At 43.1% G+C, this 131,768-nt stretch overlaps 9 protein-coding genes across 15 annotated transcripts; 3 read left to right on the plus strand and 6 right to left on the minus strand.

The window, feature by feature from the left end:
* Positions 1 to 1,445: 1,445 nt before the first annotated feature.
* LOC114584127 (zona pellucida sperm-binding protein 3-like) lies at positions 1,446 to 10,627 on the minus strand. The gene is given in 10 exon segments (XM_028705686.2): positions 1,446 to 1,514; positions 1,516 to 1,760; positions 2,477 to 2,686; positions 3,157 to 3,340; positions 3,802 to 3,913; positions 4,376 to 4,547; positions 6,483 to 6,586; positions 7,543 to 7,655; positions 8,824 to 9,002; positions 10,561 to 10,627. Coding segments are annotated over 10 exon segments (1,455 nt in total).
* Positions 10,628 to 14,268: 3,641 nt separating this feature from the next.
* On the plus strand, positions 14,269 to 25,756 carry CBLIF (cobalamin binding intrinsic factor). Its single transcript, XM_028705696.2, has 9 exons — positions 14,269 to 14,403; positions 20,979 to 21,149; positions 21,275 to 21,418; positions 21,903 to 22,052; positions 22,604 to 22,779; positions 22,900 to 23,080; positions 23,900 to 24,044; positions 24,321 to 24,439; positions 25,504 to 25,756. Exons 1-9 carry the CDS (start codon positions 14,334 to 14,336, stop codon positions 25,563 to 25,565), a joined length of 1,218 nt encoding a protein of 405 aa, XP_028561529.2. The 5' UTR covers positions 14,269 to 14,333; the 3' UTR covers positions 25,566 to 25,756.
* Positions 25,757 to 27,044: 1,288 nt separating this feature from the next.
* On the plus strand, positions 27,045 to 31,885 carry MRPL16 (mitochondrial ribosomal protein L16). Of its 2 annotated transcripts, none has more exons than XM_028737997.2 (4): positions 27,045 to 27,210; positions 28,674 to 28,739; positions 30,857 to 31,005; positions 31,194 to 31,885. In XM_028737997.2, the coding sequence occupies exons 1-4, from the start codon at positions 27,159 to 27,161 to the stop codon at positions 31,677 to 31,679; spliced, it is 753 nt and encodes a 250-aa protein (XP_028593830.2). In that variant the 5' UTR covers positions 27,045 to 27,158; the 3' UTR covers positions 31,680 to 31,885. The 2 variants fall into 2 exon arrangements, with proteins under 2 accessions (XP_028593830.2, XP_077788977.1); XM_077932851.1 differs by lacking the exon at positions 27,045 to 27,210 and adding an exon at positions 27,412 to 27,453.
* Positions 31,886 to 32,535: 650 nt separating this feature from the next.
* On the minus strand, positions 32,536 to 75,386 carry STX3 (syntaxin 3). Of its 6 annotated transcripts, none has more exons than XR_013393877.1 (11): positions 75,015 to 75,385; positions 47,235 to 47,315; positions 46,580 to 46,679; positions 46,003 to 46,077; positions 44,664 to 44,731; positions 43,459 to 43,567; positions 43,191 to 43,264; positions 42,770 to 42,904; positions 41,433 to 41,543; positions 34,914 to 37,838; positions 32,536 to 34,403 (listed from the first exon to the last, which is right to left on the minus strand). XR_013393877.1 is itself a non-coding variant. In XM_028737960.2 (11 exons), exons 3-11 carry the CDS (start codon positions 47,253 to 47,255, stop codon positions 37,728 to 37,730), a joined length of 804 nt encoding a protein of 267 aa, XP_028593793.2. In that variant the 5' UTR covers positions 47,256 to 47,315; positions 67,783 to 67,829; positions 75,015 to 75,386; the 3' UTR covers positions 32,536 to 37,727. The 6 variants fall into 6 exon arrangements, 4 of the variants coding, with proteins under 4 accessions (XP_028593793.2, XP_028593817.1, XP_028593780.2 ...); XR_003707724.2 differs by having other exon boundaries at positions 32,536 to 33,855; positions 34,292 to 37,838; XM_028737960.2 differs by adding an exon at positions 67,783 to 67,829 and having other exon boundaries at positions 32,536 to 37,838; positions 75,015 to 75,386.
* An 8,453-nt stretch (positions 75,387 to 83,839) lies between these two features.
* LOC114584143 (olfactory receptor 10V1-like) lies at positions 83,840 to 84,781 on the minus strand. Its single transcript, XM_028705709.2, has one exon. The coding sequence runs from the start codon at positions 84,779 to 84,781 to the stop codon at positions 83,840 to 83,842; it is 942 nt and encodes a 313-aa protein (XP_028561542.2).
* Positions 84,782 to 90,989: 6,208 nt separating this feature from the next.
* Positions 90,990 to 91,937, minus strand: LOC114585160 (olfactory receptor 10V1-like). Its single transcript, XM_028707518.2, has one exon. The coding sequence runs from the start codon at positions 91,935 to 91,937 to the stop codon at positions 90,990 to 90,992; it is 948 nt and encodes a 315-aa protein (XP_028563351.2).
* A 9,926-nt stretch (positions 91,938 to 101,863) lies between these two features.
* On the plus strand, positions 101,864 to 102,811 carry LOC114585165 (olfactory receptor 10V1-like). The gene has a single exon (XM_028707531.2). The coding sequence runs from the start codon at positions 101,864 to 101,866 to the stop codon at positions 102,809 to 102,811; it is 948 nt and encodes a 315-aa protein (XP_028563364.2).
* A 5,106-nt stretch (positions 102,812 to 107,917) lies between these two features.
* Positions 107,918 to 108,927, minus strand: LOC114584149 (olfactory receptor 10V1-like). Its single transcript, XM_028705722.2, has one exon. It carries the CDS (start codon positions 108,913 to 108,915, stop codon positions 107,968 to 107,970), a length of 948 nt encoding a protein of 315 aa, XP_028561555.1. The 5' UTR covers positions 108,916 to 108,927; the 3' UTR covers positions 107,918 to 107,967.
* A 4,488-nt stretch (positions 108,928 to 113,415) lies between these two features.
* LOC114584160 (olfactory receptor 10V1-like) lies at positions 113,416 to 114,363 on the minus strand. Its single transcript, XM_028705745.2, has one exon. It carries the CDS (start codon positions 114,361 to 114,363, stop codon positions 113,416 to 113,418), a length of 948 nt encoding a protein of 315 aa, XP_028561578.2.
* Between the last annotated feature and the right edge of the window lie 17,405 nt (positions 114,364 to 131,768).

Consider the following 131,768-nt stretch of genomic DNA (forward strand, 5'->3'; position numbering starts at 1 on the left):
CAGCAGCGAGGCTTCTCTTTCCCCCGCGCTCTCCTGGAGCTGCCTCTTTTCTTTCCTTTTTCCCCTTTCTCCAAGGCTTTTCGCTTTCTCTCCTAAGTTGATTCCTCCTCCACACCGCGGCGTTTCCTAGCTGCTCCCCCCCTCCCCCCTCTCTCCTCCTCGCTCTGCTTGCCTTTCCCTGCCCTGCCTGAGGGCGCCCTGAGGAGACTCCGCTCTCCTTTTTGACCAGGCGAGGTGGAAAAAAGGGGGGAAAGTCTCTTCCCACCCCCTTGCCAGACTCCCTGCTCGGCTCGGCTCACTACCCAGGCGGCCAGTGGAGAGAGTCTTGAGCCGCTTAATTCCCAGCAAGGAATTAGCAGGCTCGCTCCACCTCCTCCTCCTCCCGACTTTGCTGCTGCTGCTGCTGCGCGGCTTTTTTCCTCTACCGACGGCACGCTGTGCCTTGGAGAGGTTCCCGCTTCCTCGAGGGGGGCCGGCCAAACGCGCCCCCCAAAATGTTGCGCCCGGTGCGGCCGGCACCCCTGGCACCCCCCACGCTACGCCACTGGGGTCTGCCTATCTTCCAGCTTGCATATCTAAAGAAGCATACACATGATCACATAGAAATATGAGTGGGTGGTATAAAATTCATAATGACCTCCAAAAGGGGTGGGAAAATCTGTCAATTTTTATTTCTTTCCATTTCACTTTTTCTAAATACAGTGGTACCTTGGGTTAAGAACTTAATTCATTCTGGAGGTCTGTTCTTAACCTGAAACTGTTCTTAACCTGAGGTACCACTTTAGCTAATGGGGCCTCCCACTGCCACTGCACTGCCGCCACGTGATTTCTGTTCTCATCCTGAAGCAAAGATCTTAACCAGAGGTACTATTTCTGGGTTAGTGGAGTCTGTAACCTGAAGCATCTAACCTGAGGTACCACTGTATTTAAATCAGTATGCAAAAAAAAAAAAGGTCCCCATGAAAACCTATCAGCATGTTAGTGCAAATTTCTCCTAATATACACAGATTTGTATGCAATTTTCCCATCTAGACACAGTTTTCATAGCACAATTTTCCCCAATATACTTTTTTTGCATGTTATTTTCACTCATATATGCAGTATTATGCACAAATTACTTCACTGGAGAACCACATTGCAAAATTTGGACAAGAGTGAATTTCAAAGGATGGCGCTGCTTCAGAACTTGTATAATTTCAGGAAGTGTGAATTTGGTAGGTTCACCTTTAAATACAAACTGAATCACATTTCTCCCTCATTACTTTCCAATTTCGAAAAGGACCTAAGGTCTTTCACAGGCACCACTAGGCAAGCAATTTCTAGAGAGCAGAGGAATACATCCATGGGCCTGCCCTTCCATTTTTGTTTTTAACTCTCCACTTCAAATCCCTTGTGTACAGTTTTTAATAAAACACCACCACACTTTTGTGTTTTTGCACTGTCAATCATTTATTTGTTAAACAGATGAATCTTCGGAGAGAAGCCATTTGCCCACTAGCTGCTGGCTGCTCTCCTGTCAGGTCTCTTGGAGATAGCTCTGGATTTGCCAGTGGAAACAACAGCTACTGAGCCAGTTGCTGCAGGTGCCATGGCAACGGCACTAACTTCCACCAAAGCTGCACGGATGGTCTTCATGCGATATCCACGACGGGACCGTCTGCTGGAGCAGTAGCAGCCCATAATCGATAGAAATATAATGAAGGCACAGGTAGTTATTATGACCATGGTGGCAATGGAGAAGGGGAAATGGAGGAAGAACCCTATTGGCAGAAGGGAGGGAAAAGAGGAGTGTCAACAGAGGCAGTTCACAGAGATGTTATAAAGCTGGTTGTTCCTTACTTCATCCACATCACAGAACTCTTTGTACTTCAAATTTTAGAAAGGCGCTGTGCAATAAAATACAGAGCTTACTGGGTGTCAAGGCTTTCAGACCTACAGGCCTCCAGTCTCAAAGTAACTGGCTGTTGCTTTTCAGTGGCAAGGAAAGTATACTCTGCAGATGCCAAAAGGCACTTTTGCTGGGGGCAAATACAGGTTTTGGATCTGAGCCCAGGCTCAAATCAAGCCTTACAGAAAGGGGACGTCATCAACTGCATCGATAACAGGCCCTTCTCCACACAGCAGTTTATTGCAGAGTTGGTGCTGTTCACACCTAGTTGTCTTGCACCATGTCTACACAAAATAATGCCATCCTATATGGCCCAAGTGAAAGAACCTTGTTCAAATCTCATGGAATTCCTAGGTGACAAACTGAAGGGCCTGTCCCCCTGCTATAAAATGCAAGAGGGATATTTTTTTTATTCCATCTTATTTCACTCCTAAATATTATGGCCAAAAACATGCCAGGATTTTCTGCAGCTCAATTTGGTTGTTTGATGTTAACGTACATAATTAGTCTTGTCAGTTTAAGTCATTGCTGTGCTGAAAAATTTATCATTGTGTTTGGACCATTCTCTATTAATTCTGGAGCTCTTACCAGATCCTTCCTTCACTCTCTCCCTCACGATAATAGTCACCCTTTGGTTAGCAGGCAACTCAGCAGCCTGGGGAGCCTTGAGTGTGGCATAGCTGGTCACCATAGACATCAGCTCAGAAGTGCTGAAGTCATTCAGTGTGGAGGAGCTGTTTGTTGGCTTTCCTTTCAGTGCAAGGGGACCAAGCTTGAGGTTGGCTTCTCCAGACAATCCTGCAAGGAGGAAGCACAAATCAAAGGCTCACGAATCCAGACCTTCTCGCCCATTTGTTGTCACCCCACTGCCTTAACACAGTATTTTAAGCCGTCTCTGTACAGCTCTTGTATAGAAATGAACAGGGCAAGCTGTTTTAACTTCCCTCCCAATATAGGACATGGTTGGAGAAGTTGTTCCCAGCATTTATGGTGAAATGAGATAGTGAAGCCATACAAGTTACAAATAAGTGGCTGTTTCTGTTTGGGTGCCAAATGGAGCCAGTTAACCAGCGGAAGTCAACATGGTGTCCTTCAGATGTAGACTACAATTTCCATCCACCCCTGACCACTGACCATTGTGACTTGGGAATACTGGAAGTTGGAGTCCAACTGCATCTCTGCAGTAGGCAGTCATTCTTTTGAACCTTTTGATTAGCAGGTACATAAAGTCAATGATTACAAAATAGGTTTTAGGGAGAGGATTTCACCTTTCTTCTGCTGTTGCCTTCTCTTCCTCTTCTTGCTCTCACATCCACTAGGAGAACCACAACAGGAGCAATCTCCTCCTTCATAGGAACTCCATGATGCAGTAGTGAGGTCATAGGAGCATGCCTTGTTGCGAGGGTCCGCAGAGCCAACAGGCACTGCCTTCAAGTGACATATGAGGTAGATCTAGACAATCAAATTAGGTTGTACATTAGGTTGTGACTCTGTCCCTAGCATTTGTAGGCTAGGGAGGACCTTGCAAAACCAAAACTGACACACACAAGGGCAGGTTCATCAACCCAGTGGCAGAGTGCAAATGCCTGGCATGGAGACTCAAAGACTCTCACCAGCACTGCCAAAACTAGGATGTGCCATTCAAGCCCCTTGTGAGATAAATGGGGGGGGGGGGGACAACACAGCCCATGGGCCCTCACAGGATGGGAAAATTGGAAGGCTAACAGAAGGATGCCCTCATCACTCACGCAGACTCATTGACTTGAGGCAATGTCTCATCCATAAAGTTGACATTAGATTTTCCACATGCTTACTAACTCCACTGTCCCCCCAAACAGCAGTTGACCATAAAACTAGTGTAGTACTAGTCCCATATCGGAGGTTCAGTTCCCTCCCCCCCCTTCCCCCTCAACCTGGTGGTTGGAGGCCCCAATGAAGGTGAATGTGTCCAGCTGGAGGCGGCGGATTCCATCTTCCTGCATGGGGAGGAAACGGGAGTTGCTTTGCTGCCCATCTACAAGGCACCTGCAATACAGACAGAAGCAGGCATGAATGATCCAGTTTCCTCCATCCTATTACTGGCATGAGTGCAACACTCATGGCAGAGCTGGTCAATTTCTAAACAAGCTAAACATCTATCTTTCAAGAAAAAAGAAGCGAATGTACTCTTATTTCAACAGGCATGTAGTGTTTAATATCTCTTCCTTTCTTTTGCACAACAACAATTTGTAGCAAACTCTGGATCCAGCTAAACACAAGGGCGGCGGCAGCACATGGCTCTGCTGGTCAGCACTGAAGGGAGCTGCCCTCCAAAAACATCTGGAGGGTCCACAGCTTTGCCACCCCTAGCTTAGAAGAGCTTTGCCACCCCTAGCTCAAGTCCCATTTTCAGTTAACTTCAGTGTTGAATGTGGTCACAGCCATAGAACCGATTCCAGTTTTCTTTCCCCCTGTTGCCATTCCCCCATGCCACTCCCCATCTCATACCCATGGTTTGTGATGACTTCGTATTTCACAGAGGACTCAGCGTTTGGCCGGGCAACACACTCATCAATGTAGATCTTCAGAGGGACGTGGCTGCCCTTCCTTACTGATGCTTGGATGTTGATTAGATCCCCAAGATAGTAAGTGGGGTCAGACCTAGGTGCTGACCAGGTACCTGGAAGGAAGAACATAGAATCATTACATACACGTCAGTAAGAAGCAAGCCAAGAGCCACATAGCTACAAGCTCCCTTGCTAGAACGCAGCACTTCACCTGCCAGTATTACTTCCAGGGTATTTGGAAGGACTTGGGTAAGATGTCTTTAATGGGCCCCTTCTGTGTTAGCCATTTCCTCCTTGCTGCTGTCCCTCCTCCATTTTTAAACAAATTTCTATTGGTTTTTAAACAAATACAATAACCATTAAACACTTAGCAAGCAGCACATCTCATGGTGTTTGTTTTATCTGCTGTCTCTAGTCATACACTTACACATTCAACATTCAAACATACCGCATAATGTAACCTCTTCACTGACTGATCAGCTGAGGAGGGGCCTATGTGTCTGTGCATGTATATGCTCTGCAAGAGCATGAGGTGGCCATGCCCAACCCGGCAATTACCCCCCTAATGCAGTGGTTTTCAACCAATGTGCGGTGGCACCCTGGGTTGCCTTGAATGATGGCCAGGGGTGCCACAGGCAACGGTAGCTTCCATCCCTCTCTTTCCTCCCCTCCCTCCTCTGATGCCTTCTCGCGTCTCTGCTTCCCAAAGGCTTGCACAGCTGTTTATTGCACCAGCCCTGGCCACAAGCTCCCCAGGCAAATGGGGTCTATGGGGCTGGCCAGGGGGTAGTGGTTGCCAGGAGCTGAAGTGGCCTTGGAGTAAGCAAGCAAGTGGGCGAGGGAGTCCAGCCAGCCAGTCCACCATCCCTTGCTGTTGGGAATGGACAGACAAGTGGGAGGCGTGACAGGCAAGTAGGCAGACAGGCATTGCACTGGCCTTGTGCTTGCTGTGTAAGGCCTGCCTGTGAGCTGAGTGCAGGGTGCTGAAAGGGAGCCTTTCCACCATGCTGGCCTGGTGGCACCCACTGCTGCCTCCCAAGTTGAGAAAGATGGTGGCCTCACCTTCACCTTCAGCCAGTCTCCATTGGGCTGCTAAGGCTGGAGGCATCCTCTTCCCAGGCTCCTGTGGGGCGGCATGAGGAGGCACCTTTCTTTGGGGTGGGGGGTTGGCTCAGAGACCAGGGGCAGCAGCAGTGGCTGCCCAGAGGACTCCCAAGGAGAGTGGAGAGGAGAGGGTCTTTGAAAAAGAGTGAGAGGCTGCCAGCTCTGAAGGCAAGGGGTGACATTACTGGGCTCCTGAGCGCCACAGGGGTGCCACAGAAAGAAGGTAGTTGGTCAAGTGAGTCATGGACTCAAAAAGGTTAATAAAATATTAATAAATGATGATGGTTTATTTATACCCCGCCCATCTGGTTTCCCCAGCCATTCTGGGCGGCTTCCAACAAAATATTAAAATACAATAATTCATTGAATATTAAAAGCTTCCCTAAACAGGGCTGCCTTCAGATGTCTTCTAAAAGTCAGATAGTTGTTTATTTCTTTGACATCTGGTGGGAGGGCGTTCCACAGGTGCCATTACGGAGAAAGCCCTCTGCCTGGTTCCCTGTAACTTCGCTTCTCATAGTGAGGGAACTGCCAAAAGGCCCTTGGTGCTGCAGCTCAGTGTCCGGGTAGAACGATGGGGGTGGAGACGCACCTTCAGGTATACTGGGCCAAGGCCAAGGGAACTGGCCGAGGGTGAATGCAGCCTGTGAGCCAAGGAAGACCAGCCATTACTGTATAAAAGCTTACGCGCGCGCGCGCGCGCACACACACACACACACACACACACACACACAAAACCCTTGCAGAAGTGCAAATGGAACACGTGTCCACCAGAAGCAAACGGCCCTATAACAAAACACCTTCTGTTCCCCAAATAAACTATTGTCACCTCTCTCCAGCCAATGTTTAATCAAGTGGGCAACTCTGTTCCTAGGTTTAACTAATATTGCAGCTTACTGTAAATTGGAGAGAGGCATGCTAGCCAGCTGATTAAGAGCACTCACTGTCATAGACTTCAAGGGCAAACTCCAAGCGCTGATTTTCCATCACGGTGGATCTGAAAGGGATCCATGTGGGCTGTATTCCAAGTGAGGAGACATTCCATGACCTAGAAGAGAAACCAGGTTTCATCTACTTCCTTCTTATATAATTCAGAAGGCTTATTGCTCTTTCTGTAGAACAGATCTTACGCATCACATGCATCTTCCTTCTTTTTGCATGCTGTTATTATCCTTGTAGGCCCGCAAAGTACATGGTGTTTTAGCAACTGCAGACTAAATTGCCACACTTTGCTAAGGATCAAACCTCAGGGACAGACACCAAGGACATCTCAACATCTCCTTAACACAATCCATCCATTAAAACATTCTTCCTAGAATGAAAGATGCTACCTTGGCCAGATAGCCAATGGGAGAAGCTAGATCCACACATTTAAGTATTTGGAGACCAGATGCGATCAAAAGCATAAGAGGCATGTTGCCGGAGGCGTTGCAGACCCCTCAGACTTTGCATCTGTTTGGGGGCTGTTTGCGATTCATATGACAAAACAATTTCATGGTTGGCACATTCCTACTAAACATGATTTTATCTGGAGACATTTATGAGTCCTGGATATATTTTGTATACATATGAACCTTGTATCCCATGACTGAATATATGCTACACATTTATGCTACTCATTCTTTTTCTAGCTCTTTTATTTTTATTCTCCTCAGGGCTTTTTTTCAGCCACAACTCTCCGGAACTCAGTTCTGGCACCTCTCAGGTGGGCACCATTGCCATTCTAAGAGAACAAGTGAGGCGTTCGTGGTGAGTTCTAGGACCTCCTTTTCTAGAAAAACAGCACCGATTCTCCTTACCGTTATGACTGGGGGTTTTTTTATTTAAAAAATGTATTTTAGGTTGCTGCTTTGCTTATTGTCTTTTGCAAATCTGAAGAAGAAGAAGAAGAAGAAGAAGAAGAAGAAGAAGAAGAAGAAGGCGGCTCCACCTTCTTTTCTTACAACAATGGGATAGCCCAGCATCTCTCACTTGCAGAATATTCCTTCCAGAACCAAGACTTACCTTAGGTAGAAACAATCTATGGGTTGTGAGAATTGACTGGTCCGGATCACACCATTTGCAGCGGAAGGCATGTAGTAGAGAACATTTCTATAGCGGATACTGTCTGGGAGGAACTAGGAGCCAGATATAAGTTGTAAGTCTTTAGGATCTTTTACAAGACTGTGGACGAGATAGCATTTCAGGAAAACCCAATGTTATTGAGCCTATATAAACTCCCAGTCTTCTTACCACCCAGCTGCTCAAAGCAGAAATCAAAGCTATGCAGTACAGAGGCAAGTGCAAACCCCCCAAAGTCCACTGAAGCTGTCATTACACAGCATAATGCTAGAATGTTAAATTTATATTTGGGTGTTAAACTGCTATGACACAGTCAGGTTAGGTTTCTTGAAAGAGCATTTAAAGAAATTCTGCTCATCACCCTTTGGTCCCGCCCATCCCTTCTTTAAAGAAAAGAAAAACCCTATTATAGCAATACAGCACAGCACTCTCAGTCTTTTTTTGGGGGAAAGAACAAAACAAACAAAATAGCGTCATAAAATGGCACACCCCACAAAAGGTTACAATGAATGTATTCCATGATCCAGTGGCCCTGCCCTCTGATGTGGATGTAACATAGGAAAAAAAAATTATACACAATGCTCGCAATGGTGTATAATCAACTGCAAATCTACTTGTAGCTTATGGTGATAGAACCATGACTGGCTAGTGCCAAGAGGCATCCTTCTGGAAACAGCCTCAAATATAGTTTACCCCACACAGAGCTATAATTCCCAGCACCTTTAGAAAATTACATTTCCCAGGATTTGGCGGGGGGGGGGGGGAGCCATTCCTGTTTTAAATATATAGTGTGGATGTGACCTACAAAGTGTATTTTTGGATAGAAATTCCTATATAACCAGAGCCGTAGATAGGTGATCTTGCGCCCCTGGCAGAACTGTGCAGATTGCGCCCCCTAGCAACTGACAAGTTAGCTCTTCTTTCCGCCTCTCCTCCAACCCCCCCCCCCCAGTTCAATTCATTGTCTATTTAAAACCTTTTCTTATGAGGCAATAATCAATTTATAAATTTATATTTATAGACATATTTATAGATGTATTTTTAGGCAATTTTGCACACACACCCTTGCCTGCACCCCTGGCAGGGACTCACCTCACCACCCCCTAGCTACGGCTCTGTATATAACCCAGACAAGTCACAAAGGATCCTGGAATCCTAGATTTGGAAGGGATCTTCGAGACCCATCTAGTCCAGCTTCCTCAATTCTGTGTAGGCTTTTCTTACTTCTCTGATGGCTCCACATGCATGGAGAGGATATTCGAGCTGCAGCACATCCTGATAAACAGCAGTCACGGAACAGCCAGATCCCAGGGTCAGTTCATGAACGCCAACAGCCACGCCCGTCCCAAAGAGATCCACCGGCACTGTGATCAATACGTGCGAGCTGCCGCAAGACACAGACACTGCAGAAAGCACAGGGACGGGTCATCAAGTGAACACTGACACACATCATTTTACAATCATGAATGGAACCAATATGTTACTGTAAAGAATATGGCAGCTAGTAGGCCAAGCACCTTCCCAGCCCTGCATCTTGCTTCCCACAGTGGCTAACCAGACGCCTATTGAAATCCCTGAAATAGGATGCCAGAGAGAGTGGCAGGTGATGGGGGAAGCAGCAAACATCACCACCTTGGTTGGCCTAGTATGGCCATGCTATGACGCACTGGGGTTGTCGTACCATCCTCCCTTTCGTCCTAATTTTAAGAATTTGTAGTTAGGGAGCAGTTGGAGAGATACGTACACAGTTACAGATGCTTCTTTTGTTTGTTCTTTACTTTTAAAAAGTTCTCTTTTTCTAAAATAAAACAGACCTTTTGCCAAGTAAATGGGTTCAGCATCGGGTCAGCAGAAGCAAACCCCAATGTATTCCTGTGCTCTTGGTGGTGCTATCATTCATCAAGCAAGTTTCAGCTTAAAACATGAAACTGCACATGTTCAGAGAATTGCTTTAAAAAAACACCAAAAAAAAAACCTGAGGGGAACTTGGCCCATCAGGCTGAAAGAAGTTTCCCAGAAGGTCACAAAGTCAACTTTAAGGACTCAGACATTTGTTAATTACTTTTGACATTATATTTAATAACATCCTATGGTAACATTTTGACTCCCCCACCCCAGATGGACCTACAATTTGTGCGTGTTTTGGAGAATGGAAAGTTTATCCTATCAAGAGAAGCAGTGTGTGTGTGTGTGTGTGTGTGTGAAGAAGAAAAAAGGCACCGGTACTCACTATGAAGTTGTTACAATAAGTGCCACATCATTGATTTTCTCAGTGGTGGCTATCTAGTTTTTTATATATTGTAGGTGTTTGGATTATTAATGTATTTGGATGACTTTGTATGATTTTATTGTTTAAACTTATGCCAATAAAGGCTAAGAGTGGCTGGGGAAACCCAGCTAGGTGGGCGGGGCATTAATAATAAAATATTAATAACAATAACAAGTGCCACACTTTTAACATTTTGGGGGGAAAGGTGCTGGTACTACATACCCTTGAGTACCCCCAGAAAAGAAAACACTAAAGAGAAGTATGCTAGAAGCAGAGGATTATCACCTGCCACCTTGGATTGGGTGGGCCTCCAGCCACTAGGCAAAACTACCCATAGGAATGGTTTTCTTCACACCCTCCAAGCACTAGCCAATAATACCCGATTTAGCTTCTATCTACCTAGTGCACCACCTAAAATCTATCTTCAGCTTTATTGATATAAAGGCTACCACATATTTCTCTTGAGGCCTGCCTCGCAGCAATTCAATGGATTCTGCTTCTGGCTGGACTAGAGCCTAAGTAACTTCTGGCATTTAAGTTTTCAAAATAATTGTGGGGAATGGCTCCTTTTGTTGCTTTGTCCAAGTTGTCCAGTGTGCAACTGGAAACCTGGTGCGTTGCAGTCTAATTAATGGCCTTCCTCTTTGTATGCTTCCTCAGAGAGGAAGCCCCACAGAGGTCACAGCCCTTACCCAAGCCTGATTCAACAGAAAGCTGCTGCTGCCCCACCTTCCAGTGACCTTTGGGCTCTTTCTTCATGGCCAGTTTCCCCACTCCCACTTCTCATTTTGTGAAACATACCATAGTTTTCCGTGTATAAGATGCCCCCATGTATAAGACACCCCCTATTTTGGGGGACTCCAAATTAAGAAAACACCCCTCAGCACTACCTGTGTATAAGACGAGCCCCAATTTTAAACCTATTTTTTTTGTAAAAAACCCTAGTCTTATACATGGAAAAATACGGTAACTCATATGTTTGCTCATCACATCCTGGTTACTCCATCCAATAACATTCTGGTATTTCTATCATAAAGGGCTTTTCTCTTCCTCATTCCACATCTATCCCCCATTTTGGGTAACAGCCTGTCTGAAGAAGAGTTCTGGAAGATTCAAATGTTCCCCTTCCCCCATTTTAGTTAGCCCTAGCTAGTAAAGCTAGCCTGCTAGCATGAAACAACCTCCCCATGAATTCAATGCAAGTTAAAGAAAGTTGTCCAGCTATCTCCACTTAGATCAGTCAATCAATCCAGGCCAGTACCAGGCAGCTTCATAGTAAACATTTGCCACCAATCACTGCCCAGACTAGTTTTTTAATGACCTTATACCTTGGCCGGTTTCATAACAGGAGGAATTTCCTCTAAGAACCACACAAAGCATCTAACAGCAAAGACAAAGTCAACACCTATTAAAACCAACCCCATAAGAGTTAGCATACCATTACAAAAAAAAGTTTCAACCATTCCTAGTTAACCCTTCCACACAAGACAATTTCAACTTCCGCTTCTTCCCCCAGCATTTACCAGAGTTATTTTGGGCAGAAACAGCAGCAGCTAAAAGAAATAAAGCCCACAGCCGTAGGTGGTTCTCCATCCTTCACAGCTACCAGCCTGGTGGGAAAGAAAGTGTCCTCCTCTCCCATTGGCTCCATTTATAGTCCATGCATTGCTCAGGTGCCTCTGCATCCTCCAATGGAACCTGCTCATTCATGGTTCTCTTTCCCTTTCTAAACTGGGTAGCCATTTCCTAGCAATTCATTATGAAACAATTATAATAACCTCAGAGGCACTGTCCTATGTAAACCGCTTGTGAAAGTTCATCATTGATAGTTTGTATATGGAAGACTTGGTGAGTCCTTCATTCTCAGGCTCGAGGACCAAATGGGGGAGCATGTTGAATCATGGCATATACATATACAACCACTTGGTTGTTTACAGCAATGGAGAGGGGCAGATGCAATCCTAAATGTACTTATCTGGGAGTATGCTCCATTGAGTCCAATAGGACTAGGATGCATAGTTGGGATTGCAGTCCAAGTCTAACTGTGTTCAGTGGGGCTTACTCTCTAGTAAATGGTAATAATGGAAGCAGTGCAGCAGAAGCCTAAGCATGTCTACTTAAAAGTAAGGCCCACTGAGTTAATTAAGGCTTCCGCCCAGGTGTGTGAATGGGATTACAGTCTTAATCATGGGCAGCTGTTGAGAAGTCAAATGTGTGTAAGATTATTCTGCTGTTCCTTTTCAGTTTTTTCACCACTTTTGCTTCTTGCTCTTGAGTACTCAAGTCATAGAATATTGTGTAAATCAAGAGTTATAGTCAGGTTTAATTTGTATTTCTCTGCTGTCATTATCTTATATCCAGAAATTTCAGCTTACTTTAGTAGCATGAAATAATACTTCACCACTCCCTTTTACATCCTAAAATACTGTATTTTATTTACTTATTTCACTTATCAGTCACTTTTTAAAAACAAAAAGTAACTGAAAGCCACTTACAAAATAGTACAAAGATTAAAACATGTATGAAGCTAAAACTGAATAAAAACCTAAAAACATATTAAAACATGTGAAAGGCAGGTGTAACACATTCCATCCACTGACAGAGGCCACAAATACATTGTTGAACACTACTCCAATCTCTGAGCGGTGAGAGATTCCAGGGGTTCCAGGCAGTTACCCAGAGTTTGTGTTTCCTTTTGGAATGAGGCACAATGGACACTGTGGTGTCTTTATGATATATGGTTTATTTACACATATATAAGCCCTACACAAGACAGGAGTGTCTGGCGTGCTCTGGTCCATGGGGTAATGAAGAGTCAGACACTAAATGACTAAACAACAACAAAAGCCCTACACAAATCTTAAGTGCCTCAGGTGGTTGGATGGCATCTTGTATGCCTCCTTCTGGTAACTCCTGCAGCCAAGCTAGTGGCAAATGTATTGCTCTGCTTTCCTTTGGACCACATCAGCGAGGTCTTGTGGTCTGGGTGGCCCAGGACCTCCACATACACTGCCCAGGCTTGCACTTTAGGGAGGTCATTTCAGTGCTGCTAACACAGCAGTTTGACTTCACTCATGGAGGTGCACTTCATTGTCTCTAGAGAAAGATAGATGCCAACAACCATTTACACATATTTGCAAGCTATGTCTACAATGGAGGGGTTCACATCATTAACACCTGAAGAAGGTCCTGCTTCTCCCATAGCCACAGCCTTGTATTCCAGTAGAAATGTGACCAATAAGCCAGTACTCTAATCTTAAACGTTCACTTGGATTAAGCCATATTGGTTTCAATATACCTTCCTTCCAAGTAAGTATGTTTATGATTGTGACTTGTGGCTATGTGTGTGTGTGGGGGGGGGGGATGCCCTTCTATCCTGGAATAACTGACAGCCTGTGCCTACGCAAATATTCTCACCCTTGCTTGTTCAACGGAACTTAATCCTAAAATAACATGCTTAGTTATAAAGCATTTATTGCTGGGCTGGAGAGCTTGCTGCCCTTCAAATGTTCCTGAACTACAACTCCCATCATCCCCCATATAAGTTGGGGCTGATCGGAGCTGGAGTCCAACAACATCTGGATAATTAAATTCAGATTGTTGCCTATAATGATACAGTAATAATATGTTTTGGTCTACTGCGTTCATGCAGTTTTGTACTTATCCCATGTTCACATTTACTTCTGTTCAGCATTTGTTTATGAAGTGGTCATTCATCAGAAATTACTCCGTTCTTACAAATGTTTCTCTAACCATAAACCTGTAGGCCTTGCTCTTTATCTAGCTTCCCTTCCCTTCTGTACCTACCGGGAACAGGCAGAGGTGGAGCTAGCTGCTGCAGCACCCGGAGCGGCACACATGCTGTGCCCGTGGGGGCGGGGCTAGCATCTGGGGGGGGGGCTAGCTGCCCGTGGGGGCGGGCTAGTGTCCAGGGGGTGCGCCACCACCAGCAAGCGTTCCTGGGGGGCACTGCCCACGGTGATGTCACCCCCCAGGGATGGCACCCGGGGCAAGCCGCACCCACCACACACCCCTTTCTCTGCCAGTGGGAACAGGGAGGAAGGCAAATGGAACTGCCACTTCTAAATAATAATAATATGATAATGATAATAATTTATTTATACCCCACCCATCTGGTTGGGTCTCCCCAGCCACTCTGGGCGGCTCCCAACAGAATATTAAAACACGATAAAGCATCAAACATTAAAAACTTCCCTAAACAGGGAAGTTTCTACCTGTTTCTACTTTATTAAGAACTGTCATTCTGTCAATCTGTACTTTCCTGCAGGGCAGGGACACACATCTACGCACGTTACTTAGCATTGCTCAATATCTCTTTCTTGCTATGGGGAAGCAACATGATAAGGGAGGAGTCCCTTGTACCTACCTCTTTGTCACTGCTTGGTTCCTGGTTGTAGTGCTCACATCCCAAGAGCAACCAAGAGGCACATACTGCATCTGAGTAATGATGATGGGACCTCTGCTGGGATTGGTGTTTCTGCTTCTCATCCAAGGACAATGCTGCCTGGACTGTAGTAAGTAGGAAAAGCCTGCCAACTGAATTTCACTCTCTTTAGGTCATAATGATACAGTGCTTCCAAATCTTATTTATTTTCAGGGATATTTTTTTTAATGTCCCAGAATGGCAGAAATTTGCAGCTTTCCTATAGCACTTCACATCAGCTTAAAAAGTATTTCATTGGTCTCCCTCTTGTGTCTCTTCTTTTGTCTCCCTTTTAGTCCTTCTCTTTGTCTCTGCTTTGCACTGCTTCATCTCTGAAATCAGGTTGTCGGCTTTTGTACTGGTCCAGTAGCAAATACCAGGGGATATAATAGAGAAAAGAAGCTGTGTTGGCCCCTAAGAAAAATCTAAAATCCATATTAGCCAATCAAAATGTCACAAAATAGTTTGCAAGCTTTTGAGCTTTCCAGAACCCTGCACCATTTCTCAGGTCTTCCTCCCTTGCTGCACTGCTGCCCCATCTTGTCATTCTGCTATCGGGATGGGGAACCTGCTGCTGTTAGACTTCAACTCCCATCATCCCTGACCATTGGCCATGCTGGATGGGGCTGATGGGAGCTGGAGTCCAACAACATCTAGAAAGCCACAGGCTCCCAATCCCTGCCCTATTGCAGATCACATGGCCACAGGGTGAGGTTGTAATTGTATGATACTTCTTCAGGTAACACACGGGTTGGCACAACAGCAATATAAAACAGATAGTTGTATTTTTGTATTTATTTGTTTTAAATATTTATATACTGTACAGTCCTTTTATCCAATTACTTCAGGGCAGTTTACAATAACAGCTTGTTAAACTCCATAGCATAATCGTTCCTCTGTGCCTCTTATTCTTGGAAATATATACAGTGGTACCTCAGTTTTCGAACGTCTCCATTGATGAACATTTCAGTTTTTGAACACCATAAACCCAGAAGTAAATGCTTCGGTTTTCAAACACAACTCAGAAATCAAACATGCCAAGTGGCTTCCACTGAGTTCAAGATCCTGAGGCCTAGCTGTCAGCTATTGAGTTTTTGGTTTTCAAATGTTTCAGAACTTGAACGGTCTTCTGGAAAGGATTACATTCAAAAACCGATGTACAGTGGTACGGTACCTTGGGTTAAGAACTTAATTCGTTCCGGAGGTCCATTCTTAACCTGAAACTGTTCTTAACCTAAGGTACCACTTTAGCTAATGGGGCCTCCCGCTGCCGCCACACGATTTCTGTTCTCATCCTGAAGCAAAGTTCTTAACCCAAGGTACTATTTCTGGGTTAGCGGAGTCTGTAACCTGAAGCGTTTGTAACCTGAAACATCTGCAACCTGAGGCACCACTGTACCACTGTATATAGACAACATCACTTGTGCTTTTCACATTAGCATCTTGCTGGTAGGTGAATAATGCAAATGGTCCAGCTAAAGGGAAGCTCCTAAAATGAGAGGGATGAAGAGGAAGATTTCTTTGTTTTGAAATATGCTGGGTTGGGTTTTCCACATCCTTCTATGGACATAGTTGTGTGCTCTTAATTAGTAGTATGCAGTCAGTCAGTGGCATGTGTGTTTTAGAAGTTCTCCCTGGGGAAGATGGCATTAGTTCTGAGTTTTCAAAGAAAGCTACTCCTACAGAGGCAAGGATGATGGTTTCGAATTATCAGCTTCTTATTAGGGTTAAATATCTGTTCTCCAGAACCCAATGCAGAACATGGGTTAAGAAGCAGACCTCTCCCTCAGAATTGATAAAATGAGGTGACAATCGCTGTGTATCAACACATATCTTGGGAGAGAGAACTCTGCCTGGGTAAGGCTTTTCCTTCTGCTGCTTCCAGAGTTGCCAACTTTTAAAAACAACAACACCTGATTACTACTCCTGTAATTTTTACAGCAACTTAATCTGCAGACCGTAGCAAGGTGATGATAATGGCGACCTCTTTTCCATTCTTAGTTTTACATGTTGTGCAAACCAAGCTGCTGTTTAATGAGTAAAAGGAAGCCAGACTGGATTTTTCAGATCAGCTGGCAATCCTAGCTGCTACTATTTACAAGGAAGTAAAACGCAACAAAATAGCTATTACTAAAGGTCATCACACAGCTTCTCTTGGCTTAGAGAGCATACTGTATCTTCCTGCTTGCTTTATTATTGTTATATTCACCCCAGCTCTCCACATGATGGAAAATTCCAGGAGTGCAGTGATTACCCAGGAGGGGTGCCAACACGAATAGAATATTGTGGGGGGCCAGGTAAGCCCCACCCAGAATATTTAATCACATGACACAGTGCATGTACACCATTTGAATCAGAATGTCCATCAACTTTGTGGGAGCCCAGCCACTTCAAATATTTTATTGTGGGATCTGAAGCCCCCAAGGCCCCTAGGAGTTGACTCCTATGGTACCCAGGTTTGGTTCCCTTTGAAAGAAGGCCTCTGAAGGCTTTTTGATATTTTGTACTATTTGTGTATTTTAAAAAAATACCCAGGTTAACCATAGGCCATTGAGGTTCAGCATCCAATAGACATTACCACAAATACTGTTAGTTTATAGAGTTCAGATTCAGCCTACAAGGTACTTAAAGATATTAAAAATGAAGATACTTAAGGAAATGTGTCTAAGTTCTGCGTTGCTGGACTATTGATACTCCTTTGTCAGGTCCAAGTATTGTGTCAGGGCAAAACAAACTATCCAGACACAACCTACACTGTCATTATTTTCTGGAGGTATCCAAGCCCATACCAGAAATTTAAACATGCAAAGGCATGTATTGCATGCCTGTAATAATATTAATAGGTCATGATTGCATTCAAAGGAGAAATACAAAAGAAAAAAAGGGCACAGTATGGAGCAAAATAATTACAATTAATTTATTAAAGCTGAGGCAGAATCAGAGGTGAGTAAGGCAAGGATTAATGTCAACTTGCATTCCAATGGACATACAGGTTTTTAAGATCTGCCCTTTCAAAGTGGCTTACAACTCAATTAAAATAAACATGAATTAGGGGTTAGGGGTGAGTATGTAATGAGACTTTAGCTATATCATGATTCAGCACTAACTTATCCCATTGATTTAAAGGGAAATGAAGTTCAGCTCAACAGTCAGGGAAGCAGGGCCCAGAGTGACCTGTGGGTTGTCTTGTCTGCATCATTCCAAACTATAGAGCTACTGAAGGACTATACTATGGTCCATCCCTCCCATTTTCTCTTCAGGATAAGTATTGGGAGAGTGGGGAAAAGGCTCCTCATGTGATTATTGGTCCCCCATTAGCTGTGAGTGAGGAATGGCTCCTCCTGGTGACTGATCTACTGAATAAGATGATGCATTCAGCCACAGCCTATCACAAATCCACCACATGTGAATGTAATCTCATTACATGTTGATGGATCTTCACGGGGACTTTATTTAATTGCAAAAATGATTCAGAAATGTAAGGAACTGAACTTAAGACTAGAAAAAAGGAGAAATAAAGACACTGAAATTGACATATTTGTACATCTCCAGTAACCACAGTCATTGTTTCAAAATTCTGTGCAATCCCTGATGTTTCCGGTTAAAGACTGCCAATAACTAGGCACAGGAAATGCCCCTGCCTGTTACTCAGGAGAGCTGGTGCTGTTTACTGGAGTAAGCAGTCCAGAGCATTCAATACTAAGTGTTTAGCATGGAATTGCCATGCTTGGATCACACACCTTTACACACAAATTATTTATCCAGCCACCCATCCTTCTTCAAGACTACAAATGAGCCATCTTAAAATAACACAAAAAACCTTAAGTGAACAGTAGCACCATCTCTACAGGTGAGCTTGCAGAACTACTCTGCTGCCTTTTTAAAGGTGCCTGTTACCACAGCCCTCTCCCAATTCTCCAACTAAGCATATGTTTTCCATTTCTTTTCTGGTCACTGTTGAGAGCTCCTAATATTTTATTCATCCCTAACTCACTCCACCTATCCCTGCCCTGCAACTGCACTCCACAAATGGGTCCCTGCTGCAAGTACTGCATGCCTCAGAGGTGCACTTAGCTTGTACTAGAAAGTGGGCTTTCAGTGCTGCAGCTCCAGTCCTCTGGAATCAATTACCAGCCAAACCTGGGCAGGTGCCTTGTGTCATGATGATTAGGCATCTACTGAAGGCATTTTTTAATATATATTTTTTGCTTAACAAGGCTTTCACTGAAGGGTGACCCAGGCATTTATGGAATATTAATTGCGTATCTGCAGAAATGTATTTATTGGTTTTTAAAATAATCTGTGGATATGGTTCTTCTTGCTTTTAGAGCTTGTGTTTTATTCTACTTTTGTCGACTTGGATCATTTCATGGTGTGAAGTGGTTTATAAATTTGTTTTAAAGATTAACAAGTAAATAAGAAATCATGGGATTTGGCCCAGGAGACAATTTTGCAGGGCAGTTTTTCCTTCCTAACAAACAGAAGGCTGCCTGAGAAGGTTCTGTGGGAGAGATGCCATTGGGCTTAATTTCAGCCACTTCCCAGATGTCATGCCCAATGCTGAATGCTGAACACTTCCCAGATGTCACGCCCAATGCTGAATTCCCAAAAAGCCTGAAGCTTTCCTGCTAGGAATAGTTGGCAAGGAAATCAAAAAAGAGGATAAAAATCTGTTTCTATATGCCACAACGGCCACTAGAACTATGTTAGCCCAAAGCTGGAAAATGGAATTAATACCTACTATAAATGACTGGCAGAGCAAGATGATAAATTATGCTGAACTAGCTAGAATAACAGGGATGCGGGTGGCGCTGTGGGTAAAACCTCAGCACCTAGGGCTTGCTGATCGCATGGTCAGCGGTTCAAATCCCCGTGGCGGGGTGAGCTCCTGTCTTTCGGTCCCAGCTCCTGCCCACCTAGCAGTTCGAAAGCACCCCTAAGTGCAAGTAGATAAATAGGTACCGCTTTATAGCGGGAAGGTAAACGGTGTTTCCATGTGCTGCGCTGGTGCCGGCTCGCCAGAGCAGCTTCGTCACGCTGGCCACGTGACCCGGAAGTGTCTCCGGACAGCGCTGGCCCCCGGCCTCTTAAGTGAGATGGGCACACAACCCTAGAGTCTGGCAAGACTGGCCCGTACGGGCAGGGGTACCTTTACCTTTTTAGCTAGAATAACAGGAAGACTAAGAGACCAGAATGACCAGACGTTTCATGAAAATTGGAACAAATATCTGACGTATATAAGAGATAAGTATAGAACTTCGATGACTCTGGCAGGGTTAGAACAACTCTAACAGTGTTTGGCAAATATGTAAAGGAGATAAAACACGTAACTTTAGAAATTATCTGATACTTACCAACAAAGTGAAGGGAAGTCCGAGGCTCGGCGGAGCCCAAAATAACTGTGTACTATATATATGATTCTTGTAACAGCTATGTTATATGCAACTTATGTAATCTAGACTGTATATATGTATAATCAATGGAAAACCAATAAAAATTTATATATAAAAAAGGAGACAATTTTGCAGGGCAGTTTTTCCTTCCTAACAAACAGAAGGCTGCCTGAGAAGGTTCTGTGGGAGAGATGGCAGTCGGCTTAATTTCAGCCACTTCCCAGATGTCACGCCCAGTGCTGAATGCAGGCAGCACTACCTGGTCTCTGTAAGGAGTGTGTCACACTTCACAAACAAATGACCATTTCCCCATGAATGGTGATTAACCTTCACTTTCACTGGTATCACCTTGTGGAAGTCACAGAGGTAAACAAATTAAATAATACCAGAGGTGATGTGGCAATTGAAAAGCAAAAGGTTGGGAGGGAGGGAACCGGAGCTGCACTTGCAGGTTATATAAAGGAAGCCCAAACAGGCTTTCGACCTGCGCCAACTTCTGGTGTTCTTGGAAACGTCAAAGAAAGACAGACTCACTCCAGTCCAAAATGTCCCTCTCGGCTGTTGTCCTTTTGTGCATGTTCGGCACAGTGACCAGTGAGGCTTGCGGTGAGTATTAAAAAGCTTTGGGTGCTTCCAGAAGGAAGTACTGCCAATGGGTCGTTGAGGGTTCACAAGCAGGTTGTTGGAGACAAGGTCTTCAGAAACCAAATGGATTTCTTCCTGGGAAGGGTAAATCTGGACTGAATGGTATGTGTGTGACATGGGTGGGCTAGCATTTTATGATAACAATGTCGCAAGGATGCTGCAGAAAACCTTGAATCAATGAGGAGCACCTGTCCCATGATATATACCTGTCTGTAAGCACCCTTAGTTACCACAGAGCCCCCATTCAATGTGGGCAGGATTTAAAAGGTGCTTCCACAATACTTATAGTGCTGATAGAAGTGGCAGAAGTCATTCCTGCATTCTTTTAGATGTATCTCAAAAACACTAGTGTTCAATCTGCTCGGGAAAGTGATTTATTTTCATTAGCCAGTTTATTAGCACGCTCCTGATGTTTTTACTGAAGCTCTTATAGTAGTATTGTACTTTTATGTTGTACACCACCCTGTTATATTTTCCATAAGATTGCAGTTTATAAATGTTTAAATAACATAAAATAAAATAAAATGCGTGTTGTCATAAGTTGAATTGCAGTCCTATTGAAAAGTTAGGTAAGAGCTCTGAGGACAGTTGTTGCTTCTTGATGAACATCTGCTTTTCTCGGTTCCAGCTGTCCCCAGTGCTCAGCAGTGGCTGGTTACAGGGCTCCAGACTCAGCTAGAAAATGGCGTGAAGCAGCAGAGTTCACCCAGTCCAAGCGTTGTGATGGCTTTGAACCTGGCTGGGGGTCGAGATTCCACAGCAACAAAGCGGTTGATCCAGGATATCAAGGGTATAAAAGGTGGGATGTCGAGAATGAGAGGTGTCAGCTTCCCCTAGTTGTCCAATTGGAGCACTAGAGGTATGTGAACCAAGCCATGTTTGTTTGGAGACACAATCTCTGTCTTTCCCCATCTCTTTCTGCAGACATGACCTCTGGCAAAGTGGCGCTTTATGCCCTATCTCTCCAATCATCCTGTGTGGATCCGAAGGATGTCCCCACAGCAGGGGGACGTGTCAACGTGGTCAATGCCTTGGAGGAGAAAACCAATGAAGAGATCAAACATTACTGTAAGAAGACAAATGCCTGCTGAACTCCTCCCATCCTTCCAATGTTAGGCTGTGTCCTCTCCCAGCTCTTGCATGGATGGTGGCTCTTCGCTGAGTTTGAGAGGCCCGAATCCTTCAGGAATGTCTCCCTGTCTCCCTGATATGCTACCAAGAATATGCCCTTGGATGTGCTCCCAAAACACTGGCTACTTACAACAACCTAGTGCAGTGGCTCCCAATGGGTGGTCCACGGGTCCATGTAACCCACCCAGGGGTCCATGGCACCATTCACAGAACAATAACTACCATAGAGGTATCAACATTTTCAAAAGCAGAGGGTCCATGGCTTGGCTTTTGGAAAACAGGGGGCCCACAGTACTTAGCTAATTGGGAACCAATGACCCTAGTCATTATAAGAACCCCAAAGAGCGTTGGGCTGAGCATGGGAGCCTGCTGTTGTCAGGAAGCAGCTGCAATGGATAACACACAGCTATGTTTGTTGCAGATGACACTGGAACCCCCAAGACTACCAACTATCAACTGGCTCTAGATATCCTGGCCCTGTGTGTGGAAAAAAGTCCGGATGCCAAAAATGCCGCCGCCACCCTCATTAAGATCATAAAAGGCTGCCAGAGCAAGGGCTGCTTCGACGTAGGTAAGATTACAACACTTGACTTGTACATATATTTTTTTAAAGTAATTTTCAGTTTTACGTTTATTCTCCAAGACAATTTGTCAGGACAGTGTACACACTTATCCTTGCAATAAGTAAGCCACAGTGGGGTGAGATGGTGACTTGCCCAAGGTCACACATGGGAAGTTTCATGGCTTAGTCAGGGACTCCTAGTGCAAAATCCTGCTGTGCGGTGCAATTTGACCTGCTTCCTCCCAGCGCCTGCTCTTCAGCAGCCTTCATGCTCAACAGCTGCAGGGCTGACCTCCTTCACCTTGCCTAGTGTCCCTTCCATGGGTCATCCTTTGCTGAGCAGGACATCAGAAAGAGAGATTTGCCCTGGTGCTCCCTATAGTCTCAGTAGGCAGGGCTATTTGTCTAGAAAAAAGAGGTTACGGAACTCGCCGTGAACACCTGCTTCGTTCTCTTAGAATGGCAATGGTGCCCACCTGAGAGGTGCCAGGACTGAGTTCCGGCAAGTTCCGGCTGAATAAAAGCTCTGTGGGTAGGCAATGATGGCGTGTGATTTGCAGATACTGCCGCCATGGTGGCTTTGGCACTGTCTTGTGTGCATGACGGAATGAGCAAGGGGAGCAAGATGGAGGGAGCCATTACTGAGACGCTACGTGTGATCACAGCACAAATCCTTGACTCACAACAGGAGAGTGGCATCATTGGAAACATCTATAGCACTGGGCTGGCAATGCAGGTATGTCTCTGGCCATGCATTAGAAGATGAAGCAAGGAGTGTGTGTGTGTGTGTGTGTGTGTGTGTGTGTCCCATTGCCTTCTCTCCACTGCAAGCTTCTCTCTCTTGCTTGCTTTCCAGGCACTCAGTGTTACCACTGAGTTCTACCCTGCTGGGGCATGGAAATGCACCAAGACCATCGATGAAGTGTTGAGGAAGATGTATGAGGGAGTCTTTACTAATCCTGAGGCGGGTTCTCAAATTCTGCCTTCTCTAGTGGGCAAAACATACTTGGATGTTGCGACTCTGAATTGCTTCTCAGGTAAGGCTGCACCTCGCTGAGTGTTGACCTGAGCCAATGCAAGAGCAGCATACAAGTTCCTAAAGGTCTTGAACTGCAGCTTCAGACTTTTGGCATATAGGAAAGGCAAGGCCTAAATTAATCTGTTTTCTGTTTTCCAACATAACCTTTTCATGCTGCTATGAAAAAAGCCAAGTAGGGTCGTCAGCTTTCCCCCCTGACATATCTCCTGCGCCTCTAACAGCTGCATGGCAAATCTAGTTTCCCTATCATCACTAAATTTCCTTGATAGAAAAACTTGATCTGTATCTGTCGAGCAATAAAGGCACTGTGAGAAGTGAAGTTACAGGGAACCAGGCAGAGGGCCTTCTTGGTAGTGGTGTCTGCCCTGGTGGAATGCCCTCCCATCATTGTCTTCTAAAAGTCAAATAGGCAACCCTGTTCAGGGAAATTTTAAAAAATGTTTGATGTTTTATTGTGCTTTTAATATTCTGTTGGGAGCCACCCAGAGTGGCTGGGGCAACCCAGTCAGATAGGCGGCATATAAATAATAAAATTACTTTTACTACTACACAATAAGTATGTTTGATATGCAAATGTTGGAAGTGGCACTGGGGCTAGTCCTTTCATGCACACCCCTCCTGCACCTGTTCGCTTGAATGCATATGCAGAGCTTATGACAAGAAAGGGCACCAATAGTGCAGTGGTAAAGCTTCAGCTCATTTTCCCAACAAGGCTAAGATCATGTCATGGGCTCCCCACTAGCTCTAGGACTACAGGACTGGCTTTAGGTATTAAGGGCATCATGAGGTATCTGCTTTCTCCTGTCTTTTTGCACAGATCCTAACATTACAGTGCACTACACTGTAATCAATCAGCTAATAGGACCCTATTTCAACTACTCCATAACAGTGAAGGTGCCCAAGGGCTCCGTACTGCTTGCTGCCTTGGAAGCTGCTCAGCGTGTTAATCCCACTATATTCAGGTAAAGAAGGGAGGCCTGGCAGGGGTGTGTGAGCGAGTGTGTCAACTCTGGCATTTCATGGGGACAGTGAAACCCAGGATGCAAAATTGTGAAAATTTATTCTTTAAAAATAAGCTAATACCATGATTTGAGGGACACTGAATATCATTTTTAAACACTAGATTTTGGTGAATTGTTTCTGAAACTTTCGGGACACTTCCCTTTTTTCTTCCTTTAAAAATTTATTTCGGAAATTTATTCCTCCTTAAATGATAGTTTTCCCCTTTTAACTTACAGCTTTCAAACAGAATCAACTTCCTGGGGGCCCATGGTTATTTCTATCCATGGTGTCAATGGCAGCACCGATGACAAGACCTACTGGCAGTTCTTGAGTGGCGAAAAACCCCTTGACCAAGGTGGAGTGTCTGATGAAGAAATCTTTTGAGTCTAAAGAAATACAAAATGGCCGTTTGCAGTCACCAGGGAGCATGTTCTCCAGACAACGCCCGCAGTTAATGGCCGTATTTCCTCTATTATGTTTGAATTGTTAGTAGGACAGAGAGCAAAACCAGCAGCAGGGCTATGCCTGTGTTGTTCGTATATACAATCAAAGTGGCAAGGAGCAAGGGGGACCATTAATATTCAAATCTTACCTATTAATAAATGGTGAGACACAAGACAAGATCAAGGGAGTTGCCTTGGCAGTGACTGGAGTCCATGGGTACAGGCTAAAGGAGGAGGTTAGGGAGACAGATGCTTTAGTGAGGTTACCAGCTCAAAAGTTGGCGTTGCTCAGGAGCTGGATTTGAATGATATCCGAGATAACTTTTATTATTATTTATTTCATTTATAAATTGCTTCCCATGAGACACCGTGAAGTGATTTACAAGATCATAACATGTTATGTGTGATGTAAAAAGAGATAAAACTGATAACAGATATAAAAAATAATCACTAGAAAGTTTAATATAACAACAATACATACAAATAATACAATTCAGATGTGGAACAGATACCAACTTGTATAAAGAGATTAGAAGACTTGATTAAAGAGGACATCTGATATCCAATGGGAGTCAAAGTCAGATATGAATACTAAGCTGAGGCCTGAGGTACAGTAGCAAGGCAAAAAGGAGATGACATAGAGAAGGCTGTGAAGCAGAACTGGGATAATAAATTTATTTATGTAGTTCACCTTTCGTGTGCTCTCCCCGCAGTGGTAGGCTCTCTGTTTTTCATCTTCAGCTGATGGTACACATTCAGCATAAAACAAGCATGTGCTAGTTACAATGTTGAAGGCAGTAGTCAACAAGTGTATCTGATGGGAAACTGACTCCTATGCCTGCAGATTCCTGCATTTCATGGGGTTGGGCTAGATGACCCTTGGGGTCCCTTCCAATTCTATGATTTTATGAAAAAGCTATATTTCCAAGCTGTAGAGCACTACTCACTTTTCAACATCACCGCTTTGTGTCTCCAGGTGTTGGCAGCTACAAGCCCACGGACAATGAACATATTGTGGCCAAATTCAGTACATACTGAGCAACCAGCTGCCAATAGGAAGAACTACTTCAAATAAATATTTACCAAAATATAGTTCCTGCTCCAGGTTAAAGAGATGTGTCAGCTTATTTGAAGATGCAACATTCAGCCATGCTGCATGCTACATAAGAACATATGCACTATCTTGTAGTTCTGACAAGTTATAAATAAAGCAGTTGGATTCCTGTGTATCATACTGTGCATATTTCAGATTGTTCTACACGTTGGTATCAATTTCAGTTAAGCACTGATTTCATTTATAGTCACAAAGTAAGAATGTTCTATGCCAGAAAAAAATAGGAGAAAATATGATTTCTATCTTTTGCTTCCTTCTATATTGTATCACTTCTGACAAGATAGTATGCAGATATGGAAAAACTACTCTACCTGCCAATTTTTAACCAATAGATAGACACCAAAATCAATGAAGAAAAGCTGGCATGGAATGCTTCTGTTAGAGTATGAAATGCTTTTCTATTCAAAATACAAAAAAGTTTACTAATAACAAAGATACAACCAACAAGAGAAATACATCATAACTCTGAAAACTAATGAGCTAACCACACCAAGGTACGCTCTCTCAAACTGTCAAGTTTTAATGATTTGGCAGAAAAGTATCTGGATGTCCACAAGGCACATTTCCCTAGGCAGGGAGCTCCAAAGAGTTGGCTCAAGATCTGAGAAGGGCCTGCTCCAAATTCCTGCCCATCTTATGTCGGAAGTGAGGTTCTTTTTAATTCCAGTGGGAAAGAGGGTAATGACCAAAGAGCACATTGTACATAATCGAATATTGGGGAATAAAAATACATTAAAAGCCATAAAGTGGCTATTATTACATGCAAGGATTACAACACGCAAGACTTCAATTGACAACAGCCATTGCTGTACCCTACCGTAGCACACCTAAATTCCACCAGTTCTCTAATTTTACTACATAATCGCAGCTGTCCTGTCCTGACTGCAGGGCATTTCCATGTGAGAGATCACAGCTACCATTCTAGAAAACAGGTTTCTGAGGTTTTAGATGCATATTACTAAAGATCAACTTGGTGCATGGGCGTAGCTGCCCCCCAATCAATAAAAATACATAACAAACTGAGGTTCTGCCCGCCCCAACAAAAGACTTGCCCCCCCCAAATCCTGGCTACTCCCATGACTTGGTGCCCTGAATCTAGAACCCAAAAACTATTTCAAGAAAAAGAAAGAAGGAAAATGTTTTCAGGGTCCCCTACTTAAAACGAAGCTGCTCCCAGTGACCTTTAATGTGCCACCAGGTTCTTTGCTGCGATGGAGGCTGCAAGCAAAGCTGTGCCCCGTAAACTCTCCCTTGCTTTTTCTAGCTACTGGGGAGCCGGGAACCAACCTTGTCCCAGGGAAGAGCCAGAAAGACCCCCTGGGACCATTTATTCGCCGGAACTGAACCGTGTGGCCGCTCGTTTCCGTACGTCCCCCTCTCACTAACACCCTCTCCACCGGAAGTGGAGCCCAGCACTTCCGTCACGCTTTGGGATCAGAGGCTCGAGGTCAGGCGGAGCTTCTTTGCGGGAGAGCCACCCCCGCCCACCCTTCTAGTGCTCACGGCAGTGTCGCACGATGTGGAAGCAGCTGGGGCGCCCTTTGCTCGGCCTCCGCGGGACGCTGGCAGGTGAGGCGGCCTGTTTCGGAGGGGCCGAGCAGCCGGGGCGGAGCAGCCGGGGAAACGCGCGCGGCTCTCCGGTGCCCTCGCTTCGCCGTCCCCCCCCCCCCCCCCAGGCGGCTGGCTGGGCGCCGCGGGAGCAGGAAACTGGGTTGAGTGGGCTTCGGGCTTGATCCGGCCCCGCTCTTGGCTGTGGTCTTAGCAGCCTCTCTCGCTGGAGGAGGAGCAAGGATGATCCCGGAATTTTCTGCGGTAGGAAGTCGAGGGAGAGGGACTGCGTTGCTCGTAGTTCCTGCTATAGGGATAATAAAGCGAATATCCTTCCTCTGGTGACCAGAGATGCAGAAGGCAGAGCTCTTGTGGCAATCATGCAAAAGGAGAAACTTCGAGAAGGTGCAGTTTGTGTCACGCAAGACTGCAAACCTACCTGTACCAAAAGATTCGCTGTTTTACACGATCTAATGACAGCGCGTTTGGGGGCCCCTGTCCTCTGAATCTGGTCCTCCTCATCTTGCCATTAGGAGGTCAGCAACGCTGGTGATGAACACCAGCTTCGATGGCTTTAGAAGGGGTTTAGAGTGCTAGGATTAGCCATATGTCTCCCCCCCCCCCCCAGGACACATCTTATTTTCTGTGGGTATGTAAAATGAGAGTTCATAACTAAAAGTAGAAGTCTTGCTCTTCAAAATATAGCAACCCTAGTTAGACACGTTCATAGAGGATGGAGCTATCCATGGCAGCTAGTAAAAAGGACTATGCACTACCTTTGGAATTGGAGACACCATACCTCTGAATTCTAGTCACAGGGGAATAACTGCACAAGATCACTGAACTAGAGGATACTGAAATGAGATAAGCCTCCTGTCAGATCCAGCAGGACTCTTCTAACCCACCCACCCCTCCTTTGTGTCCATAGTGTCATCATTTCTAAGCTCTAGTAGTAACCCTGAATGGGTGTGGCATTCAGTTGAATGTGGAAAGAGAAGTCAATTCTTGGATCTCTGAGCATTCTTTGGGCTGCTGTTGTTTGTAATGTGAAATTGTACCCCTTACCCATGTATGGACCAATTGATTAAGAATGTTGAGGTGTGGTGCATCTTCTCTGAAATCAAAGGAAAATTAGCAACCAAAGGACTATCAAGTATAGGGAACCTTTGGCCCTCCTGATGTTGCTGAACTACATCTCCCATCATCAGTTGCTGGGGCTTTTGGGAGTTGTAGGTCAGCACCTGGAGGTCCAAAGGTTCCTCACACCAGAGCTAGATGGTCCATAGCATGATGTCTTTGAAGAAACCATAACAAATTATAACTCAGATTGCCTCTGCAGCACTTAGATACCCCCATTTTTGGCCGCGTCTCTTCAAAGTATACATTTTTGTGACGTTATCAGATACCATGTTTTGATGTGTTAGAGTGGATCTGTGTTTCTGCTTGACAATAAATTTAAGCACTATGCCTTCTGTTTCTTCTAGATTCCAGTGGAACCAAAATTTTGACCGCTGGCTTGAAGCAGTATAAACTTCCACCAGATTACAGTGGTATGTTGAGAAATAAGGGAGAGTGTTAAAGTATGAAATGGATGTTTGATAATGAGTGTTTTATGGCAGGATGAAGTGCGGTAAGCATAATTGGTATTCACTCGGAGATGTTCTGCATTGAAAGAATAAATCAGGAATTAACGCAGGTGGCGCTGTGGTCTAAACCACAGAGCCTATGGCTTGCCGATCAGAAGGTCAGCTGTTCAAATCTCTGCAACGGGGTGAGCTCCTGTTGTTTTGTTTCAACTCCTGCCCACCTAGCAGTTCGAAAGCACGTCAAAGTGCAAGTAAATGAATACTTCTCTGGCGGGAAGGTAAATGGCGTTTCTGTGCGCTGCTCTGGTTCGCCAGAAGCGGCTTAGTCATGCTGGCCACATGACTCGGAAGCTGTCTGCGGACAAAGGCTGGCTCCCTCGGCCTATAGAGTGAGATGAGCACGCAACCCCAGAGTCGTCTGCAACTGGACCTAACGGTCAGGTGTATCTTTACCTTTACATGAAATATCATGGAATGAAACACTGGGGTAGTATTGTTCCCAAAAGAAAGATTCTGTTCTCTAGAGAGCTGTTCCCAGAACATGTAGCCATTACACCTGGAGAACTCGCCCATCTCCTCCCCAATACAGCAAAGACACTGTGCACAAAGAAGTAGCCTTCCAGGTATGCAGCCTCAGCTAGCTAGGAAATGCCAAGCATTTGAAGATCCCACTGCTGGCTTTCTTCATCCAGCAGCAGCGACTGCATAGGCACTGAAATGCAGTGTTGAAATCATACAGGTTAGCTTGGCTACCTTTCGCAGTACTGTTTGAAGGAGCTGAGAGGGGGTTAAATCTAGACCCCCCCCCACACCTTTTGATTAGGAAGAAGAAGAACCTTGATTGAGGTGGTTGGGGCATAGAGTGACTGTTGCTTTCTGAGACCAGAACAGATACTCATAAAATGCCCACTTTGTTCCGGGCAACAAGTGCACTTAGTGTACATTATTTCCTTTAAGATATTATATTTTGTACTGGGCAGACAGTGATCACATGAAATATGTCAAATATGTTTCCCTGTGTAGTAAGTGGAATCAAAAACACTTAGTGCTGGAATACTGTAGAATCAAACATGTGTGCCGAAAAGCAGGGAATCCAACTCCCTGCATTGTTGTTGTTAAAAAAGCAAATAGAGCAGCTATACTTTTTGCTAAGGTTCGGCTCTTTTATGCAATAGCCCTTTCGGCTGCTCACGTCTCTCCCATTTAACAGAAGGAAATTTTATTCCATTTCAAACTGCTGCCTTACTACAGCAAATATAGCTTCAAATTAACTTCATGAACCAACCTAGTGATAATAAATCTTAATGCTGCAGTCCTATACAAGTAGTTCCATTGGTATCTGGAAAATTGGTGCCCAACTGAAGGCCAGTTTATGTTAGCTTAGCAAAGTGTGGACACATACACAGACTCTTGTCTGTATTAAGTGTACAAGAACGAGGGAAGACCTAAACAGGGAAGCAGTTCTCAAGAGCACCACTAAGACTCATTTTTCTCTTCACCAGGACCATAAGGGCAAGGAGGAATCTGCTTTTGGTGCAGAAGAGTCCTGGTTTCTAGCAGGTGTTACCAATAGCTTTTAAATCCACCACAATTTTTGGTATTGCACTAACTTGCTGGTGGCATGTACTATCTTCCTCAGAAGGCTCTTTACAAATTAAGACCCTATGTAAAATGAACTTCAAGGACACAGAAAGCTGTATTATTTTTTTTAGGTGGGGGAAGGTATTTGAAAAACACACACACACAAAAATAGTATCAGCTGGCCTGTTTACTTTAGCTGGGGGAGGCAAAGTGATATTTAGAATCATAGAATTGTAGAGTTGGAAGGGACCATGAGGGTCATTAATCCAAAGTCATCCGAATATAGCCTGTTATCAGCTCAAATGTTAACTTTGACGTACCATCTCCTAAATGTGTGTTAACATTACTGGCTCTAGTGTTCCTATATAGTTTACAATAGGTAGCTAATCAGGAAGCACAGCTATGGATGATGAGCTGAGATTTCTGGACCTGGACAAAACTTTGGTAGTCTAGGTGGGAGACTGTTACAAGAAATACTGAACCCAGTTTTATTCTTCTAGGCATCACTATTCCTGAGAAAAACAAATTGAAATTTGTTGAGAGAATGCCAGCTGTACCAAAGGTCAGGCGAGAGTTCAAGAATTTACGTGATATCCGTGGTCCATCTAAAGAAGCCACAGAATTCACAGAAGGACAGTATGGTATTCTGGTGAGTGTGAGCATTAGTAACCTCGATGTGGCTTCTCAGTTGTATAGAGAAAGAATATGAAGAGATAAGTCATGAAGCCTGGAAAAGGGAGATATCTGTTACCCTGTGATTTCAGAAGGAGTTTGTGCGCCTGACATATTTTCCTATTTCTGAATGGTGAAAATACTTTTTCCTCCCCTTGCCTGCAGGCTCTTGGTGGTGGCTATCTCCGCTGGGGTCATTTTGAAATGATACGTCTGACCATCAATCGGCACCTGCATCCCAAGAAAATGTTTGCAGTGTGGAGAGTCCGTGCTCCTTACAAGCCCATCACACGCAAAGGTCTAGGGCAGCGCATGGGTGGTGGCAAAGGTGCAATAGACCACTACGTGTCAGCAGTGAAGGCTGGCCGCCTCATTGTGGAAGTAGGTGGGTTCTGTGAATTTGGTGAGGTGGAACGCTTCCTAACACAGGTGGCCAAGAAGTTGCCTTTCCCTGCTATAGCTGTCAGCCGGCAATCCCTGCAAGAGATGCGGGACAAGGAAGAGGAGAGGAGGCGCAACAACCAGAATCCATGGACATTTGAACGCATAATCACAGCCAACATGCTAGGGATAAGGAAATATTTGAGTCCCTATGACTTGAAACTGAAGGGTCGGTATTGGGGAAAGTTCTTTCTACCTGACAGAGTATAAACAGGAAGTCATGGGACGGGCAGTATTCTGCTCCGAAGCATCAATTCTTCCGCAGACGTTTCCTGTATTTTTGACTTTTTATGGATAATGTGTTATGGATCCTTTCCCACATGTTCTATACTTGGAAATCAAGTAGATGTGGAGGGTGATGGAGTGGCTGTAAATACACAGAGCTTGGGTGAATAAATTTGCCATTTTCTTGTTCATTTTCATTACTCCCACACGGATGCAGGGCCTTTGAGGAGGACTTGTTGGTTTGCAATGCACATAGAATTTGGAAGAGTGATAATTGATAAAAGTATATTCAAAGCCAAGTTTAAAAGTTTTAATGTCTAAAGCCTATAGTTTGCAACTTCTAACCTTTTGTGTAGCTCATTTTAAAACCAGAACATTTCAAAGTGCTTGTGAGAAGAGGCATACGTAGTCCTGAGGTGGCTTAATTTTTATATACGTTGGTGCTGAATTCTGGCATGTTGCCAGTGCAGCTTGATCAGCTGTGTAGGGTAATAGCTTGGGCCTGTGCCTATTCTTGTAAGTCTAAATGGAGTAGTAGTAAGAGTTTAGGGGTCCAAAAAAGAGCTGCTTCTGTACTTTTGAAGTGAACCAGTCAAAAGCCCTCAGACTTCTTAGCTGTCAACTCTTGGGAGTCCTTGCAGTAGATTAGGGTGAGGAGCCCCTCCCCTCCGGATATTGTTTGGACACCAACTCCCATCAGCCCCAGCCAGCATGGGCAGTGCTCAGGGATGATGGGAGTTACAGGCCAGCAGCATCTGGAGAACCACCCAGTCCCCTTCCCTGTACTAGGAAAATAGGTTGGTTTTGTAGTTTTAGTTCATTTAGTCTTTGACACATAACAGCAGATCAAACAAAACTCTTTATTCCAGAGGATTTCTGAACATCCACGCCTTTTGAACAGTAAGAGAGTAGCTTTCATTAAGTCACAGTTATGGGAAACTGAATAAGCATTTTCCCTCCAAGTCCAAAGCATCCAGTGGCCCCTCTTGCGCACGGGACTTCTAATTTTTATAATTCAAAGGATGGGTCGTCAGGCAGTTGCATATATCTCCCTTTTTCCTAGTGACTGGTTTATCATTTAAAGGGGGGGGGGGGACAACCTGAGGAGTTGCCCCAGCTGGAGAAGGAGCTACACCGTTGGCCAGGATTAAAGGAATTAAAAGTGTTCCAGCTACATGCCCCCTACCAGAGAGGTGACGGAAGGGAGGAAACAACATATAGTTGAGTAAATACAGCTTAAGTTGTTTAAATAAATGACAACCTTTCTTCAAGTACGTGAGAAATTGTGGGATAGTTCTATATACAAGTATACATGTTAATACAACCAGTGTCAAATCGGACAGAACACAATGATTTACAAGGGGTGTGTGGCTTCCCTAGGGGCGTTTGCAGATTGCTCCTCAAGAATTCCCATTCATACAACAGAATAAACGGACTGGGACTAGGACCATAAGGATGGCAGGAGTCTGCATAAGCAACATTATTCAGCAGGCGAGGAAACAATCTGGCTCAGTCCATGCCATCATCCAGATGTTCAGTCACACACCTTTGGAGGCTACTGTAAGAAGTTGTATCCCTTTCAACAAAGCATAAGCAGAAGAAAGCAAACAAACAAAAAATCACAGGTCTGAAAACCCACAGGCACCTGCTTGCCTACTGTGGATTGTCATAAAAGGAGGTAAACCTTTGGATTTTCTTCCATAAATAACATGAGCCGTTAGGGGTTTTCCCCTAGTATGTTTTCAATGGTATATAAATCACCTTGAGATGCATGTAAGAGGAGATTCATACGTGAGTAAAATAACAAAAGTACTTGGTTTCGCTGGAGAAATCTAGGCAGGAGCAGCAAGTATAAGGGGGAGTAAACTTCCAATTATAGAGCTGGTTAAGTACCAAGAGCAACCAACAGGCTTGGTTGTAGCCAGAAGGCCCCTGTGCTCGCTCTGCTCCCCCTCGCTGTCTTACTTGGCTTTATGCTGGTGTACTAACGCTTGGGTCCTGCTCTAGCTCCTCCTGCCCTTTCTTTAATCTCCTGAAATCCAGCAAAAGATTTTGAAGGGTAAGTGGTTGGCTGTGACATCTCCATAAAGAGAGGAAGCACTGGAAATTGTAGGACCGGGGAAGCGTGTGTGGAGTGGGGAAGCCATCTTGCAAATCCATCCTGGAAGAAAGGAAACAGCAAGGAGCTGAGAGAGTTGAAGGTAAAAGGAAACAGATGACAAGCAGTATTGTAGCGTAACAACCAGCAAAAATTATGAGATCATACTACTCTGGAAATGCACAGGAAGTTATCGCCCTCCTTTCATAAGCAGGATGCTCCGAACGCTCCGATTTAGAGCCTTTCAGTACATATGCATTTGTGAATTCTGATATTCTACTCTACTCACCCAGCTGGACTGCACAGACTTCTCTCCAGGTTGAGGGCTCAAGTTTTTTTGTGTTTTTTTTGGAGGGGGCTATTTTCTGCTAAGGTATTCTGCACCATAGCAATGGGTAGAATTATAAAGCAGTTTGGGAAATTAGAGTAGACTGCAATGTCCATAAAAATTTACCTTGATTAAACAAACCTCTGGAACAAGCTTCTGCATGCAACTCACCTTAGACAAGTGGTGAGGGACAGGATATGGGCGCTCAGGTAAAGAAGCTGCCGACAGTAGAGGCCAGGATGATGGCAAGAATGATGCAGCATATCATGATCATGATCTTCTTCTGCTCAGCAAGAGGAAACATGAATAGCAATATACCCAGACATCTCACTGGTAGGGGGATGGTAGCAGGAACAAGGGGACAGAGGAGAGGGCTTGTGTTTTGTGGGTAATAAGCGGAGGATAGAATTAAGGAAGACGGGAAACTAGGGACATAAACACACCAGAGTTAAGGAGGGTATAGTGGACAGGGCTGTTCTTTCACAGATGCAGATAGCACTGAGACTGTTCCATTATCTTTTTTTATATACCAACCGTATTTTTACATAATACAGAAGCACTCCATTCCATTTTGGGGGCCTGTACAACCCTTTAGTTGTTTAGATGGAAAGCATATGGGTACTGACACTCTTAATGGCAGCCTCCCTCATCCTTGGGTTCCCAGATGTCATTGGACTATAGCCCCCATCATCCCTAGCTAATAGGGCCAATTGGTCAGAGATAATGGGAGTCATAGACCACAACATTTGGGGACCAAGGATTGGGGAAGGTTGACAGGACAGAATCATCTTACCTGAAAGATCTGGCATAATGACAATGGGGAGCGGTGGTGGAATCCAGCCACTTTATGTTCCAGGTGTATTTAAGAGGTAGTTCCTCAATTCTTCTGTGTTAAGAATAGCAAACCTTCTTCCCCGAGACCCGCACACTGCAAGGTGTGTTGCTGAAGCATATTTGGATATGGGCAAAAGCCATACAAGACCAAGAAAGTACACACCACCCCTCAACACAATAATAATGGCTTGTATGGCTATACCCTGTCCAGAAGTTCAATACACAAGCACAGAGTTTACAGATTATTTGAACATCAAACTCATTTATTAAAAACAAAAAAATGCTCATTAAAAAAAGCATTGACAAAACCAAACTCCTATCATCTCTGCTGTCCATAGGCAGCACAGTATTTTGAAATTCAGTCTTCCCCGCTTTGCAGATGGCTCTCACGGGTGATCAGTCCACCAACTTTTTAAGCACCACTTAACAATGTACAGACATCAAGGCCTAAAGGAAAGGACATCTCTAGAAAGACTTTCCTCTTTCGCTCCATCTGTGCACTCAAAGAGGTCACTGCCAGTTGGCAGGCAAGTGTTTGTATGGTTACTGCAACATCAACACTAGAGAGGCTAGATACTGGGTGGAATTGAATGGTGGAACAACGGGTAACCGGCCAGATTTTCCTAGTGTCCAGGAGATGGTCATCTCCCCCAGGAAGCAAATCCTCAATTCCAGTCAAAGGGGCTTTCTCTCCCATGGGAGATAACAGCTACAGCAGGCTTTCCGGTGAAGAATTCGTATAAATATAGAACACTTGTGTGTGCACCTGCCCCTTAAATTTCAACAGAAACGTAACTGCCAGGACCTAAAGCTTTCTTGCTGTATTAATGTCTCTCTACCAACCCTTAGTTCCAGGACAATTCCTCACCTTTGAAAAAGGGAATGTGGTTCATTTAGTCTGTGAGGTAGGGCTTCCGTGCAGTGAACTTATTGGTGCTGAAGGTGAAAGGAACTGAAGCATAGGCGCTTGCTTCTCAGAGAAGGGCCTGAGACTTGATCCCATACCATGGCTAGCCTGAATCAGCCTTCTGCGCATTTTTGCCAAGCTAGATCACGATGCTTTCCTAGCCAAATTAATTTCTCTGTGCCTAATTCACAGTCACATCCCTTTGCTTCTGCGAGTGACACCCGCAGGAGGAGGACACAGATATGACTGAAAATGAAGCAGTGAGGCAGCTGAATAACTTGAATAGGAAAAATAATAGCAAAGGGTTTCTCAGACAAAAACCCTAAAACTCATGTTTGGAAGCAGCAAGACTTGAGGGGCATTTTACTTTAAAAAAAACCACAAAAGCGTAACAACTGCTAGGACCACCCTTGAGAAAAAAACACATAAATATACTCTTTTAACAAGCTTGAGGTCTTTTAAATGGGAGAGTAAAGTCTTCCCTGGCAGAAGTTATAGTATCATGAAAACACATGACTTATCTGTATGTCTTATGAACCAACTCACTGCCTTTCTCCACACTAGCTTTTCCCGGCTGTGCAAACCAAACTGGCTGAGTGATGAACAGCAATTTAATGGAGGCAATGTGACCATTCAAACAAGGTAGAAACCCTCAGTAGAAAAACACTTCCAAGCAAACAAAGCCTTTCATTTCTTCCCAATTAGTATGTCATCAGACAAACGTGCACACACAGGACTGGGGGAGGGAGGGTACACACAACCATGCCTTCAGCACACAGGCACACTCGCCCAAGAAAAACAAATATTTTAAAGCAGGAAGGAATTGCATTCTACTCCTTTCAGAAATCTGAATGCATTCCAAACAAATAAGGTTGGCTATACCCGTTTTGTAGACCACACATATTCCCAAGGAGTGCTTTCCTCCATAGGCATCTGAGGACATCTTTCTGTTCAAACACAGACCAGTTCTAAGTACCCAAAACATCACACCTCTACTGCAATGCTGGCTACTTTGAGCCAAGAAATTAGTACACAAGCAGCTCAGATTTGGAGGGCCTGAGTACTAGCGGCTATATCCCACCTATGTAGCATGCAGTTGTCACAGCCTAATTTAAGGAAACTGGCTCGATTACCCAGCTGTTTTCATGCCTTGATGGCTGCATTTATGCCTGTGGTCCTAACCTGCTATCCCTCTTCCAAGATTGCCTTGATTGACTGCAAACTGTGCCACTATTAAGAAGTCAAGCTCTCTTTGGGGATAGCAGGGCAAGATATACTGTGACATACAATAGGCTAAGATTTGTGTCCTGCAAAATATTTATGAGTCGCAAAATCTGCTCTAAACTTGAAAAAAAGCAGAATGCTAGCCTCAGTATACAATGGGATGGTGGTCAGCAGTTACGTAGCGGATCCAGTTCAAGTCTTGGCCCTTAACCTGGGCAATTTTGACTAGCAATGTAATGTCTGACATCTCTAGTAAAGACATCTCCATTGCTAAAAGAAAAGAAAAAGTCACAGCTGAAAAGAATGAAGGCACTGAGGTAGGCAAAGGTGTGTCCAAAATTCCGTTCAAGGTTCATTCCACTGTACTAGAGAATATTCTTGAAGGATGGGGGATTAAACATAGGAAATGCTTGACCTGGAGGCAGCAGGTGTTGTGGGAAGGAAGGGAAGGAAGGGTAAGGAGTAGATATGTTGGGAGGTTCTCTCTGGAGTGCCGTGAGATTGCTGTACATCCTGGATTCAGCAAGGTACATCAGACTCTTCTGGCTGCAGAGCTTTATCCGAGGAGGGAACTGGAACAGAATGTAGCTCTCACAGGAAGCACTGGTGCAAGTGAACTCATCCTGCAGGAAGCCATTCATTCTAAATCCAAGAGGCCAAAGGCAGGAGGGGTAGGCAGGGGGAGGTCACATCATGGTGGTGAGGATCAGGAGGGGGAGTCTTGCTATCAAACCAGGAAGAGCTTGGGAGTGTCTGGAGGAAAGGAAAGGAACAAAATGGGAGGGAAAGTTATTCTCATGTAGGGATGAACAACCAACTCACTATCGCCAGAGGGGTTCATCAAACCTCTAATAGCAGGAGTGGGGAACCTGTGGCCCTTCAACTGATGTATAATTCCCATCATCCCCAGTGGCTCTGCAGGTTGGAGCTGATGGGCACTGAGTTCAACACTTGGAAGATCACAGGTTCTCCATCCCTCCTCTACAGAATCATCGGGAAAGGAAATAAATATACCCCCCACCCCCACCAGCTCTCTAGAGTTCTTAGGGGAAATAGAAGTGTCTCTCTCAATAACCCTCTACCTATTGGCCTGTGAGCTCAGCTGCCATAATCTGTACATAAAAGATTAAGAGGGTGGAAAGAAAACCATGGAGTTTGAGGAACAGCAAAGGTTCACAATCTGAGTGAGGACCAGAGCAGGGAGCAGGAGCAAAACACACACATATATGGGGGCTGTGGGAGAAACAGCTGTCCTTGAGCTGCTGTCTGGGAACTTTGGGGTCAATGGAAAGTCTCACAGATCAACTAAGGATACCCTCAGATGTTGCACTTATGCATCCCCAACTGTACAATACAGCTTTGAAACACCATCAGATCTGAGAAATGATGTTAAGAGGACCAGGCAACTCCTTGGCCAACACAGAATGGGCACATTTTGTGTTGCACAGAATGGCAGGTGCATGTTCTAGTGATCCTCATTTGAGGAAGAAGAGCTAACACGGAAACCATCAGCTGTGGGGAAGATAATTGCTTCAGCCGCAGAGCTGTCACTTCTCTGAAGGGGTAAGAAACTTCAGAAACCATACCTTGTGCATCTAGCAGACCTCAGCCTCTCTCAGGCTGATCAGACACTCCCACCACATCCCAAACGCTAGGAGTTGAGAACCGCACACTCAAGAAATGAGCTCAAATGTACTGGTGAAATTTACAGCACAGAAAACAGAGACCCAAATAAACATACCTGCTGTGAAACCAGAGAACTACATGAAGCTCCATTACTACTATTATGCCTCAAAATTCTAGAATCTGGTGACACCTTTAGAATCCTAGTTTATTATATAATGTTGATAGTCCTTGTGGTTGCTGATTGTCTATATCAGCTTTATATACTGAAAACACAGGAATAAAACTAAGCCTGGCAAAAGCTTCCCTATTGTTCAAGTCAAGTTATTCTATATGATCCTATCACTTCTCATGAGCCCCAAATCACCAATACCCTGACACTTTATCTATGTCCTTCCCTTATACCCTATGTGCTCAACCAAAAAAGATGGAATAGATTTTTACAGCACAGCCCAATTTCTGTAGAATCACTCCTTGCACCCCCAGGTCACAAAGGTCGAGAGGCTTAATACAGAGCTCTAGCTGCCCTCTAACCTACCCTGCACTTTGTAGGAAGAATATTCACACAGAGAGAGGAGGAGAGATTCAGAAGCCCATCCGAAAGCCAAGCAGCAGAGGAGATGGCAAGAGAGGTTGAAGTAATCCTTCTGCTTCCACAAGCTACTTACAGTTCAGAGCCAGCAGCCCTTCATGTTTTGAGCCCTACTGAAAGTCCAATAATGAGAGCTAAAATTCCCAGCAAGGAAATCACTATCACAATGATAATTATTGTTTTCTAGAAGGGTAAAAGAAAAGGTAGATTAAGTCATTAAAAGTAATTACATGATAACAACGGGGGAAATGCTGTGCACACACCTAGAAGGAAGCTTCGGGTTAAGCTAAAGAACTTAGATTGATACCATTTAAGACAAATGGACACTTGCATAGTCATCACTCAAAGGAATGCTACAGCAAGTGATGGCTTGTAAGTGTGAACCAGTCAAAGGCACAAAACACAACCAAGCATTTGTACTGCCAGACAGTACTCAAGTGGAAGCGATTCACACATGCAGGTGCAAGTCATCAAGCAATACCTTATGGAGTGATAAATGTGCATGTGTGAATACCTCATTAGGTACTCTGTTTAAATAAGTTTGCGTCCAATGACTTTGACTTAAAATGGGTTGTGGCAATAATGGGGCAGGGCAGGGGGGCTGAGCTGGACCAGGACCATGGCATGGCTAGAGGAAGGCTCTAATCCTTTGCTCTGATGCAGTCCTGATTTGACACCACCCCCATTCACAATGGATGGAAAGCACACATTGTCCCCAAGGGGGACTTTCTTCCTATTGCAAATACGAGGCATGACCCTCGATTCCAATCAGAACGGCATTGGGGGCAAATACTTTAAAAATACACACACTCATGCCATGGTCTTGACACAGCTCCCCCCTCAAAAAAAAAATAAAAAAAATCCTGCATGTGAGGGCTAATATTAGGCATGTGGCAAATATTATGCCAAATTTGACCATGCCTCAAACATTAAAAATAAAGTAAGAAAGATCAAGCATCCAAGAATTCTGCTCTTTGTAAAGCAAGGACAGAAGTCCTTGTTCTTTTTTAAAGTTCGGCACAAAACCCTTAAATTAGACTTAAGAATCCAGTTCTATGCATTTATTCAGATGTCAAGTCCCAAAGAATTCTGTAGGATTTATTCCAGGTAAGCATGCACAGAATGTAGCACAGAAAAGCGATAAGAGAATGGAAGGACAGCCCAAAGCAGAAGACTGCAGAGTTGATGACAAGCAAACTAAAGAAAGTTCAGTCCTCAAGTTCTTGAGACCCTGTTGAGAGAGTTTAGGAGCTGTGAAAGAAGAGACCTTCCTTATTCTGGAGGTGGGATATAGTCTAGTCACTACAGGGAAAGCAAAACAATGCTTAACAAAACATTGCTAGCTGTTCATATCATATAGTTCATTGCATAGCAGGATGGATTTTTGAACAGGCTGCAGGGAAGGTGGAGGAACTGCAAGTAGACAGGATATGGGGTGGGGAAATGGGTCTTCATCTAACAAGACTGAACAGGGGTTTTGGTAGATGAGGAAGAGAAGGGCAAGAGGTGCTCTGGTTGCAGGATATGAGTTCAGAAGTAGAACTCAAAGGGCGTATGGGCAATAATCTAAAAACAAGGGTGGGAACCTCAGACCCCTTAAAGACTCGTATGTGACCCTTGGGATTCTCTCCAGCAGGTCATGCCCCTTCCCTGGCCACACCCTTTCTTCCCAGGCCACGCCCCTCTCCTCCAGGCCCTTCTGAGTGCTTTTGTCCTCTGGCTGGAAAGAGTCCTTGGACAGCAATAATTCATCTCGCTTGCCTGGGTGGGAGATGGAGAGGGGTGTGTGTGTGTGTGTGTGTGTGTGTGGAAACCTTTGACTTTTGCATGAGTGGCATGCCCCCTGAATGAAAAGGGCATTGGTCTACAAGGAGGGAAGGGAGGGGTGGACTACATTCACTTCTTCCTCACCCTTCGCGCTTCGCTCTGATACTTTACGGCCTTTTTGGTGTCAGCCACAGCCCGTTCCACAAAGCCTACTGATTGGTCCATGTTGTTCTCTATGCGGTCAATCATGCCTCCCTTGCAGAGGAAGAAGAAAGCCGAAAGCGAAACAGAGAGGCAGAAACAGAAAGTGTCAGCCAGCAAGGCGTCCGGCAGCACAGATCTGGTAGTCCACGGGAGAGGCTCACCTTGCGTGCCTTACTCTTATATTTCAGGGCCTTTTTGGTCTCCTCGCGAGCTTTCTCTACGTGATCTAAGGTGTGCCTCAGATTGAGTTCTATGTTATCTACAATTTCTCCCTGTGGGAAAGTTTAAGGGAAGGGGGTAGAAAAGCAAAGAGAAATAATGTTATCATGCTGCAAAATGCCTACTGCCATGGCTAATATCCCCAGTTTCTCCCACCTAATTCTATGAAATCTTCAGCTTATTTTCTCCCCGCAACATGGATTTCCTGCCATGTAATTCCTCTCCTCTCCTGAATGCTTGCCCTCTCCTCATGCAAGCCAGGAGTTTGCCTCACAGCTGTTACCCTCCCTCTGAATGAATGACTCTTCCAGGGATATGGTATCCATCGACCATCAACTCGCCCATATTCCCTCCTTCCTCCCACCCAAACACTTTTTAAATTCTGAAAACAAAACACTCACCTTAGTTTGACCTGACCGTCATTTCCTCCGCATTGCATTGTGAGCAGAAAACAAGAAATGGGGCCTTAGTAGTATTCAGGCTTCCATGCTAATCTCTAAGCAGACTATTTCTGCCTCGTAACGGATAGGGGTTAATAAGCACAGTTGTGAAACCACCTTCTTTAGTTTTTGGATAGCATAGTGGAATAGTGACTAGTTGAGAAGATGGTGACACAGCCTCTTTAGTCCAGGAGACAGGGCTCTATCCCCAGGAATGTAACAGGGTAGCAAGCCACGCTCCAGACTAGTCAGACAGGAAACTATTAGCAAATGAAGTTACTCTCAACTAGTATTCAAATTACCTTAATAATGGACTTCATCAGGCTACCCTAGCCTACCATTATTTAGGTTCAGTCAGCCACATGCAGACATTACTCTGTCAGCCCCTAGACAAGGGCTTCAAATTATTCTGGGGTGCATGCTTGTTAAGTCAGAAGCGCTGTTACATTAACTGGTTGGAAAGCATTTTTGCAAATGCTCCCTGTTAACTTATTTCTCTTCCCTCTAGCATCCCCTCTGCAACCCCATCTCTCTGCTCAACCCCGATTTTCTCTTGTTTCCCATGCCACAAACATCTGCACTCTGTCTGACTATATGGACAAAAGCAGCATGCTGTAGGATCAGACCAAAGGTCCATCTAGTCCAATTTTCCTTTTACTCATTGGGCAACTTGATGCCCCTCAGGAAGCTGCCTTTACAGGTTGTCAACCTCATTTCCCATGGTTAAACAGATAACCAGCTCTGGCCGCTCTGCTTTTCATTGCCACCTTTGCTTTTTATCAAGGTCTCCATTTGGTGATCCATTTCTCTCTCCACCCCCTGCCCCATAGCTCAGTTACCTGATTTTCCACTAGCATGGCAATGTCCACAAACATGTCGTGAAGCTCCTTGATGCTGCTTTCAAGCCGCAAAATGTCCTTATGCCGTCCCTCAATCTCACTCAATGCTTGCTTTGAGATCTGGGAATCCATAATCTAGGAAAGGTCCAAGATTTGTCATTTGCAAATGTACCATAGTGACCATGCTCTGCAGAACATTGCTTCCAAAAGTTCTGCACTGCGGTTTTCATTTGCTCCCCTTCAATCTATCCCAGCTCTTCTCACTGGACATACTCTTCCATTTCACAACATGCCCAAACTCAGCCATCTTGCAACTCCAACCAACAAGACTTGGTGCTCCTACAATCCACAGAAATTCTTTTGCATTCTTCTCCCCTTCTCAACCTTAAGCAGCCTAGCAGTCACCTTCACACACACTCACCCCAGATGTGAATATTGATGGATTCCCACTCTCTAACATTTCCTCCAGCTCCTCGTCTGTTGTATTCTTCCCAGCTGCATCCCAGGGAAAGAAACAGGGAGAGAACAAGAGCTTCAGGTACTGCAACAGGAACAAACACTTCCTTGGGAGCTACAAATACTACCAGGGCAGGAAGGGGTGCAAATGCTTCTAGGCAGAAGAACCCAGCTCTAGCATTCAGGATCATGCTCTACCCAAAGGTAAGGGCCAAGGCATAAAGCATACATACTGATCTCAAGCTGTCGCTGAATCCTTCCTTTGCTCCGTTCCCGGAAGTCGACCTGTGCTTCGTTGTACTTCGTCATCACATCCACAAATTTTCGGGAAAGGACTGAATGCTGGAGACAGGAAGAAGTGATAACTCAAGGGACCCTGGCTGATCTGCCAATTATCTACTGGCATTATTTTTTGGAAGCTGGAAACTGAAAGATTTTTGTTTTTTTGGAAAACCCATAAGTGTTTGAGTCTGCATTAAAAAGAGACTTAATACCCTCAAGTTTTTAAATGTGTGTGTGTTTAAGAAACTGAAAATCATTTGCATAGGCAAAAGCATTTTAAATATTTAAAAATTACAGTTAAGCAGCTTGTGTGAAACGAACTGCAAAAGATGCAGATTTCATTCCTCACCCTTCCAAGTTATGGATCAGAAACCATCAGCTTCTTTCTCACTCTATCCTTTTTTAAAGCTAGCTATCAGGGCCTAATTTGAGCTAGAGGGTTCAACTTGGAACCAGTTTTGTTCCACCATGAAAAGCAAGCAGTCCCTCTGAGCATGTGGAAAAAAACTTCCATCATTATTAATTTAGTTATTGCTTCATTATAAAAACAGTGCTGAAATGACTTACAACAATATTTCATGGCTCATAAATACATCATTTAAAAGCAATAACAACAGCTAATAATGTTAATAAAAAAAATCCTCCCTGAAATACAAAATTAGCCTCACTTGCTCCTGGATAAACACAGAAAGAAACAAAATATCTCCAAAGCACAATATTATTAGAGTCCAACTGCCTGCTAGAATAAAAACATCTTTGCCTGGCACCAAATATATGAAAATGTCTCTTGGGGCGAAATGGAGAGAAGGGCCTCGGATGCTGATCTTAGGGTCCAGGTAAGTTTGCACGGGAAAAGGTGGTGCGTGAGATATTAGGGCCCTGAGTTGTGTAAGGCTTTACTGGGTAGAACCAGTACTTTAAATTGGGCTTGGGAAGAACCACAGCTAGTTCCTACACAACTGGGATTCAGATGCAGGCCTGAGAATGTGGCTCCCAAGAGGATTTGAGTTCCAGATTATTCCCCACTTTCCACACACCCTGCAGCAGTTAGCCTCTTGTTGCTTTCAGGAAAGTTTTTCTCCCTTCCTTTCTGACCACTGGCTAACAGCAGGCAAAGGCATCCAACGGTATAGAATTGCCACAGAGCTCTGCTTACCTGGGACTTCCGTATCCGCAGGTCAGCTGAGGATCGAACCTCATCCTGTTCAATATTCCTCTCCATACCTGTGAATGCAGGGAAAGGAGTTGATGGAAAGATGCTCTGGTTCTATCCTGCACAGTGAAGAAGTCTGGTGTCCCTTTGCCTAGGCAAACGCCTATACCACTCTCATAGGTGCCAACTACTAGGGGCTGAGGCATTTTCAGAGGATGTTGTACGACATCATGTCACCCCGCCCCCGGTCCTCTGGAGAAGCTGGTGCCTCTGACCATTCTCCCTCCCTCCTTCTACATTAGTGTGTGTGCTAGCATATTGCCATAGTTTGTAGGAACAAGTCCTTTTCTTAAGAGTCTGCATAATTTAATTACTTTGGTGATGAGAGAAGAACATGCGGGGGGGGGGGGGGGCAACAAGAAGACTGGGCCAGGGTGCTCAGCCTGCAGCTACAGAAGAGAGAGACGCTAGTACAGTGGTACCTCAGGTCATAGATGCTTGAGGTTACAGACTCCGCTAAGCCAGAAATAGTACCTCAGGTTAAGAACTTTGCTTCAGGATGAGAACAGAAATCGCACGGCGGGAGGCCCCATTAGAGAAAGTAGTACCTCAGGTTAAGAACAGTTTCAGGTTAAGAACGGACCTCCGGAACGAATTAAGTTCTTAACCCGTGGTACCACTGTATATTGCTTACACTTTATGCTGGATGGGAATCTTTTCCCAGTAGTGGGTGGAGCAAACTCCAAAGTGGGCAAGGCCAGACCCACACAAAATGTCTCTCTCTCTCAGACTCCCACACCCATTCTACTTAAACTTCCATTTTCTCCACTGATTTTTTTTTAAAACAAAGTTTATAAAAAAAACTAAAACCCTCTCCAATACATTTCTCTGTCCTAACTGTTCAAAAGGCAAAAAAAGTCATTAATCCCCACGGAATAATGCAAATGACATCAAAACACAGCTAGGTTGAAGACCCTAACTTACAGAAATTCAAGACCTCAAACTTCAAAAGGCAATTGCATTCCAAAAACTGCATGCACACAATTGCAGAATTCTTGACTGACTTCTTGCATATTTTCAAGGAACGTAAGCCTACGTCTCTTCTGAGACATTTTCTCTTCTGCTTGATGTCTTTGCAGAGATCAGAGTTGCAACTGCACACTTTGCACAACAAAGCCCTTTCTCCTCTCATCTGCTCTGTATTGAACAGCTGATGAGTAGAAGGTGACCTGGGGAGCCAGATTCGGTTGCCCACCCCTGCTTTAGGCATTCCCTAAATGAGAGCTGAGCAATATAAATCAGAACTTCCAAGACCAGTCTGCCCGAGGGACATGTTACTTACTCTTAAGTTTGTTTCGGACACTGTTAGCCATTTTCTTGATATCTGCTGTGAGCTGCTCCAGGTCATCCTTAGTCTCTGCAGAACACAAGAATAGACATCAGCGCTGAGCAGCATGAGAACAGCAGCAAGCATCCTCTTGGAAAGAATCCAGTTTTGAAGTCACGAGAGAGTAGGGGAAAGGGACAAGGTTGGCACTTGAGAGCTGCTGGGACCGCAGGGCCCACCAACCATTTGGCTCCCAGCATTTACCTGGTGGCATCAGTGGGAGGTGGCCATTTAATTTCTCACCATGCCCCTATCATAGTATCACTTTGGGGTATTGTGGGAAATTAAACTGGAAGAGGGCCTGCACAAGAGGGAACTTTGTCCACAGCCTTCTGAAAAATGAGAGGAGAGCAGAGGAAGACTTCAGGCTGTTTACTTCCAAGTTTTAGCCCCTCACTCTCTTACACAGTATATCAAGAGGCAGGGAGACAGGAAAGGTTTAGCAGGTTTGGTTCTGTGTTCTCAGAGTAGGGGAAAGTCCATAAGAATCATTGCCAAAAATTTCTCTCAAGGGGGTTTGTGTCTTACTCACTTGGTTCAGGGATTGGGGCTGACAGGATGATGCTATACAGCTTTTTTGCCTCTTCTACATTTTCGGAAATTTTGTCAATATTCTGCCGGGTTTCTTCAATCTGCAAAGTTATGGAAACAAAATGAAGAGGAATCTTACCACTACACTGACACCGCTGGTAGGGTAGGTGTGGGGAAATCAAGAGCCTAATCCCTACAGAGTCAGCACCAAGCTCATTTATGCATACCTCACTTTAGCTGTCTCCCTTCCCAGGTCATAAAATCATATTTAGGAACAGCTGCAGCCGTCACAGCTTTGGATACTGTCAATGTATGGTACTTTCCTATCTATCTAATTGTATGTCACTTGACTACTACTCCACATGGAGGAAATGCAAACTGTTAAGGCTCCAGAGGAGACAGCACAGCTAAGCACTGTTGAATATGAGACAGGAAAGTCAAATAATGATAAGGAGAAAACTTCACTTGGCACTTTTAGAACACCATTATGCATGCAAAGCATATTCTAGCTTCTGCCTGTACCTCCTTCCCGAGAAAGTGAGTACTTGTCACAAGGGAAACAAATAAACCAAACCTCATGAAAACCCAGCCTATCCATGTGCCCTGATTCTTGGACTTAATTTTAATTTCAGCTCTCTCTCCCAGACTCTCTTTACCTCTGCAAAGAATTCATCCATGAAAGCTGTGTTGTCAATAGCGATTTCCAGGTCTTCATCGGCATCATCCTGGTCCTGTTTCTGTAAAGGGACATGATGGCAAGAATTAAAGGAGAAGAACCACACAACCATATTTTACACCAAGTCCAACCTCCTTAGTCCAACTTGGTGGTAAAGGAAACATATTAATATTATAGGCTGGAGTTGCATCTTTTCTCTTTTTAATTGGCAAAATTCATTCTGCATTGTCTTTAAGTTACAAAGATTACTCCAGATACCATTATGTAAAAAACATCTCAGAATAATAAATAGAACATTAAGAAGAAAAAATCCTCACACACTATCAATAATATAAATTAGGGTTGCTATACGGGACATAGCTGGGATTTGGCCGTCGGAAATTGTGTCCTTGCGAAAATTGCTTAAATGTCCAGGGAAATCTGCATGTATGGCAACTCATTTTGGTAGTGTTGTTTCCTTAAAAATAGATCATGAAATCTTCCTTTTTTGTTTTTCAGAAAAGCTCAACAACTTTGGGTAAAATCCTTTTGAAATACAGCAACCCTAATACACGTACCTTGGAAGCCAAACAGAATCCATTCCAGAAGTTCGTTCGGCTTCCAAAACATTCGACTTCCAAGGCACAGCTTCTGATTGGCTGCAGGAGCTTCCTGCAGCCAATCGGAAGCCACGGAAGCCACACCAAACGTTTGGCTTCCAAAAGAACGTTCGAAAACCGGAACACTCACTTCCGGTTTTCGATCATTCAGGAGCCGGAATGCTCAACTCCCAAGGCATCCGGGAGCCAAGGTACGACTGTATAAATCCCTGTAAGCCACTGAAACACATGAAAAGTGAGACCACGTCAAACCTTGGGATGGAAACCAACCACCACAAACCACTTGATCGCTTTAAAAAATGGTGCAAATGCAGAAGGATTTGTCTCCTGTATCCTAAGCTCATGAAGTCCAGCCTTGCCGCTGCCACCACCACCAACTGTCAGAAATCTAGGAAAGGTAGATCTACAGTAATAGCAAGAGCAGGATCTCCACCTGGTCAAAGGCTACAGACGGCTGCTTCCACTGTATGTTCTGTGGTTTGTGCCCATTTTTCCTACCCACAGAAACTGCAACAGCAAGGGAAATACCAGGATGTGGAAGAAGAGGGTGGCTCTATTCCATTACAAGAAAGGGCCCAAGAAAAGGTATGGAGGCAGACCACACCTAATGCTGGTAGCCTTCTCCAAACTAGTGAAGAGTTGGAGATACTTTCCCTTTGTGCAGATTAAGCAGAAAGGGAACCAAGGGTCTTTAGCCTCTCCCCCAAAGCTGGGTCCCCCTCCCTCTGCTCCTTAGTCTGCTTTGCTCTTCCTGAAATGAAATGTCTGCCTTTATTTAACTATGCACCTCTACAATATTGACTTCAGGCTTCCAACGCCTGCTCTTAAAAATAGCACATCATTCGTCATTACTTGCTGAGCAACAAAAACCAAACAAACTACACCCTCTACAAACCACACCCTCTTAGGGACTCGTTCTGCCTTGGGTGGAAAGGTGACAAAAGGATAACCAGGCCCTAAGGTCAACAAACTGCATACAGTAAAGCTGACTGACTAGAAGTCATGCTGCACAGTCAAGGTCAAGGCCTTTCAAGGGCAGGACATAGCACTGGTGTTGGTTGTGCATCACAGGCGAGGCAAGAGAACAGAGTGCAGAGAATAAAAGCTAAAGGGAGGAGAAAAGATTGGGTGCCATAGATTTGGGTGGCAAGCACAAAGTTATCACAGAGTTTCCAGAATCCGGCTTTCAGAGATACCCAAAATATAAGCTTCTTTTATTATGGTATTGCATTCTTTGTTCCAGGTATGGGAGAGAGATTTACATGCTTTGTTTTTGAGGTAAATAGATACAGTACACTAAACCTGCAACTTACATGGGAGTTAGGTTCTGGGGATAGCACCTAAAGCCAAAATTGTGCATAGTCAAAACACATTGGGTTCAATGGTGGGTGGGATTGCAAGTCTTCTTTCCTGGGTGCCCACCCCCTTTTATTTATTTTTAAAAATTGCCAAGCACGTAAAGCTGAATGTGAACACGTTAATTTACTTAAATAGTGGGCTTACTGTATTTGCAAAACCGACGAAGAGCAGTAATCTTATCTCAATGTTCCAGCTACTGCCAAGATCATGAGGAGAAAATGAAAACAAAAATCCTTAAAAAGACCGGAAGATCGAGTGACAGATTCAGTAACCTTAGAGGCTGTCAGTTGTGAAGCACACAATGGATTTTAAGATTCTAATAAATTATTACAGATGGTTGACTTGGATGGCTGCAAGGACTGTTGCCGTAGACTATGTGAGCCATGAGAAGGAAATATAGGCTTCTTGCAGAACGTGAGTTGCTCAAAAGTTGGAAGCAAATACAGGTCAGACACAGCTTCTTAATGAAATATTGGGTCTGTGACTATATAATAAAAATTGCTGTCTAAAAAAAGCTGTATACCATACATCTAAGAGGGACGCGGGTGGCGCTGTTGGTTAAACCACAGAGCCTAGGACTTGCCGATCAGAAGGTCGGCGGTTCGAATCCCTGCGACAGGGTGAGCTCCCGTTGCTCAGTCCCTGCTCCTGCCAACCTAGCAGTTTGAAAGCACATGAAAGTTCAAGTAGATAAATAGGTACTGCTCCGGCGGGAGGGTAAACGGTGTTTCCGTGCACTGCTCTGGTTTGCCAGAAAGCGGCTTAGTCATGCTGGCCACATGACCCGGAAGCCGTACTTTGGCTTCCTCGGGCAGTAAAGCGAGATGAGCACTGCAACCCCAGAGTCGTCCACGACTGGACCTGATAGTCGGGGTCACTTTACCTTTACCTTCCATACATCTACTCTAACAATGAGCAAATTCTTATTACAGATAGGTAGCCGTGTTGGTCTGCCATAGTCAAAACAAAAAAAATTCCTTCCAGTAGCACCTTAAAGACCAACTAAGTTAGTTCTTGGTATGAGCTTTCGTGTGCATGCACACTTCTTCAGATACACTGAAACAGAAGTTGCCAGATCCTTCTATATAGTGAGAAAGTGGGGAGGGGTATTACTCAGAAGGGTGGTGGGAATGGGTGATTGGCAGATAGCTGTGATAAACAATAAATTCTTATTGTTACTGATGCAAAATGGTTGGTTGCCTGGACCCCATGCCTCTGCAGGAGTCTTTGTGGCTAGCTAATATGGAAGCTTCCCATGTGAGCCACACACCTCCCACCCTCCCTGCTATTCAAGAATTGTACTGGAGTAGCATGGGATCCAGCCACAACAAGCCATAACATATAACATAGGTCTGACAGGTAGAGCCGGAGTAAAGACTCAATAATGAATTACAGGTATGTCCATATTGCCCTTCAATAAAAGTCTAGAATGCCTGAGTTGATTAGCATCATCATTACTATTTATTAAATTTGCTTACCACCCTTCACCCAAAGATTACGGGGCAGTTCGCAACATAAAAATACAAAATGAGAACTCAAACTACGCAATACAAACAAAAACAAAAACTTTTATTTCAGATTTAATTACTGTTGTTTTAACACTTTGTGAACCACTTCAGTTATCTGCGGTTAGAAGAGCAAGGAGAAATCAATAAAACACATTGTCTTGCTGCCCAACAACATCTACATCTATTCTGTGTGACCCAAACTTGGACAGGAGCAATAGAGAAACAAGCAGAAACAAGCAAAAAATCTATGTTTGCCCAAAAGTTGCCCAAGGGTACTGAGGAGCCTTCTCCAACCTTCTGTCCCTCCAGATATTTTGGATCACAGCTCCCAGCATGGTCAGTGGGGAAGATATAGTACAAAACATCTGGAAGGACGACAGCTTGAGGAAGGCTGGTATGGAGCAATGGAATATGCTACTGCTACGCAGTCAGAGAAATATCAATTCAAAAGAAGAATGCTTCTTCCAGCTTTCAATTCTCAGTTTTTCCTTTCTATATCTTCCACAGGTCAAATTGAGCTGGACAGAGAATGCGGATGAGCTTTCTCCATGAATTAATTTTCAAGTTAATAGCATAGCTTCCAAATGCATGTATTTGTGACAAAACAGCCAGGGACAGGCTTTTAATATATGATCGTGTACACATTTTTTCTTGACTCTAAACAGAAAAAGCATTGTGTGTGCAGCAGCTTGAGCAGAAGGTCCAAGCCCTGCAGAAAAGAACACTGCGAGTGAAGAAGGGGAGGAAACAGTTCCCAGCTGTAATTCATTGGATGCAAGCAATTTCAGTTCTGAATCTGAAGCTGGATTGGAGCCAGTGACCTAGAATTAGACGATTTCCATCTTTCACTTGCACCCCCCTCAAGCTACCCTCTGCACCTGCTAAAACAAGATTCAACAGTAAAAAATCAAATGAGAGCTGCCACCCAAATTTGCTTCCTTAGTAAAAGAAAAATTCAGGCAAAGACTCAAGCAAATCATCATGAGAAATGTCGAGGGAAGATGAAACAATTTGTTCCCAGATACAGGACTGGGGAGTTTTATCAGATCTGGACAGAGTTGCACTCCCTCTGACGAAATAGGCACACTGTTGCTGTTGTTTTTTGGGGGGGCGACTCTAGAACCACCTTTGTCACTGTAGGCCCAAGCAACTTCAGTGAGCCCCTATTGTCAACTGATTTTGGTGCACCAACTATGCCATTTCCTGTGACCACCATGTCATGAGTTCCTCACAACTCATCGACTGTAATATGCTTTATGTGGGGCTCCCTCCACATAACGCTGCCCCAGGCTGTTGAGTGGGACACCTGGAGATACACATAGTATACCTGTTCTGAGGCAGCTTCATTGGCTGTCAATTAGCTATCAGGTCATGTTCAAGGTCTTGTTGCTAAGATACAAAGCCCTGAATGACTTAAAGACCAGGTTACCTGAAAGATTGCTTCCCCCTATATCATGTGCTGTAAGATCATCTGAGGAAATTTTACTCACAGAATCACACCCTACAGAATATTGCAGGGCAGTGAACCAAAAACAAACAAAGCATTGCCTCTGGAATGTCCTTCCGCCTTCCATACATGACACATCATCCATCAGTTGTTTCAGATGTCTTGTAAAGACATATTTTTGTCTAGGTTTCACCGGACCCTGTTATTACCAAATTTCTGTTTTTATATGACGTTTTTGTGAAGAGATGTTAAAACATTCAGCAGTTTAGAAATGCTTTCAATTAGATAAATAGAATTAAAATGAAATGCTCTCACGGCTTATGGCTTCCCACAGCCATTATCAATGCTGTTTATTGACTACATTTATATAGCTTCCGCCCATCAATAAAAAAAACACCACTTCCGAGATAGCTAACACTATTAAAGACACAATGTACAATAATTTAGAAACAATAAGAGACAGCAAAAAGACTTCCTTGCAATGGAGACTATTACTCCAAAGACCATTTATGGACAGTTTAGCAGGAAATGTTACACACCAGAGGATAAGCAAGCAAAACATCTCCTTTCTACAGCTTCCTCAGAGAGAAAAGTCTCGTGGTTCAGGCAGCAAAAAGCGGACTTTGGTTCTCTAAGTAGCACAGACAGTCCCTCCAAGGTGCTGCTACTTGGCTCAGTAACTAAAGCCACTACAGTTAAGTGCTCTTCAGTCTCACAAAATGGAGGTCAGAGGTTATGTTAGTGAAAAGGTGACTGAGCCATCTGCATTCACAAGGAGTGCATCTAATCTCACATCTGGTCCTGAACACACACACACACACACACACACACACACACACACACACACACCGCAAGAGGTATTAACGGATTGCTGCTTGCAGAAGGGCGGGGGCGTCCTGCTCTCACATACGGAGACAGTCTGATCTGCATGCACAGAGACACGTCCCCCCCCCCCGCAGACGTTCCCCACATTCCAGCCTTCCCTGTGATGCACTCCATCACTTCCAGGCAATCAGAAATTGCTTACACTTGCACCGTTCCCTTTCCTTCTTCAGCAGCAAATTTACTTGACTGTGCACTCAGAAAGTCTCTGTGTTGTACCCAGTGCTTTCCCCCCTAAAAAAAAAAAATGTTTAGGGGTGCTCTCATTTTCCTACTCATATTGAAATACTGCCCCTCAATGAGGCCAAACTTAGATTCACAAAATGTTTAGGGGTATGCGGACCCCTGCATCCTCCTAGAAAAAAAGCACTGGTCGTACCTTCTTGTCATGCATTTTTTTGCTTCCAATTCACCTCCCTCTAAATTAAAGGGTAATATGCATGTAACATCCCACATGCAGACAACAGCACTTCTTCTTGTCTAGGCATGGAGGCCAAAGATGTGTGTGCCCCAACTCTGTCTCTACAGGAACACATGATTCATTCCTCAGCCTGATGAAAACCAGGACAGATGGCTAGCATCCTTGTTTAATTGCATTACACCCTCACAGCATGCTCTACAAAAACCCTCTGTCCTTCAGTCCAATGCATCTTGAGGGGGTGTGGGATGACAGTGAACAGTCAGAGCAGCAAACATGGAACGGGTGGATGGCAGAGAGGGGGGGACATTTAGGGTGGGGAAGTAATTAAACAAAGGCTGGTAGGAAGGCACTTTGCAACTGGGGGCCCCTGTTAAAAATAAAAAAATGGGTGATATCCAGATTAATCATACCCAAAGCAGACTCACTGAAATTAAATCCATTGACTTCAGTGGGGCTACCTCAAGTAAGACTTAGAGAACAGTCTTAACCATGTCTATTCAGTCAGAAGTAAGTCAGATTAAATTAAGTGGATCTTATTCCCAGGTAAATAGATTTAGCTTGTGGCCTAAGCTGAATATCTCGAATGGAATTTGTTCCACTATGAGTCTTCTAAAAAATAATATTATTTATATTGCTGAAATCCTGCCTTGATCATCAAATGACCTGAGGGCAGGTCACAACAATAAAAATTCAATAGGCAATAAGCATTAGAACAGAAATTGATCTTTTTTTGGCGTGTATATAAGTCATACAAAGTATTTTTTAAATACAAAAAAAAAACCAACCTTCATATAAATAAAACCCATTGTATATATAACTTTTCAGACTAGTTATGCTGCATAAGCTCAAAATATACTTCAAGTTTAACTTTTTACATTTCTGCATCATTCCAGGCAGAATTTGGACTGTTTGACCTGGATTACCGTATTTTTCGCCCTATAGGACGCACTTTTCCCCCTCCAAAAATGAAGGGGAAATCTGGGTGCGTCCTATGGGGCAAATGCAGGCTTTCGCTGAAGCTTGGAGAGCGAGAGGGGTCGGTGCGCACTGACCCCTCTCGCTCTCCAGGCTTCAGGAAGACATCCGCAGCCTAGGCAGCCCTGCGGGAGGTCCCGCAGGGCTGTCTAGGCTGCGGATAGCAGCCTGCTTCCCGGAGCGTCGGGCTCCCTGAAAACAGAGCGCCCGGTGCTTCGGGAACACATCCGCAGCCTGCTTCCCGGAGCGTCAGGCGTACTGAAAGCAGAGCGCCCGGCGCTTCGGGAACACATCTGCAGCCTAGGCAGCCCTGCGGGAGGCCCCGCAGAACTGTCTAGGCTGCGGATAGCAGCCTGCTTCCCGGAGCGCTGGGCGCCCTGAAAGCAGAGCGCCCGGCGCTTCGGGAACACATCTGCAGCCTAGGCAGCCCTGCGGGAGGTCCCCGCAGGGCTTCCCACGCTGCAGATAGCAGCCTGCCGCCCGACGGGCAGGGCGCCCTGAAGCAGAGCGCCCCGCGCGCCGGACAGACATCCGCAGTGTGGGGAGCCCTGCAGGAGTTCCCCGCAGGGCTCCCCACGCTGCGGATAGCAGCCTGCCGCCCGGTGGGTGGGGCGCCCTGAAGCAGAGCGCCTCTCGCGCCGGGCAGACATCGGCCAGCCCCACAAGCTCAGGGGACAGCAGGGAGGCGCAGCGCCGCCATCCTGCTGTTCCTCGACCTGGTTCGGTTTCCCCGACCTGCTTTTGGGGGAGAAATAAAGGGGGGGAAATTTCCATTATTTCCCCCCAAAAAAACTAGGTGCGTCCTATGGGATGGAGCATCCTATGGGACAAAAAATACGGTAATTTTAAGAACAAACATCTCCCAGTGGTGAAAGCAAGCAGGTACGGTTTGGTGTAAAAATTAGCAACATTACAGGGGCACAAATATAAGCTGTGTTGCTATCACAGCCAGTTCCCTTTGCTCTAAGGCAGCCTTGCCCTGCCTGGTTTGCTCCCTTAGTCATGGATGACAACTAACAATCATCTCTAGCATGTTCTGTCTGGGGACGAAGGAAGTTGTAGTCCAAAACATATGGAGGTCACCAGGTTGGGGAAGGGATAGGTTGCAGTTGCTCAGTGTGGCTCAGCCCTAGCACTGCAAACAGATACTTGGGCTACAGTTCATCAGGAGGTACTTCCTATACAGTCAGTCTCTCTCTCTCTCTCTCTCTCTCTCTCTCTCTCTCTCTCTCTCTCTCTCTCTGTGTGTGTGTGTGTGTGTGTAGGTTTGTTTGTGAGACAAAGGTTAAGGCACTAAGAGAACTTGCAAAAGACTATTCAGCTACTTATTTCTTCAGGGGTACAAAGTTTTCCCTTTGATGGATATAGTTCAAGGATATAGTCAGAAGGAAGGCCCATTAGTGATTAACGTGCACTGACTGAAGGAAAATATTTACAAATTTCAGCACCCTCCATCATATAAGCTGCCAATCCCGCTGGTGTTTGTAAACCAGCCTGGGGTAAATATTATGAAGTGTAGGGTATAATTACCTTAAATAAATACAAAACAGTGATTGATGACCAAAGGTCTTACTTGATTTATGACACACCACATGCTGAACAAACACCTTCTGTTAATTGCAAAAAATAAAGCACTGTCATCTGTTAGTCAAAAACCGCACACATTCTAAAAACAGATTCAGCCTCACCTTCCTTAATGGTTAGCTCTAAAGAAGTGCCATTTTTATGACCTTCCGTCATGACAAACTTTTAAAACATATGGAGGGGACTTTCAGCTTTCAGTGAACAAATGGAGTGATTCTGAAGAGTGGAGATGAAGCGAGTAAAATATAGGTTTTCAAAATTTCAAGGTATTAAAGAACATGACTAAATGCCAATACAGCACAGTGCCTAAGAGACTGAGTCTGCAATCTCAACCCCATTAACCTGAGAGTAAGCCCTATTTAACTAAATAGGATTTACTTCTGAGTAGACATAGTTAGAATTAATCTGTGAGCTGTGAATAAGGAAGACCCTGGTTCAAATCTTACCTCTAACATGGACCTGCTACGTGGCAGCCATGCTCTCTCAACCTCAGTTCCTCATCAGCCATAAGGGGGACAATGACACTGGCTTATCTCAGAAATGGGGAGCCTGTGACCCTCAAGATGTAGTTTGGATTACAACTCCTCTCATCTCTGACACTAGCCATGCTGGCTGCGGCCGATGGACTTTGTATTTCACAAGGGCACCATGTTGGCTACCCTTGTGCTATGCAATGTTAAGACTTAACAACAAGGAAGGGATATAGTTTCATACTACTTTGATATTTCACTTGCGATCTTAAACATACGGTACTTTCCAGGAAGTAATTGCCAATTAATTCAGCAGAGCTCACTCAGAATAAATATATGCTACTTCAGGCTAGGATCAATGATTCCTTAAAAGCAGCAGTCTGTAAGATCACAACAAAATTAATTAAATTAAATTAATTAAATTAAAATCTGTGAGCTGTGAATAAGGAAGACCCTGGTTCAAATTAAATTAATTAAATTAAGGAAGACAGAGGAAGACAGTGAAGGCAGAGGAAGACAGTGAAGGCCTATCTCAGAGCAAACTATTGTGGATACTGAATTCAGGTTAAACAATACTTCAGTGTTGTTGTACTGAATCCGCAGGTTGAAGGGAAAGCATTACTAAATACTCTCATGTTCAGGAGCCCCAAAAAGCACCATCATGAATGGACAGATGCCTTTAACGTCACAAAGCATGAACAAACCTAGCAATACTTATCCGCTACCTTCCTCATTCATTCAGTGTTATCACAGCACAAGGCAAGATTTTTTTAAACCCAGAATACTTTTGGGCAGGCTTCCACACAGTGATCATAATCTACCATGGTCCACAAAGAGTGAGCGAACTGCAACAGTAACTATAATATCCAGCAATCACTTGATCAAACTGATCAGATCAAATAATGTTATGGTTTGGGGGACAATAAGCCTTAAAAGAACAAAGTGCAACTACACCCAAGTGTATCACAACTCCACAGGATAATTAGCAAAATAGAACAATGAGTTGTCCTAAACAAGACAGTCTATTAAATTATTAGAATTTACAAAAATGAATTTTCATCTGATTTTTATCCCATATCTTTATAGCTCACCAATCCCTTATCTCTTATTCTTCACCTGCTTTCTTTCAAACCTCCCCAACAGCCATAACAGTTCCAGCACACAGACCACATTATTTGGACAGTTCGATCTTAGAAGAAGAATTCTGCGAAGACAAGCATGCAATTGCAATATGCAATATCTATTTTATTTTAAAATGTTTATACCACTTTTCTAAAAGAAACTGCACAAACAAAGACATCAACTAATTTCGGAGCAAAAAGAGGGTTTCACTTCTTTGGCATCAGCTAAATCAGTGTTGATGAACCTCCAGCTTGTGGGCTAAATCTGGCCTGTGAGGCTGTTTTCCCCAAACCATGCCCACCTGCCCTATGCCTGACAGCATAAAAGATGCCAGGTGTGGGGCAGGTAGGATTCCCTGCACATCAGCTGAAACAAGGAGTTCAAACCTGCTTGGTTGCTAACTCCTGCCACCCCAGCAGGCTACCTTTGACAGGTAGACAAGATAACTCACATCATTGGGACATCAGATGATTGACAGATGAGTGGTCCTGCCCACATGTTGAAGTTGACCAATGGGGAGAAAGATCTAGCCCACAAAGTCAGAAATTTCCCCACCCCTGAGCTAAATGTAGGGAAGGAAAAAGAAGAGTATGAGAAATTGTAAGTCATCAGCACCCGATTTTTAGAGAAGCTTATCTATATCAAAACTGTATATTTCAGTTATATAATTAGTCTCCATGGCGCAGACTACACAGCCTTGCCACTGGTTAGGAACACATTGGATTCAAAGGAGAATTCAGCAGCAGTCATATTTAGGATTCATGCACAATGCTGGAACAAAGAACTTCAACAGGCTGGACAGCAGAATATGAATTGAAGGCAATAAGGCTTTTGAAAAGGATGCATTCAGAGGGCTGTTCCACTCCTTACATTGGCATCCAGGACATATATACTAGGTTATTTGACTTTTAAAAAATGGGGTAATGAAGAAACAGTGGCGGAGCATATGTCCGCGCTGCTCAGGGCGGGTGTGCTCCTGAGGGGTGTGTGGTGTGGAGGGGCCCTCCCAGGCGCAAGATAGCTGCTTGGGTGCCCGGAACGGCATGCGCGCCCTGCAGCCGGGGGCGGAGCGAGCCACCCATGGTGGACATTCGGCGTGCGGCCCGCCCACGACTTCCAAGCCTTCCCCAAACTGTCAAAATGAAGGGAGAAGGGGGGAATGCTGCTGGCAAAGCGGCATAGCTCCCCCCCTTCCCCCGGTGGCTCGGGGTAGGCTTGGGAGTCGCGGGCAGGTGGTGCGCCGAATGTCACCCCCCTCTGTGAGGGCACCCGGGGCATCTGCCCCCACCGCCCCCCTTCCTACACCCCTGTGAAGAAAAGCAGTGGCAAGCCCTTCAACAAGCATTGTATTGTAGCCTTCATGTTTCTCATAAATCATTTTTTCTAACTATTTATTAAGCAGTCCTCTGAGGGAAATTACAGAGTTTACTTTTATTGATGCACAAACTCAGCAGCTATGCTTGCTGCTTAGATTAAATTGCATGTTTGGGTCACACCAAGCACAAACAGCAAGGGGGAAGCGAGCACTTCCCCCCTGTTTGCTCTGTAAAGTATCTAGCAAGGCAACTCACAAGATGGGAGTTCCTGAAAGTTCGTTGTTTAAACCTTAACCTCCATTTGCAGGTGAAGTAATGTTTCTGCCTTTGTGGGGGGAACCGCATAGACCTAGTCTAGACAGGTACTTCTAAATACTTAAACAATGCTTCTCTCCACATTTTCCCCAGCCCTGTTTCAGTAAGCGTACTTAGGGTTGTGGCTGATGGGTTTTAAAATTACTGTTTCTCATATTTTAGCGTCTGAAGTGAAGAATATTGTCAGCACACTTTGGGATAATTAGCAAATAAAATGCATTTGGATCTGGAAGAGTCAACGGAATGGAAGAAGGAAAATGACTGAAAGGAGATGTCAGAAAACAGTGCTTTTAGTATATGTTGCCAGTAATTAGGATGGACTCAAAGGGAGCTGCCTCAGGAACATAACCATTCCCACTGGCAACACAATGGACTGAACAAGGAGAAAGTTAGGGGTGTAGGAAAAGAATTTCAATGCTACTTGCAGAATTGTAACATTCCAAGAAGCAGAAAACACCTCCCAGAATGTTCTGGCAGGCACTCACATGTCCACAGGCAATTTAAAGATATGAACAGATCATATCTGCTATCATTGGTGAAAATGAGGAATTCCTCAAAATGGCAGTGGGTGAGTTTGAGTCCATGCTTTTTATTTATGTACGGTATGCTGCCTTGGCTTGGATTCCTTTGGGGATGTAGTGCTTCACAGGACTTGGTGAAAGGTGTGGTGATGGGCTCCTTATGGGTCATAAATATGTAAAAAACCAAAGGGGGGGGGGGAGGCCCAGGAACTCTAGTCACAGCTCAGTTTGAATTCTGTACTACTCAGTGGGAAGAATTCAACATCGTGTTAAGGTGATTCCACCCCCCCAGCCAAGCAAGCATTTCTGCTGGCCAGATGGAATGATTCCACCTCTCCTCCCCCTGTGAGCTGTACCAGGGCTTCTCCCAACTCCCTTAAAGTCAATTTTGGGGTGTGTGCAGGGGTAGGAGAAGCCCTATTATGCAATCATTCATTGAACCCACACAATATTCCTTTCCCCAGCCTTTAACAGTATTCTCTGCTCTATTTACAGAGTTATGGAAATCAGAGATAGACATGGGCTCTGGCGACATCTGCTCTTTTTATCTCTGCCTCCTCACATGCAACGTTCTCATGCGACAACCTCTTCCTCTGCTTGGTCTTCTCCCTTGTCACAGAACCTCTAAGGAATACCCAACTCCATTGCTGTGTATACAGGAGCTTGAACTCAACACATTGCTCTGCTTGAGCAGCAGAACCTACAGCAGGCAGGGAGAAATAATACAGTGCTGCCTAAAAACGATCTCCTTCAAAGCGGAAAGGAGATGCCACGCAATCTGCCGGAGAAGCCTTTCGGCAGTATTCTGACTGGGTACTCCGCTATGGGAGTAGTTCTCAAACCTTCAAGCTAAGCCATGTTGCCTTGGCAGATACCTTACACACAGCTATATGTCGGTCCCAAGTTCCTAGAATTCATTTAACCCATTTTACCTGCCTCTCCACAGCTTGAAGCAGCTAATGTAAACATTAAATCCCAATTTTCACAATAGGCCAATTCTTCCTCCAATCCACTGCTATCCCAGCAAACATCTGAGCCCCTCCAGAAGTTGCTGGACTCCAACTCCCACCAGCCTCAGACTGTATGGCCAATGGTCAGGGATTATGGGCACTGGAGTCTAGCAACCTCTGGAAAGCCACAGGTTAGCCACACTTGCCATACAGCTGTAATGATTTTGCTTAATATAACAAGTACACGCCAAAGAGAGCTACTATTAGTGATAATGAGGCTTTCTCAGTGCTGGCTGCACAGCTTTGGAACTCCCTCCCTGGAGAAATACATAGGCCACAGGGCTTTGTTGCTTAAAAAAAGAACAACTATAAATGCATTTTAATTGTTTTCTATGTTGGATTGAATTGTGCTGCATATGAGGAGGCAAATGCTGCCAGTATGTGTGCACGCTCTCTCTTGCTCTCTCATCTTAGTTTGTGGTTTAAATGTTGAAATTGTAGCTATTCTATTTTAAGGTGTTTTAGAGTCTTGCACACCACTTCATGAGGCCACTGCACCTTGAAAGGTGGGTTAAAAGTCTTTTAAATAAAACTAAGCTAAATGGCATGGAATTAAAATAAAAGTGCACAATTCAAAAACTGCACACCGATGTGCTGCTGGAATTCCTTTCCTGTGTCTCATGTCCAGTCTCAGCAGAAATAGCTGCACCACATCAGTTGTTGCACCATACTGTTAAGAACTGAGAACATTTTGTCAAAAGCAGCCATATCCACCAACAGAAATCAGTTTTCAGGCTTACACAGAAGTGCTCCATAATACAGTGGTATCTCAGGTTAAGAACTTAATTAGTTCTGGAGGTCTGTTCTTAACCTGAAACTGTTCTTAACCTGAGGTACCACTTTAGCTAATGGGGCCTCCTGCTGCCGTCGCCACAATTTCTGTTCTCATCCTGAAGCAAAGTTCAGGGTTCTGTAACCTGAAGCACCTGTAACCCCAGGTACCACTGTATGCTGTAAGTGTTATAGGAAGTATCACATTAATGTATTGAGCAGAGGGGCTTGCTCCTGGAGATATGAAACCTTGATGCAACCTTGTATGCTCCTCGAGAATACAGACATTTTGGATCTTGAAGGATTTGACAACAGATTTGGTTGGCATGCATATGTATGGTATGACAAGGTAAAATTGCATAAAGGTTTTAAGAACCATATGGTGAGGAAAGCTTTGTATAATGTTTGGATTAAGTATAAAGACCTGTTTGAAAGTAAAACCCCCAGGTGGTTGTCACCAATGGAAGCAAAAGAGGTGAAAAAATTGAATATGGGTTCTAATTGGCCTAAATATCGTGAAATTATAGAACAAGATGGTGAAAATGTAAAATTGCAGAGTTTTGAGAAACTGAAGTTTAAGGTGAGAGATTGGTTACATTATCGACAGATAAATGAAGTATTCAAACAGGACAGAAAGAAAGGCTTCCAAGTGGAGAAGTCAAAATTAGAAACAGAACTGTTAGAACCCAATACTAAAAATTTGTCAAGAATGTACAACTTGCTGTTGAAATGGAATACTCAAGATGAAATGGTGAAATCTAATATGATTAAATGGGCACAGGATGTTGGGCATGACATTGAACTTGCTGACTGGGAGCAGTTATGGACCACTGGTGTTAAATTTACGGCATGCAATGCCTTAAAAGAAAACATTATGAAAATGATATACAGGTGGTACATGACTCCTGCTAAGTTAGCGAAGATCTATCATTTGCCCAACAACAAGTGTTGGAAGTGTAGTGAAACGGAGGGAACCTTCTATCACCTTTGGTGGACCTGCCCGAGGATTAAGGCTTTCTGGGAAATGATCTATAATGAAATAAAAAAAGTTCTGAAGAGAACGTTTGTTAAAAAACCAGAGGCCTTTCTCTTGGGTATGGTGGGCCAAATGGTGCCAAAGAAGGATAGGACATTTTTTATGTATGCCACTACAGCAGCAAGAATTCTCCTAGCAAAGTATTGGAAGACGCAAGATTTACCCACGTTGGAAGAATGGCAGACGAAGGTGATCGACTATATGGGACTGGCAGAGATGACTGGCAGAATTCGAGACCGGGGGAAAGAGGCGGTGGATGAAGATTGGAACAAATTTAAAGTTTATCTTAAAAACTGTTGTAATTTGGAAAATTAGGGGCTCAGAGTTACAAGAGATAAAGAACTACAGTTGTATTAATAATTAGCTGAAGTTAAATACATGAAATATATTTAAGTTATGTTCAGAGGGTTGCTGAAAAATCTTGAAACAAGAATGCAGAAAAGGGGTGGTATGGGGAAGTCATGTTTCTGTTTGTTTATGTTTATGTTTTTGTTTTGTCTCTTCTTTATTTATGGAAAACTAATAAAAATTTATTATAAAAAAAAAAAAGAAACCTTGATGCAACTTACATATCCCTTGCAGATGAGAGAAGGGGTATTAAGGCATTACAGTCCTGAAGTTTAATGGTGCTTACCTCCAGGTAACTGTATGGTGGCCCAATTAGCTTTGTGCTGCACATACATGGAGCTCAAGGGTCACTTCCAACTCTACAATTCTATGATTCAAGTGGTTAACCCAAACCACTAGTCTATGCTGAGGTTCTAGGCCACACTTTCAGGAAGGACCAAACATGGTACAACTAGCATATCATGTGGTTTGTATCCTTATTTTTCAACTTGCTTCACTGCTTTCACCTGGGAAAACCCTGAATCGGAGCAAAAGGTCTATTGGGTCCCTCCGGATTGACGTTTGCTCCACTTTAGCTCTAAAGAGTAGGATATCTGGGGGAAAGTGGCAGGGCAAAGGCAAAACCACTCAGACCTGTTCTTTCTAGGCACAGAACAAGTGGAAGTATGTATGAGACCTCAGACAGGATGAGGTGATTTGAGACCGGGGAAAGGCCTTTTTTTATGTCTGAAAAGCAATGGAGACACCTGTTACAACCGCATCTTCAAGGAAGTTTATACCTCAAAGGGATAACATCCAAACAAGCCCAAAGCAATAACTGCTTTTGCTAAAACCAATGTCAACAGGAAACTAGGTGGAAAGGTAATACATGACCAGTGGCAAAAGACTAGAAAACTGGAACAACTTATCACCTGATGTTCTCATGAGGTATGACTCCCATGGCACTGGCTACTTCTACTCCTCAAAGGATCCAAGGTCAAGGTATGTAGGCTCTGAGCACATTTTTCACAGCTGCATTCTGTCCTCACAAACAATTCTGCTGAACTTTACTCTCACTGCACTCAGCTAAGCACAATTGCTGACGCAGCTGCCCTCCTTCTTCCTCTCCTTGCAGGGGAGAAGAGCAGAAGAAGGCTGGCTGCCGATTTCATCATCCAGTTCACGGAGCAATAAGTTTCATTCCAACTCTGACCGCCACAGGCTCACAGAGCCAGCCCACCCTTTTTACAAAGAACTAAATTTGAAGTTTCTACTCAGGAAACCGCTGAGAACAGGATGCATGTTGGTCATCTGTTAGGGATTTGTAAGCCAAGCAAATAATCACATATCAGCCAGAGTTTTGATTTCAGAACTGATAGCAGATACAGCCGCCTTACCAACAGTAGTCATCTGCATTTTTGTCATTTGAGCACACAACATGACAGTGGGTGTCCATACTTCAAAGTCCGGCTCAAGTCACTGAAGACTGCTGGGTGGTCTAGAACAAACGGCTATCTCAAAGAGTTGTTATACAGAGATAATTATAATGCACTTTGCATACAAAACCACTATAAAAATAATAGGCCACCACCTCTATTTTCCTTGTTATATATGCATTGTGTGATATACACACTTACACCTGACTTGTAAAGAAATTGCTCCATCATGTTCAGGAAAATAAATTTTAGGCAAGTGTGTCAACTAATCCTAAGAGTCAGATTTCCTTGCACAGAAACCAGCCCAAAGTACAGATAGCATGCCACAATTGGTTCTGAAATCTCCTCAAAGCATCATGCAGCACCTCCTGCAGAACCAGGATGCAAAACAAGTCTACCATTTGTTGTACATATTGGCAGCCTGGCCCTGGCAAAAACAAAATGGCCCAACATACACACTCACACAAGGCAAAAATAGCCTTGTTTTCATATATTCTGCTGACTACCAGCTACCATAACTGCACAGAAAATTCTGTACACTGCAGGATTGTCCAACACTGCCTAGGATTGTTACTTAGAGTAGATTCACAGCCATGCATTACTACACAGCCCTCTGATGTGTTTATGTGTGGATGATGCTTGTCATCACACAGCACCATTTATGAACTGCAGTAGTATTGTGGAGAGATCTTGCATGTACTGCTTGCTTTGTGCTAACCCGACCTGCTTTAATCGCACCCATTCGCCACCACAATCCCTTAAAAGAGACTGATGTCAAATGATGTTATATCAAGAAAAGTACCTCCAAGAATGCAGAGAGTACTTTACCCTGGGGGTGGGGGCAGAGTGCTGGTCCCCACACACTTCAAATTAAACAGCAGAAGCTTACAGTGACTATTACCACTCCACAACAGTATGCTGAGACTTCATGCCTACCTTTCACCACTGGTGAAGTACAGTGGTACCTCGGGTTACAGACGCTTCAGGTTACAGACTCCGCTAACCCAGAAATAGTACCTCGGGTTAAGAACTTTGCTTCAGGATGAGAACAGAAATCGTGCTCCGGCAGCGCGGCGGCAGTGGGAGGCCCCATTAGCTAAAGTGGTGCTTCAGGTTAAGAACAGTTTCAGGTTAAGAACGGACCTCCGGAATGAATTAAGTTCTTAACCTGAGGTCCCACTGTACCTAGCATGCCATGCAGCTAGGTAGCAGCATGCCATGACTTCACCAGCCACTGAAACAGGAACCTTTAGTTTCTCTTCAAGTGCCCTAATAGATCTTAGCATGCTACCAGAAGCACATAATTGCAACACATTATATATATGTGGAGCTGCCTTTGAAGACTTCCTAAAAACCTCAGAACACAGCTGCTTGACTATTAACTAAGACTGCCTTGGAAAGCCCCTCTTGCCAGTTTTGAAACAACTTCCCTGACTGCCAGCCCATTTCCAAGCACAATTCAAAGTACACAATGTAACGCCCTACCTTTGACCACAAGAATCTGCCTGTTTGTTAACCACCATCGGAGCCCTTGCCCTCCGAGGTGAGGCAGCTGGCTGTAGTACCCCAGCTTTGGAACACAAGCATTGCCTGGCTTTTACTCTTAGGTCTTGTCAGTGTTAGGCAGAGACCTTTTTATCCTCCCAGACCTTTTTAAATGTCAGCTTACACATTTTTCTTCTGCTACTGTTTCAGTTTGTGGGTTTGGCTGCCATGCTGCTTTACTCTTTTAATTGGCTTCACTTGGCCGCGAGCTGCCCTGAAAGCTCTTGCTGAAGGGTAGGGCAGACATCTGCTATATGTACACAAAAACAAAATGTCTTTTCCTAAGAAGCGACAGCCTATCCTTCTGACTCAGGGCTTCCCCTTTGGCTGAGGCTGCCTTTGTTCTGCCATTCAAATTCAAAAAGGAGAAATTCTAGAGAAAAGAAATGAAGAAATACTAACGTAGTGCCTTCCCTAAAGTCACTTCTGTTTGCTAGCCAAAGAAATGAAGCCCTTCAGTTCAGTGTAAGGCCTAAGGCCAGAATGGAGAACCTGTGGCCACCCAGATGTTGTTGGCTTCCAACTTTCACCAGCTCCTGCCAGCATGGCCAATGGTCAGGGATGTAGTTCACAACATCTGGAAGGTACCATGTGGGCTATCCCACTATTTTCCTTTGTTCTAAAGGGCAGGGCACTTGCCCATACAAACAGTCATTTGCCTGGACATGTAAGAAGAGCTATTATTTAAACTTCATAAGGCATGCTTCTGGAGCCACAAGTTCAAAAACTTACGACATTTAAAAACATCTAAGGCTGCAAGTCAAGCCATACTTAGCAGAGAACAAGTTCAACTTAGCTCACAGGGAAGGGCAGCAGAATCTTAACCATGTCTATGCAGAAGTAAGTCCTATTAAATTAAGTGAAGCTGACTCCCAGGTGAGTAAGGTTAGGACTTCAGTCTTCTTTCCTAGCAGCCATAGAACTTTAGCTGGTACCATAATCGGCTGGAAAGTTAAAGAAACAGCTAACGTCTCAGTAGTTGGCTTTTTAGCTGTCAGCTTCCACTAGTTAACTTTTAAAAACTTTTTTAAAATTACCATATAAACTGTTCTAAAAATGATTTTCAAAGTATAAGTTTAAAAGTTTTGTATAAGCTGAAACACAGCTTTCCCAGAGTTTTATCTGACACAGACCACTCTATGACTTAAAGGAACATTGTCATTCCATATAATAAAAACTCTGGAACTTCTTGTTTGAGAGACAGAGTAGTGTATCTTCTATGAGAAAAGGGTCAGATCCACACCATATATTTAAACCACTTTAACAGTCATGGAAAGCCTGGCTTGTTTTCAGGGTGCTAGGAATTGTGGCTGTGTTAGGTCAGCACTCTTAAACTACAGTTCCCAGTGGTATAATAGTGTTTTAAATGTATGCAGTGAATGTGACCATGATCTCTTAAGAACTGTAAGTCCCCAAGTTCCTTAATTCATGCTGGCATTAAAAAAAAAATTCTATAGCTTTCTGTGAAACTAATATGGTTTATCAACAATGGAAATAATTCACAATTCAAGCACACAGCTTCCCCCAAAGAATCCTGGGAACTGTAGTTTGTTCATGGTGCTGGGAACTGGAGATCTGTGGGGGGTAAATTACAGTTCCCATTATTCCTTGGGGGGGAGGGTAAATGTATGGTGTGGGTGTGACTTGTCAGAGGGTCTTCATGCAGCAAACCTGGGACAGAATAGAGTAGGAAATTCATGGAATAGAACAGAAGCCACTGCTGCCACAGATGGACCACAGTGTTCTCAGTGGACAACATGAGTTTTAGAAGGACAAAAGGATAAGAGGGACAAACAAGTGCTGATGATCAGAGGTGAAGAGCTTCTCTGATTTCCTTAAAGGAAACAACCACCAAGATAGGTGGGGCAGGTTAGAACAGTTTACCAGAGGCTAGGATTTGTTGATGCCGTTTTTTGTTGAAGTTGGCAAGCCTACAGAGAAGGGAGAGAGAAAGCATACACAGGTCACAAAGTCACCCTAAAGATCACACACACACACACACACACACACACACACACACACAGCTTCCCACTTTGGGACCTAGATGCTTTTAACGAACAGATCCAAAGGACTACCAACCCCACATATTCAAAAGTTATGAGCCGTGACATTAGCATGTAAAAATAATTATACTAAATAGCTGCAAATTGAGATAAACACTGAACACAGCTCTTCTGAACCAATTACATTCCGGGTGGCAATCTTTCTCCATGCATGCAACTATAAGCTTGGGAGTTTTGTTTCTTTTCAAATAAAAGCCGAGATCCTCATGATTTTAGGATTTAATAAAGCCAGCGAAAGCCCTAAACCACAACATCTGCAATAATATCACGATAGCTGCCAGCCCCATTGATTCCTTTTACTTGCTATTAGAGGAGAGTTGTCAGCTCTCACAATGGGACAAGAAGCACAGCACACTTTACAAAGGGAACTTAAGACCCCCTTATATTTCATATTTATAATCATTTGTGCACATGATGCTATCAGAGCAGTCACATGTGATTCCAACTGCAATACTGTTTGAGCCTGCAAAAGTTTTGGGGGTGCTCACACTCCTTCATTCCAAATCAGTGCGCATAACCCGTAACTTTCTGCAGAAACTCCATGGCTTTTTAACACCACAAATGTTCTGGTTTATTCTTCTCCTGCTTTTGCTATGCTATAGCCCCACTGGAGCGCAATAAAATTTGTGGCACTGGGTGAGCATCACAGAACAAGCCGACACACACATAGATTGACCACAGTCAAAAGCTGCCATATGGGGAACTTTCAAGGGACAGCTTCTGCTACAGTTGCCCACAGCTGAACCAGGCCATTACCAAGCCAGAATGAAACGCAGCTAAGACCCTATTCAGGCATTCTGCTTGTGTGCAAAATTGATCCCACCAAGCTCTGCTTCCCTGTTGCCGGACCTGTCACCTTCCCAACTTGAGGAGGTGAAAGCTCTGATGCAGGAAGCCTTGCCTACTTCCCAGAAACCTGGTCATGCAGCACAATACTGTCACATTCACACTGCACATTCAAAGTGCATGGCTTTCCCATGAAAAATCCTGTAAACTGTCATTTGCTAAGGGTTTTGGGATTTGTAGCTCTGTGAGGGGTAAACTACAGTTCTGACGATTCTGGGGTGGGGAGAGGAAGCAAGGTATGGTGTTGAAGGTAGCTAAAATCCCACTTGAGACCTTTGCCCTCCATGAACAGGAAGGTAATGGTGGGGAGGGCGAGATTCAGAGGCTTGTCCCCCACTTGTGTGTGTAGGTTTTACCTGTGAGCACAGCTCTTGAATAGGGCTTATGTCTCTAACAGGGAGAACCTACGTGCTGAGAGTCCCTCCTCAACACATCCGCCTCCTGGGAAGAGCTCTTCCTTCAGGAAAAGGATCTGCAAGCTGTTCTCTGGAAACACTCCCCCTCCCCTCCGTTAAGATCTCCCCCTGTCCGTTTGGGACTTGAGTCTGCTGAGGAATAAAAATAAAATTAATCCCCTTCTCTCTCCCAAGCGTTTTATCTCCTCTGGCCCTGGCTGATGGCTTTATAATCCTGACTAAATCCCTGTCACTCCCTCTCCTTTGCTCCCTTTGCCCTGCCCCCATTTTCTTTTGAATCATGGGCAGAGAAACAACCAAGTCTCTCTCACAGGCGGGAAACACAGCTCTTTCCTTAAAGATGGGGAAGGGCACAGCCCACTCTATCCCAAAAGTCATGGAACAAGGAAGAGTAACCCTGCTCTAGTTAGGCGAAATGCAGGTGATTCACCTCACAGACCTCACTTCCCTAGGGACAAGGTCACATTGGGTCTTTTGAAGAAGAGGTAGGCCTTAAAGGAATGCCTCCCCTTAAAAAATACTGGGAAATTATTATATAACCTTTGTGACCCAACAGTTCCAAAAAACCCACCTTAGATTTACACTAGAATATAGCAAATGCAGGCCTATACTCTGCATTTCCCAACTTGGTCACAATAGACACAAACAAGAGAGGGTTTTTTGGGGGGGGGGTGAGGTCCCTAGCAATTGCTCATATCTCCATAAAGAAAACCACTTCATTCTTTCAGAACTGGGCCATAGCATACAATGATTTTTATTTAAAAACATACACATGGCAGGAAAAGAGGCACGAGAAGCAGCTGCTGCAACATTTGATTCCAACTGAAAATCAGAAGCAATGCTTTCTCTCTCAAAAATGAACATATCGTTCCAGTTTTTAGAGTGGGGGCAAAAAGAGCTTTAGTATAGAAATGTAATAATAAAATACAGCAAAACTTAATATCCGGTTCTCTGGCAGAGCATATCTGGATTAGGAAAGACAACCAGTCAGAGATGTATTAAATCTGACTTTGTTCTAACAGCCTAATAACCACACACGCATCCAGTATTGGCAATGGAAACTGAGGCCCAGGAGCACAACTTATTGACAAAGATCTCACTTCAAAGCTGCAGGTAAGAGGTCTAACAGAATGGCCCAGATGGGAAAAGGCATCTTCTGTCTCTTTATATATAGCATAACACAGAGAAAAGAGTAAAAGCAGTTTTGCAGCTCATTCTGCTATCCCCAGTCCAAAGCCACAATGGAGTCATTGATAAAAAAAGGAAGTTTCTATTACAGAGCCTTTCCTTACTGACTACCTGGCACCTTTCAAGGGGGATCTGTCATCATAGCAGTATTTCTTCTATTGTATTATTGACAAACTTGATGCTTAAGTTCACCTTTAAAAGCCTGTCTTCCAATGAAATAGAAAAAGAGCATAACATTCACCACCACTTCTCTCCGAGTTAAAGAAGGAGGACTTGCTATTCCCCTTTGTTCTAAAGTAAGGAATGAAAACTCAGTTCTCTCTGGTTCATAGCATCGCTACTTCCCAGCCTGGAGCAATCACAGACCAAGAACAGAAACCTACACTCCCGGAAATCCAGAGGTTACTGTCAAGGTTGTGTCATCTCCCCCAATTCCATTCACACACAGAAAAGAAGATAATTCAGCATCCTGACAGTGTCAGCTTTTTCCCTTTCTCTTTTAAAAGAATGTTTTTCATCTTTAAGTAACAAATTGTGTGTGTGTGTGCGCGTGTGTGCATTTGTAATGCCCAGTAAAGTTTTCAAAAGACAGGAAAAGGTTCCGTTAGCAGCCAGGGAATGGGGCGTCAGTACATTGCAGAGTTCACTGCATTCCCCCTTGACTTGCAGAAGCATAAAAAAATTATGCAAACTGAGATAATAGGTACAAGTTTGCATAATTTGCGCAAGTTACAGAATTCAGGTTGCTTCAGTGCACTTAAAAAAAAATAATTAACGAAGAGCACACACAATCCAGAGAACTCCCCTCTGGATACAATTTTTCCCCCAATTTTACAAGCAGGAGGACATCACAGTTAGCAGCCCCCAAGGGCCCTCATGGCACCTCATACAGGAATAGATTTATTGTGGCACAGCAGAAGGGCTTTGTTAGTAGGTGATGGCATAATATGCTGGAGGGTGGAACAAGTGCCAACAATGCCTTTATATGGTCTACACAGGATGAACAGGACGAATTTACACAAAAGAATGAATGGGCACAACCCTGGCATTAAACAACTCAATATATTTAAAAACTCAAAAACAGAGAAATATTTTACTGCAGGACATTTTGATGCTGACCCAGAAGTCACCATTATTTGAAAACCATGGTACAAAGGAAGACAGCAGAAGGCACCAGCATGAAACTGATGCGCCAAGGTTCATCAGCAAATTTGATTCCACTGATTTAGGCCTTCATCAAGATCATGGGTTTTTCTTCCATTATGGACATTACGCTACCATAGCAGAGCTGGGAAATAGCATACCAGTTACTACCACTGGTAATAGACTATTTTGTATCAGTTTGAACTTCACATACAGATGCCACAGGCTTGCAATCTCTCTCAAGGTCCCATTCCTGCCCCCTGCTGCCTTCTTTGTATTATATATGAATCTGTTGCACCTCTGAGTGTAACACCTCATGGACTTGCACCCACCAAAAACAGTAGCCATGTTATCCTTTCTGATATCCCAAGACTCCCGCCCTTCATTGGTTTTGCCACAATAGACTTGCATAGTTATTGTTCTGGAATTCGCAACAGAAAAGGGTAGTGACATCTCTTCTGATATGACAAGGCCACAGGCCCCTCATTTCCGTATGCTGCAGCCTGGTATTAGTTTCTAGCATTAGACAAGTTCTAGTTCAGTTTCAAAGTTGTTCAGATATTTCAGCTCAGCAGTGCTACTGTCCCTCAACAGTGTTGGTGTGTGTGTGTGTGTGTGTGTGTGTGTGTGTGTGTGGAAAGCAAGGTATGCCTGTGAAACCTGAAGTTTGACTTCATCTGTTTGACATTTCTATTTAACTTGTGTCACTTGAACTGGAAAAATAAGCCAGATAAGCGTTCTATATTCTCTCTTATCGGAGGCATAACAAAGGTTCCAAGCTAGGACCAGCCCCACCCATTGAAGACTCTTGCCATAACCCCCCTCACTGGATTGTCAGCCTTATCTCCCCGACTGAGTTTCTCTCTTCCCGGTCCTGTCTGCTGCCACTTATCTCCAATCACATGGCCACAGCTCAATCCCAGGTCATATGAAGTGTGAAATCATTACTGCCTGCTCATAAGCAGAACCTATTTGTAAACCACTTTGAGGTATTTTTTTATTTTATTTCTTACAGTCTAGCAATATATAAATTTTATGAAACAATCTAGCAATAGATTGTATACAGTCTAGCAATATATAAATTTTTTGAAACAATAAATAAGCAAAGTAACTTTTGGTGCCACTTGCTACTTCCCTCCACCAGACTGGAATAGTTTACAGAAAAATGGGCAAGATGTATCTACGAGTTATTCCTCATTCAAGGGGGACACAGTATATATCCCCCTCAGAAGATTTACGTGGTTGAATGACTTTTGCACTACAAGCTTCGGCAATGTATCAACTGAACTTGTTACAATCCTTCAAACCTCTTTTTCTGGCTTAAAATAAAAATGAAAAATGAATCTGACACGAGTTTGTAGAATATGGGCAAACACCATTTTCTCATGACCAAATTGCAGCAGCCAGCCCTTGGTACATTTCAAATTCAGGGGCACTGGCAGTGTTTCTCTAGGTAGAGCTAAGCACCCCCCCCTCTCTACTAGTCACTAGTCCACTTTTGGCATCTTGCCAGCCTTCTTTCTGGCTAAGCTCTACATTTCATAACTCTGCAAGAGCAAGGAGAGAGGGCATGGTGGGACAGCCACAATTTCCACAGCATCCTTCCTCGACAATTAGGCAACCGGTTAGTCCCAACAGGCAAAGAGCTCTTGTTGCGCTGGAAAGTGGGAGATGAAATAGAATCAAACTCTGCACCCAAAACAAGCACAAACATAAGTGCCCCTTTCCATTATTGTCATTTACATGGTGTAAGAGAAAACAACGGGTTTTCAGCCAGGCCTTTCCATCCACTTTGAAAGGAGGAGCATGTCTAGGCCTTTACTTAGCCTGGCACACATTGAACTAGTTAACACCTTCTGCCAATAAAATCTGTGAGAAATTAACCTGCGCTGAGGGTCCCACCTTGTTAAGATCACACTATGTGCAGCCCCTTCACATGTACAAGTGACTCTGCAAGGATTGCGCACTTTACGAGAATCGCAGTGAAACTCTCATTGCAAGCTAGCCTTGTGTATTTTATATACAGCTGAAAGGTTAATTTAGGAAACTGGCTTACTTGTCTAAGAAAAAGTCACGTTCTGAGAGAATGTGCATTATGTTCTGTCTACAGTGACCCAAAAGTATGAATGGATGAACACTCTTTTTCGAATAAGGGCTCCTTCACAGCAGCTATAAGTCCCTGAGGGTTATGTTTCAGGTTATATGAATTTAGTACCGAAGCCCAAAGTGCCAATCCCTTTCAAGACATCTTGCACAGCCATGTCCTGGGGCACATGTTTTAGTGGAAAGTCTGTGCGCATGGGTGGGGAAAGAGAGAGCGGAGTGTCACATGGAGGGAAACCAAAAGGAGGAAGTGACTAACTCCAGTTTTCTTCATGCAACATGTGGGGGGAGGTGAGGAAAAGGAGACCCCCCAACTCCTTCCAAGAATCATCTTCTCAAATCTGCCCCTCCATTAATTCTCTTCAAACTTCAGGAAACAACTTCCTTTCCCATTGCCTCCCAGCCAGCTTTTCACATTGCTCTGTTGTTTTTAACACGCACATCGAAACTGTGCACACACAAATGCATATTCAACTGCCCCACCTTACAAGTACATGTGCCAAGGATCTGACAGTTGCTGTAGCTCCCAAATGTGCCGCTGTGCCTGTGCAAGCTGCAATAAACGTATTTGCTGCCGTGTAGCATTTACAACAGCGCCTAGTCTCACAACCCTTTGCTTCTGCTGTCAGGTGGAAGCAAATTCACCTTTCTGGTCCCTCTGTCAGGTAAAGCTTATAACCTGCTGCTGCTGTTGGACTGTAAGCCTCCTCTCTTCCCACCAAACCCCACCCCCACTTTTGAAAAACTTCCATTTTTACTTCAAAATAAGTTTAAGCACTTCTGCTCCCACAGTGTGGGCAGCAGATCCACTCAACCTACTTCTGCTTGTGAGGAATACAACCAGCAAGGGGTGGGACAGCAGGTGCAGCTGAATTATACTGTATTATGGTGAGCTACATTTATATCCTGCATTTCCTTCAAAGAACTCAAGGAAGCACATACAGCTCCTCCCCTCTTCCACGAATCATTTATTATAGGGTCACAAACCAGCTAACCCCTCTCTCCATTTTAATCCCCACAACAACCCTGAGAGGTAGGCTAGGCTTAAAAACAGGGACTGGCCCAAGGTCACCCAGTGAGCCTCATGGGCAAATGGGAATCTGAATCTGGGTCAAAGTCCAACACTGTACCCACTACACAGGATCCCTCACTATACAGACCCCCCCATCTTCAAAATAGACCTGGCCTCGTTCCTTTAGCCCCCCTGGTGGGGCTTCGCCCTTTCCTTTCCCGCTGCCAATAGCTTCCCGAAGCTCGATCCCCTCCCTGTTTACTCGGGAGTAAGCTCGGCGGCGCTCAATGGAGCCCAGCATTAACACCCTGCGAGGAGGAGAAGGAAAGGAGGCTCCTCACTCACCGACTTCAGTTGCTCCAGCCGGTCCTTCATTTTGGACAGGTGTTGCTGTGGCTCCTCCTCCTTCTGCTGTTCTCTCCAGGTGAAGCCGGGATCCCCGCCGAAACTCCGCACGGGGAGGAGGGCTTCTCCAGGAAGTGGAGTCCCAGCCCAGAGGGAAGGTTCCTCTTCCTCCTCCTCGCCCCGATCGCTAGCAGGGACGCGCGAGTTTCATCCGTGCAAAGGCTGGGAGGGACACACACCACGCACGCTCACATCCCTTCCTCCCGCGAAGCTAAATCTGTCTCTCCCCCGCCCCCCGTGTGTGTGTGTCTGATCCTCAGGCGCTGAGCTGGCCGCAGCTGCTAATCCGCCGCGACATACGCGGAGGGGAGGCAAGAGGGGAGGGGACGGGAGCAGAGGCGCCGCCCACTTTTACCTGGGCAGAAAGCGCTCTTAAAGAGACATCGTCGCACACCCTCCTTGGTTTGTTTTTAACATATTTCTAATTAAAGATTTCTTGGTTTACAAAAGTATGTGCAAAGTCTCTTTTTCCAAGTGACATTTTCTACGTATCAGTTTCATTTGGTACGCAACTGAGACCCTACCATAGCTGTCAACTTTTCCCTTTTCTTGCGAGGAATCCTATTCGGAATAAGGGGATTTCCCTTAAAAAGGGGAAAAAGTTGACAGCAATGGTAGTCTGCCTGCAGACTGTCTCTCCAGAGTGGTGCATGCTCTGGCTATCTCCCGCTTGGACTACTGCAATGCGCTCTACGTGGGGCTACCTTTGAAGGTGACCTGGAAACTGCGACTAATCCAGAATGTGGCAACTAGACTGGGGACTGGAAGCAGCCGCCGAGACCACATAACACCGGTCTTGAAAGACCTACATTGGCTCCCAGTACGTTTCCGAGCACAATTCAAAGTGTTGGTGCTGACCTTTAAAGCCCTAAACGGCCTCGGCCCTGTATACCTGAAGGAGTGTCTTCACCCCCCATCATTCAGCCTGGACACTGAGGTCCAACCACCTTCTGGTGGTTCCCTCACTGTGAGAAGCGAAGTTTCGGGAACCAGGCAGAGGGCCTTCTCGGTAGTGGCGCCTGCCCTGTGGAACGCCCTCCCACCAGTTGTCAAGGAAATAAACAACTATCTGACTTTTAGAAGACATCTGAAGGCAGCCCTGTTTAGGGAAGCTTTTAATATTTGATGAATTATTGTATTTTAATGGTTTGTTGGAAGCTGCCCAAAGTGGCTGGGGAAATCCAGCCAGATGGGCAGGTATAAATAACTAAAATGTTGTTGTTGTTGTTGTTGTTGTTGTTGTTGTTGTTACTATTATTATTTGTTGAGACATTAGTGTTACATTAGGAAGAAAAGGGGGAAAGAGGTGGAGGGGGCCATGGTGAGTGGGGGTGGGGTGGTGATGCTTCTATTCTGCTTAATGTATGTGGGGGTTTTGTGTCAGCATCTTACTATTAGCTTGTGTTCCTTTGGTGGTGAGAGAGGTTGGGGTTGGCCTAGGGTGTGGTTGTTTGTGATTGGCTGTGGTCAACTTTGTTTTCATTTGTGAGTGGGGTGGGTGGGCATTTTTGAATAAAGTTAACGATATTGATTCATATACTGTTGGTGGATTCTTGTCATTGTCTTGTTGGGCTGTGTATGTGATAAAGGGGAGCCATACCCTTTATAGAAATCGTCTTCTTCTATTTGTCCCCATGTCAGTTTCAGTTTATTGGTTAGTTTTTCTAATAAGGCTGTTTCCCATACTATTTGGTACCATTGGTCCATGCTTACTCCTGACAGGTCTCTCCAGTGTCTGGCTATGATGTTTCTGGCTGCTGAGAGTAGGTGGGTTATGAGCTCTTTATGATGTGAGTGGGCATTATTATCTTGGAAGATATTTAGTAGGGCCAGTTCTGGGGTGACTTCTAATACTTGCTTAGCTATTTTGCATATTTATTGTATGATTGTTGTCCAGAATAGTTGGATTTTGAGGCATTCCCACCACATGTGGAGGTATGTGCCTGTGGAGGTGCATCCTCATTTTCTTAGAACAATAGAACTGTAGTTGGAAGGGACCACAAGGGTCATCTAGTCCACCCCCTGCAATGCAGGGATCTTTTGTCCAACGCGGAGCTCGAACCCACAACCCTGAGATTAAGAGTCTCGTGCTCTAACGACAGATTTGGTTTTCTCAGTTGAGCCTGTTTCAGGGAGCTATTCCCCACTATTCACACCACCACCCAGGAACCGTGATTTGCATCTAAGGGAAGTGTAAAAAAAATGCATGGCTTCAACTGGGAGATCGTTCAGCAAAAGTCTTTTCAGACTGCTGTTTGCCTTCTCCGGTTTTTATTTTATTTTACCAAAGTAGTATAAGAAGGGCCCTTCCTGGTAGAGCAGTTTCCCAAACTTGGGTCTCCAGCTGTTTTGGGGCTCCCATCATCCCTACCTAGCAGGACCAGTGGTCAGGGATGATGGGACCTGTAGTCCAAAAATAGCTGGAGACCCAAGTTTGGGAAACCCCGCTGTAGAGCTAGCTGTCCAAAAGGATTGAGACCAGAGGAGGAAGAAGAAAAGGGTGCAAAAATGCAGCAGCAACATTTGTTTTGTTTCACATGCGTTGATGGGTATAAGGCACTTTTGGAAAGAGAGCTCCAGTCCAGGCGTAAAGAATAGCAGGGGAGAATCGATGGGGTCGTTGAAGGCAGAGTGGCAAACTTGTGGCACTCCAAACATCCTCCAATTCCATCTCCCATCAGTCCCAGCCTGCAAGGACAGTGGTCAGGGATAGTGGAAGTTGGAGGCCCACTCCCAGTTAAAGGGAGTATTGGACTTGGAAATACAAGTCAGAAGGCTCCCTGGTTTGCCTTCCACAACACACTAATCTTTCGCATTCCCTGCCTTACAGGGTTGCTGTAATAATGAAATGGCGCTCTTGGTAGAGAAATGAGATATAATACATTTTGGCTTTCTTCAGCCTTTTAAGTGTCTAAACTAAAATAGAGGCAAGGGAGAAGAATCCTTGTTATTGTAATACAACAGATCATGTAAACTTGCCCTGGTGGTAATCACAATACACAGAGATGCTAGCAAACAAGGTCCAGGTGCAGACCACCGTTCCTTAAAGTCTATTCCTCTGCTGAGATGACTATGATTCCATGTTATGTTGCTATTGCACTGCTGCAAATCTACTGTTACAAAATTCATTATTAACTCACCCATTCTCCACACTGCAAAATTAAACTCCGTTGGGACTGCCAGGCTGGGGAAATTGTTAGAAAGCTGAAAATTCTTAGACAAACAATTACATAGTATGCAAATAATTTGCCTTGAGGCCTTGATAAAAAATCAGGACGCTTACAAGTCTCAGGAAACGTGCAAATTACTGTAATTAGATGATGATGCGAAATAACTATGTAGAAATCAGGCATCAAGATTCCTCTGCAGATACCTCTGAAAAGCAGTTTCATTTTTTAATATGTGATTTGGTAGACACAGGGTCGACCTGACAAGATTTAAGTTTTAGTTTAGGTGTGAATGGAGATAATCACATAAGCATTTTGTGCTGATCCCCATTCACAGAAAAGGTGGGATGGAACAGAGTTGTATTGATCTGGGGGAAATGCAGAAAGATAAAAGAATATAGGCAATGGGGCTTGCACCTGGTAGACTATTCCTCTCTGATGAAGCCATACTGTGCAATAAGTTGCAAAAAAGAATATGTAAATGGCAGTATATGAAATAAAACAAGCAGTGTGAACAACGCTCTCCAGCAGTAGGGAGGGTGGGGACACACTTATGGATACTGTAAACAAGGGGCAAGCAGTGCAGGGCTTCCAAATGTTGCTGGACTGCAGCTCCTGTCATTCATAACTGATATAAATGTTATTTGTATAAATGTTATTTTCTAGTTTGTACAATATAACAAATACACACCTTGCAAACACAAATTTTGAATACAATTCCATATTTTACTTCTCCCCCCCCCCTTGTGGTTCCTTTTCTACTTTAGATTTTTAACACTGCATATTCCAATTTACTCCATTTTTAATTTATTTTTCCTTTTATCTTAGTAATATTTTTAACTGCTTGATTTAAATTAATCCTACTAATGAACTTACTTGTACTACAGAACTTTTCAGATATTCTACAAATTTCCCCCTTTCTTTAATAATCCACCCCCCCCCCCCCGGTTTCTTTTTACCTGTCAGGTTATCTTAAACATTTTCTTCAGTTCATTATAAATCATTTCCCAGAAATCTTTTGTTCTTTTACAGGACCACCACATATGATAGAAATTACCTTCCTTTTCTTTACACTTCCAGCATGAATTTGATTCTGATTTACACATTTTTGCAAGTCTACTAGGAGTTAAATACTCATAAAGTTTTCTTTCAATGTGTAACATGCTGTAAAACAGGCAAAGGCAAACTTGGCCCTCCAGATGTTTTGGGACTACAACTCCCATGATCCCTAGCTAACAAGACCTGTGGTCAGGGATTATGAGAATTGTAGTCCCAAAACATCTGGAGGGCTGAGTTTGCCTATGACTACTGTAAAACATGCTGTGAATTTTAAATCTACATTCCACAACTTTTCCCATGCAGCCATTTCAATATTATAACCAATATCCCTTGCCCAGTGGATTTGATGCAAGTTCTATTCCAGAAACGTCTAGAAGTTGCCACACTATGGCCAGTGTAAAGATGTCAACAAACTTGGGAAACCTGAGTCCAAATGTCTGCAAGGTACATTCTAAAGGTTCAGTACTGTACTTTTCCTGTAAAATGGGGATAATAAGGATGCACGTCATGGAGCTTTTGCATGGCTAAGCGGGAACATAAATTGCTTCTTGTGGATAAGATTATAAATAGCAACCCAGTACAGAATTTCTGCATAACTTCCTGTCTGGTAACTTCCCATTTGAGGCCGAGAGCCTCCTCGGAACTTCCCACACTGATATTCCTATTCCTTACAGCAGGAATGGACAGTGGTGTAATCAGGGATCAAATCATTCTTATGAGGCCATTCTTTTTAACCACACCTTGATTAAAATTTGGTCGAGATGACAGGCAAATGCACTTTGGGAGGCAGATTCACACACTTTCAGCTGGCAATCCCTGTGCTATAGCCACCTTGCCAGACAACAAATAGTTAACGTTTATGAGCTACCTCACTCTCTTACACAATTAGCCCTTCCTTGAGTAAAAGTCACCAGTAGTAAGGAAGCTATGATTTTGGAGGTCGAAGTGTGGGATGACCAGATGGGCTTTTATTCAAAGATGTGCTCACTTCAAGGACTGATTGATTAAAGCTATCAGTCTCACTATTAAAATAATGGCCTACACTGTTGAAAAGTTTTCTATGTTTGAAGAGAATTTTATTTGAAGCACATTGTGTTCTGAATTTTCTGAACAAACATTTCCTGGTTTGTCTTTCACAATCTCTTATATTTTCAACCAGGATGAGGGAGTACTGTACCAACCTAGCTTTTAAGAAAAGAAGCCATATAGAATCCTTGGAAGTCTATAAAGTTTGTATAAAGAAGAGAGCCATTGTGTGAGAATGGCACTCCTTTCACAGAGCCAAGAAAGAATGGTGGAATCCAGAAGCTCAACATTCCATCGCTAGCTGACAAATACTTAGTATAACTTTTGAGTAAAGATGCCATTTTAGCTGTCTGTGAGGCTAACTATTTCACTGCTGATCATTTTAGCAGCAATATTGCCATCTTCCCCGTAGCGTTTTGTAAGAGTATTAATAGGAAACATGTATACTGCATTTTTTTTAGAGATTTCAGAATGTTTTCTGCCCAAAATCTCAGTAATCTTTATGGCAATCTTGTCAGGCATGCCAGAGTTCTCATAATGAACATGAGGGCTGGAGGCTTCCTGGGGCTACCTAATGTTTGCTATTAAGGTGAGACTTTAACAATAGTCTCCCCAGCTCATGTTTATAGCCACTATCAAACACCACCTTTTGAAAATTCATATGAAGACATATTCATCAGGTGAAGTTCCCCCTCATTGTTGTATCTGCATATCATGAAAAGCTCCACCTGCTGGATTTATCCTAAAGGTGTTAAAATGGTCAATAGACTTGCCAGGGGGAAGTGGATAATTCCAACCTCCATCCCACCTCATGTGTGCTTATTCTTATACTGAAAGGTGTTCCCCACCCCTTTCCAGGTACCAACTGAGCCAGTTCTTTGCAGCTACTGAGATCTACAATATATTCTAACTTGGACAATGCCTAATTGAATGCCACACGTACAGTTTAAAAAATCTGCAGTCATCCCAATATTTAAGATGTGGAGAAACAGCAAACCTGACATTAGAAAGCAACAAGAAAGTTTTGGGTGAGCGTGCATAACCAACTCAAAATGAATGTTTTAACAGACTTAAATGTGATAAAATTTGCTGTTTGATGTACCAGTTATAGGCATGAAGCTAGGAAGAACAGTATCCATCAGAGCCTAGGAAGTTCTGGTTGCTAATGTGATGCCAGTGGACCCAAAGATGCCATTGAGGACTTTCCATGGGGCCCATGAAGCCGCTGAGCACTGCCCTTCTGCCCTCACTTCGCCTTATGTCATGAGGTGGCAAGAGAGAGGGAGAAAGGGAGGGGGGAGAGAGAGCCCCATGGCACAAAAACATAGATCCAAGGGGTGGATCATAGTTTTTACAAGGGACCCCCTCAAAATTGCCATCAAGTCATAGGTCACTCCTGCATATATATGTGTTCTATGACTTGTTGTTGATTTTGTCAAACGTCCTGGACGACCTGTGCCTCGCATAAAAGCTTTTCATTGCTGGCAAGCACCAAACCTGATTTTTACGGTGAGCTTTTGTTTGATGGTGGTTTGGGGGCTGGGGCTCTGTATAAAATCATACAAATTCAAGACAACCCATTGTAATTCAATCGGAGCTGACTTTTCTTCAGCTTTGGAAAAGCAGTGTTATGTACTGAAGTTCTCTCCCTGGGCCAGCAGGGGGATACTGTAGATAGTTTTCACCCAGGTCCACATATGCAAATAAGGGATTGAAAGTGATGTTCAGTGATTGGATAGTTACAGAAAGTGGTTACTGTTATGTTCTAGTGGAGCTCTATATAAGCAGGCTGGCTGAACCCTTCAGTTCAGTTCAGTTCTGGCCTGTAAATAAACAAGAGCTGTTTGAAGAATCGCTGTGTTGTCTGATATGTTCACCCACAACTTAACACAAAGTGTGTGTGCATATGTGCTCTTTCTCTTTCTCTTTGGGTGGTGGGGTGGGGAGAGAAAGGAAAACTGACCTGGGGGAGGAGAGGAGAGAAACAACCTGAAGAGGATGTTGCCCACAGCACCCTCTCAAAATTCCAAGTGTGTCCATAGACGCAAAAAGGCTGGTGACTCCATATGGGATCTTTCAGGTGGCTTCACAGCTTCCTTCTGGTATTGATGCATTTTGTAAGGCTGCATACACACTATACTTAGGTAGGCTTTACTTTAACCATTTTACTTCGGCAATGTACACAACATACATTTAAAGCACACCCACTCGCCCAGAGAATCCTGGGAGCTGTAGTTTGTTATGGGTGCTGGGGGTGTAGCATGGCGAGGGATAAATTGCAGTTCCCATTATTCTTTTGTGTGTGTGGGGGGGGTACTGCTTTAAATGTATGGTGTGCTAGAGGAAGGGGCAGAGTTGCCATCTGACTCCAAAGCCAGCCCAATACATTTTACTGCCTGATGTAGAGCAGCAAAAAGAAAGGGGGGGGCATACAGTAGCACATGAACAACACAGTAAATCAGACAACAATTTCCTTCCATTTAATGTCACTTTCAATATTAGCTACCTAATGCCACTTTTCCGTGAGGATGCCCTTAGGACAGGAAAGAAAGAAAAGCCCACTGCTGTGTCCAGGGCTGAGAGTTGAAGCTGAGGTTTATAGTAGGGAACAGAATGGGAGGCAGATACCATGTCCATTGTCTTCCTCTGGGCTCAGATTTTATCCATCTTACCCATGAGGGATGTATGTGTCAAAAGTAGATCATGTCAAGTTTTGAAAGAATTTTCAACTTAAAAAAATAGAAATCTCAGTTTATATCACTGCATAACGGTAGGAATTAACCCTAATTATCTTGTAAATCAATAAGATTAAGACCACTCCTTTCAGCAGACACTAACATTCTGTATGCCAGTTAAAGGAAGTATATGCAATGGACCTTCTGAAAACATTAGGCAACAATATCTGTTTTACTCTTAGATAACTGGTTTTCAAGCATGTGCTCAGTTTCTTCTCCAATTTAGTGTTTCAGTTCCATTATGTGATGGCAAAGAAAGAGGAGAAGCAGTCCATTTTCTGCTACAAATAGAAAAGTCTTTTCATATTTACCATGTTGATGACGGCAATATGAAGAACAGAGTCCAGAAATCAAAGGTCAGCCTCTGTAGACAGAACTATCCAGGCTCTTGCTAGTTTGGGGTGGGATTCCATCACATACTGGCAAACTCAGGTCATGCAATTGTAATGGATTGCGAGGTTGTGCACAACAAACCTGCTTCCCCAAAAGATCAGCCTTTTTTGTGTGATAAGGGAAGTGAAATGTTGGGAGAACACTTGCGTGGATGCAACTTCATCTAACTTCCCCACAAACAAATCAGCACAAATGCTCATTTAACAGCCAAGGTTGTCTAATGTCCCTGAAAACAAACTAGGATGAATGTTCAATAAACAAAACATTTAGGGATTCATGTGCATATGCGAATAAGTCCTCAGCCACATAAAAACAGATGTGTGTTTGGCTGCTTGTATTGTGAATTCCTACCACAGTGCGAAACACATTAGAATATCCCAGGCTCTCACTGGGACAGCACTTCCTTCCTTAGTGTTCTACTGAGTGCGTTCTTTAACTCTTTGTTCCTCATGCTATAGATCAAGGGGTTCAGCACAGGAGTGACAAAGGTGTAGACCACAGACACCACTCGACCTTCCTCCGGCGAGTAGCTGGAGCTGGGACGCAGGTATATCAAACTGCCACAGCCATACTGCAGAAGAACAACCATTAAATGGGAGGAGCAGGTGGAGAAAGCCCGCTGCCTACCTGAGGCAGAGCGGATGCGCAAGATGGCTGCCACAATGAAGGCATAGGAGACACAAACTAGGAGGAAAGGGGCAGTCAGTATTACGGCACTGATAATAAAGAGGGCAGTCTGATGGATATGGGTGTCGCTGCATGCGAGCTTCAGGACAGCAGGGAAGTCGCAGAAGAAATGGTCAATCTCCTTATTGCCACAGAACGGAAGGCGCAATATCAGGATGGAGAGCTGAATGCCAAACACGCCGCTCATGCCTAGCGTCCCAGCTACAAGACTCACACACACCCTCCAGCTCATTATGGTAGTGTAGCGCAGTGGGTGGCAGATTGCCACATAGCGATCATATGCCATAACAGATAGCAGGACGCAGTCGCCACCTCCCAAGAAGATAAAGAAGAACATCTGTGTGCCACATCCTGCCAAAGAGATGGAGACCTTTTGCGCAGAGAGGAGGTTGGCTAGGGTGAGTGGGGCAATGACGCAGGAGTAAGCAATCTCCAGGGCTGCCAGGTTAGCCAAGAAGAAATACATGGGAGTGTGGAGGGAGCGCTCTGTACGGACAATGAACACAACCACAGAGTTTCCCAAAAGGCTGAGTAGGTACAAGATCAGAAAAGTCCAGAAAAGCAACAGCTGCGTCTCTGGGACTGTTGAGAAGGGGTGGAAGTAGAAATGGGTCAGGCTAGTGTGGTTTTCACTCTCCATAGGAATTGGTACATATGACCTGGCATGAGATAAAAAGAGAGACCGATGACGGAGAAAGTGATATCACCACCAAGATGTCAACAGGCCACTTCCATTTCTAAACATGTACAATAAACCAAGCAGCCACTGGAGGGCAGACTCCCCCTTTTTGCAAATAAAGATCTCCGTCTCGCAAGACAACAGCTGTCTTAGAATCATGGAGTCATAGAATTGGAAGGGACGTTAAGAGTCATCTAGTCCCACTTCCTGCCATGCAGGGATCTCAGCTAAAGCATCCAGGACAAATGGCCATCCAATCTCTGCTTAAAGACCACCTTCTGACAGAATCCATTCTACTGTTGAACAGCTCTTACCATCAGAAAGTTCTTCCTGATGTTTCACCAGAATCTCTTTTCTTGTAACTTGAAACCATTGGTTTGGGTCCTAGTCTCCAGAGCAGGAGAAAACAAGCTTGCTCCATCTTCCACGCGGCAGCCCTTTAGATATTTGAAGATAGCTATTATATCTCCTCTCAGTCTCTTCTTTTCCAGGCTAAGCATTCCCAATTCCCTCAACCATTCCTCATAAGATTTGGTTTCCAGACCTCTGATCATCTTGGTTGCCCTCCTCTGCACACATTCCAGCTTGTCAATATCCTCTTTTCTGGCTTGCGTGAAATTGTACAGCACGGGCATAATCTAGAAGGCATTTCAGTTCATGCTTCTGCAAATAATGAGTAAGTTTAAACTTCAGGACTGTAAAGCATTTCACATTCTGCAAGCACATCTTTTGGCAATCCTTTCACAGACCACTGTAGCTTCACTTTTCTTGCTCCTTCTGCTATCAGTTAACGGTTCCCCGAACTATCTTCACTAAATCTTTTACGAAACCCATCTCTCCCTATGCTGTTGCCTTGATAATTTTATTTGCAGACTTTCTGTAGAAGGAAGTTCCATTGAAATCAATGGAATTTCCAGAGAAATGTGTTTAGAATCAGATGCTTAGATTGCAAGCTGTGTCACTTGTGTATTTTGTATTTGCTTCCAGTACAAAATTAGATAAACAATAAATAGCCATTACACTAGCACTGTACATTGCTCTTGCTTTACTGAGCTAGGGATTGCAAAACAATTGCATGTCAGAGTTCCTGTGGTTTTACTCCATTAAAATTAAATAGACACTCCATCCAAAAGTACTCAAATCCTACTTTGTTTTTATTGAATGGAAGCGGTTGTGACAAGTGAGACCCATAACAAAATGTTGCAGTGTAGAGTGGTCCTGCTCAGGTTTCCAGCCAGCCAGCAATGCTGTCTTCTAGGATAATGTGTTCCAGTCCCACCCTGGTTTTCTGTTTGCCATCCACAACAATCAGCATTCTGTGTCTACCAGTATTCACTGGACTGTTGGGGAAGGCTCTCCCCTTAGTTCCCCTCTGCAAAATCTTGTGGTCCCCCTTCCCTTTCTTTCTCTGTTTTTGTTTTTGTCTGGATTACTTTATTTTATCTTATTGTATTACGAAACAGCCAGATTTAATAAAATCTTATTTTTAAAATAAAAGTCTTGCTGTCCCCACAAGTTTACTGATACCTCCATCTTCTTGTGTGGAGATGGTGTCATTTTGGAAATGCATGCACCGTTTCTCATGCCTGAGCATCAGGAAAAGAAGGATTGACTAACTTTTGCTGAACATTCCCACTAGTGTTATAAAATTTTCTTATGTTTTTAGATGTTCTTTATGTGCTTTGATGTTTTTAATTGTTTCTATTTTTAATTCTACTGTCTTACTACTTTTGTGTTTGCTGTTATTTTTTAAGCTATTGTTAGTATGACAATGTAGAATTTGCCACACCACCCTCTTCTACACACTATTTTGGAGTACAGGTGGCGAGTATCCAGGCATTTTTCATTTTAATGGCCAAGAAAACTACATTTCGACTGGAAGGTGGAAGCCTCCCTCTTTGCAAAATAAGATTTGGATGTCACCTTAAAAGACAGCAGTTGTCTTTTTAGCGCTGGCATAGCCAACGTGGTGCCCTTCAGATGCTGTGGCCCTTCATCACTGGCCATGCTGGCTGGGACAGATGGGAGCTGGAGTCTCACAACATCTAGAGGGCATTGTGTTGTCTATTCCTGTTCTAGTGCCTGTGAAATTGTATGCTATGGCACAGCCATAGTCTAGAAACACTTTCCACATCACCTGCAAATAGGAATGTCAAATGTAAATAACTGAGCATTATTTATTATTCCAGTGTTGGCTTCATTAGGAGGTAATGAAAGTGATACAAAGAGATGGCAAAAGCAACTTCCATTTAGGCTTAACCTCTGGATACACAAAGGGGAACCGCAACATTTCTGTAGAAGGAAATGTTCCAGAATATTTCCCATTCAGAACCTCACACCACTGCTAGGAAAGCATTTGCCTGGAACAATGCTCAACGTTCTGGTCATTATTCTTGCTCACAACTAATTCAATGTCCACACCCGACATGTTGTCTAAACTCTTTTGACAATTGCAAGCAGTACCATTCTGGCCCTGATTTACTTCAACTGTATGCCCAACTGTTTTTATTGTGAGAAGGGTAGAACAGTTTTTACTGGCTGACTGGCTGGGATAATTTACTAACCTGTTGTCCAAGCTGATATTGGATGCCGCTGCCCTTTCCACAAGAGAACTCTAGCTCTGAGGGCTTTATAAACCTTGCAAGATCCTTAGAGGAGCAAGGTAATCCCAATCCCTCAGTGATGCATCAAAGTCCCCACAAAAGTAAATTACATACAAGCAGCCAACAAGAGTAGAGGTCCCTGCTCTCTGAGGACAAAGGGCAGCAGAGAGGGAGGGAGACAAGGAGTCAACTCACTGCTCCATTAGAGGGGAGGACATTCAATACCAATTGCTCTCTCAGCATGCAAAAATACTTCATCGTGGCCATCTCCACCAACCAAGGAGCCTTTTTGCCACGTTTGCCTCAGTGTAGCTCAGGTTTTTCACCACTTGTGTTCTAGCCATTTTCTCTCCTGTCCCAAGGCAGGTGTAAACCAGAAGATCAGTGACAAGGAGGGGGAGAGTGTTAGGGCCATGAGAGCATGGATTTTGATAGCCTGTGTTGGGGATCTAGCCTAGCGAACTATACAGTGCTGTGTGTGCTCAGGCCTTAGTCTGCATCTATGCTGGAATTGTTTTTAGATGTTTTAATTACCATATTTTTTGCACCATAACACTCACTTTTTTCCTCCTAGAAAGTAAGGGGAAATGTCTGTGCGTGTTATGGAGGGAATGCCTACGGGTGGCATGCCTACGGATTTTCCTCCTCTAAAAACTGTGTGCGTGTTATGGTCGGGTGCGTGTTATAGAGCGAAAAATACGGGTATTTTGGGATTTATGCATTTGCCACCCTGGGCTCCTTAGAGAGGAAGTGTGAGGTGTAAATATAAATAATAATAATTTCACCTCACACCAGAATCGCAAGTTAGTAAGAATATAAATGGTGTCTCATATTCTTAGTGCATGCAGGTACCAATTGGTACCTGTAGTGATTTTGATATATAATGGCTTTAGAAGCACCGTGCTTTTCTGTGTAAAAGATGAGGGTCTTTTACTATAAAATAATGTCAAAGGGGGGGCACATCTTATACACGGATAGTGGGTTGGGGGGACAACGTGTGATTGGTTGCACCAATCGATGTGTGATTTGGGTTAGTGATTTTCTGATTTCCCCCCGAAGCAAGCTCAACCAGCCTGGGCAATGCTCCCCCCCCCCCACAAAAGCTCAACAACTCTGGGTCATCCCCCCCCCCCATTTTCTTAAATTTGAGTCCCCAAAAACTCAAGTCTTATACATGAGGGCATGTTATACACGGGAAAGTATGGTTGTTTTTTAATATATGCAACAGTTTTAACAGTTTTTATATGTGTGTGTTAATTTTTTTTTTAATATGCGTAAGGATGCCTCGTGGGAATTGATTCTTGTATAAATAAATACAGTCATAAGCAAGATAGCAATTGGATGACTTCACTAGCAGCATTGAGAATGGTGGTATGAATTTGAATTGATGAGGAGGGAGGGAGTGAAGATGTCAGTGAGGAACTGACGCAGAACACACACACACAAGCTACACATTTTTGCAGGTCTACATTTTTGCCTTTGAAAAAGTAAATTAGATTTATAGGCCAGTTATAAAGACGTTTTGTCCATTGGTTCCCCTTCCCTCCCCCCAAAACCCACTCTTCATTTTCCTTGTCCAATGGTTCTAGTGTATATCCAGGGGCACTGATGTTATACACATGGAACATTCTCTGACATGAACATGATTTATTTATTTTAAAAGTGTATACCCCATCATTCATTGCAGGACCTAGACCAGGTTACAGCAAGCATATACATAAAAAAACAATGAAAATATCACATCACATCGGTAGTTAGTAGGTATGGCACTATAAAGGCCAATAGGTAATCGACCCTGACGTTTTGCTCAAAACTGGAACTACCAGCAGGGCCTCTGCAGCAGATCTCAAGCAGAATGTTGTCTGCCCATTGGAAACACACAGCACTTTCAGCCACAGCTTAGATATATACCGTATTTTTCGCTCTATAACACGCACCAGACCATAACACGCACGTAGTTTTTAGAGGAGGAAAACAAGAAAAAAAATATTCTAAACGAAATAGTGGATAAATGATTTTTGTGGTTCATGCTGTGGCTACAGACATGTGATCTGACAGTTTGGAGTAGCCCAATGCAAAAATCCTGAGGATTCATGTGGCTCCATGCTTTGTAACCACAGAGGAGGGAAGGAAGGGGAACCATGGATCCTCTGCTCATGACTGCAGCAGATCCCCCCCGCCACCCGCAGGCATTTCCTCCATAACACGCACAGACATTTCCCCTTACTTTCTAGGAGGAAAAAAGTGAGTCTTATGGTGCAAAAAATACGGTACATGAGAGTTTGCTTTCATGTTTTGTTTTAATCTGCATATATAGGACCTTGTTTACGCCTTACTAGGTATGACCCCCAGCCTCACTCACCCAAGGAATGTTAGTATATCAGTGCTAGTCCTATGGCAGGGCTGGGAAGCCTGAGGACATCTGGTCATTGCTGGATGACCCCTCCCATCCTTCGACACTTACTGTTGGCAATGCTTGATGGGTTTGTTGGTTGTTGGAGTCCAAGACCATTGGAGGGCTACAGCTTAGCCACCTCTGTTCTATGGGATCATGTTCTATGAAGCTAAAGCCTGCTAGTGTCATATTGGGTGGGCAGATACGGGGAAAATCACTTCAACAGGAGGGCAGTGGAGGTACATCTAAATGGAACAACAATGATGTTTCTGGTTCATTCACATGTCATCACCACCACTGCTGCCTTATCCATGAATACGTCTAATTGCATTAAAATTGGTGCTCATATCACATCTTGTGTAGGAAAAATTGTGTGCAGTGTGAAGTACTCCGTGTCACCCTACTTTCCCCCAAAATACCAGGGAATTTTGTGTTACTATAACCTTGTGTGTTGTATACTAGAACAGTAATCAATAATTTTTGTGGTCTTCTTATTTTTATAATCTGGAATGTCACACAGAAAGTGTCATTCCTTGTCCCATTCTGCTCAGAGGTCAAAACAACAGCAACAACATCATAGACTCTCTCTGGGTGCATGCCTGTTTGTGCATTTATTAACAAAAAACAGAATCATCAGTCCAATTCATCAGTGGAAGTTGTCTCCTGATGAATACGAGGTCCAAAATCCCCAAGCAGGTCCCACCAGGCATTTCTGGCTAGTCTGGTTTGAGGTTAATGTCTGCCTCATTTGCTACCCTCCTTTGATGACATCATTCCAGCCTCTTCTTGGGGTATTTTCCTTCTGTTACCTCACAATATCTTCAGGCCCCTGAATGAAATATATTAGTTCTCTCTGTGGCTGGAAACTTGTCCAGGTTCTCCTGCCCATCAAAACAGAACTCGGTGTCACGAGCGTAGCTGTTGTTCTGCTTGCTTTCAATCAGGCATTTGATTCATTTCCTTTAAGAATTCTATACCGAATTCAGGTCAATTGGCCACACAATGCAACTTCTGCTACAGGCAAAGAACATTCCTTTTGAGGCACAGTTGCAGCTTAGACATAGAGCTACCTATGCATCCTTCCATCACTGACCTGTGGTTTCAGTTCCACCATACCATACAACAGATGGCAGTAGACGGTGTACCATTCCCTGGCTGCGATTCAACGCTGTCATTTCTTCTGGGGCAACACAGCCCTTTTTAAGGTTCTGATAAGGGCATCCTTTAACTCTTTGTTCCTCATGCTATAGATCAAGGGGTTCAGCACAGGAGTGACAAAGGTGTAGACCACAGACACCGCCCGGCCTTCTTCTGGTGAGTAGCTGGAGCTTGGGCGAAGGTATATCAAACTGCCACAGCCATACTGCAGAAGGACGACCATTAAGTGGGAGGAACAGGTGGAGAAAGCCCTTTGCCTGCCTGCGGCAGAGCTGATCCGCAAGACGGCAGCCACAATGAAGGCATAGGAGATACAGATTAGGAGGAAAGGGATAGTGATGACAGTAATGCTGACAATAAAAAAGGCAGTTTGGTGGAAATGGGTATCGCCACATGCCAGTTTCATGACAACAGGGACATCGCAGAAAAAATTGTTGATTTCCTTATTGGCACAGAAAGGCAAAGTCAATATCAAGATAGAAAGCTGAATGCCAAAGAAGCAAGTCATGGCCAAGGTCCAAACAACAATTTTGACACACACTCTCCAGTTCATGATGACAGTGTAGCTGAGTGGGTGACAGATTGCCACATAGCGGTCATAAGCCATGATTGCTATCAGTACACAGTCAGAGCTTCCCAGGAAGGTAAAGAAGAACATTTGGGTCCCACAGCCAGCCAAGGTGATGGAGACCTTTCTTGCAGAAGCTACGTGGGCCAGAGTGAGGGGTGCAATGGTACAAGAATAAGCAATTTCCAGACATGCCAGGTTAGCCAAGAAATAATACATTGGGGTGTGAAGAGAATGTGTGGTGTAGATGATGAGAACAATGGTAGCATTCCCAAACAGGCTGAGCAAGTAGAGAATCAGAAAAGTCCAGAAAATCAGCTGCCTCATGCCTGGGTGCGTTGTGAATGGCTGGAAGTGGAACTGTATTATTCCAGTTTGGTTTTCAGTCTCCATATAAACCTGCACATCAGCTTGCTATGGGTTAAGAGGAGAGAGGACAACATTACTGAGAAGCCTGCATTGGGCAACCAGGAAATTAAGTAACACAAATAAATTGTAATGCAACAAACAGGGAAGATGTTGCAAACTTGGCTGATAGTGAATGTGCAATTGATCAACATATTCTTTAATACTGAAGTTCAGACTTCTGTAGGCAGCTATTAACAAGAATGAGACCAGGTTCTTAGAGTAGGTTGTTCACTGAGGTGTCTACATCCATTAAAACCGAGCAACTATTACACTGCCTCTAAATGGCTAGGTTGATACTGAAATGTTTTACAATTTTTTATGTGCTGTAAGCCGCCTAGAGTGATTGTGAAAACCCAGACAGATGGGCAGGGTATAAATAATAAAATAATAAAGGTCAACCAAAGAAAAAAGCTCAACAACTCTGTGCGATCTCCCCCCCATTTTCCTAATTTGGAGTCCCCAAAAATAGGGGCGTCTTATACACAGGGACGTGTTATACATGGAAAAGTACAGCATATCATGGTTTATCTCAGCGGTTAGGGTGTTCTTTATGCGATTCCTGCATTCTGGATCTAGGGTGAGGTTTTGGTTTTTGATTTCTGGCACGTGATAGTCTGTCTCCATTCCCCCCCCCCCCAAAGAAGCTTGAAGCTTATTTTTTACCCCCTCTCCCTAACTCTCACTGTATGGTGTTTGTGTGCATTTGACATATCAGTACATATTTTATTTGTTTTGTTTGTACTTTCTTGGACGGATAGTCATTTATTAGTGCATTAAAAAAAAACCTGCCTACTTTCCTACCCTGGTGCAGTCAAGAAAACTTGCTAAATGAAGTATCTTTTTCTCATCTCTCTTCTTCAGTTGGCTTAACATACGAGCAGCAACCTGGATATGAATATTTCTTTCCTTTTGTTGCTGTTAAATTCAAAATTATTCCTTCCTTCCCTTATTTCCTTTGTAAAACACTCTCATTGGGGTCAACACATGCAGCCATTTTAGAAGATCTGTGCTTCCATGTCTGTTTCTTTCTTACCTTTATTGACGACAGCAGCTGCTATCTGTTCTTCACACCTCCCGGCATTTGAGACTTTTTAACCTATCTTCTATAGCCCCTTGGGAGTGAACTGCTGATGCAGCCTCTCACCACAGCTCCTATCAGCAAGAGGTTTAGTGAACATTCAACCTGATTTACTTGCCCCAAAATTGAGAGGGTAGACATTATTGACTGTTTATTGAGAATTCATTCAGATTGGTTTGCAGAGAGGTTATATGACCTTGCATCAGGTGTCATCCCATACTTTCCTTTGCATTGTCCTGACACTTTCCCTATTGCCACAAAAAAGGGGGGGTTGGGGAGGGGGAGGTGAACCAGCTTTATTGCACAGACTTTGACTGAGCTGCCTAAATTTGCCAATATATGACTGAATCCCACTGAAAATAGCAACAGTCTGAAAGCACTGTGGATGATGCAGAATATTTTTCTAAGCTCATGGTTGCATTGAGAGCAGTGCTTGGAATGAACTAGTTGAGCTCTATGAAGTTTCCTGAACTAGTTCAAAAATCTCTGAACTACAGCTGAAAGTATATCCCATAATTGGCAGGTGAACTAAGGTGGATTAAGTTCATTTGGGGGTTCAACTTCAAATGATTTCTAGTTCATCTTCTTGTCTATTCCCTCCTCTTCTCCAGGAATAGGCCCAGACTCCTAGCTTTCATTAAAAAAGTCCATCAGACATCTACAAAGAAAGTTAGAAAGCAAACTGTGGAAGCAATGTCTGAAGTCTTATTAGGTGGATACAGAGGTGCTGCTGTTGCTAAGGATGCTTGGTCACTTAACCACATCTGCAGCTAAGCAACCAGAATAAAGGATTGCATGGCATTTCCTGTATCTTCTCTGCTGAAGAGAGTCACTCTTTTCCAACAGGAGCAGCTTGCAGCACAAATAAAGCAAAGGAACAAAGCAAATGATGTTCTGTTGGCGCAATTTAAGCAGAGTAAGCCATTTCTAGTATGGAAATACAATTATGTGGCAAGGTTCATCTGTTGACATTCTCTCTATTAGGCATCTTGTGTGTGGTCCCTGATTACCCTGTAGTTCAGCCCAGGAGCGTCTAACTTTCTGAATGCTGAAGGTTTTTGTTCTTTTGCAGAAGATGAACACTTTATGAACTAAAAAGTTTGTTTGAATGAATGTGGGCAGAACTAGTTTGTCTTATGAAAGAATGAACTTGAAATGAAATGAATTTTCCCACCTCCTCAAAGTGGCAGCTCCTCTTTAGTGGCTACCAATATTTTGTGATGGGCCAGGTGTTGGATTGGGGGCTCAGAGGGAGAATACCTGAACATGGTAATATCCTGTCGCACCATGCAGTGACAGCTCTGTGTTGCAAAGAGGAAAAAATGTAAGAAGATGAGATGACAAATGCAAAGGAAAATAATAAATGTAAGGAGGAGGAGCATCTGAAAAGAAGCAAATAAAATGAAAGCAGGGTTGTGGATTGAAGGTGAGTGCAAATGAAAGGAATAAATTTTAAAATAAATGCAAGGGTTTTTTGGGAGCATCTCCTTCTGTATCATCTCCATACTCTTTGGGAGCCTGGGGCTTAATGCTGACCTTAATGCTGCCTCTAATACTACTGTGTATATCAAAGGGGAAGTTCAAAGTAGGTTGGGAGGTAATTTTGAAAGCTGCTTCAATTCTTGACCTGCTTTTCATAGAATCATAGAATCATAGAGTTGGAATAGACCACAAGGGCCATCGAGTCCAACCCCCTGCCAAGCAGGAAACACCATCAGAGCACTCCTGACATATGGTTGTCAAGCCTCTGCTTAAAGACCTCCAAAGAAGGAGACTCCACCACGCTCCTTGGCAGCAAATTCCACTGTCAAACAGCTCTTACTGTCAGGAAGTTCTTCCTAATGTTTAGGTGGAATCTTCTTTCTTGAAGTTTGGATCCATTGCTCCGTGTCCGCTTCTCTGGAGCAGCAGAAAACAACCTTTCTCCCTCCTCTACATGACATCTTTTTATATATTTGAACATGGCTATCATATCACCCCTTAACCTCCTCTTCTCCAGGCTAAACATGCCCAGCTCCCTTAGCCGTTCCTCATAAGGCATCGTTTCCAGGCCTTTGACCTCCTCTGGACACGTTCCAGTTTGCCAGTGTCCTTCTTGAACTGTGGTGCCCAGAACTGGACACAGTACTCCAGGTGAGGTCTGACCAGAGCAGAATACAGTGGCACTATTACTTCCCTTGATCTAGATGCTATACTCCTATTGATGCAGCCCAGAATTGCATTGGCTTTTTTAGCTGCCGCGTCCAAAGTCTTATTAGGTGGATATAGAGGTGCTGCTGTTGCTAAGGATGCTTGGTCACTTCACCACGTTTGCTAAGCAACCATAATAAAGGATTGCATGGCATTTCCTGTATCTTCTCTGCTGAAGAGAGTCACTCTCTTCCAACAGGAGCAGCTTGCAGCAGAAAGCACAAATAAAGAAAGGAACAAAGCAAATGATGTTTTGTTGGCACAAAGCAGAGTAAGCCATTTCTAGTATGGAAATACAATTATGTGGAAAGGTTCATCTTTTAACATCCTCTCTATTAGGCATCTTGTGTGTGGTCCCTGATTACCCTGTAGTTCAGCCCAGGAGCTTCTAACATTCTGAATGCTGAAGGTTTTTGTTCTTTTGCAGAAGATGAACACTTTATGAACTAAAAAATTTGTTTGAATGAATGTGGGCAGAACTAGTTTGTCTTATAAAAGGACGAACTTGAACTGAAATGAACTTTCTAAGCACTGGTTGAAAGTTTACTGAGGGTTTGGATTTGCTGCACATATAGGCCACCTGTGAATCCAGCAATTGTATTTGTTGTATTTTTTCATAGTTTAGTTATTGGTTGCTGTTGGGGCTCTTTCCTGAAGATGAAACAGCTCTTAATTATCCAGTAATAACTTCTACATCTCCTCTTCCCGTATATCACCTTCATTCTGGATTGGCCAAGAGGAATCCATCCTTTTAAATCAATTTTTGCCCTCTTTGTCACCATCTTTGAAGAAGTTTCCAGATTTTAATACAGTTAAAATATGGAAAAAGGAAAGGTATTGTTCCATGTTAATGAACGAAAAGAATCTTTTTATAAGATGTATGACACTGCAAAGTGGTCTTCAAATAGTATTAGGGATCCATAGAGGCTGAGAGAAATAAATAAGAAGAAAGGGGCAGGATATGTGTTGAGAAACTTTGGAGCACTAGGTTCATATGTAGGCCAGAAATAAGAACCTTTATGAGAAAAATCTTGTTATTCTCAATTCAGTGCAGATCAGTACTGAGAGCAGTAGTGGCAAGAGGTGACCTTGGAGTGTGCAAGGTAGAGTTTCGCTGATGAGTAGATTGTCCACCTGGCGTGTCTATAGGTGGAAAAAGAAAAGCAGCAGCAAGAGCCAGCAAGGGAAAGGAATCATTGATGAGTTCAGTGCTGCAATGGGGAAAGATAAAACCAATTGAAAATTAAGATTTTGGGTGGTGGAATTTCTGCATAGCCTGAGCAAATTTGGTGGCAGTTTTGGAAGTGGAGTTAAGTTCAAGGACAATAGCAGCAGTGGGGGAGCAATCAGCTGGCCGTAAGGGCAAGAGTTACATGTCCCACAGGCTACAAGTTGGTCACTTATGAGCTAGATGGACTAACGGCATGACTTGATATGTGCTATATATGTATTTATATGTATTTTCCTTATGAGGAATTGAAGTTAACGATGACTTTCCGATACTACTCAATCTGAGCTTTCAACCTAGGTGTTCCATATGCAAGCCAACCATTTTCTCCACTGAACTACACTTAGATATGGAGTTGAGTCTGAAAGTGGCAGTGTAAATATTTACTTACACCAGAATTGTCCTTGGAGAATTGAAACTTTATAAACTTACAGCCAGTTCTCTGAGGGTGAACATGCCTTGAGAATTGAAGCATATATGCGCAAGACTCTTAGCTCTGATCAACAATTGCCTCCTCTTAAGGGACAACTTTATCTTTGGGGAACCAAGAATCTTTCTCTGATGCATGAACTTGTAATGTCCTAAAGCATCTTTCATGGCCGTCAGAGAATTGTGTTAGTTTGTGCATGTCTCATAAGAGATCTCTTTGTTTTAACAAGCCTCTAAGGCATTCTGTCTTGAAATTATTTGTCTGAACAGAGGGCGGGGGGTGCGGAGAGAGAACGTTTGCCTCCTTAACAACTTTTATCACCATTTCATCCATTAAATCCCAATAGGATGTTACTTATTTATATTTAAGAAAGTTCTACAGAACTTCCCAAAATAAGAGAAAGAATCTCAAGGTCCTAAGAGAGGGACAATTTAAATTGAAGGTTATTTCTCATCCTTAAAGAAAACAGTAGCTGTTGCAGCGTTTGTTAGCATCACTTTCCCTAGAGATGTAATATATTAGAATTTGAAAGAACTAATTACTGTCTTATAATCGAGGAAGAGGGGCAGTCTATACTAAACATTCTGATGGATAAATATCAGTCACCCCCCTCAAAAAGCACTCCCCCAAACAAAGGTTGGTGTCCAATGCACAGGGCCAGCAACCCATTTTCCAATAATAATCCAGCAGAAACCTGGTCTTTTGTGAAGGTTGGCAATTACTATTATTGCATAGAAGAATATTTTATAACACCTTAAAAGTAAATGCTTTTACTTGCACCATTTCTCCTTCCAGTGTTTCAACCACCATCTGAAGCACATGCACCACAGTATGAAAGCAGCTTGAGACTTGCTGCTCTCTGATCTTCTTTACGCTTAATGATCACTATATATGCGATTCAGGTAGGCCATAGCTTAGGGGCAGAGGCAGAGCACATACTTAGCATGCAGACACGTTTGGTCCCTCTCTGGCTTCTGCAGTTGGGAAGGATCCCTGTTTCAAATGTTGGAGGGCCATTGCCAGCCTTATTCAGGTTGTGGGCAGCATTTGGTGCTGGGGAAACTGTTGCAGGTGCAGTCAGAAGAACAAAAAGTGGTCAGGTTCAGATAAACGTGGCGTGGCAGCTAAAAAAGCCAATGCAATTCTGGGCCTCATCAATAGGAGTATAGCATCTAGATCAAGGGAAGTAATAGTGCCACTGTATTCTGCTCTGGTCAGACCTCACCTGGAGTACTGTGTCCAGTTCTGGGCACCACAGTTCAAGAAGGACACTGACAAACTGGAACGTGTCCAGAGGAGGGCAACCAAAATGGTCAAAGGCCTGGAAATGATGCCTTATGAGGAACAGCTAAGGGAGCTGGGCATGTTGAGTCTGGAGATGAGGAGGTTAAGGGGTGATATGATAGCCATGTTCAAATATATAAAAGGATGTCATATAGAGGAGGGAGAAAGGTTGTTTTCTGCTGCTCCAGAGAAGCGGACACGGAGCAATGGATCCAAACTACAAGAAAGAAGATTCCACCTAAACATTAGGAAGAACTTCCTGACAGTAAAGCTGTTCGACAGTGGAATTTGCTGCCAAGGAGTGTGGTGGAGTCTCCTTCTTTGGAGGTCTTTAAGCAGAGGCTTGACAACCATATGTCAGGAGTGCTCTGATGGTGTTTCCTGCTTGGCAGGGGGTTGGACTCGATGGCCCTTGTGGTCTATTCCAACTCTATGATTCTATGATTCTATGAAAAGCAGGTCAAGAATTGAAGCAGCTTTCAAAATTACCTCCCAACCTACTTTGAACTTCCCCTTTGATATACACAGTAGTATTAGAGGCAGCATTAAGGTCAGCATTAAGCCCCAGGCTCCCAAAGAGCATGGAGATGATACAGAAGGAGATGCTCCCAAAAAACCCTTGCATTTATTTTAAAATTTATTCCTTTCATTTGCACTCACCTTCAATCCACAACCCTGCTTTCATTTGATTTGCTTCTTTTCAGATGCTCCTCCTCCTTACATTTATTATTTTCCTTTGCATTTGTCACCTTCTCTCATCTTCTTACATTTTTTCCTGTTTGCAACACAGAGCTGTCACTGCATGGTGCGACAGGATATTACCATGTTCAGGTATTCTCCCTCTGAGCCCCCAATCCAACACCTGGCCCATCACAAAATATTGGTAGCCACTGAAGAGGAGCTGCCACTTTGAGGAGGTGGGAAAATTCATTTCATTTCAAGTTCATCCTTTCATAAGACAAACTAGTTCTGCTCACATTCATTCAAACAAACTTTTTAGTTCATAAAGTGTTCATCTTCTGCAAAAGAACAAAAACCTTCAGCATTCAGAAAGTTAGACGCTCCTGGGCTGACCTACAGGGTAATCAGGGACCACACAAAAGATGCCTAATAGAGAGAATGTCAACAGATGAACCTTGCCACATAATTGTATTTCCATACTAGAAATGGCTTACTCTGCTTAAATTGCGCCAACAGAACATCATTTGCTTTGTTCCTTTGCTTTATTTGTGCTTTCAGCTGCAAGCTGCTCCTGTTGGAAAAGAGTGACTCTCTTCAGCAGAGAAGATACAGGAAATGCCATGCAATCCTTTATTCTGGTTGCTTAGCAGATGTGGTTAAGTGACTAAGCATCCTTAGCAACAGCAGCAGCTCTGTATCCACCTAATAAGACTTCGGACATTGCTTCCACAGTTTGTAGATGTCTGATGGACTTTTTTAATGAAAGGTAGGATTCTGGGCCTCTTGCTGTTCACCTGCCAATTATGGGATCTACTTTCAGGTGTAGATCAGAGATTTTTGAACTAGTTCAAGAAACTTCATAGAGCTCAACTAGTTCATTCCAAGCACTGCTCTCAATGCAACCATGAACTTAGAAAAATATTCTGCATCATCCACAGTGCTTTCAGACTGTTGCTATTTTCAGTGGGATTCAGTCATATATTGGCAAATTTAGGCAGCTCAGCCAAAGTCTGTGCAATAAAGCTGGTTCATCTCCTCCTCCCAATCTTTTTTTGTGGGTGGGAATAGGGAAAGTGTCAGGAAAATGCAAAGGAAAGTATGGGATGACACCTGATGCAAGGTCATATAACCTCTCTGCAAACCAATCAGAATTAATTCTCAATAAACACTCAATAATGTCTAACCTCCCAATTTTGGGGCAAGTAAATCAGGCTGAATGTTCACTAAACCTCTTGCTGATAGGAGCTGTGGTGAGAGGCTGCATCAGCAGTTCACTCCCAAGGGGCTATAGAAGATAGGTTAAAAAGTCTCAAATGCCGGGAGGTGTGAAGAACAGATAGCAGCTGCTGCTGTCAATACAGGTAAGAAAGGCACAGACATGGAAGCACAGATCTTCTAAAATGGCTGCATGTGTTGACCCCAATGAGAGTGTTTTACAAAGGAAATAAGGGAAAGAATGAATAATTTTGAATTTAACAGCAACAAAAGGAAAGAAATATTCATATCCAGGTTGCTGCTCGTATGTTAATCCAACTGAAGAAGAGAGATGAGAAAAAGATACTTCATTTAGCAAGTTTTCTTGACTGTACCAGGGTAGGAAAGTGGGTAGATATTTTTTTTAATGCACTAATAAATGACTATCCCTCCAAGAAAGTACAAAAAACAAAAACAAAATATGTACTGATATGTCAAATGCACACAAACACTATACAGTGAGAGTTAGGGAGAGAGGGTAAAAATAAGCTTCAGGTTCTTTAGAAAACATTTCTGCGTGTCATTTCCATGAATATAAGCAATTTTATGTATGCTTCTACGAATGTACACATTATTGTACACTTTTTGGGGTTGGAGAACTGCATCACAAAATTGGGAGAAGTGCAAATTTCAAATGATAGATGTGTTTCAGTTTGTGTATCATTTTGGGAAGGGTGGATTAAATACGTTTGTGTTAAATTGTGAACTGAACCAATTGTTGTTGTTATTTATTGAATGTATATACCGCCCTATACCCAGGGGTCTCAGGGCGGTTCACAGAAAAGATCACAACATATATAATCAGAATAACCTAGATTGTTTCCCTCCCAGATTGACTTCCATGCCCTTCTAGATACAAAACACATCTCTTTTCAGCCCCCAAACCAGTCCCAAATTTTGGAACACTTTGCAATAAACAGTTTTAAAATGTCACCACATAATAGAATAATATATTGTTTGTTGTATTTCTTTCCTATGTAATTCATTAGAAAGAAATCTCCTTTTGAGTCTATTAAGAGCTGCTGCACGAATTGCAAACTGCAGCATTGGATTGCTACCAATGGCTTCCCTAAATCTACTTCATAGGTTATTACTTGGCAAATGTGTGCTATGAATACTTCCTACTACTTTCTTGTCAATCCCTTAGCACAAAAGGTTCAGCAGAGGAGGGAGGATTTGTTGAGTAAGAGCTCCAAACCGACTTTTATTGCACAACCTGAATTTGTTGATACATGGCTGAAACCTGCTTGCCAAAAAGTGATAGTGCTCATAGTGTAGGACTACAGCTCCAGTGCATTAACATTGTCTGGTGTCTGTAGAAGATGGAGTCAGAGATGGATAATAGTATAGAAAAGTAATGTTCATAATAATAATAATTTTATTATTTATATCCTGCCCATCTGGCTGGGTTTCCCCAGCCACTCTGGGTGGCTTACAGGACATAAAAAATGGTGAAACATTTCAATATCAACCTAGCCATTTATAAGCAGTGTAATAGTCACTCAGTTTTAATGGATGTAGACATTTCAATGAACAACCTACTCTAAGACTCTGATCTCATTCTTGTTAATAGCTGCCTGAACATCAGTATTAAAGGATATGTTGATCAATTGCACATTCACTATCAGCCAAGTTTGCAACATCTTCCCTGCTTGTTGCAATTCAATTTATTTGTGTTACCTAATTTCCTGGTTGCCCAATGCAGGCTTCTCAGTAATGTTGTCCTCTCTCCTCTTAACCCATAGCAAGCTGATGTGCAGGTTTATATGGAGACTGAAAACCAAACTGGAATTATACAGTTCCACTTCCAGCCATTCACAACGCACCCAGGCATGAGGCAGCTGATTTTCTGGACTTTTCTGATTCTCTACTTGCTCAGCCTGTTTGGGAATGCTACCATTGTTCTCATCATCTACACCACACATTCTCTTCACACCCCAATGTATTATTTCTTGGCTAACCTGGCATGTCTGGAAATTGCTTATTCTTGTACCATTGCACCCCTCACTCTGGCCCACGTAGCTTCTGCAAGAAAGGTCTCCATCACCTTGGCTGGCTGTGGGACCCAAATGTTCTTCTTTACCTTCCTGGGAAGCTCTGACTGTGTGCTGATAGCAATCATGGCATATGACCGCTATGTGGCAATCTGTCACCCACTCAGCTACGCTGTCATCATGAACTGGAGAGTGTGTGTGAAAATTGTTGTTGGGACCTTGGTCATGAGTTGCTTTTTTGGCATTCAGCTTTCTATCCTGATATTGACTTTGCCTTTCTGTGCCAATAAGGAAATCAACAATTTTTTCTGTGATTTCCCTGTTGTCATGAAACTGGCATGTGGTGATACCCATTTCCACCAAACTGCCCTTTTTATTACCAGTGTTATCATCATCACCATCCCTTCCCTCCTAATCTGTATCTCCTATACCTTCATTGTGGCTGCCGTCTTGAGGATCAGCTCTGCCGCAGGCAGGCAAAGGGCTTTCTCCACCTGTTCCTCCCACTTAATGGTCGTCCTTCTGCAGTTTGGCTGTGGCAGTTTGATATACCTTCGCCCAAGCTCCAGCTACTCACCGGAGGAAGGTCGAGTGGTGTCTGTGGTCTACACCTTTGTCACTCCTGTGCTGAACCCCTTAATCTATAGCATGAGGAACAAAGAGTTAAAGGATGCCCTTATCAGAGCCTTAAAAAGAGCTGTGCTGCCCCAGAAGAAATGACAGCATTGAATTGCAACCAGGGAATGGTACACCGTCTACTGCCATCTGTTGTAATGATATTGTGGAACTGAAACCACAGGTCAGTAATGGAAGGATGCATAGGTAGCTCTATGTCTAAGCTGCAACTGTGCCTCAAAAGGAAGGTTCTTTGCCTGTAGCAGAAGTTGCATTGTGTGGCCAATTGACCTGAATTTGGTATAGGTATTCTTGAAGGAAATGAATCAAATGCCTGATTGAAAGCAAGCAGAACAACAGCTACACTAGTGACACCGAGTTCTGTTTTGATGGGCAGGAGAACCTGGACAAGTTTCCAGCCACAGAGAGAACTAATACACTTCATTCAGGAGCCTGAAGATATTGCGAGGTAACAGAAGAAAAAATACCCCAAGAAGAGGCTGGAATGATGTCATCAAAGGAGGGTACCAAATGAGGCAGACATTAACCTCAAACCAGACTAGCCAGAAATGCCTGGTGGGACCTGCTTGGGGATTTTGGACCTATTATTCATCTGGAGACAACTTCCACTGATGAATTGGACTGATGATTATGATTATGGAGGACTGCCTGCTGGAAGCCTGAGGGCCCTGCTCTGCTTCTCTCCCCCTGGCTTGGGGCGGGGCCTGACAGGCTTTACAAGGACTCTGGCTGCTGCTCAGCAGAGAGGGCGCCTCTTTAAATGGTTTTTATTTTTTATCTGTGGCGGTTTAAATGATTGTTTATTGATTTTTTTGTGCAACACCGTCAAGGCAGCCAGACTGAATAGTTGCTGGGGTTGGGGAAGCTGGAGGCAGCCCGGAAGCTGCATCTGAGAGCCCCTGCATCACCTGAAGGCAGCCAGGCACTTCTCAGCTGAGCTGCCGGATCTGCTCCTACTTGCGTGCAAGCAGGAGTGGAGGAGGGGATCTCTCATGGTGAAGCCTCTACTCCACTTCTGAGAGATCCCCACGAGCCCTCCTCTCTCTCCCCCCCCACCACTGAAGCCACGGCCCTGCTGGGGTGACAGCTTCGCCACCACTGCTCTAGACTAAGATTTTGTATGTGTGTTTATATTAAATAAATAAACTGAAATATTGGGAAGCAACATAATTCTGTGAGAGGGTCAGCAACACATTAGTGACCTAGTCATCCACACACTTGGTTTGCTGTGTGGTTTTACTGTGGTGTTTTAATTATTTGATTTGTTTATTGAGAAGTTTTCATTCTTTTCCACAAGTCAGAAGTACGTACATTAGCACAAATGAGCAAAATTCAGCGGGCATGATTCTAAACCTACATTATAACCAAGCCTCTCCCAAAAGTACTATCACTCTCTAAACCTTTGTTTCCATAGCCATATTCACAACAATGCTCTTTCTAGAAAAGTAATTTATTAAAATTATTCAAATCATTCGGTTGTAAAATAATCTCTTTATATTGTTCCACCTGTGAATTTTATCAAACTTTTTTTTTAAAGAGATGTTTATTAAGCATTTAAAAATTACAAAAAACATAAAAAGAAAACACACTAAAAAATTAACGAACATACATTACATAAAGAAAAAACATAAACAACAAAACAGCAAAAAAGAAAAAAAACATTAAAACACATCCAATATTTCATAACTTTACCTTTCATTTACTTATTTCCTCGACCTCCTCACACCTCCCTTTTTGTATTCTAGTTCAAATTACTATTTCAGCAAATTCTTTCCATCTTTCTCAATTTCTTTAAATTTCTCTAAATTTCTTTAATTTTTACACTTTGGCCCATTAACAATCCATTTTTACTTTATTCTTTATAACATTTCTGCTAAAACCATGTAACTTCATTCCAGGATCCTTCTAACATTCATTAATTTTACTATATTTTTGTAAATATACTTTGAATTTTTTCCAATCTTCTTCCACCGACTCTTCTCCCTGGTCTCGGATTCTGCCAGTCATTTCCGCCAGTTCCATGTAGTCCATCAGCTTCATCTGCCATTCCTCCCTGGTGGGTAGATCTTGTGTCTTCCATGAATTTTATCAAACTTATTTTTGCTGTGACTGAGGACTCCTCCTAATATCCTCCTGATATAAAGCTCTTTTTCAACCAATGACTGTCTATTCCCTAATAAGAGGGACTGCTAAAGACTCTCAGTTTGTAGTGCATCATTGTTTTAGTAACAATTACCGTTCTTATTTCTGGACTATATTGCCACATATTTACCTAGGGCTCCAAAGTTTCTCAACACATACCCTGCCCCTTTCTGATTATTTATTTCACTTGGCCTCTATAGATCCTTAATACTATATGAAGACCATGTATCATATAATATACAGGGGAAGTTAAACATGATACTGTCTTCTCTTTTCCCCCCTGGATCACATATTCCTCTGAGGGCACCTTTATATAGGGCACCTGGTTTTCTGCTTCCTGCACCTTCTTGTTTGGATTGCCCTGCCTGAGATGTATGAGTTCTATATGTGATGTGGTCTCTTTCATGCAAAATTTTATGACTCCTGAAAATGCACAGAAAATATGGGATCTATCAGGTTCAGAATACACAACAAAACCAGGGAAGGGTTATTGCTATGGTTTCATTATTCTAAAATTTTCCAATAATAATCCAGCAGAAACTTGGTCTCTTGTGAAGGTTGCAATTTAATATTATTGCATAGAAGTATATTTTATAAAGCCTTAAAATTAAGTGTTTTTACTTGCAACATTTCTACTTCCAGTGTTTCAGCCACCATCTGAAGCACATGCACCACAGTATGAAAGCAGCTTGAGACTTGCTGCTCTCTGATCTTTAAAGTTTTGGCCTTCTTTACTCTTAATGGCGGTTCCCTCATTACGAGAAGCAAAGCTACAGGGAACCAGGCAGAGGGCCTTCTCGGTAGTGGCGCCCGCCCTGTGGAACGCCCTTCCAGCAGATGTCAAAGCGATAAACAACTACCTGACATTCAGAAGACATCTTAAGGCAGCCCTGTTCAGGGAAGTTTTTAACGTGTGATATTTTACTGTATTTGTGGTTTTTATGGAAGCCGCCCAGAGTGGCTGGGGAGGCCCAGCCAGATGGGCGGGGTATAAATAATAAATTATTATTATTAAATTATTATTAATGATAGCTATGGGGAATGAGAAACAGGAGCACAAATTTCTTCTTTCCTAAAGTGTAGGAGCCTGGCTTTTGTATGTGTTATGTCCTGAAGTTCTCACCCTGGGCCAGCAGGGGGATACTATAGATAGTTATGCAAATAAGGGATCGAAAGTGACTTTCAGTGATTGGATAGTTTTAGAAAATTTTTACAGTTACATTGTACTGGAGCTCTATATAAGCAGGCTGACTGAACCCTTCAGTTCTGTTCTGTTCTGTTCTGTTCTGGCCTGTGAATAAACAAGAGCTGTTTGAAGAATCGCTGTGTCGTCTGATATGTTCACCCACAACTTAACAGTATGAGAATGTGAGTGGTGGTGATGGACCACAAATAGTGGCAAAGTTCACAACCAGGGAATGAAGGGCTAAGAGAGCAGCTCTTTGGCACATCCATCTTGTTTCCTGGTTCTGAAGCTCTTCCTTTAGAAAGCATGCCAAGACCCTTAAGGGAGGGCGAGTGAGGAGAGAAATTTTCTTTCCTGAAGTGCAGGCATTAGCATTTATGTGAGAGTGTGAACTCTCTTGTGGCTGTTCTTACACAGGAATGGAAGTGTGAAGTACTTGGGAGATAAAAAAGTAAGACTCTAACTATTGGTATAATCACATGACTTCTCTGAGTGGTGAGAAGTTCTGGGAGGTGCTGTGTTCACCTGGGTTTAGATGCCTTTGGTAATAATTCACAGGAGAATTATGGCACTTTGTGACATTTCAGTTTATTTATTTAATATATGCATATACAAAATTTAGACTAGAGGCAGATTATTGTTTATTCACACACACACACACAAATACAGAAATAAGAAAATACAGAATAAGTAAATAAAATAAAATAAGTAAATACCAAAAATAATTACATATATGATAAATTTTACAATAAAACAAAAAGGTTGTAAGGATTCATATTATGCTGGAATTTATTGTTCCAGAATGAAAAAGAGACTACCCGTCTACAAATCTATGTGATAGTTTGTTATTTGTTACTCTGAAAAATATTAATTTACCGGTAATCATTGTTTATATCCCAGATTTTCTCAAACCAGTGAGAAACTAAATGAGCTGTGGTCTGCCCCCCTTCTAGCAATACATATTTTTGCGGCCGAATAGTTTGGTGCCACTTCTAAATATTGCTCCAGAGCTATGTTTCCCCCCCCCAAACATCCTAGTAAGAGGCATTTGAGATCATGTGATATTGAATTTCCAATCAATTATTAAACTCCATAATTGCCTGCCCCCTTACACTGAATTATTGGACAGTCTGCTTGGAGGCAGTTACATCTCTAGAATTTTTTGGTGCTTTTGAATAAATCTGATTCAATGTGTGTGGATCTTCGCAGAGACAGTATTAGTATAGTTATGTAAGAAAATTTATAAATGTCTCTCTCACCATTTTGCATAAGGTGTGGGGTTCATTAAATGATATGGGCATCTTGGCAGACACAGCCTCAGCTTCCACAGCCGCCGCCTGTCATGAACCACCACGGACAGGATTGGCAGAAACTGCAGCAGATACATTCTATGCTTAAGATAATATTCTATTCTCTTGTTAATTGTACTGGTTTAAGCGGTTTATATTTGACTTCCTTTAGTAACATTTTATTTTGAAATGCTTAGGGCATTTTTTGTTAACTGTGCTGCATTAGACATTCTTTCTGACCTCCTTCGTAATGTTTTATTTTGAAATCTTTAAAATAATGTCTTAGTTTCCTGTTAACTATGTTGCTTTGAATGTATATTTTATACATGGCTTTCATTGGTGATCTTTCATATTGGATTCTTCTGTCTGATATTTTAATGTGTTGTAAACCGCTTTGAGATTATTTGCTTGAAAATATAAAGCAATATAGAAAGGAAAGGAATTATGATGATGACGAGAGTAGAATTGCATTGATTCCTCTCTCTTGTTACAATCTCACGTGACACCCTCTACCTATAGGTATTACCATGGGGCGAGATGCTGCATGGGGGTCGTACATTCGCTACTTCTCCTGCTATCAGCCTGTTGCTATCATCCCTATGGTCTAACTTTAATGAAGACTGCTAGCTGTCAAACTTTTTTGGGGGAAACACTCTTCTTCGAAAGGCTCTCCTCAGTGCCTCTTTCAGTTCCTTGTTTCTCATGCTATAGATCAGGGGGTTCAGTAGGGGAGTGACAAAGGTGTAGAACACAGACACCACTCGACCCTCCTGTGGTGAGTAGCTAGAGTTGGGCCGTAAGTATATGAAACTGCAACAGCCATACTGTAAGAGGACAACCATCAAGTGGGAGGAGCATGTGGAGAAAGCTTTTTGCTGGCCTTCAGCAGAACGGATTTGCAAAATGGCTACCGCAATGAAGCCATATGAGATACAGATTAGAAGGAAGGGTATTGTGATGACTACAACACTAACTATGAAAATAGCAGCTTGATGGATTTGGATGTCACTACAACCCAACTGCAGAATGACTGGGACATCACAAAAGAAGTGATTGATTTCATTTTGGCCACAGAATGGCAAGCGGAAAATAAGGATGGTCAGTTTTAGAGACAACAGAAAGCCCAGCAGCCAGGATACCACGACAAGGGAAGTACATACTGTTTTGTTCATGATGAGCATGTAGCGCAGTGGATGACAAATTGCCACGTATCTATCGTATGCCATGATGGCCAGTAGGACACAGTCAGCTCCTCCCAGGAAGACAAAGAAGAACATTTGGGTTCCACAGCCACTTAAGGAAATGGTGGCACTTTTCCTGGACAGAAGGTTGGCCAAAGCCAATGGAGCAATGGCAGAGGTGTAGCAGATCTCCAGAGCTGCCAGGTTGCCCAAGAAAAAATACATGGGGTTATGGAGAGAGTGGTCGACATGGACAATAAGCACGACAGCAGCGTTCCCACAGAGGCTGAGGACGTAGAGGAGCAGAAAGAGAAGGAAAATGAGCAGCTGTGTCTCAAGCAAGGTTGAGAAGGGACGGAAATAGAATTCAGTATGGTTTTCATATCCCATGAAGATGGTAAAGAGGACCTGAAGGGAAAATAAAGATCTGAGTCAACGAGTTACCTTAGCCCAGCAGTGAGGATACACTCGTACTGAAACCTTACTTTCTAAAATAAAGTGTCTGCACCAACTCTTTTCTTTTCTTTGTAAAAGGTTATATAGAACATTCAGATGGGGAGCATTCCTTCAGCAATCCATTTTATTTTTCCTCAGAGGACTGGACTTCCTGTACTGGTACAATTCATATATTAAACTTGCCCCTCTTTTTGGAGACATTATTCAAATATAAGTATGCTTGGTTAATGTTTTGCACATTATGGTCCAAAAGAGTTATTTGCTCTTGTCAATTAAATGGCAAAACAGTATTTTACTTAAGTTTGCATATCATGGCTGATTTCGAAATACAAATTCAACTTGAACCGAAACAGAAGATATATGCAATAATGATTGGAAGACAGTGACATGAGCTACTTAGACTTCTGTGGTTCTTGGCATTAGTGAATCAATTTTTTGCCATTATAAGTTAGAAGGGGAACAGCAATTGACTTTACATGCTATCTGGAGTGTTGTGCTTCATCTGTGTGTGCTTCTTGCTATGCTTCATCCACAGCACTGGAGGCAACATGCCATGTGACAAACTGGACTCTTTTTAATTGTTTCCACTTGCAAAATTTTCACTTTGCATTGGAAGCTCTGCTCTATCAATAGATGTGGGTGTTAGTACTCCAAGCTAAATTTATGGAGTTGAATTTAACCCTGTATCTTTTTAACCTTCTCTGAGGAGTACAGTACAATTGTTTATTCCACTATAACTATACAGACAAACATACAAAGTTAACCATTCAGGTTCGTAGCATTCATGCTAAGATAAAATTTAGGCAAAATGCCCAATTAATGGATAAAGGCAGATAGGCATATTACATGTAGCCCAGTTGACCGAGTTCAATGGGAAATGCACACTGGGTTGGAACCTTGGCTCAAGTAATTTTGAAGCACATTAGATGTGACAGCAAAGCACCAATGTACTCTAAGAAAATATCTCCAGACAATTCTGTTCATGGGATCTAGTGCTCATCTAAGCTGGAATGGGGAGTCTTCTGGCTCTGATAATGTGGCCGTTCCAGTGGAGTATGCAGCTGATTGTAGGGGAAGTAGATCACATTTTAAAAAATAAAATAAAGTAGCCAAACCTCTTCAGAAAAGCACTGGATGTGAAATCCACACAGATTCATTTGTCAAGTTTAGGATATGTTAAGGATCTTATTCAATCAAAATATTGAAAGTCAATGAACAAGAACTGATGGCTGAAAGCACCTGCTCCATTTAATGTGTTTATGATCGAGTGACGGACTGACTCACTGATTGTTTGTTTGTTTGTTTGATTGATTGATTGATTGAATGAATGAATGAATCTTTATGTGCAGCAGCCACCAGCCATAGCAATAAAACAAACAAAATGCGGTATACAGAGGATAAAGGCAAATAGTCAATTATATAAAATACATTTTGGGGGTTTGGATCAATAGTCAAATACCGGATCTTATTCTAATTGCCCCAGCTAAAAACCTTGCAACCTTTGCTGTCATCTGCTCATCTTGATCTGCCAAAAGAAACTACACTGTAACAGTAGTTGGACGACCCAGAATGGACAAAAATAGAGGGTGATAACCTCACTCCTCAAATCTTTATAAAATGTGCAAGCCAGAAGGACATGGACCACCGATTCAGTACTGCCATCTCAATGAGTTTATGGTTAAATCATGGTTCACAAGGAAAAGAATTTAGAAAACAAATTGCAGTTAGCTGAAGAATGAACAAGTATCTGCTTTTCCATTTATTAGGAACAATTCCAACAGTATTTTGGCTATGATCTGGAAAAACCTGAAACTTCTTCTGCCTTTTCTTTTTCACTGCACTGTCTTGTTTTGTACAAACCGTACAATTCAACCACATTCCCCATGTCCCAGAAAAAAGAATCCTTGGAACTGTACATTTTACCCATCACAGGGGTACAATTCCCAGCACCCTTAAACTGCAGTTCCTGGCATGGTGGGGACATGCTATACATGCCCTTTACATGTATGATGTCTATGCAACCTATGCATTTTGATTCTAGAGTCTGGAATCTCATACACTAAGGATGAAAAAAAGGAGAATGCATGCTGAATAGAAAACATGCTGAATAGAGAATGAAAGGCTTATGAAGTAGGCAAGTGAACAGAATCCACATCCACAGAAATGACCTACTTGGATACTCCTGGTGCTGGACTGCCAAGGGAAATCTGAAGGCATTTGCTGTTGCTCTTCAACTAGAAAGGGAAATGCGAGTGGTGGTGATGGACCACGAATAGTGGCAAAGTTCACAACTGCTCCTTTCACAATGAATAGTGGCAAAGTTCACAATCAGGGAAGGAAGGGCTAAGAGAGCAGCACTTTGGCTCATCCATTTGGTTTCCTGGTTCTGAAGCTCTTCCTTTAGAAAGCATGCCAAGACCCTTAAGGGAGCGAGAGTGAGGAGAGAAATTTTCTTTCCTGAAGTGAAGGCATTAGGATTTATGTGAGAGAGTGAACTCTCTTGTGGCTGTTCTTACACAGGAATGGAAGTGTGAAGTACTTGATGATAAAAAAGTAAGACTCTAACTATTGGTATACACACATGACTTCTCTTAGAAGTTCTGGGAGATGCAGTGTTCACCTGGGTTTAGATGCCTTTGGTAATAATTCACAGGAGAATTATGGCGCTTCAAGACATTTCAGTTTATTTAATATATACATACATACAGAATCTTAGACTAGAGGCAGATTATAAGTAAATACAGAATAAGTAAATAAAATAAGTTAATACCAAAAATAATTACATATATGATACATTTTACAATAAAGCAAAAAGGTTGCAAGGATTAATATTATGCTGGAATTTATTGTTCCAGAATGAAAAAGAGACTACCCTTCTACAAATCTATGTGATAGTTTGTTATTTGTTACTCTGAAACATATCAATTTAATCATTGTTTACACCCCAGATTTTCTCAAACCAGTGAGAGACTAAATGAGCTGTGGTCTGCCCCCCGCCCAGCAATACATATTTTTGCGGCCAAATAGTTTGGTGCCACTTCTAAATATTGCTCCAGAGCTATGTTTTTCCCCCCAAACATCCTAGTAAGAGGCATTTGAGATCATGTGATATTGAATTTCCAATCAATTATTAAATTCCATAATTGCCTGCCCCCTTACACTGAATTATTGGACAGTCTGCTTGGAGGCAGTTACATCTCTAGAATTTTTTGTGCTTTTGAATAAATCTGATTCAATGTGTGTGGATCTCCACAGAGACAGTATTAGTATAGTTATGTAAGAAAATGTACAAATACCTCTCTCACCATTTTGCATAAGGTGTGGGGTTCATTAAATGATATGGCCATCTTGGCAGACACAGCCTCAGCTTCCACAGCCGCCGCCTGTCATGAACCACCACGGACAGGATTGGCAGAAACTGCAGCAGAGACATTCTATGCTTAAGATAATATTCTATTCTCTTGTTAATTGTACTAGTTTAAGCGGTTTATATTTGACTACCTTTACTAACATTTAATTTTGAAATGCTTAAGGTATTTTTTGTAAAATTTGCTGCATTAGACATTCATTCTGACCTCCTTCGTAATGTTTTATTTTGAAATCGTTAAGATAATGTCTTAGTTTCCTGTTATTATGTTGCTTTGAATGTATATTTTATATGTGGCTTTCATTGGTAATCTTTTATACTGGATTGTTCTGTCTGATATTTTAATGTGTTGTAAACCGCTTTGAGATTATTTGCTTGAAAATATAAAGCAATATAGAAAGGAAAGGAATTATGATTATGATGACGACCGTAGAATTGCATTGAGTTCCTCTCCCTTGTTACAATCTTGCGTGACACCCCCTACCTATAGGGCAGTGCTTTTTTTCTGGGAGGACACAGTGGTACGCATACCAGTAAACATTTTGTGAATCTAAGTTTGGCCTCGTTGAAGGGCAGTATTTCAATATGAGTAGGAAAATGAGAGTAACCCTAAACATTTTTTTAAGAAAAATAAAGCACTGACCATAGGGCCAGACGCTGCATGGGGGTTGCCATTGCCGGATTTATGTATAAGCTAAACAAGGTATAGCTTAGGGCACCACTCTTTTGGGGGCCCCCAAAAAAATTAAAGGAAAAAAACAACTGGATGTACATTTCCAAAATATAAGATATAAAAAAAAAGAAAAGAAAACCTACATACAGCAACAATGTTTTGTTTTGTTTTGTGTTGTGTTGCGTAGGTCCATAAATTACCATTTAGCATATATTCAGCACAAAAAACAGCAACAATTTGTTGTTGACAAAGGACAGCTGGACATATAAAAGGCCCCATTACCTTCAGTAGCTATGGGGCCTCATCAAACCTAAATCTGGCCCTGGGGGTTGTACCTACCTCTGCTGCCTAGCCTGTTGCTATCATCCCTATGGTCTAACTTTAATGAAGACTGCTAGCTGTCAAACTTTTTGGGGGGAAACACTCTTCTTCGAAAGGCTCTCCTCAGTGCCTCTTTCAGTTCCTTGTTTCTCATGCTATAGATCAGGGGGTTCAGTAGGGGAGTGACAAAGGTGTAGACCACAGAAACCACTCGCCCCTCCTGTGGTGAGTAGCTAGAGTTGGGCCGTAAGTATATGAAACTGCAACAGCCATACTGTAAGAGGACTACCATCAAGTGGGAGGAGCATGTGGAGAAAGCTTTTTGCTGGCCTTCAGCAGAACGGATTTGCAAAATGGCCACTGCAATGAAGATATATGAGATACAGATTAGAAGGAAGGGTATGGTGAGGACTACAACACTAACTATGAAGAGAACAGCTTGGTGAATGTGGGTGTCACTACAAGCCAACTGCAGAATGACTGGGATATCACAAAAGAAATGATTGATTGCATTTTGGCCACAGAATGGTAAGCGGAAAATAAGGATTGTCAGCTGTAGAGACAACAGAAAGCCCAGCAGCCAGGATGCCGCTACGAGGGAAGTACATACTGTTTTGTTCATGATGAGCATGTAGCGCAGTGGATGACAAATTGCCACGTATCTATCGTATGCCATGATGGCCAGTAAGACACAGTCAGCTCCTCCCAGGAAGACAAAGAAGAACATTTGGGTTCCACAGCCACTTAAGGATATGGTGGCACTTTTCCTGGACAGAAGGTTGGCCAAAGCCAATGGAGCAATGGCAGAAGAGTAGCAGATCTCCAGAGCTGCCAGGTTGCCCAAGAAAAAATACATGGGGTTATGGAGAGAGTGGTCGACATGGACAATAAGTACGACAGCAGCGTTCCCACAGAGGCTGAGGACGTAGAGGAGCAGAAAGAGAAGGAAAATGGCCAGCTGTGTCTCAAGCAAGGTTGAGAAGGGACGGAAATAGAATTCAGTATGGTTTTCATATCCCATGAAGATGGTAAAGAGGACCTGAAGGGAAAATAAAGATCTGACTCAATGAGGATATGCTCATACTGCAACCTTGCTTCCTAAAATAACTGTCTGCACCAACTCTATTCTGTTCTTAGTACAAGGTTATATAGAACATTCAGATGGGGAGCATTCCTTCAGCAATCTATTTTATTTTTCCTCAGAGGTCTGGACTTCCTGTATTGGTACAATTCATACATTATATTTGCTTCTCTTTTTGGAGGCATTATTCAATATAAGTTTGCTTGGTTAATGTTTTGCACATTATTGTCCAAAAGAGTCATTTGCTCTTGTCAATGAAATGTCAAAATAGTATTTTACTTAAGTGTGCATATCATGGCCGATTTCGGAATACACATTCAACTTGAACCGAAACAGAAGATATGTGTAATAATGACTGGAAGACAGTGACATGAGCTACTTAGACTTCTATGGTTCTTGGCATCAGCCAATCAATTTTTTGCCATTATAAGTTAGAAGGGGAACTGCAATTGACCTTACATGCTATCTGGAGTGTTGTGCTTCACCTGTGTGTGCTTCTTGCTGTGTTTCATCCACAGCACTGAAGGCAACATGCCATGTGACAAACTGGACTCTTTTTAATTGTTTGCACTTGTGAAATTTACACTTTCCATTGGAAGCTATGCTCCATCAGTAGATGTGGGTGTTTGTACTCCAAGCTAAATTTATGGAGTTGAATTTAACCCTCTATCTTTTTAACCTTCTCTGATGAGTACAGTACAATTGTTTATCCCACTATAACTATACAGACAAACATACAAAGTTAACCATTCAGGTTTGTAGCATTCATGCTACGATAAAATTTTTAGGCAAAATGCCCAATTAATGGATGAAGGCAGATAGGCATTTTACATGTAGCCCAGTTGACTGAGTTCAATGGGAAATGCACACTGGGTTGGAACCTTGGCTCAAGTAATTTTGAAGCACATTAGATGCGACAGCAAAACACCAATGTACTCTAAGAAAATATCTCCAGACAATTCTGTTCATGGCATCTAGTGCTCATCTAAGCTGCAATGGGGAGTTTTCTGGCTCTGATAATGTGGCTGTTCCAATGGAGTATGCATCTGATTGTGGGGGAAGTAGATCATACTTTAGAAAATAAAATAAAGTAGCCAAACCTCTTCAGAAAAGCACTGGATGTGAAATCCACATGGATACATTTGTCAAGTTTAGGATATGTTAAGGATCTTATTCAATCAAAACATTGAAAGTCAATGAACAGGATCAGATGGGTGAAAGCACCTGCTCCATTTAATATGTTTATGATTTGCTGACTGATTGATTGATTGATTGATTGAATAAATCTTTATGTGCATCAGCCACCAGCCATAGCAATAAAACAAACAAAATGTGGTATACAGAGTATAAAGGTAAAAAATCAATTATATAAAATACATTTTGTGGGTTTGGATCAATAGTCAAATACTGGATCTTATTCTAATTGCCCCAGCTAAAAACCTTGCAACCTTTGCTGTCATTTCCTCATCTTGATCTGCCAAAAGAAACTACACTGTAACAGTAGTTGGACAACCCAGAATGGACAAGAATAGAGGGGTGATAACCTCACTCCCCAAATCTTTATAAAGTGTGCAAGCCAGAAGGACATGGGCCACCGATTCAGTACTGCCATCTCAATGTGTTTATGGTTAAATCATGGTTAACAAGGAAAAGAAATTTAGAAAACAAATTGCAGTTAGCTGAAGAATGAACAAGTATCTGCATTTCCATTTATTCAGAACAACGTCAACAGTATTTTGGCTATGATCAAGAAAAATCTGAAGCTTCTTCTCCCTTTTCCTTTTCACTGCACAGTCTGGTTTTATACACACCATACATTTCAACCACATTCCCCATGTCCCAGAAAAAAGGAATCCTTGGAACTGTACATTTTACCCATCCATCACACAGGTACATTTCCCAGCACCCTTAAACTGCAGTTCCTAGGATGGTGGGGAACATCCTATACATGCCCTTTACATGTATGATGTCTATACAACCTATGCATTTTGATTCTAGAGTCTGTAATCTCATACACTAAGGATGAAAGAAAAGGAGAATGCATGCTGAATAGAAAACATGTTGAATAGAGAATGAAAGGCTTATGAAGTAGGCAAGTGAACAGAATCCACATCCACAGAAATGACTTACTTGGATACTCCTGGTGCTGGACTGCCAAGGGAAATCTGAAGGCATTTGCTGTTGCTCTTCAACCAGAAAGGGAAATGCGAGTGGTGGTGATGGACCACGAATAGTGGCAAAGTTCACAACTGCTCCTTTCACAACGAATAGTGGCAAATTTCACAACCAGGGAATGAAGGGGAAAGAGAGCAGCTCTTTGGCACACCCATCCTTTTTCCTGGTTCTGAAGCTCTTCCTTTAGAAAGCATGCCAAGACTCTTAAGGAAGCGAGGGTGAGAAGGGAAACTTTCTTTCCTGAACTGCAGGCATTAGGCTTTATATGAGAGAGTGAACTCTCTTGTGGCTGTTCTTACACAGGAATGGAAGGAAGTGCGAAGTACTTGGAGATAAAAAAATAAGACTCTAACTATTGGTATACTCACATGACTTGTGAGTGGCGAGAAGTTCTGGGAGATGCAGTGGTGACCTGGGTTTAGATACCTTTGGGGGAAAGCCATAGGAGGCTTATAGCATTTCATAATATTTACAAATATACAGGTTGAGCATAGGTATCTTGCCAGACCACTTAAATATTACAAGAGTTGACTGCTCCCACATGACATCTCTATAGAGGCAACCAGGGCTCCAATAATCCTCTTAATTGGAGCCCAAACTCAGCTGCAACTGTCTCCTTGCCCATATTTGTCTCAATCCCATTTGAAATCTGTGGTCTCTAATTTTTTTCATGAATACAAAACTTGATTCTGTCATCAGCTACGAGTGTGAGAAGAGTAAGGCATGTCCCACTTCAGATATATCCTACCCACAGAGCCAGTAATCAAAGGGGTCTGGCAACTTTGCCACATACTAATACAATTTTTTATTTTTTATTTTTTTGTTACTCTCTCCCCTATAAAGCCAGTGTGGTGTAGTGGTTAAGAGCGGTAGACTCATAATCTTGTGAACCGGGTTCGTGTCTCCGCTCCTCCACATGCAGCTGCTGGGTGACCTTGGGCTAGTCACACTTCTCTGAAGTCTCTCAGCCCCACTCACCTCACAGAGTGTTTGTTGTGGGGGAGGAAGGGAAAAGGAGATTGTTAGCCACTTTGAGACTCCTTCGGGTAGTGATAAAGCGGGATATCAAATCCAAACTCCTCTCCTCCTCCTCCTCTATTGATCTCCTTGTGCCCAAATTTCCAGTCTTTTACAACAATATGGACAAACATATGCCACATTTCCTGGACTAAAGAACAGCGTACGGCATAGTTTACAATAAACATGGAAAGAATCAGGATTTATTCTAGGTTTCACAAGAAAGGAGATTCTGCCTAAAGATTAGGAATCGCTTTCTGACAATCTCTCCTTCACTGGAGGTTTAAAGCAGAGGTTGGACAGCTGTTTGTCAGGGACATTTAAGTTGTGATTCCTGCATCACTGGGGGTTGGGCTAGATGGCCCTTGGGATTCAAGAAGTTACATGAGACTCTGATGGACTATATGGATTACAATATGATTTTGATGGGAGATATGAATGGTGTGGTGTCTACAAATATGGACAAGGCACAGAGACAGGTAGTCACCAAGGATGGAAGACTACCAAAAACTTTCTTTGATATGAAAATATGGATTTAGTTGATATCTGGAGAATGAAGAACCCCCTGGGAAGAGAGGCAACCTTCTTCTCTGAGGCTAAAATGACATGGACAAGAATTGACCAAATTTGGGTAACTAGAGGACTGGCTCCGAAGACTAGTAAAGTGGAAATCTGCCCCAAAACTTGCTCCGACCATAATGCCGTGAAGATGGAAATGAAACTGACGCCAATTGGCTCCTTTAGATGGAGGATGAATGACACTTTGTTTAGGAATGAAGAATTCACTAAGAAGGCCCAAAAAACTTTGAGAGACTACTTTGAGATAAATATGAACACTACTGTGGAAAAAAGAGTAATTTGGGATGCAAGCAAAGCGGTCATGAGAGGATTTCTGATACAACAGAATGCAATTAAGAAGAGAATTCAAAATGAGAAAAAAGATAAAATCCTGGGGAAAGTAAAGGAAGGAGAGAAGAAACTGAGGGTGAAACCAAAGTCGCAGGAGATTTTGAAAGAGATAAAGTTATATCAAGTACAATATATGAAAATGATGAATCAGGAAATAGAATGGAAGATTAAACAGATGAGACAAAAGACATTTGAATCGGCAAATAAGTGTGGAAAACTGTTGGCTTGGCAAATGAAAAAAAGACAAAAACTTAATACCATTACGAATCTGGAAGTGGAAGGAAAGAATATACAGAACCCAGTGGAAATTAGAAAGTGCTTCCAGAGGTATTTCAAAAAACTATATACACAGGAGACGCAGAAAGAAATGGACATTGATAAATTTTTGAAAATTAATGGACTACAAAAAATTTCCCAGGAAAATAAGTTAATGCTGAATTATAAAATAACGGAGCAGGAAGTAGAAGGGGCCATTCAGAACATGGAATTGGGTAAATCCCCAGGACCGGACGGATTGACTTCAAGATACTACAGATCTCTGAAAGAATGGCTAATACAACCTTTAAAGGAAGTCTGTAATGAAATACTGGAAGGGAAAAGGGCACCAGAGTCGTGGAAGGAAGCATATATTACACTTATACCGAAAACAGAGACTGAAAAGACACAGCTCAAGAACTACCGCCCCATATCACTGCTTAATGTGGATTATAAAATTTTTGCAGATATTTTGGCTAGAAGATTAAAAAAGGTGTTAGCAGAAGAAATTCATAAAGATCAAGCGGGTTTTCTCCCGGGCAGACACTTGTCTGACAATACGAGGAATATAATTAATATCTTAGAAAAACTACAAGTGAAGATTAATACTAAAGCAGTTTTGATATTTGTGGACGCGGAGAAAGCCTTTGACAATATTTCTTGGAGTTTTATGAAGAAGAATTTACAGGGGATGGGGGTTGGTCAAGGTTTTGGAAATGGTATAGGTGCAATTTATTCAGAACAGAAGGCTAAATTAATTGTGAATAACGTAGTGATGGAAGAATTTAAGATTGAGAAAGGAACACGACAAGGTTGCCCAATCTCTCCATTGCTTTTTATATTGGTCCTGGAGGTTTTCCTAAATATGATTAGAAGGGACCAATTGGTAAAAGATATACAAGTGGGAGCTAAACAGTACAAACTGAAAGCATTTGCTGATGATTTGGTATTGACTTTACAGGAGCCAGAATCTAGTACTAAAAGAGTACTGGAATTGATTCAAGAATTTGGTCAGGTAGCAGGCTTTAAGTTGAACAAGACGAAAACTAAGGTTTTAGAGAAAAATCTAACCGAGATTGAGAGAGATAAGTTTCAGAAGGAGACAGGATTAACACTGGTTAAGAAAGTGAAATATTTAGGGGTTAACATGACTGCTAAGAGCGTGAATTTATTTAAGGATAACTATGAAAAATGTTGGACTGAAGTGAAAAAGTATTTAGAAATATGGTCAAATTTGAAGTTATCGCTGTTAGGCCGAATTGCTGTGATAAAAATGAATGTATTGCCAAGGATGCTGTTTCTGTTTCAAACATTGCAAATTTTGGACAAAATGGACTGTTTCAAGAAGTGGCAGAGAGATATCTCTAGATTTGTCTGGCAGGGCAAGAAGCCTCGTATAAAATTTAAGATATTAACTGATGCTAAAGAAAGAGGTGGATTTGCCCTGCCAGACCTTAAACTTTATTATGAATCAGCCGCTTTTTGCTGGCTGAGAGAATGGATGCTTCTTGAAAACGCTGATGTGTTGGATTTGGAAGGTTTTAACAATGTATTTGGTTGGCATGCATATCTGTGGTATGACAAGGTTAAAGCACACAAAGCGTTTAAAAACCATATTGTCAGGAAAGCACTGTTTAATGTCTGGATAAGATATAAGGACTTGTTAGAAAATAAAATCCCGAGATGGCTGTCACCAATGGAAGCAAAGGCTCAGAAAAAACTCAATATGGAGGCCAAATGGCCGAAGTATTGGGAAATTCTGGAACAAGAGGGAGACAGATTAAAACTGCAGAATTTTGAAAAATTAAAAAACAGAGTGCGAGACTGGCCCCATTATTATCAAATAATGGAGGCATATAATTTGGATAAAAAACTAGGCTTCCATGGGGAAAAATCAAAATTGGAAACAGAATTGTTAGACCCCAAAGTTAAGAATCTGTCAAGAATGTATAACTTGCTGCTGAAATGGAATACTCAGGATGAAACGGTGAAATCTGCTATGATTAAATGGGCACAAGATGTTGGACATAACATTATGATGGCTGACTGGGAACAGTTATGGACCACAGGTATGAAGTTTACGGCATGTAATGCCTTAAGAGAGAATCTAATGAAAATTATTTATAGGTGGTACATAACACCAGTCAAGCTTGCAAAAATCTACCATCTGCCCGATAATAAATGCTGGAAATGTAATGAGACTGAAGGTACATTCTTTCACCTTTGGTGGACATGCCCAAGGATTAATAATTTCTGGGAGATGATTTATAATGAAATGAAAAAGGTATTTAAATACACCTTTCTGAAGAAACCAGAGGCCTTTCTCCTGGGCATGGTTGGCCAATTGGTGCCAAAGAAGGATAGAACTTTCTTTATGTATGCTACAACAGCAGCAAGAATACTCATCGCAAAGTACTGGAAGACACAAGATCTACCCACCCGGGAAGAATGGCAGATGAAGCTGATGGACTACATGGAATTGGCAGAAATGACTGGCAGAATCCGAGACAGGGAGAAGAGTCGGTGGAAGAAGATTGGAAAAAATTTAAAGTATATTTACAGAAATATTGTAAAATTAATAAATGTTAGAAGGATGCTGGAATGAAGTTATATGGCTTTAGCAGAAATGTTATAAAGAATTAAGTAAAAATAGATTGTTAATGGGTCAAAGTGGAAAATTTAAGGTTAGATTGTGTTAAGATAAATTATAGAACAAAAATCGAGAAAGATGGAAAGGATTTGCTGAAATAGCTAATTGAACTAGAATACAAAAAAGGGAGGTGTGAGGAGGTCGATGAAACAAGTAAATGAAAGGTAAAGATATGGAAATATTGGATGTGTTTTTAAATGTTTTTGCTTTTCTTGTCGTTTTGTTGTATTGTTTTTTGTTTTTATTTTTGATGTATTGTGAACTTTTTATTGTTTCTTTTTTCTTTCTTCTGTAACTATTAAACCTTTAATAAATATCATTTTTTTAAAAAAATAGATGGCCCTTGGGATTCCTCCAAACTGTACGGTTCTATTACACTGGGCAACAATTTTTTACTTTTTGAATGTTGTCTAGATTTCTACAACTGATTTAGGGTATTTTTGCACTGCTGAATCAGGAAATGGCATCCATTTCTCTCCATCAGGTCAGGTTTTCTGTAAACTGAATGGTGGGCATTGATAAAGGTAAGTACACGTAAATTGCATGTTGCTTCACCATTTTTCAAACTTCAGGGCTTGAACTTCTGTTTCTTGGAACTCCTGGAATGCTCAGCGGCAGGGAGGTCTCTCTTCAGAGTCCAACAGTAGTCAGCCATCATGACTGTGTCCCAGCGACCCTGATACCTGGTCTCCATCTCTTTCATGTTCTGATGGAATCTCTCCCCCTGCTCGTCACTCATTGAACCCAGGTTCTCAGGAAACCGGTCCATATGTGAAAATAGGTAGTGCATCTTGACGCTCATGTTGCAGCCCAGGTTTCTGAAAGCAGTCAGCATGTTGTTGACAAGTTCTGCGTAGTTTCTGGCCTTATTGTTGCCAAGAAAGTTCTTCACTACCAGAACAAATGCCTTCCACGCTTCCAGTTCCACTTTGTTCATTGAGTTTCCGAACTCTGGATCTCTGATGAGCTAACGGATCTGAGGACCGTCAAAGATGCCATGGCACAAGTAAGTGAAACAATCACCATCCTTGTCCAGAGCCTTGGTGAACTGCTTGATTAAGCCGAGCTTGATGTGCAGCAGTGGGAAGAGTATTCTGTCTCTGTCCACCAGAGGGTCGTTGATGACGTTCCTTTCTTTACAAGGCACCAGTTCCTCCTGCACAGGCCAGTCCTTCTTTGTGTAATGCTGAGCACGGTCCCTACTATCCCACATGCACAGAAAACATGGGTACTTGGTGAAGCCAGACTGTTGTCCCAACAAAAAGTTCACAACCTTCAGGTCAACACAAATAAACCACTTATGCTGATCATAACCAATTTTCTCCAGCACATACTTCACCGCTTCATAGTTCTCCTTCAGTGTACTCGAGTGAGCCAGGGGTATAGAGGCAAACTGGTTGCCGTTGTGTAGCAGAACACATTTCAGTGATCGCTTGCTGCTGTCAATGAACAGTCTCCAATCTTTGGGTTCGTACTGTGGCACTCCAAGCTTGAGCAGAAGCTGCGCAATATCTGCACAGTACACCAAGTCCTTCTCTTCCGAGAAAAAACGGAGGTACTCTTGATGCCTGTTGCGCAAGAAGCTGATGCAAGCACTGTCAGAGAGGAGGTTTTTTTCCTTCAATCTGGATGCCAACAGTTTGGCAGAGTCCTTTGACAAGCTGAGGTCGCGAACTAGATCATTCAACTCCTTTTGGGAAAATGGATGTGGAGCATCATCTTCAAGAACCACTTCTTCTTCATGTCCTTCAACACTGGAGGCATCTTCGTCACTAATGTCAGGAAGTTCTCCGAAGATAGGCACTGGAATTTCATCACAATGAGCTTCAGGACGACATGCTGATTGAAGATCAGGATACTTTGTGGGGTGGCTGCCCCATTAACTTAGTTTTGATCCCCCAACTTTATGCTTTGCTGGACCAATTTATGGAAGATTTCAAGGTTTTATGACTTCAAACTGATCCCTTTTCGACATAATCACCCAGAACTATCGGACCTGAATACTTCTTGTCATTAAAATAATCATTTCCAATCAAAACAATTATTTGACAAGGCATTTTACCCCCACCAACTTCTTCTAAAATGCTCCACACAAGCGTACATGTGAACAAAAACGTAAAAAAAGACATGTGGCCATAGCTCAAAAACTTGACATGATTGAGCAAAACCAATGTGATTTTTGGATTCAGCGCATCAGATTCATCCTAAATCAGCTGAAAAAATGCAGACAACAAATTTGTTGTTGACCAGTGTTATTCTCCCCCCCCCCCCGCACATTGTGCAAGAAACCAGTACATTGTTCACCCCTGAACCTAAAAGGAGGAAGAAGAAGGAAGAGACAGAAAGAAAAAATAACAAAGAAATATGGAAACACAGGAAATGAAAAAGACAGTGAGGGAGAAGGATGTGCCTTGGAAACAATGGGAGAGTAAGGGGAAGAAATCATTTCCTTTCCTTAACCTACATTTGGGTACCGAGGTTCCACCACAAAGCATTGACTATGAAGCTGAGCCCATTTTCCAAATTATTTTTGTGACTAGGATTTCCCCTCAGTTATAAAATGGCTATTATCCCTGTAAAATATATTGAATATTTTATTCGCTGTTATGGTCTACTCATGGTTACTGGAGATTTTCACAAAATTACTGCTCCAAAACTGTGTATTGGTTGCCTCTAACTCATGCATTCTAACTCTGTCTAGAATAAGGTCCAGGACACACTTATTAAAACAATATATTGATTAATATCAACACATCTGCCTGTCCTTCCCTTTGTCTGGGGACCTTGTGCATCTGAGCCTAGCTAGGTCAGTCTGTTGGACATAGCAGAAGGAATCGTTGTCTCAGCCAAGGATTCTCTCTGAGATGCTGCCTTCTCTTGAACTGAACTTTCCAGAAGTCTGGTCCTGTAACTTGAGTCTTCTTCAAGGCGTAGTTCTCCAGGATAAAGTGAAGGACAAAACTAATACCAGAAAACAGGAATGAATCTCCAGGAATCCTGGGAACACAGCAAAGGCCTGTCCTATGCCATGGCTATTGTTATAATTGAGAAAACGAGAAAGAACCAAGGCCTAAGTTCTAGTGAAGGGCTGAGCAGGAAATTGTCATTTGAGAACCGTAGCTGCTGGAGACAATTTTTAGACCATAGGCTGCTGGTCACTAACACCACTTTGCCCTTTTTTCCAGCAAATTGAAAGAGCTTTGAAGGAAGAGCTTTTGTTTGATGCACATATCCTCACACATCCTCGCTTCAGGCATTTTGTAAACTTGGGCCATTTGACCAAGCCACACCCTCTGACATCAGAGGTGAGGCAGGTGAAGATACAGCTGAACCAAAGGGGTTTGCAGGCTCCACCCATCAGCTGATTGGCAGCTCCTGCAAAGACCCAACTATCATCTGGTTATCAGGATTTGCAAAGTGCCACGTGCAATGCTGTGCAAGCACCAATGATCAGCCCATTGTTAGGGCTTGCAGAGTATGCAAATCCTGGTGATCAGCTGATTGCTGGGACTTGCAGAGCATCAGCTGATCTGCAGTGCCTGCGAACTCCCTTTGGCTCAGCGGTCTCTTTACCTGCCCTGCACCTAGCGACTGTGATGATATAATCCACCACCTTTCTTCTTTATCCTTCACTGCCCTCTAGTGGTGCGTTTATTTTATTTTTATCCTGCTACCATGTCAATATTGAACTGTTGGCAGAAAAAAACCCTTATGAATTTGAGAGAGAGAGAGAGAATTTTAACATAGATCATCTAGCCACATCCTATGCTTGTGGAGACTTATAGCCATATTTAAAACTGTTACATTCCATAATAAAAATATCAAGAAAATAAAGCCAGTGTGGTGTAGTGGTTAAGAGCAGTAGTTTCGTAATCTGGGGAACCGGGTTCGCGTCTCCGCTCCTCCACATGCAGCTGCTGGGTGACCTTGGGCCAGTCACACTTCTTTGAAGTCTCTCAGCCCCACTCACCTCACAGAGTGTTTGTTGTGGGGGAGGAAGGGAAAGGAGAATGTTAGCCGCTTTGAGACTCCTTAAAGGGAGTGAAAGGCGGGATATCAAATCCAAACTCTTCTTCTTCTTCTTCTTGATGGGTCCTGGTGCTCAAGGTGACTTATATTACGTATATTTAAAATAGCCACATCCCATATTGAATGCACACACACAAAATAAAACTTAAAACGTTTGTGGCACTTTGGTGTGTGAGAGAGAAAGAAAGAAAGAAATTCCAGAGGGGCCATCTGGTTAGGCAGCAATAGATTGTAATGGGTTGCTCTGAAGTTATTTCAGCATGGGGGGGTGGGGGGTGTCACCCCAACACCACCTGCCCACCACTGTGTTCTGTCCTGTATTTTGCTAGAATAACTAGAGGGAGGCAGGATCCAGATCAGGACCCTAGTATGGGGGTTGGAGGCTTTAAATCTTTCACTCTCCTGCGGCTCCAATATGCATCTATGTGCAGCAGAGGCATACCTGCAACTTGCATTGCAGAAAAAGTTCCCATTAATTTCAGAGGCAATGAATTGGCCTTCTCTAGGATGCTGACATGGGGGTAGTGTGCTTTGTGCTCCCAAATCATGTGAGTCTGGATTTTGCCACTCGTGCTCTCTGGACAAGATAGATCACATACATCTCTTACAGGTTGTGCTAAATACAGCACAGAGATTCGTTTTAAAAGAGGTCTTCGTCAGCGTTGCAGATTTCTCTGAAGGGTATTTCTTGTCCAGCAGATGGCAGTCAGAGCACTTTGGCTCTGCTGTACTACATCATTAAATAAAAAGCCGGCATTTGTTTTTACACAAGGGAAGCTTAAAGCTGCTCTTGTTCCAGACACATTTGTAATTTGATTGTGAAACGTATTGGTCAGAAAGAATGCTTGGCTGTATTACAAATAACAAATAACAACCCTCTGATTTCTCTTCCACATAGACAGTGATCGTATTTTTTTTAAAAAAAAGAATAGCTGGATGGAGGGTCAAAAGTGAGGTAACCCTCAGGTTTGAAAATGCTTGAAAAACAGAACTCCTACATTGCAGTCACTTGGCATGTTCTGCATGCAGCAACACATTTTTGGTGCCAGATGACAGTTTCTAGCACTTGCAATTTGGATGCCAAGTATACAAGAAATGGCAGGGAGATTTTCTTTCCTGCAAGCCATTTATGTGATTAAAGTCTGCCCAACTCTTGCTCTAAGTATAAAGTAAAGACAGATTCATCCCTAAGGCAAACTGTATTTTCAGTGTAATGGGAATAAATATGACATCTTCAGGATTACCCAAACATGATACTTTGTCACTAAGGCTTATTTCAAATATTTTGTTTACAAACTGATTTCCTTTTCTCTCTCAGCCCCAGACCATACAGTAGTACCTCGGGTTAAGAACTTAATTCATTCTGGAGGTCCATTCTTAACCTAAAACTGTTCTTAACCTGAGACACCACTTTAGCTAATGGGGCCTCCCGCTGCCGCCACACGTTCTCATCGTGAAGCAAAGTTCTTAACCTGAGGTACTACTTCCGGGTAGCGGAATCTGTAACCTGAAGCGTCTATAACCCAAGGTACCACTGTACATGATGCATGCAACCCATGATCAGTATTCCTGACTTTTTGAAACCACTTTTAAAATAAGTGCAATAATCTTCAAATTTGATTTGTGCAGTGGTGCTGAAGAAGGAATTGCTTAATCCTTTTCCTCAAGCTGTTTTCTGGTCTAATTTGCCCCTCACTTGAGGCTAGAGTTAGGTCTATGGAGGAAAAAAAAGTTAGCCCTGCTTCTCCCAGAGTTTTGATTAACTCTTGACAAACTGCAGTGGCCAAAGTTTTTAGAGGGGTAATGCATGCTTCAATGTGCTTTAAAGGCACAGGGTGCATTCAGCGCAAATTTCACAGTGCTTTCTTACAATGTAATCCTAAGCATAGAATAGAATCACAGAATCATAGAATCATAGAATTGGAATAGACCACAAGGGCCATCGAGTCCAACCCCCTGCCAAGCAGGAAACACCATCAGAGCACTCCTGACATATGGTTGTCAAGCCTCTGCTTAAAGACCTCCAAAGAAGGAGACTCCACCACACTCCTTGGCAGCAAATTCCACTGTTGAACAGCTCTTACTGTCAGGAAGTTCTTCCTAATGTTTAATGCATCTTTGCTTACTCCCTAGTAAATATGTTTTGGGTAACAGTCCAACTCTGCAATCCAACCCCCCTTTGTCCTGGGCATGCAGGTGTGTGTGTACTGGGTAGAAGGGTCCCTCTGCCCAGTCCTGCTGGCTTCTACCTGCAATGTGACACCACTGCCATTCTGCCAACACAGAATTCAAGGTTATACCTACTGAGTTTGCAATGACAGTCCATAGAAAGTCCCAAAGGAGTGTTCCAGAAGAGCGGTGGGAAGGGGCTGAGCCAGCCCAAAATCTGATGGATCCCAAGGTGGCCCCACCACTGTCACATGGCAGCTTCAGGCTAGCAGCAGCCAAGAGGCTGCACACTTTCCAGCTCAGCTCAGATCAGGCACAGAGCTCTGATGCGGCTGCTGGAGACTGAGGAACAACTGAGACTGAGGAACATGAACCCCCAGAAGAATCTCCTGTGTCTGCAGGGTACCTTCTTGGGCGCCTTCCCCTGAGGAACCAAATGCCTCCCCCAGAACCTCCTCACTAGTCCAGCAATACAGGGAGCACTATACAAGTTGGAAGTGAGAGAACAATGGAGGAGTGCTCGTCTTCAGGCCAGAGGCATGGCCCTTTTAAGAATCTAGAGTTAATCACAAGTGGGTGGAGTCTGAGAGAAGTTACACTGAGTGCAGAGCTTAAATAGCCTCAGTCTGCTCCTAACCTTTACTGGAGCAAGTTGTTCACCTAGCTGCCTGTGGTCCTGTAAGCCTGGCTAGCTTTCTCTATGGGATCTGGCATTAGCTTGCTTTTTGCCCTGGGTGGGGTGTGTTTCAGGGCTGCAGATGCAGCAGTGCTGGGGATTTGGGTTGATGCCCAATGGCATACTCCTCTCTGTGTCTCTTTAGAGGTAGGTACCGCTGAGTTCAGTGGAGCGGACTTCACTTCCAAGTAGTGCTGTAATTTGGGTTTCTTTTTAAATTATTTATGAAATGCTGTGTATTTTGCTACTTTAAACCCTCCCCAAAGTGAGTACACCTTGGTAGCGCAGCTTATTGTCCCTATCTACTGCCTACCCAAATCTGGCTGTGCAGTGGGAAGGGGCAGGCAGTAGTGGTGAGCTGGCTTTGGGAAAGAGAGTGTGATTGGGGAGACCTCAGCTGTGCTTTTGCCATGCTGCTGCCCCACCCCAGTTAACTGCCATCACTCAGTAAAAGGAAGAAAGAAGGCTGTGGTCCACTTCTCAGTATACTGGACAAATGGTAGAAGAAGAGGACACTAGACTGAGCTGGAAATATTGGGCCATCCTATTTCTATATTTGCTTCTGAGTAGTAGCTGCTGGAGGACAATAGCAGTAGAGGATTCTCCTTCTTGGGGCTTCCTAGAGGCATGTCCAGTTGGCCATTGTGGGAAAATGGGATGTTGGCTAGTTGGGCCTCTGGTGTTATCCAGCAGGGCTCTTGGTAAGGTTGATGGAATAAAGGATAGCAAGTTCAAGCTACTCATCACTGTCCTATTTCACTCCCTTGTCCCACCTCATTCAACTTGCTACCATGGCAATGGCTGTTGAAGGAGGACAAGGAGCTAAGAGTGGAGGGTTCTTCTGTTTCTTCCACACATCCTGTCTCATCAGAGGCCATGGCCAGAGCAACAGTCAGAGCCTATCCTGTTTCTTCAAGCCTGTCTATGTTCCCATATCACCCTGGACTCTCCTTGGCCTTGAAAAGGAATTATTCTTTCTCCATGCCCCAACCAGCAGCTGCATTTGTGTTTCCATTTAAGTCATAATAATTATTACTAAATGTGCTTGTCTATATATATATATATCATTTAGCATATGCAACTCCACATCCTTTTTTCCTGATGCATTACCTCCTTTTTGGCAACATGTAACTGACAGCCCTATAATGCGCTGTGCTGCTTCTGCCCTTCTCCTCACTCCTGAACATGGGTCTTGGCAATGCTTCCAACATATACTGTCCCCCTTCCCTGCCATTCTGGACCTGTCTTTGGTAGATTAGTAGGCAGAAAGTAGTAAAAAGTACATAATTATTGTATGGATGAAGAACTTTATTTGTACAGTGCAAGGATTCTTGGGGGTGTGTGTGCAATGATCAATTATGAGTTCCTCTGGGTTGCCTGTTTATTCTGAATGATGCTGTTCAATTTTGTTTGTTGACTTTAAGAATTATTATGACTGTGTTTTTTATCATTAGGAACATAGGAAGCTGCCTTACTGAGTCAGACTGCTGGTTCATCTAGCTCAGCATTGTATGCACTGACCGGCAGTAGCTCTCCAGAGTTTCCAGCCAAGGGCCATTCCTAGCCTTGCCTGGTGATGCTGAGGATTGAACCTGTGACCTTGTGCATGCAAAGCAGATGTCCTACCAATGAGCCACAGCCATTGCTGTAAGTTGTCATGTGCTCCATTTTTGAAGGAGGGGACATACCATATTTTTCTGTGTATAACATGCCCAACACGCCCCCGTGTATAAGACGCCCCCAATTTTGGGGGACTCAAATTTAGAAAATGGGAGGCGATTGCCCAGGGTTGTTGAGCATTTGGGGGGATTGCCAAAAATTATTCACCCGCCCTATTGCCGCAGCAACAGCAAAACGACAAAAGCCCTTGCCGCAGCCACCAATAAACTGCCCAATCGCCGCTGACAATCTCCTGCTCGCGGCAGCAACCAATCCCACGTCCCCACTATGCACTACCCAATTTTAAGAGGACCCCCAATTTTAAACATTCTTTTAGAATAAAAAAAACCTCATCTTATACATGGAAAAGTATGGTAGATCTTTCAAACAAATATTGTAGCACAAAAATAGCAGCTTTATTCTCGTCATATGCTTTTTGCTTTATTCTCGTCAGCATTCCAGTTAATGAAGTGGATGTACACTCTATCCATTGTTAATGTGTACATGAGATTATTGAGTCAGATTGCCCATCCAAATTTAGCTAAGGGCTTTATGTTAATACACCAAAAGCTACACAAATCAAAATTTGGGAAGTCAGTGTGTGTCTGGGGTGGGGGTTCTTCTTGGTGAACTAATGTTTTCCCCTCTCCTACTGAGGCCAGACTTTGCATAAACAGGCTCCTTTTTTAGTTATTGGCTATATACAGGGGCGTAGCATGGGTTGTCAGCACCCGGGGCAAGGCAAGTAATTTGCGCCCCCTAACCCGTGGGTTAGCCAGGTAGGGGCAGAGAGCTGCGAGTGCGAGCGCGCCCCCCCCCCAGATGTTGCGCCCGGTGCGGCCGGCCCCCCCTGCACCCCCCACGCTACGCCACTGGCTATATACTTGTAATGGATTTCACAGGGCTGAAGTCAAGTAAAATAGATATTGTTGACCTGTGGGTAATGTAGGGGGCAGTGGCAACTCCATGAGATATTTGGCACTGAGAAATAAAATTATGCAGCCTATAGAGATAATAGACATATATCATATTATAATATTATTTATATACATGATCTGTAGTTTGCATGATTTGCTGCCTGATTTGACTTGTGAAAGGGGCATGGAATGTTTGAGGAATGGTCTTCCTCTTGTGGTGTATCAGTCTCTCTCATTAACTGTAGTTGAAATTTAAAAGCATTCCTGTTTACCCAGGCATTTGATGGCTGAAAGACACTGGCCAAGGCAACTTTGAGATTAGTGACTGTGATGGTATTATGTTGTTGCTTATAAATGTTCTAAATGGTTCTAGCTGTTTTTAGTTTGTTTTTAAATGTTTTAATTTTGAACTGTATTGCTTTAACTTTTTGATTTTTGCTCCTATGGATGTCTTTGAGAGAAAGGGTAGGATAGAAATGTAAGAAATAAGTAAATGCAAGTTGCAGAGCAATAGAAACTGAACTTCCAGTATTCTGAATTATTTTTTTTTTTAAGGTGCTCTTTACTGGGACAGCTTGTGTGGTGCTGTTATTTGTGTTTTATTGTGTTTACTTCCTGATTTGTGTTTTTTTAATCTGGAAGCTACTTTAAGTGCACATCATGGAGGAGTGAACTTTAAACACCAGCTTTCTCTGCTCTTGGGGCAGCTTAATGAATAAAGAATATATAAAATTAGCAGTTAAAATAAGCAAACAAATGGCTATATCGTTAAATTTGATAAATAACTGCAAAGAGTTATTTATCTTGTGGTCGTAGCATCTCAGAGGTTCTATTTATTTATTTTGCAAAACCTCAAATGTGCACAAGGTATGCACAGGAATGATTCGCA

Source organism: Podarcis muralis, chromosome 1, assembly GCF_964188315.1.
Source record: "Podarcis muralis chromosome 1, rPodMur119.hap1.1, whole genome shotgun sequence".
NCBI classification, from domain to species: Eukaryota; Metazoa; Chordata; class Lepidosauria; order Squamata; family Lacertidae; genus Podarcis; species Podarcis muralis.

Excerpts from the sequence above, each read along its gene's own strand:
- CBLIF (XM_028705696.2), top strand. The coding sequence starts at position 14,334 with ATGATGATGGGACCTCTGCTGGGATTGGTGTTTCTGCTTCTCATCCAA. Across the intron at positions 14,404-20,978 it reads ACAATGCTGCCTGGACTGTA|CTGTCCCCAGTGCTCAGCAG; the intron begins GTAAGTAGGAAA and ends TCTCGGTTCCAG. Across the intron at positions 24,045-24,320 it reads GTTAATCCCACTATATTCAG|CTTTCAAACAGAATCAACTT; the intron begins GTAAAGAAGGGA and ends TTTAACTTACAG.
- MRPL16 (XM_028737997.2), top strand. The coding sequence starts at position 27,159 with ATGTGGAAGCAGCTGGGGCGCCCTTTGCTCGGCCTCCGCGGGACGCTG. Across the intron at positions 27,211-28,673 it reads CCTCCGCGGGACGCTGGCAG|ATTCCAGTGGAACCAAAATT; the intron begins GTGAGGCGGCCT and ends TGTTTCTTCTAG. Across the intron at positions 31,006-31,193 it reads AAGGACAGTATGGTATTCTG|GCTCTTGGTGGTGGCTATCT; the intron begins GTGAGTGTGAGC and ends CCTTGCCTGCAG.
- STX3 (XM_028737947.2), bottom strand. The coding sequence starts at position 75,044 with ATGAAGGACCGGCTGGAGCAACTGAAGTCG. Across the intron at positions 43,568-44,663 it reads TGCGGATACGGAAGTCCCAG|CATTCAGTCCTTTCCCGAAA; the intron begins GTAAGCAGAGCT and ends TCCTGTCTCCAG. Across the intron at positions 41,544-42,769 it reads CCATGCTAGTGGAAAATCAG|GGAGAAATTGTAGATAACAT; the intron begins GTAACTGAGCTA and ends ACTTTCCCACAG.
- LOC114584143 (XM_028705709.2), bottom strand. The coding sequence starts at position 84,781 with ATGGAGAGTGAAAACCACACTAGCCTGACCCATTTCTACTTCCACCCC.
- LOC114585160 (XM_028707518.2), bottom strand. The coding sequence starts at position 91,937 with ATGGAGACTGAAAACCAAACTGGAATAATACAGTTCCACTTCCAGCCA.
- LOC114585165 (XM_028707531.2), top strand. The coding sequence starts at position 101,864 with ATGGAGACTGAAAACCAAACTGGAATTATACAGTTCCACTTCCAGCCA.
- LOC114584149 (XM_028705722.2), bottom strand. The coding sequence starts at position 108,915 with ATGGGATATGAAAACCATACTGAATTCTATTTCCGTCCCTTCTCAACC.
- LOC114584160 (XM_028705745.2), bottom strand. The coding sequence starts at position 114,363 with ATGGGATATGAAAACCATACTGAATTCTATTTCCGTCCCTTCTCAACC.